Genomic DNA, 144,179 nt, shown 5'->3' with positions numbered 1-144,179 from the left:
TAAATGTTTATGACACTTAAATCCAATGTGCATAATAATTTAGAACACAGTGTATATATTGTTAGCCTATACATCTTTTATACAGCAGCACAGACTAGCTACAGCTAGCTACAGACTAGCTACAGCCCATAGAAGAAGACAGAGCATCCTGCTCAATTTCCTTGGCTTCAGTTTTCAGTATGGGAGCCAGCACTGTAGGATCCCATTACATTCTACTGCCGGCCCATGCTGTTGTTTAGAAGTATAGGTCAATGAAAGTATATAGAAAAATTATTATTTTGCAAATCCTTGCACTACATTGTTTTTTCTATATAACTGGGGATACACTTTAAGCATACAGTCCAGAACCACATTTAACGCAGTTATTTATATTTAAAATTGTTATTGTAATAGTTACCAGCAAAAAAAAAAAAAGATGACATTATTATCAATAAACCGGCTGTCTTATCACAGAAATTGATGGCATCACTAGGATATGCTACCAATGTCCAATTGGTGGGGGTTCAAGTTCTGTGACCCCTGCCGATCGCTAGAATGAAGTGGTAGCTGATCACGAGAATTAAGTGGTAGTTGATCACTAGAATGAAGGGGTAGCAGATCACTAGAATGAAGTTGTAGCTGATCACTAGAATTAAGTGGTATCTGATCACTAGAATGAAGTGGTAGCTGATCACTAGAATGAAGTGGTAGCTGATCACTAGAATGAAGTGGTAGTTGATCATTAGAATGAAGTGGTAGCAGATCATTAGAATGAAGTGGTAGCTGATCACGGGAATGTAGTGGTAGTTGATCACTAGAATGAAGTGATAGAAGATCACTAGAATGAAGTGGTAGCTGATCACTAGAATGAAGTGGTAGCTGATCACTAGAATGAAGTGGTAGCTGATCACTAGAATGAAGTGGTAGCTGATCACTAGAATGAAGTAGTATCTGATCACTAGAATGAAGTGGTATCAGATCACTAGAATGAAGTGGTAGCTGATCACTAGAATGAAGTGGTAGCTGATCACTAGAATGAAGTGGTAGCTGATCACTAGAATGAAGTGGTATCTGATCACTAGAATGAAGTGGTATCAGATCACTAGAATGAAGTGGTAGCTGATCACTAGAATGAAGTGGTAGCTGATCACTAGAATGAAGTGGTATCAGATCACTAGAATGAAGTGGTAGCTGATCACTAGAATGAAGTGGTAGCTGATCACTAGAATGAAGTAGCTGATCACTAGAATGAAGTAGCTGATCACTAGAATGAAGTGGTGGCTGATCACTAGAATGAAGTGGTATCAGATCACTAGAATGAAGTGGTAGCTGATCACTAGAATGAAGTGGTGGCTGATCACTAGAATGAAGTGGTAACTGATCACTAGAATGAAGTGGTAGCTGATCACTAGAATGAAGTGGTAGCTGATCACTAGAATGAAGTGGTGGCTGATCACTAGAATGAAGTGGTAACTGATCACTAGAATGAAGTGGTAGCTGATCACTAGAATGAAGTGGTAGCTGATCACTAGAATGAAGTGGTATCAGATCACTAGAATGAAGTGGTAGCTGATCACTAGAATGAAGTGGTAGCTGATCACTAGAATGAAGTGGTAACTGATCACTGCAATGCGTTAAAAGAATGATCCAAGTAAAAATTCCACTAATCCATAACAACCTCTAAAATAACTGGATTCATGCTGGTGTTTTGTTTGCATAACAATAAGCTTAAACCAGGATGTTCTTCTTCTAATTTTATCTTGACAAAACAATTCCAGTCATTTGGCTCGTACAAATCAGCTTCTAAACCTGGGACGATTCTGTGTAAACCATTTAGTCATGAGATATTATTGGTCTATGACACAGAATTCCTACCAGTCCTGCATTTTCTATTGAGCTCTAGAAGCTTCAGTGCTTGACTATTTTTGAAATGCTGGTGCGAAAGCTAGTTACTTCAAGCAAAACCATTGGAAGAGAAAAGTAAAAGAACAGAAACCAATCAATGACATAAAAAGTGTGAATGTTTGAGCATCCTGTTCCAATATCAGTTTGTGTTTTATCTTTCCAGACGGATCCGTTAAATAATCCATAAATTATGATGAGGCTTTCATCATGGTAAAAAGTGTGAGTTTGTCTCCTTTTGCAAGTTTCCGTCAGGATCCGTTTTTTAAACAGGATAGACAAACGGACTGTTCTATTTTCTGTTGAAAAACTGGATCCTGATTGATGCATTTTTCTGTACAATGGAAGTCTATGTCAATTGGGCTCTACAGGGCATCCTGTTGCACCGTCCTGTTTGACATCCGTTTTTTATTAATGATAAAAAATACAGGACATTTTAACAGGTTGCTAAATTGAGATTTGAACCTATCGTAAGCAAATACTTGTTATCAGTGGCAGAACAAAGTAGTATGGCCCCAGTATAACAAAAATATGGAACTACGTTATTAACCCCTTAAAGAGAACCTGACATCTGCCCAAAAAACTGCAGCTAGACACCTCAGTTAGATTTCCGCCGCTACACAGATACTGGCACTTTTCTTCTAACCCCCACTGTTAAAGAGATATTGATGCCAGTAGTCAGATACTGTCAGGTCATGTATTACCGCATGATGGTGGTTCAAGGGGTTAAAACGACCTAACAAGTTCCCATTAAGGGTCAATGCACACAATGCGTGTTACATGTGGTTTTGCTGAGCGGCAAATCCGCAGTGTAATACATTACTAGCATAGTCAATGAGATTCTAGGAAATCTCATGTACACGCTGCAGTATTTTTTCGGGACGGAAATTGACCTGCGGTGCGTTTTTTAGAATTCCGCAGCAATTTATCTTGGGTTTCCACTTGCGAACTCTATCTGCCTAGTGCAGAGGAAAATTGCAACAAAACCCGCACATGAAAACACGCCGGAAACTCATTAAACCATAAAAAAGGCACCATTAGGTTTTTACTTGTGAATTTCCTGAGTATTGCTGCGGTTTTGGTGCGTATTTTCCGCAGCAAAATACGCAACGTGTACATGAAGCCTAAATATAAAAATGAATTGAAAACAATTGCATCTGCCCTTCAATTTTGTTATTATAAATGTATCCTATATAATTACAGCTCCAGAACAAAAGCTCTAACATATATACAGTACCATAACCAAGCTCAGTACATAAATACAGCACCAAAACCAAGCTCAACACATATATACAACACCAGAACCAAGATCAGCACATATATACAGCACCACAACAAAGCTCAGTACATAAAGAAAGCACCAGAACCAAGCTCAGTACATAAATACAAGGCCAAAACAAAGCTCAATACATATATATAGTACCAGAACCATGCTCAGTACATAAATACAGCAACAGAGCCAAGCTCAGTACAGTACATAAATACAGTATTACAATCAAGCTTAGTACATATATATTTCACTAGAACCAAGCTCAGTACATAAATACAGTTACAGAACAAAGATTAGTATATCTGCCATATAGGTTCCCGCGCCGTACTCTTGCAATGCAGACCTGCTCTCTTCTGAGCAGGTCTGCTGGGACTGAACAACACAAGCGGCGTGATGACGTCATAGCACCGCTTGCATTGTTGAAAGGCGCTGAATTGCAGGGCAAAGCATTCTGCCCTGTCAATCAGTGCCTTTCAATGATGCAAGCGTCGCGAGAACGTCATTGCAACGATTGCGTCGTTGAAAGGCGCTTATTGACATGGTGCCTTGCTATTTAACTACGCAAGCGGCTCCATGACGTCATCACACCGCTTGCATCATTAAAATGCACTGAATGGCAGGGCAAGGAACATGTCCTGCCTTTCAGTGCTATTGCAGCACGCATGCATGTAATTGTATCTGCGCTCTATAGATGCAGGTACAATTATAGTGCAGGAAGGGGTGGCGGCGGCTGGTTTCAGTGGCACCGCCACCTCTCCAGATAGGCAGTAGGTCGCCGCATGTGGCGAGATACTTATCTCGCCTCATAGACTGTGCGGACTTGTCTGACAGTCAAGTGGGCAGTTACTCCTTGGCAATTGAGCAATGTTAATAACCCACTTGACAGTCAAAGGCCTAATTTACATATTGGGCACCAAAACTAATGGCACCAATATCTCAGGAATCTGTGTGGTGGCAGTTATCAGTAAGATGACAGCTGCAGTTTTTTGGGCAGGTGACAGGTCCTCTTTAAGGATGCCACAATTTTTTTGCATTTTTGAATAAGCGCATTCCAAGAGTCATAACTATTTAATTTTTTCATCAACGTAGCTGTATTAGGGCTTGTTTTTTTGCAAGACAAATTTTATTTTTTAATGCTCTTATTGGGGCACTTAGAATTCATTTACTAACTTTAAAAAAAATTGTAGAGGGAAATGGAAAGTAAAGCAATCATATTTTTGGGGGATTTATTTTTTGCTGTTCACTGTGCAATATAAACATTCTACAGGTGATTATGATTACAGAAATACCAAAAATGGACTTAAATCTGTGGTGGCTTTTATAATATATTGCAGTACACTGATTGCAATGAGTGCACTTAAAATAAGCAGTATTTTCAATGGAGATATGAGCTATAGAGAATAAGTTTATAAATTACGAACATTTTCTTTGCATCCTTTATGTGGAAATTGCTAGCTCATCTTTCCTAAAGTTACTTGTCCATTTGTTCTGGTAGTAAATCCAATATTCTGCCAGAACATCTCATGCATTACTCTTGAGTCTTCTCCCTTTCTACTAGAGCACTTTTTCTTACTTACGCCTACTCATTGGAGTGAATCTGATAGTGAAATGTGCATGCCAGATTTTAATCCTACAGCTCAGATTCAGGGACAAATCTCTAATTGACCCGTTGCAATTTTATCCTGGCTAACTTATCACGTTAACTTATACTAAAATAGAGCTTAGCCTTCTCATATTCTTCACCAAAGAAGATCCATCATTCATTTCCACAAGTTAAAGTACAGAGAACCCGAATTTATATTTTTGATCCAGCAGACAGTCTACTTGCCACTTTTGGCACACTAGACTCTTTAGGCCATAAATCTTCCCAGCTTGTTACTTTGCTAACCACTGGCTACTGAATCATCTGCAGCCAGGAAGGCCTTCTGATCAACTACTCAAGACCTTTGTCATTTCAGTGATTAAGATGTAAAACTGGTCAATGTAAGATAATTTTTTTTTACCCAATAACATAACAGCTGCATCAAGCATGGTTCTTGGCTTAGGAAGATCGCCAACATTACAAATGTTCTGAGTTAGAGTATAGGTTTCTGCTTTCTTACCCATCTTGACGAATAAAAGGTGCAGTAGCTTGCAAGGATTCTTGAATACCCAACTGGATTTCATAACTGTCTAACTGGTCTTCGTCGGTTTCCTCCATACCTCAAAGCAATTTGATATTGAAATGATAACTGCATGAAAAGAGAAACACAATAAATGCAATTTGTCAGGAGTGTTCATTCCAACATTAATATTTGGTTGCAGTTCCATGAAGTTTCCACCATTTTAGCTGTAGGTTTACAAAATGTAATTAAAGTAATATGACAACAAAAGTCAGTACAGGACTTGTTTTGTAACTTCACAACACTGTGTAGTGAGACATTTGCCAGTTATATGTGGCATATAAGCAGTGTATGCCATCCTTCAATCAAACAACTTAACCCTCCATTCCCAAGTTTGTTGAGCCACATACAGTAAGGCTCAGTTCACACATTACAATTATAATTGCAAATAAATTTTTTAACCAAACACAAAATTGTAAACTTTATACTATTTTGTATTTTTTGTATTTGTTCCCAGTTTTGTCTAAAAAAATTCAAAAGTGTGAACTGGTCTATATTCACACCCAAATTTACGTTATGTTCACACTATCATTGAAATAGTACACAATTCTTTAACACTAGTTAATGGTATAACTGATATGTTTGGGTATTAGGCTTCGTTCACATCTCCGTCAGGGTCCCGTTCAGACGTTCCGTCAGAGCTTCCCGTTAGAATGGTAACCCTGACTGAAACAAACGTTTGCATCACCATTGATTTCAGTGGTGACGGATCTGGTGCCAATGGTTTCTGTTTGTCTCAGTTGTGCAAGTGTTCTGTCGCTTTGACGGAATCAATAGCGTGGCCATCATATGTTTTAGGCAGTATATATTTATACAATGTAAATTATCATGGTTAAAAAAAACAAAAAAAAAACAAAAAACATCTCATTGATACAGAATGCATCCTTCATTCAAATAAATGAACCCAGTTGAAATCGCTATGTACTAAAAATACTATGTGGCAGAAATCTGAGGGCCCCTGTGAATAAACACCGTGTGGACCCTCTTACCCCAGAATACCTGCAAATCTCATATATTTAAAAATAATAATTTTCTCAACATAACAGATGAATAGTCATAAAATCCCCTGTATTCAAGGGCAGTGAAACGGTTTATGGGTACATCCCTGATGGTCTAAAGCAGTTAAGGGTTTAATGATAAATAGCAATACCTGGTGTGCTAGGGCAGTGATAACATCCCGTCCAGCACTCGATCTAATAAAAACAAAAGTTTAATTAATCTGTTTTAAACAAGATAAAACATTCCTAGGACAGACGCTTACGTGTTTCAAACCAGAGGGTTCTAAGGCCTCATGCACACGGCCGTGCCCGTAATCACGGCCCGCGATTGCGGGCAGGGCTGGCCGCTATCGGCCGCGGGCCGCAGCCCGCATTTTCGGCCCGTGCTCCCATACAAAGTATGGGAGCACGGCCCGTAAAATGCAAAAGATAGGGCATGTTCTATCTTTTGCGGTACAGTTCTACGACACGGACACCTATCCGTAGCGATACGGAAAGGCGTCCGCGGCCAATAGAACTGAATGGGTCCATAATTACGGATCGTATTACGGTCCGCAATTACTGAGATTTTTTACAGTCGTGTGCATGGGGCCTTAGTCGTAGCTAACTGCACAATACTAGAAGGAAGAATGACATGTGATCTACTAGCACCATTAACTATTTAGATGCCAGACACAACATAATGTTATAGTGTATAAATACGTTCAGTTAAACATAATATAATATCATATGAAACAATGCAACAAGCACTTGCCAAAATATAAATGAATAATGAGCGACATAAGGTACATATGGTCGGTTCTGAAATTCATGCCTTTGGGAAAAAGTATATCCATTTTAAGTATCCATAATGCTTCCCTATTGAGTAGAAGCCTACGCAAATCCACTCTTTTAGGTTTAACTACCTTTTCTATTGCATGAACTTCTAAATGGCTAGTATCTCCCTGGTGGATATCCAGACAATGTCTGGCAGCTCCAGACACATTACATCTGTCTGGGTTATGTATATCAGCTTTTTAAAGAACGTATAGTGCAACCTATATATTGCAAATTGTACATGCTGCAATGTATCAGATACACTACATGAGTGGTGTTGCAGTTCATAAATGAACCAATAGAAAAATGTTGTTTTGTGGAAGAAGAGACAAACAAAATCAATCATGTTGTGCATAATCGGACATAAGCCGCATTGTGTGAATCCGCACTTATACGATTCCTTAATAATAAGCCAGGTGGAATTATAATTAGTTTGGGATCTAGAGTAGTCACTAGGGGGAAGAAGATTGCCTAGTGTTAAGGAGTTTTTAGGCACAAAATTACACCCTATGCTAAGGATTTCCTTTTAATGTGGGGTCCTTGTCTAGAACTGGCAAATATCTTTTTATAATCTCTATTATCTGATGATAATTGGCACTAACCTGGGTGGAAAATTATTTATTTTTGTTATAGGATGAATCAATATTATGTGCAGATTTATTAGTCTAAAGATATTGTTGCCTACTCTTGGTGTTAGCTATTTTTTTTGCCCTATTTAGAATAGAGGGTGTGTTACTCCTCGCTTGTAATCTACTGTCTATGACAAAGCATTCCTCTAGGTATCGTTGTTTTTCAGTATAGCCTTTTTAGCTCGGATATATTCTTCTATCGGTACATTTTTAATAATATGCTTAGGATGAGAAATGAAAGCATGGAGAACAGAGTTCACAGCTACAGGTTTCCTATACACGTGGTGTATATCCAGATAAAAGAAGGTCCAAGAAAGGAATAGATTCAGAGTTAACATTATGTTGTGTCTGGTATCTAAATAGTTAATGATGTTAGTGGATCACACATCATTCTTCCCCACCTTGTTATAACCTGAGCAAAAGGTATTGTGAAGTTAGCTATGACTAAGAACCCTTAGGTTCGAAACGCGTAAGCGTCCTTCCTAGGAATGTTTTATCTTGCTTTAAACAGATGTATTAAACTTTTGTTTTTATTGGAACGAGTGCTATTCATCTCTTTTTTACCTTTATACATTACCAATGAAAACTACAGATTGTCCCGCAAAAAATAAGCCCGGCAAGCGCTGGCCCCAGCCTCCACCTCAGGAGACGCCAGCGCTCGCGTCCACTCACCTCAGCCGGATCCCGTGGGGTGCGCGCGCACGCTCGTGCCCGCTCTTAAAGGGGCAGCGATGAACTTTGAACTCGTGAGTACCCTGGACTATAAGAGGGGTCTAGCCCCCTGCTTCTATGTCTGAGCGTTGTTGATGTTTCTTAGTTTGTTATGGCCTCCTAGAGTGTTTCCTGTTTCCTGTACCTGTTACAGTTCCTGTTCCTTGCATTCCATACCATCCCGGATGAGCACTGTGCCAAAGTCGTGTCGTGCTGTATCCACGTCTGACCTGCTTCACCTCGCCTGACGTCTACCTGCTGCCTATGCAAATTAATTAGGCTGTGAAAATGAATTCAGTAAAAACCTGTGGGGTCAAAATGTTCACTATACACTTATTCCTCATGCACATGACCGCAATTATGGTTCGAAATTACGGACCCATTCACTTCTATTGTCTACGGACACTTTCCCATTCATTTACGGGAAGGTGTCCAGGCCGTAGAAGTGAACCGCAAAATATAGGACATGTCTTTGTTCGGGACCACAGGCCGAGAATGTGGCGGCTGTCGGCGGCCGGCCGTGCCCGCAATCGCCGTGTGCATGGGGTCTTAGATGTGTTCCTTGAGTGATGTCGTTTCCAAATGGAGTCACTTTTCCTTGGGTGTTTGCACTGTTTTAGTACCTCGGGGGCTTTGCAAATGCGACATGGCACCCGAAAACCATTACAGCAAAACTAGAGCTCCAAAAGCCAAATGGTGCTCCTTCCTGTCTGAGCTCTGCTGTGTGTCCAAACAGCAGTTAATGACCACATATTGGGTATTACTGTACTCGGGAGAAATTACTTTACAAATGTTTGGGTGATTTTTCTTCTTTATTCTTTATGAAAATGAATAAAATCTGCGCTAAATCTTAATTTTATGAGAAAAAAATTACAATTTTGATTTTCAAGTCCTAATTCCAATACATTTAGCAAAAAAGTCTGTGGGGTCAAATTGCTCACTATACCCATAGATAAATTCTTTGGGGGTGTAGTTTCCTAAATGGTGTCGTTTTGGGGGTGTGTGTATGTTTTGGCACCACAAGACCTCTTCAAACCTGACATGGTGCCTAAAATATATTCTAATAAAAAAGAGCCCCAAAGTCCACAAGGTGCTCCTTTGCTTCTGAGGCCTGTGTTTCAGTCCATTAGCACACTAGGGCCACAGACTGGAATGATGCAGTAAAAAGGGAGTGAAGCAGCATAGGTACCGAGAAAATGGGATGGTGTCACGACGTCATGTATCAGGCAAAGCCCAGCTGATAGACTACAATATTACCACCAGTGTTCAGACAACAGCATACATCTCCAATAGTATCCAAAAGAAGTGGTATTTATTCGTCAAACATCATATGCATAACAGCAATATTTAAACCCATTCTGCATGTAGGGTCTAGAGAAGCTTCAGAAAGACCCTACATGCACAATGGGTTTAACGTTGCTGTTTTGCATATGATGATTGATGAATAAATACCACTTTTTTTGGATACTATTGGAGATGTATGCTGTTGTCCAAACACTGGTGGTAATATTGGTGTCTGTAATCTATGAGAGACCTGTGGAGACCGTTATAAGGGGAAAGAGGTAAGAAAAGCAGCATACTTGTTTTAAAACCACCTGTGGTCATAGTGGACCCCCTGCCCCCTTTTGGTCTTTGTGCAGCTGAACAGGCTATTTGTGCGCCCTGAGCCCTGGGATTAGCTTTACTCAGTCAGACAGCTGTAATACAGCTCTGTGCAGAAGGTGTATATTTAGTGTCAAGTTTGGGATTGTATCCCGTCAAGACAAAGAGCAAGATTTTCCTATTTTAAATGTCAGATCTAAATCGATTCTTGTCACTAAATATATGGATCCTGTATGGAGGAGGTCAATCAAACTGAACAACTCTTTAGTGAAAACAATTGTTTTCAATATTTTTTAGTTTAATCAACAGTAGTAAATTCATCAGGTAAATACTTCAGGAATCACATGAACTGATAAAATTCAAAAGTGTCATATGAACATGAATTTACAATTGAACACTAAATCCTTAAATTGTATATTTTTATAAAGTACCAATTCTATACAGTACCTACCGCCTAATTTTGCCCATCACAGCTGTTATAGGTGCTGAACATTGTAAACCCTAGTGTTCTCAAAAATGTATTTGAAGCAGTTTGTAAGCTAACAAATAAATTGTTTTATTTCTGTATATAGTGACTTCAAGTGCTGAGGCTATCCTTCCCAAAATAATTAAGTCCATTTTCATAATCAATTTTGTTAATTTATTGTCCCAATGCATCTAAAATGAGAAATTAAGCAACAGCTCTAAATTAAAAATGTCCTATTGTTTTGTTTCTACAGCTCCTATACGGACCTATATGTCTCCATGGTACCAGACAACAAACAAACCGAATGTAGTCTGATCCGCCAGTCATACTTCTTTCCACTAAACCCATACTTTATGTTAATGTAAATTTGGTAGGTTAACAAGAAGTAGAGAACAGATGGAAGGGAGTGTGATTTAGGATCACAGTACACAGGATCTGTTTGTTGTCTGTTACCATGGAGACACATTGGTCTGCATAAGGTTGTAGACACAAACTAATGGGAATAAAGAACTATTGCAAAGTTGCTTCATCTCTCATTTTGGATGCATTGGGACAAAAATAATAATAATTATAATAATAATAATTAGTTGTGAAGATGTCTACATAGCCTTCAACCCCTTTCCAAATGCCCACTGTCTTTTGACGGCAGGCGGAGTGGGTCCCTAGTCTACAGCGACGTCTTTTGGCGTTGCTGTAGAAAAGGCTGGTGAGCACTCATCCCCTAAGCAGGAGCAGACTAACAGCTCCTGAACTTAGAGAAGCCTTTTGAGTACAGCTGAGGATCTGAAAAATTCGAACCCAAGCTGTTTAACTCTTTAATCTCCATGGTCCGTGACATAATCAAAGGGGAAACCCAGTGGCGCTTTCGAAGACTGGGGGAACCCTATGCAGTTAGCCCTGGGGTCCTAGAAAGGACCCCCGGGCTGTCTGCTCACTAAGGCCCTGTTCACATCACGTTTGCCTTGAGTTAATATTTTCTGTTCATCTGTTTCGTCAGAGGAACAGAAAGACAATTGGAAAGTAGCATTTCCATTTGCAATACCATTGATTTCAATGGTATTTTTTTCTTTAAGTTGGTTTCAGTTTGCGTCGATTCCTCTAGGTTTCTGTTTTTTCGACGGAAACAATAGGGCATTACTATACTGTAATGACGGGGTAGGGATACAGAGAGGTGAGACCTAATCTACCCGCCACTCAGTCCCTGCCTACTTGCACGGCCTGTCCTAGGCGACGGCGTACAACTGGGCGACGGTCCCTACTCTCAATAAGTGCATGACAGACCAACAGACAAGGGTACACAGAAGCTAAGGGAAATGGGGCAGTTACCCACGGCAACACCGCGAGCAACAAGAGTAGTGAACGAGCCGAGTCAAACCAGGAGTGTACGAGGTACCAAACGCAAAGCAGGAGAGTATTCAGTAAAGCCAGGGTCAATTTTAAGCAGAGGACAATAGTACAAGCAGGAGCGGCAGAGCCAGGAAACAGAAGAATCACAGGCAAAGGAGGAGCAGGAAATGAGGGTTTAAATAGACAGAGGGCGGGAGCTAGCTCCGTCTGACCAGGCTGTGATAGGTTCTCCCACTCCTCAGCCTCCCAACCTGAGTGGTAGCAGATCGAGTCACTCTAACAGATCTAGGCACAGATGCAGGCTGATCAACCACGGGCGTCGACAAAGAAGCTGTGTCAGGAAAATCCATTACAGTACCCCCCCCCCCTTTTATGAGGGGCCACTGGACCCTTCCTAGGTGGACCTGGCTTGTTGGGGAACCGAAGATGGAACTTCCTGAGCAATAACCCGGCGTGAACATCCCGGGCGGGTACCCAAGTCCTCTCCTCAGGCCCGTAACCTCTCCAATGGACCAGGTACTGGAGGGAGTCCTGGACCATCCTGCTGTCCACAATCTTGGCCACCTCAAATTCTACCCCTTCAGGAGTGAAAACAGGGACCGGAGGTTTCCTCGAGGTAGCCAAGGACGGGGAGCATCTTTTCAGGAGGGAGGCATGGAACACGTTGTGTATCTGAAAGGATGGGGAAACTCCAGCCGGAAGGAGACAGGGTTAAGGACCTCAATGATCTTGTACGGCCCTATATACCGGGGAGCAAATTTTTTGGATGGGACTTTAAGGCGCAAATTTTTTGAAGACAGTCACACCAGATCCCCGACAAAAAACATGGGGTTAGTGGAACGTCTCTTATCTGCCTAAGTATTTTGGATGCTCTGGGACGCCTCAAGTTTCTTCTGAACCTGGGCCCAGACTGTGCACAGTTCCCGATGAACTACATCTACCTCGGGATTGTTGGAACCACCAGGTGAAACGGAGGAGAACCGTGGATTAAACCCAAAATTACAGAAAAAGGGGGAGACCCCCGACGAGTTTCTGACCCGGTTATTAAGGGAAAATTCGGCGAGGGGAATGAAGGAGACCCAATCATCTTGACAGTCAGAGATAAAACACCTTAAATATTGTTCTAGAGACTGATTAGTCCTCTCAGTTTGGCCATTAGTTTAAGGATGGAAGGCCGAGGAGAAGGACAGATCAATCTCCAAATTCTTACAGAAGGCTCTCCAAAACAATTAAACAAATTGTACCCCTCTGTCAGAAACAATATTGACAGGAACCCCATGGAGATGCAGGATGTGTTTGACAAACAAGGTAGCTAACATCTTGGCATTGGGTAGTTTCTTGAGGGGTACAAAGTGGGACATCTTACTGAAGCGGTCTACTACAACCCACACCACCGACTTGCCTTGGGATGGAGGCAGATTGGTGATAAAATCCATGAAGATATGGGTCCAAGGTCTCTGGGGAATAGGCAAAGAACATAGTAAGCCCCTGGTCGGGACCTGGGAGTCTTGGACCTAGCACAAGTTTCACAATCGGCGACGTAGGCCTTAACATCTTTAAGCAACCCAGGCCACCAATAGGTTCTAGAAATTAGGTGTTTGGTACCCAGGATGGCCAGATAGTGCAGAGTCATGATTCTCCCTGAGTACCCTTAGCCGGAAATGCAGGGGAAAAAACAGCTTGTTCTCAGGTTCTCGGGAACTGAACCTTGATCAGCTGCAATTTCGGAGGCTAAGTCAGAATCAACAGAGGATATGATTATACCTGGGGGCAAAACACAAGCAGGATCCTCCTCAGGAGGAGGGCTGGCCATGAAGCTACGCGACAGTGCATCAGCTTTAATATTTTTAGACCCAGCTCTATAGGTGACCACAAAGTTGAATCTAGTAAAAAACAACGTCCATCAAGCTTGTCTTGGGTTTAGCCTCCGGGCGGATTCTAGGAAAACCAGATTCTTGTGGTCGGTAAGGACCGTTACCTGGTGCCTAGCCCCCTCCAGGAAGTGGTGCCACTCTTCAAATGCCCATTTAATGGCTAAGAGTTCGCGGTTGCCAACGTCATAGTTACTCTCAGTGGGGGAGAACTTCCTGGAGAATTAGTCACAGGGACGGAGATGGGTAAGACCCCTGGTACCCTGGAACAAGACAGCACCCACTCCCACCTCGGAGGCGTCAACCTCCACGATGAATGGCTCCATTTGGTTAGGTTGAATCAGCACTGGGGCAGAGACAAAGCACCTCTTAAGGACTTCAAAAGCCTGAACCGCCTCCGGAGGCCAGTGGAGGAGATCAGCACCCTTGTGAGTAAGGTCCGTAAGAGGCTTAGCGATGACCGAGAAATTAGCAATAAATCTCCTGTAATATTTAGCGAACGCCAGGAAGCACTGTAAAGCCTTCAGGGAGGCAGGTTGGACCCATTCTGCTACAGCCTGAACCTGTGGCAGGGTCCATGCGGAATTCGTTAAGAGTGAGGATTTGACCCAAAAATGGTCTCTCCTGCACCCCAAACACACATTTTTCAGTTTTAGCAAAGAGTTTGTTTTCCCAAAGGGCCTGGAGCACCTTCCTGACATGCTCAATGTGGGAGGACCAGTCCTTGGAAAACACAAGTATATCATCAAGGTACACTGCAAGAAATACCCCCAGGTAGTCTCTTAAAACCTCATTTATGAAATTCTGGAAGACCGCGGGAGCATTACACAACCCAAAGGGCACGACGAGGTATTCTAAATGACCTTCGGGCGTGTTAAACGCAGTCTTCCACTCATCCCCTTCCCTGATTCGGATAAGGTTATAAGCCCCCCGAAGATCAAACTTAGAGAACCATTGGGCCCCCTGAACCTGATTGAAGAGATCAGGAATCAAAGGAAGGGGATATTGGTTCCTTACAGTGACCTTATTCAAGTTCCGGTAATCGATGCATGGCCTAAGACCACCATCCTTCTTCCCTACGAAGAAGAAGCCAGCACCTACCGGAGAAGTAGAGGGGCGGATGTAACCCTTGGCTAGGCTTTCTTGGATATATTCTCTCATGACTTCACGTTCAGGACAAGAGAGATTAAATATCCTACCCTTGGGGAGATTAGCTCCTGGTACCAAATCGATTGCGCAATCGTACTCTCTATGAGGAGGTAACTCTTCCCCGATGGTCACTTAGGCGCGGAAGTTTTCCGGCTGCTTATTCTTACGCCTAGAACAGTCGTTCAATTGATGCTTGTCATCCCCACAGTAGAAGCAGAGACCATTCTTCCTGCGGAACTCTCTACGTTGTTGGGGAGACACGGAGGCCCCGAGTTGCATAGGTTCATCTGAGTTTTCCGTGGAAGAACGAAGCAACGGAACCTCTGGAGCCATCATAGGAGAGTCAGAGGAAAAGGCACAAAAACGTTCGAGTCATCGTTCCCTGAGACATCGGTCAAGACGTACCGCTAAAGCCATAACCCTCCCGAAGAGGGATAACTAACTAACTAACAGGTCTTTCAGGGCGTTCGACAGACCCAATCTAAAATGACACCTCAGGGCAGGGTTATTCCACCGAGAAGCTACACACCACTTCCTAAAGTCAGAACAGTACTCCTCAACGGGTCTCTTACCCTGACGTAAGGTCACCAGCTGACTCTCGGCAAAGCTAGTATTGTCAGTCTCATCATAGATGAGCCCTAGAGCGGAAAAAAAAAATCAACAGACGAAAGTTCAGGGGCGTCAGGAGCCAAGGAGAAGGCCCATTCCTGGGGACTGTTCTGGAGCCGGGACATAATTATACCCACTCTCTGGTTCTCAGAACCTGAGGAGTGGGGCCTTAAATGGAAATAGAGCCTACAACTCTCCCGGAAGGAGAAAAAAGTCTTCCGGTTCCCTGAAAACCGGTCAGGCAACTTGAGGTGGGGTTCTAGAGGTGAGGTGGGGGGCACTACCAGGGTAGCATCACGCTGGTTGCACCTCTGAGCCAGGTCTTGGACCTGTAGGGAGAGACCCTACATTTGCTGAGCCAGGGCCTCAAGGGGGTCCATAGTGTGTCAGGGACCAGGGTAGAAAAGGTATTTGGGCCTGTGATTATGTAATGACGGGGTAGGGAGACAGACAGGTGAGCCCTAATCTACCCGCCACTCAGTCCCTGCCTACTTGCACGGCCCATCCTAGGCGACGGCGTACAACTGGGCGACGGTCCCTACGCTCAATAAGTGCACGACAGACCAACAGACAAGGGTACACAGAAGCTAAGGGAAATGGGGCAGTTGCCCACGGCAACACCGTGAGCAACAAGAGTAGTGAACGAGCCGAGTCAAACCAGGAGTGTATGAGGTACCAAACACAAAGCTGGAGAGTATTCAGTAAAGCCAGGGTCAATTTGAAGCAGAGGACAATAGTACAAGCAGGAGCAGCAGAGCCAGGAAACAGAAGAATCACAGGCAAAGGAGGAGCAGGAAATGAGGGTATAAATAGACAGAGGGCGGGAGCTAGCTCCGTCTGACCAGGCTGTGATAGGTTCTCCCACTCCTCAGCCTCCCAGCCTGAGTGGTAGCAGATCGAGTCACTCTAACAGATCTAGGCACAGATGCAGGCTGATTAACCACGGCCGTCGAAAAAGAAGCTGTGTCAGGCAAATCCATTACAGATACGCAATTGTTTGCATTAAAAAATCCTAGCGGAACGAACGCAAACTGAAACCAACTGAAAGAAAAAAACATTGAATGGTGGACTACTTTCCATTTGTCTTTCTGTTCATCTGTTCCTCTGACGGAACAGATGAACGGAAATACCAAACCTAGGACAAATGTGATGTGAACAGGGCCTAAGCCTGCTGTTAGGACACACTATGTGCTGCCCTAACAGAAGCCTCTATCATAGTGACACAGTGTAATGTATCAGCATACAGGAGTATGCTAATACATTATAAGTGAAAAATAAAGTTATTTCTTTATGGAATTTAAAAACAAAAAACAAAAAAAATTAGAACAAAAAATTTAAAAATGTCCCAAAAAAGTCATTATTTTGCATAAAACATATATTATTGCCCATAAATTACATAAAAAAACGAAAACCTACACATATTAGTTATCTATACCTATACAACCGTAATAACCTGAAGAATTTATTTAACATGATATTTAGCGAAAATTGTGAATGGGATAAAAAATAAAAACAATGCCGAAAATTGCTTTTTCCTATATTAACGCCGCAAAAATAAATGATATAACTTACAAAGTACATTTTTTCCACCCCCAACCACACAGATAAAAAATACAATTTCCTCCACATCAAACAAGTAATAAAAAAGTTATGGCTGCTGAAAGGCAGAGAGGCAAAAACGAAAAATGTAGCTGGCCATAAAGGCCCTTTCAGGCCTGGTCATTAAGGGGCTAACTGTCCTCTGATGAGAGGATGTACCAGCTACAGAGTACACATTTCAATTATGAATCATGGAAATAAAATACCTTGTTAGGCACTAGTGTAAGTAAATTTATTGTCTATACCACCAGTGAAGATTTTGACATAATTTTAGCGCCAATTTCAATTTTATCCTATTTTTTTGGTGGATGGCTTGTTAACTTAGACTGTAGAACCTTTCCAATCCAGCAGAACACACCTGAAGTTGTGTCCAAATGTATAATACGGATTTCTCATACTAGTCTCCTGAGTCATAGATCTGCTCTGTATGAATCAACCAATCCACTGCAAAAGCGGACACTCATACAATCCCTGCTTCATTAGACATGTTCCTGACATAGTCCCATGCTGCGTAGAAGTAAAAGAGAGCGAGTCATATTTAAAGAGGTGTAAATACTATTGTTATTCCTTGTATATCATTGGCCACACCATTGCAACACCTGTTACATATTAGATAGTTAAATCCCCGACACTAACAAACTCAACCAAGACACCTTGTAATTTTACATAAAGTATTGATTTGGTCCCAAAGTGCAGATCTCAGGGACCGTGGCTACAGATGAGGAATGCGTATGAAGGACCAACTCACTATATAGATGACATTACAAAGTGTGATTATATACTGTAATGACTTGAACGAGCTTTATTTGCTAGTTTCAGAGATCCCTTGGAATAACTCTACAACATAAAGAGTTGGCTATTCAGCTACAGCTAGCAGTTTGCTTATTTTCTAGTGTTTGTTCGATTAATATGTTTAATATGTATAAAGATTTTCTCACCTTTTTCCAGTCCTCATTAGAACATGACTAAACAGAGGCCTTTACTTGTGACAAGAGCAGAAGCGTGCAGAACACAGATCATACATGCATTCTAAAATTAAACATGAAGTGCTGCGTTATATATAGCTATGACCTTGTCAAGCAGCAAACCAAGTACATGCACTCTCATAGAAAAGAACTACATGATACAGTCAGTAAATAAACAAGTCTGGAAAACAATGTCTTCATCTCTACATTAAAAAATCGTTTTAATAAAAACAAAATTGGTTCAATAATGCAAATAGAATTAGAAAAATATATAAGGCTGGATTCACACATGCAGTTTTGGTGTATTTTTTTTTAGCCAAACACAGGAGTGGACACAAAAGAAAGGAGATGCATCAGTCTATGCTTTAAACTTTTCCTTCTTTTTGGGTCCACTTCTGGCTTTGGCTAAAAAAAAAAAAAAATGCACTAAAACTGTGTGTCTGATTCTAGCCTAAGATTGTGGGTTTTTTCCATTCTTAGATTTCGCGGCCAATCCACAACAAAAACATGTGTCACATGCGGATTTTAGTGCGGATTTCCAAAGTGTGAATCTGCCATAAATCTGCAACAGAGTTGACATGCTGCGGAAAGGAGAATCTGTACAAAACCCTCAATTCCGCGCAGATTTTTTTCTGCTACATGTGGATAGGGTTCTTAAAACCTCATCTACAGGTATTACACCCTAAATAGCTCCTCCCACTTAGATTTTACAAGCTTCTATCAGTGTCTCTCCTCCCCTGCACCATGTTGAAATCTTGCACATGCTCAGTACAATCTGCAGTCTCCTTGGCTCTGCAGTGATAGAGTCTGTCTTCCAGCAGCAGTTTTAGTGTAGAATTATAGCTTCTAATTCCATTTGCTGCTTACTTTTACTGCAGAGACAAGGGGACTGCAGCTTGTACTGAGCATGTGTGAGATTTCAGCATGCTGTGGGGGAAGGAGGGATGTCATGCCCATGGCCGTGGGCCATCAGGCTCACTCACCTCCTGACGCCCGCAGGCATGGATCTGTGAGCGCTGGCCCCAGTCTCCTCCTCAGGAGATGCCAGCACTCACTTCCGCTCACCTCGGCCGGGTCCTGTACGGTGCCTTCGCACGCTCGTGCCCGCTCTTAAAGGGGCATCGCGCGCACCGGACTTTCATGTTTAATTAGCCCATAGCACCCTGGACTATAAGAGGGGCTCTGCCCCTTCCTCCCCTTGCCTGAGCGTTGTTGTCGTACTCTAAGTTTGTCTATGCAAATGGCCTCCTAATGTTTCCCAGTTCCCCGTGTTCCCTGCTCCTGTATCCTGTATCCCGTGCTATCCTGGTCAAGTGCCGTGCTGAGCTGAAGTCGTGCTGTGCTGTATACCACGCCTGTCCTGCTACACCACGCCTGACTTCTGCCTGCTGCCTAGTCCCAGCCGAGCCTGCCTTGCTACTGGCCGAGCTGCCACAGGTACCCTATACGAACTATAGACTGTAACCTGCGCCCTGTTGGCCAGCAGCCATCCCGCCAAGGCGGTACGGCCCAGTGGGTCCACGAACCCAACGTGACAGTACGCTCAGGCCATGGACCCTGCTGGTCGATCCAAGACCAAGATGATGTCACAAGAGATGCGGACCTCCGGTCTCGACAGGACCAACTCCTCCAGGCCTTGAACATTCTCATACGTCGGCAGGAGGCACAAGCTGTCGTTCCTCCTACTACACCTCCTGGCAATGTTGATCCCCACTTTTCTTTGCCTCTTCCTGACCACTGTGATAGAGACGCAGGTACCTGTCGTGGATTTTTGAACCAGTGCCAGATCCACTTCAGCCTGTATGCAAATACATTTTCGTCTGATGGCGCAAGGGTCGCTTTCATCATCTCTCTCCTTACTGGCAAGGCTCTTGCATGGGCGAATCCTATCTGGGAGAGACAAGGACCAGAGACCCGCGACTTCCAGGGCACTTTTCGCATGGTGTTTGAGGAGCCTGAACGAGTCTCATCTGCAGTGGCTTCCTTGCTAAACCTACGTCAAGGAGACACCTCCGTGAGCGAGAACGCCATTCACCTCCGCACCCTGGTGGGAGAACTGTTGTGGAACAATAAGGCCCTGGTAGCTACATTCTGGCAGGGTCTGTCTCCTAAAATTAAAGACGAACTTGCTGCTCGAGATCTACAGTCTACCCTGGATGACGTCATCCTTCTGTCCGCCTGGATTGATATGAGAACTGCTCCAAGAGGCTTGTCGGGAGGGAGGTCTTCCTAGTGCGGTCCCACCCTTGCAGCAACATCTGCTGTCCTCAGGTGCCAGATGGACCAGTGTAAGCTATCCACCCAGGAGAAACAATGCAGACACACTTCGGGCCTCTGTCTATATTGCGGCCTCGGAGGCCATCTTGTGCGTCTGTCTCCCTAAAAGTCCCAAAGCCTAGGGTTGGTAGGAAAGATAACCTTGGATAAAAAAGGACTTCCATCTAAATTGTCCATACCAGTGGCCATAGTGTCCGGCGGGAAAACGCATCAGGTGTCTACGTATCTGGACTCTGGATCCACTGCTAATTTCATTTGTAGAGACCTGGTGGATCTTCTTCAATTGCCCACTACCCGTCTGGAGAGGCCGTTGACGGTTGCATCTGTGAATGGACTACCTCTGCCAGATCCAGTTATTGCTGTGACCAAGCCACTGAGGCTCCAAGTGGGAGCTCTCCACTCCGAGCTGTTATCGTTCTTTGTCTTGTCCAAGGCCGTTAACCCTGTGCTGCTGGGCCTGCCTTGGCTCCGATTACATGCCCCAGTCCTGGACTGGAACTCTGGAGAGGTTCTCTAGTGGGGCCCCGAGTGTCACAACCGTTGCCTGGGACAGATTCATTCGGCTCAGCCTCTTCTGCATCAGTCATTGGCAGGAATGCCTGGTCATTATGCTACATTTTCGGATGTCTTCAGCAAGAGGGAGGCGGAGACGCTGCCCCTTGAGCTGATTACTGGTGCATCCCTTCCCCGTGGTAGGGTATATCCTCTATCCTTACCAGAGACTCAGTCCATGTCCGCATATGTTAAAGAGAACTTGGAGAGAGGCTTCATATGGAAATTTTCCTCTCCGGCAGGAGCTGGGTTCTTCTTCATCAAGAAAAAGGATGGTTCTCTACGTCCCTGTATCGACTACCGGGGTCTCAACCAGATCACGGTGAAAAATAAGTATCCGTTGCCACTGAACTGTTTGATCGTATACGTGGTGCTAAGATTTTTTCCAAACTAGACTTGCATGGGGCATACAACCTAGTCCGGATTCGCCGGTGTGGTGAATGGAATACTGCATTTAACACCCGTGATGGACACTATGAATAAGTAATAATGCCCTTCGGCCGGTGTAATGTTCCCGCAGTCTTCCTGGAGTTTGTTAATGACATCTTCCTTGACCTCCTCTATGTTTGTGTTGTGGTCTATCTTGATGACATCTTGATTATTTCTCCAGATCCTAATACTCATCAGAGACATGTCCGTCAAGTTTTGCTGCGGTTAAGGGAAAATCGTCTGTACGCTAAGTTGGAGAAGTGCGTGTTTGAGAAAGATGCTCTACCCTTCCTGCGCTACATCGTCTCAAAGCGAGGTCTCGAGATGGATCCTGAAAAGGTAAAGTCCGTCCTGGAATGACCACACCCTCAAGGCTTGAGGGCCATACAGGGCTTTCTGGGATTCGCCAATTTTTACAGACAGTTCATCCCAAACTTCTACTCACTGACTTCTCCTATTTCTAACCTCACCAAGAAGGGCATGAACGACAAGGTGTGGACTCCTAAGGCAGAGTCCGCATTCAATAGCCTGAAGAATGCCTTTACGTCAGCCTCTATCCTCCATCATCCGGATATTTCCCTCGTTGGAGGTGGACGCCTCCTCTGTCGGTGCTGGTGTACTCCTGTTCCAGAGAGGTTCCAAGGGCAAGTCAATGGTATGTGGATATTTCTCTAAGCTCTTCTCTTCCGCAGAACGCAACTACTCGATTGAGGATCGGGAGTTACTGTCCATCAAATTGGCTCTGGAGGAGTGGAGACATCTACTAGAGGGCGCAGCTCATCCTATCCTAATTTTTACGGACCACAAGAACCTCACTTATATCCAGACAGTCCAACGACTGAATCCTCGTCAGGCCAGGTGGTCGCTGTTCTTTCCAGGTTCCAATTTGAGCTCCATTATCGCCCGGCTGACAAAAATTTGAGGGCCGATGCCTTGTCCAGGTCTTTTGAGACAGAAGACACCATGGAGATTCCACAGAACATTATTGATCCGTCTTGCATTGTCTCTGTCAACCCCCTGCAAGTTGGGGACATTCCTCCAGGGAGGACTTTTGTGCGCCTGGCTGACAGAGGGAGAATCCTCCGCTGGGGATACTCCTCTAGACTGGCAGGTCACAGGGGTACCCGTAAGACGCGAGATCTGATTGACCGTCATTTCTGATGGCCCACGCTGCCCAAAGACATTATGGACTTTGTGTCTTCCTGTTCAGTGTGTGCAGCTAACAAGCTAACAAGGTCGCTCACTCCAGACCTGCTGGCCTGCTCCAGCTATTGCCTGTGCCTGATGCTCCCTGGCAGCATATAGCTATGGACTTTATCACTGACCTTCCTCTCTCTGCGGGATGCAGGACTGTCTGGGTGGTGGTGGACCGATTTTCGAAGATGGCCCACTTCGTTCCTCTGACCAGTCTTCCTTCTGCTCCTCTGCTGACCAAGCTTTTCATCCAACACATCTTCCGCCTGCACGGCTTGCCGCAGCATATTGTTTTCAGTTCACCTCGAAGTTCTGGAGAGCCCTCTATGGACTCCTAGTTGTAAAGTTGGACTTTTCCTCAGCCTACCATCCTCAGTCCAATGGTCAGGTCGAGAGGATTAATCAGATCTTGGAGAACTACCTACGCCATTTCATCTCCAAGCAGCATGATGACTGGGTGCAGTTGCTCCCGTGAGTTGAATTTTCTAACAATAATCATACCAGCGAGTCCACAAGGAAGACACCATTCTTTATTGTCTATGGCCAACACCCATGAATTCCTCTCCCGGTGCCTGATAGGTCTGAGTTACCAGCTGCTGACACTGCTTTTAGGGACTTTTTGCAGATCTTGCAGCAGACTCGATCCTCCATCCTGCTGGCGGTCGACTGCATGAAACGGAAGCGGACACTAGGGGAAGAGAACCACCTCAGTTTCTCCCTGGCACGAGGGTCTGGCTGTCCTCCAGGAATATCCGACTGAGGGTGCCATCTTGCAAATTTGCTCCCAGGTTCCTCAGACCCTTCGAGATCCTGCAGCAGATCAACCCTGTCGCCTACAAGCTTCGGCTGCCTCCTACCCTCAAGATTCCCAACTCCTTCCATGTCTCACTCCTGAAACGGGTGGTTCTGAACCGCTTTACCAAGACTCCTAGCCCTGCGATTGCCTCCAGCGGCCGTTCAGACACCTTCGAAGTTAAGGAGATCTTGCACCAAGAAGGTAAGAGGTAAGTCTTTTTATTTGGTGGATTGGAGGGGGTTTGGTCCTGAAGAGAGGACCTGGCAGCCAGAGGAGAACCTCAATGCTCCTACTCTTCTGAAGAAGTTTCTCTCTCGCTCTGGCCCAAAGAAGAGGGGCGTAAGAGGGGGGTACTGTCATGCCCATGGCCGTGGGCCGTCAGGCTCACTCACGTCCTGACGCCCACAGCCATGGATCTGCAAGCGCTGGCCCCTGCTCCTCCTCAGGAGACGTCAGCGCTCACTTCCACTCACCTTGGCCGGGTCCCGTAGGACTTTCATGTTTAATTAGCCCATAGCACCCTGGACTATAAGAGGGGCTCAGCACCTTCCTCCCATGCCTGAGCGTTGTTGTCGCACCCTAAGTTTGTCTATGCAAATGGTTTCCTAGTGTTTTCCAGTTCCCAGTGTTCCCTGCTCCTGTATCCTGTACCCTGTATCCTGTGCTATCCTGGTCAAATGCCATGCTAAGCGGAAGTCGTACTGTGCTGTATACCATGCCTGTCCTGCTACACCACGCCTGACGTCTACCTGCTGCCTAGTGCCAGCAGAGCCTGCCTTGCTAGTGTCCGAGCTGCCACAGGTACCCTATACGAACTATAGACTGTAACCTGCGCTCTGTTGGCCAGCTGCCATACAGCCAAGGCAGTACGGCCCAGTGGGTCCACGAATCCAATGTGACAAGGGACACTGCATAGGAACTTGACAGCTCTAGGCAGAATTAGATTGAGATTACATCATGCATATACTTGGTCTCATAAAATGCTTATTTTAATATCAGGCAGGAAAACTTTGAGAAAGGATTATACAGCCATTCTTACATGGATTTTAAAAGTAAGTTCATTATGTGTAAGAGATTTATTTAATAATGCATGCAAATTATAATGTGAAATCTGGTGACAAATCCTCTTTAAAGGGAACCTGTCAAGATGACAATGCTATTTAATCTGCAAGTGTTATGTTATCGATAAGGAGCAATTTAGCAGATTAATATATAGTTTTGTCGGAGAAGATTCAGGATAACCTGCAATTTAATGATTTAAATCCCTGCTCGCTGTGTGCTCAAGAGTCAAGTGGGTGGCCCTTCTCAGTGATTGACAGCTTTCCCTGAATTACTGTAGTGTGCACACATAACTAGCAATCATTGAATGAGACCGCCCACTGAACTATTTAGCCAGGGGCGTAGCTAGGGGGAGGGCAGGCGGGGCATGTTCCCCGGGCGCAATTTAGAGGGGGGCGCCAGCGCCACCTCCTCCTGCACTATAATTGTACCTGTGTCTATAGGACACAGGTACAATTAGAAGCAATGAATGACCGGGCACGTTCCGTGCCCGGCTATTCAGCGCTTTTGCATCAGTGAAGCGACTGGTACCTTTTGTACCAGTGAAGCTTCCGTCGATGAAAGGCGCTGAGTGACAGGGAAAGTCATCCTGCCCAGCCAATCAGCGCCTTTCATAGACGCTGCGTTCAACCCCCAGGAGACCTGCGCAGAAGAGAGCAGGTCTCCATGGCTGCCGGACGGCGTGGGAGCGGGATTAATGTGAGTTTGAATCGTTTTTTTTAATTTTTAATTGTAATAAAAGTGTGTGGCATTATCTACAGGGGGGGCTTTATCTACGGGGGGGGACTTTGTCTACACGGGGGGCATTTATCTACCGAGGGGGACTTTATCTACGGGGGGTGGACTTTGTCTACACGGGGGGGACTTTATCTACGGGGGGACGACTTTGTCTACACGGGGGGGGGGGTTTATCTACAAGGGGGACTTTATCTATGGGGGGGTTTTATCTACACGCGGGGGGGCTTTATCTACGGGGGGTGTCTATCTACAGGGGGGGCTATATACTGGGGTGGGCTATCTATGGATCACCATATACAGGGGTGGGCTATAGCTACAGGGGGGGCTATATAGTATATAGCCCCCCTGTTGATATAGCCCACCCCTGTATATAGTGCTCCATAGATCGCCCACCCCTGTATATAGCCCCCCTGTATATAACCCACCCCTGTAGATATAGCCCACCCCTGTAGATATAGCCCACCCCTGTATATAGTCCCCCTGTAGATATAGCCCACCCTGTAGATATAGCCCACCCCTGTAGATATAGCCCACCCCTGTAGATATAGCCCCCCTGTAGATATAGCCCACCCCTGTAGATATAGCCAACCCCTGTAGATATAACCCACCCCTGTAGATATAGCCCACCCCTGTAGATATAGTCCCCCTGTAGATATAGCACACCCCTGTATATAGTCCCCCTGTAGATATAGCCCACCCCTGTATATAGTATCCCACAAATAGCTCCCCCTATAGTGCTCCACAGAAAGCCCACCCCTATATATAGCCCCCCTGTACATATAGTCCACCCCTGTATATAGTGCTCCACAGATAGCCCACCCCTGTATATAGTATATACAGGGGTGGGCTATCTGTGGAGCACTATATACAGGGGTGGACTATCTAGTGGAGCACTATATACAGGGGTGGACTATATGTACAGGGGGGCTATATACAGGGGTGGGCTATCTGTGAAACACTATATACAGGGGTGGACTATATGTGGAGCACTATATACAGGGGTGGACTATATGTGGAGCACTATATACAGGGGTGGGCTATATCTACAGGGGGACTACATACGGGGTTGGGCTATATCTACAGGGGGCTATATACAGGGGTGGGCTATCTGTGGAGCACTATATACAGGGGGGGCTATATACAGGGATGGGCTATCTGTGGAGCACTATATACAGGGTTGGGCTATATCTACAGGGGGCTATATACAGGGGTGGGCTATCTGTAGAGCACTATAGGGGGAGTTATTTGTGGGACACTATATACAGGGGTGGGCTATCTGTGGAGCACTATATACAGGGGTGGGCTATATCTACAGGGGGCTATTTACAGGGGTGGGCTATCTGTAGAGCACTATAGGGGGAGTTATTTGTGGGACACTATATACAGAAGTGGGCTATATGGGGGCACAATCTACAGTGGGCTCTATGGCAGACACTATCTACAGGGGTCAAGGTGTGTGGGACACGGTGTATGGTGCTATTATAATTAGAGGTGCAGTGTATGGCACTATTATATTTAGGGGCGTAGTGTGTGGTATAATGAGAACTTTATCTTTATTTATAGGTGCAGAAATGTTAGAAAAGTGAGAAGCTGAAGACATGTGAGCGGCAAACTGCAGAAATGGGCTGTGACCGGGAGAAGTTATAATAAAGGTCTGGACCGGATGGAGAAAAATAACTAGAATCTGAGACGTCACTGGTGAGTCACTTAATGTAAATGTTTATTCTGCCTCTAATCAGTATTGTAGTCATTGTATGATCTGCAGCGAGATGATTATGATAGGATTTATTTTTGGTGAAACAGCAACTCCCAGCATATCCTTATCATTGTTCGGGCTATGCTGGGAGCTGTAGTTTTACGGCGTACAAACCTGTACAGCAGGGGTTGCACTAAATTGAGCTGTATTTGTGCTGGTGCTGTATTTATGTACTGAGCTTGGTTCTGGTGTTGTGTATAGAACCATATTGCTTGTAAAATGTACAAATGTTTTTATGCTCGCGTTACATAAAAAGAAATGACACGTCGATTGGTAGAGAAAACAAACATGGTGAGGGGGAAGGAGATGTCGGGAAAGAGGTTGGGAGGGGGGGCGCCAAACTGAATCTTTGCCCCGGGTGCTGGAGAGCCTAGCTACGCCTCTGTATTTAGCCCACAATAAGCAGGAGTTTTAATCAATAAATTACAGGTTATCCTGAACCTCTTCCAACAAAACTATATATCAACCTGCTCAGCTCCTCCTGCTGAGCATTTTGATGTCACATTTCCCTTTATGGCCTCATGGATATTGCACAGCCAAGTGCACAGAGCCTGTACGAAGGCACGTGGAGTCCCTGCAGCGCTGTACTTAAGAGCTGTAAGCAATCAGTGTACTGTGGTATGAAGCCAATTGTACAATTGAAATCCCAACAGGACTTCACTTCGTATCGCAGTGTGCGGTGTTTGAAGGATGTTGTACACGATGCAGCACTGATGACGAAGTGCTGCGTCGCATTTAAGTCCCTGAAACTGCTCAGCGTCAGGACTTTTCACGAGCTGTGCTGCAATGATAAAGAAGCCGGAGGGGTGAAGAAGAGCGCTGAGATGAGTATGTGTTTTTTATTAATTTTATCACCAATGCAGGGAGAATCAATGAAGCATGGCCATGGTCATTCTGCCACACTTGTAACGCACGGCCTGGCCGATGAATGCAACACATTTCTTGAGAGGCTTTCGCCTCTTAATAAATGTGTCACAGTTTACTCTAATCTTTCTTACTATTAAGACTAGCGTATGAAACGCCTTTCTTAATAAATTGCCCCCCTGGGATTAACCCTTGGCTTGTCTCCCATCTTTGTCTGCTCACATGGCTTGATCAGCTCTCCCGCTATCGACTCCTGGCTTCGTTCTGACTCTGTTTCTAAACCTGCTCTAGACGTTCCCACAGTGCACCAGACGCCAATTGGTGACTACTCTGGGTACCACGACCTGGGAAGCTGACCATCATAGACCATGGAGATTCCTTAAAATAGGTGCTTCAGTTTCGCTAGCATAAAATTGTGGTTTAAATATCCAGAGCTATAACAAGTTGCTTTCAATATAATGAACCCCTTAATGACCTTAAACCTCAAGGACCAAGCAATTTTTTTAGTTTTTACATCGTTGCATTGCAAGAGTCATAAATTATAGATTTTTCCATAAACATAGCCGTATAATGGCTTGCTTTTTTGTGGGATGAGTTGTAGTTGTCAATGCCATAATTTTGGGGTACATATAAGTTATTGATTAACTTTTTATTTTATTTTTTTGGGAGGAGGTGTAAAAACATACAGCAATTCCACTATTGTTTTCAGCAGGGTTTTTTTTTTAGCAGTTAACCATGCGGTAAAAATAACAAATTATATTATTATTCCAAATATGTATAGTTTATTTTACGTTTTAGTACTTTTGCACAATAAAAACATGTTTTATGGAAAAAAGTAATTTTTGTGTCATAGCATTCCAAGACTATTCCATAACTATTTTGTTTTTCTGTTGATAGAGCTGTATATGGGTTTCATTTTGCAGGACAGGTTATAGTTTTTATTCACATTCATGGCTCTCCATATAACGGGTATAACATGCCTCTGTGCTTAGAACCCTATATATGTATTAAATGTCTTATTTAATGTATTAAGCACAGTTTGTTATCAATACCGCTGGGCTTTTACATTGTGATAGCATTTCATCAACCCCTTTTGTTTTTATCTCTTCTTATTTCCTTTATTATAGGGTTTACTTGTTTGCTTTTTATATTATTTCCATGTAATTTTGTTCTGTTGATATTATGACTTTTATTTGGAAGATTAATAAAGAGTTACATGAAAGGGTCTTTTAGATTTAGATATTTTTCATCTTGTTGTGGATTTTGGACTCCGTAAGGCCCAATTAAACGGGCCAATGATCGGGCAAACGACCTGTGATTGGCTGCAGCGGTGACATGGGATGAAACATCATCCTAGGAGGCCGGCCTGGATGAAGAAGCACAGAATTCTGGGAAGTATATGTTTTTCTTTTTCTGAGTTGCGATTTTTGCGGCAGAATCGCAGCTTTTTCGCTGAAATAATCGCAACATCTGCTATTTGTTGCGGGTTTTACCTCCCCATTGAATTCACTGGGGAAAACCCGCAACAAATAAGCAGTGATTACGAAAATACAATTGACATGCTGACATGTTGATTACAAAACCATACCACAGGTCAATTTTTGTGCGTTTTTTTCCCTCATCATTTACGCAGCGTGTGGATGAGATTTTTTCAAGTCCCATCCACTTTGCTGCTACTGTATTATGCAGCGGATATTCCGCCATAAAATCAGTTCGGAAAATCTGCAGCATTTATGCTACGTGTGTTGCATATGTTATTTGAATCACCAGAATGTAACAATATAATGGGTTAATTATTAATATTGTTTATATTGTAGCATATTTTTTCAAGTAATAATTCAGAAGAAGGATTATTCAAAACCAATAGTGCTTTCATGTGCCTAGAGCCGCACAGCTTCCAAAGGCGTGGGTGGCAGTTTAAAGCCATGGCACTATTTTTAGGAGTAGATTAGAATTAATGCACGTAAACCCTGCAGAAAGGCTCAAATGAGAGAGGAAAAAATAAACCTATTTATAACCAGATGCTGACTGAAAAACATTTCAGATTCAATAATATCTATTTAAAGTAGTTGCTGGTCATTGCAACTTTTAGTAAATTATTATTATTATACATTTTTTTAACAAACTTAGATGTCAATTTTTATAGCCCAGACGTTTAGCTATGACCAGGGCTGGATTTAGACAAAGTGTGGCCCTGGGCAAAGTTAAGGCTGGGTTCACACGACCATGTTACGTCCGTAATGTACGGAACGTATTTCGGCCGGAAGACCCATACCGAACACAGTGCAGGGAGCCGGGTTCCTAGCATCATAGTTATGTACGACGCTAGGAGTCCCTGCCTCTGCGTGGAACTACTGTCCCGTACTGTAATCATGATTACAGTACGGGACAGTTGTCCTGCAGCGAGGCAGGGACTCCTAGCATCGTACATAACTATGATGCTAGGAGCCCGGCTCCCTGCACTGTGTTCGGTCCGGGTCTTCCGGCCGAAATACGTTCCGTACATTACGAACGTAACATGGTCGTGTGAACCCAGCCTAAAAGTGGGGCCACAAAATGCTGAATTATTGTAAAAACAATGCAGTCAATTCAGAAGGCGGTGTGCAGAGAACTGCTTCGCTGATTTCTAGAGTGTCCAGGAGTGTTGCAAGCCTAAAAGCATATGTCCCCCATCTCACACAACAAAATAGCTATATACATATACAGTTATTAAATCATATCAGATGAAATATTACCTGCATATTGTTACTGAACACAACTCACTATTATAAGACCAATATTACCAATAATAACACAATATAAGGTCCAAATAATACCGCCACACCATAACCACATAGTGACTGAATAATACCCCCATACTGTTAATAAATAATACCGCCACACTATAACCACATAGTGACTGAATAATAGCCCCATACTGTTACTGAATAATACCACCACACCATAACCACAGTGACTGAATAATACCCCCATACTGTTACTGAATATTACCGCCACACCATCACCACATAGTGACTGAATAATACCCCCCATACTGTTACTGAATAATACCGCCACACCATCACCACATAGTGACTGAATAATACCCCCATACTGTTACTGAATAATACCGCCATACTGTTACTGAATAATGCCTCCACACCATAACCACATAGTGACTGAATAATACCCCCATACTGTTACTGAATAATACTGCCACACCAGAACCACATACTGACTGAATAATAACCCGATACTGTTACTGAATAATACCGCCACACCATAACCATATAGTAATAATGATCCCTCAGTCCTTGGCACAATAAAAGTGCCCATCAGTAACTGTGCCCCCACACAGTAATAATGCCCCCTTTGTGCCCCATGTATATAGCGCCACAGTAACCCCTGTAGATAACGCCACACACAACCCCATGTAGATAGCGCCACTACAGCCCCCTTGTAGATAGTGCCACACAGCTCCCCTCTTTTAGATAGTGCCACACAGCCCCCCTCTTGTAGATAGTGCCACACAGCCCCCATCTTGTAGATAGTGCCACACAGCTCCCCTCTTGTAGATAGTGCCACACAGCTCCCCCGCTTGTAGATAGTGCCACACAACCCCCACTTGTAAATAGTGGCACACAGCCCCCCCCTTGTAGATAGTACTATGCAGCCCCCTTCTTGTAGATAGTGCAACACATCCCTCCCGCTTGTAGGTAGCACCACACAGCCCCACTTGCTTGTAGATAGTGCCACACAGTTCCCCCTCTTGTAGATAGTGCCACACAACCCCCAATTGTAGATAGTGCCACACATCCCCCCACTTGTAGATAGCACCACACAGCCCCACCTGCTTGTAGATAGTGCCACCCAGCCACCCCTCTTGTAGATAGTGCCACACAGCCCCCTCTTGTAGATAGCGCCACAAAGCCCCCCTGCTTGCAGATAGTGCCACGGAGCCCCCCATTCTTGTAGATAGTGGCACACAGCCGCCCTCTTGTAGATAGTGCCACACAGCTCCCCCGCTTGTAGATAGTGCCACACAACCCCCACTTGTAAATAGTGGCACACAGCCCCCCCCTTGTAGATAGTACTATGCAGCCCCCTTCTTGTAGATAGTGCAACACATCCCTCCCGCTTGTAGGTAGCACCACACAGCCCCACTTGCTTGTAGATAGTGCCACACAGTTCCCCCTCTTGTAGATAGTGCCACACAACCCCCAATTGTAGATAGTGCCACACATCCCCCCACTTGTAGATAGCACCACACAGCCCCACCTGCTTGTAGATAGTGCCACCCAGCCACCCCTCTTGTAGATAGTGCCACACAGCCCCCTCTTGTAGATAGCGCCACAAAGCCCCCCTGCTTGCAGATAGTGCCACGGAGCCCCCCATTCTTGTAGATAGTGGCACACAGCCGCCCTCTTGTAGATAGTGCTACACAGCCCCCTCTTATAGATAATGCCACGTAGCCCCCTTCTTGCAGATAGTGCCACACAGCCCCCTCTTGTAGATAGCGCCACAAAGCCCCCCTGCTTGCAGATAGTGCCAAGGAGCCCCCTATACTTGTAGATAGTGGCACACAGCCACCCTCTTGTAGATAGTGCTACACAGCCCCCTCTTATAGATAATGCCACGTATCCCCCTTCTTGTAGATAGTGCCACATAGCCCTCTTGTAGATAGCGCCACACTGCCCCCCTCTTGTAGATAGTGCCACACTGCTCCCCTTTTGTAGATAGTGCCACACAGCCCCCCTTTTGTAGATAGTGCTACACAGCCCTCCTCTTGTAGATAGTGCCACACAGCGCCCCTTTTGTAGATAGTGCCACACAGCCCCATTGTAGACATTGCTACACAGCCCCCCTCTTGTAGATAGTGCCACACATCCCCCGCTTGTAGATAGCACAACACAGACTCACCAGCCCCATTGTAGACATTGCTACACAGCCCCCCTCTTATAAATAATGCCACGTAGCCCCCCTCTTGTAGATAGTGCCACACAGCCGCCCTCTTGTAGATAGAGCCACACAGCTCCCCTCTTGTAGATAGTGCCACACAGCCCCCCTCTTGTAGATAGTGACACACAGCCCTCCGACACTTGTAGATAGCGCAACACAGCCCCCTGCTTGTAGATAGTGACACACAGCCCCCCTATTGTAGATAGTGCCACACAGCCCCCCTGTTGTAGATAATGCCACACAGCCCTCCTCTTGTAGATAGTACCACACAGCTTCCCTCTTGTAGATAGTGCCACACAGCCCCCCTATTGTAGATAGTGCCACACAGCCCCCATGTTGTAGATAGTGCCACACAGCCCTCCTCTTGTAGATAGTACCACACACCTGCCCTCTTGTAGATAGTGCCACACAGCTTCCTTGCAGATAGTGCCAAACAGCCCCTCTATTGTAGATAGTGCCACACAGCCCCCCGTTGTAGATAGTGCCACACAGCTCCCCTCTTGTAGATAGTGCCACACAGCCCCCATCTTGTAGATAGTGCCACACAACCCCCACTTGTAAATAGCGCCACATAGCCCCCCCTTGTACATAGTACTACGCAGCCCCCTTCTTGTAGATAGTGCAACACATCCCTCCCGCTTGTAGATAGCACCACACAGCCCCACTTGCTTGTAGATAGTGCCACACAGTCCCCCCTCTTGTAGATAGTGCCACACAACCCCCAATTGTAGATAGTGCCACACATCCCCCCACTTGTAGATAGCACCACAGCCCCACCTGCTTGTAGATAGTGCCACCCAGCCACCCCTCTTGTAGATAGTGCCACACAGCCCCCTCTTGTAGATAGCGCCACAAAGCCCCCCTGCTTGCAGATGGTGCCACGGAGCCCCCCATTCTTGTAGATAGTGGCACACAGCTGCCCTCTTGTAGATAGTGCTACACAGCCCCCTCTTATAGATAATGCCACGTAGCGCCCCTCTTGTAGATAGTGCCACATAGCCCCCTCTTGTAGATAGTGCCACACTGCTCTCCTTTTGTAGATAGTGCTACACAGCCCTCCTCTTGTAGATAGTGCCACACAGCGCCCCTTTTGTAGATATTGCCACACAGCCCCATTGTAGACATTGCTACACAACCCCCCTCTTTTAGATAGTGCCACACATCCCCCCGCTTGTAGATAGCACAACACAGACTCACCAGCCCCATTGTAGACATTGCTACACAGCCCCCCTCTTATAGATAATGCCATGTAGCCCCCCTCTTGTAGATAGTGCCACACAGCCGCCCTCTTGTAGAGCCACACAGCTCCCTTGTAGATAGTGCTACACAGCCCCCTCTTGTAGATAGTGCCGCAGTCCCTCCCCCACTTGTAGCTAGTGCCACACAGCTCCCCTCTTGTAGATAGTGCCACACAGCCCCCTCTTGTAGAAAGTGCCACACAGCCCCCCACTTGTAGATAGTGCCACACAGCCCCCCTCTTGTAGATAGTGACACATAGCCCTCCAACACTTGTAGATAGCGCAGCACAGCCCCCTGCTTGTAGATAGTGACACACAGCCCCCCTATTGTAGATAGTGCCACACAGCCCCCCTGTTGTAGATAATGCCACACAGCCCTCCTCTTGTAGATAGTACCACACAGCTTCCCTCTTGTGGATAGTGCCACACAGCTTGCTTGCAGATAGTGCCACACAGCCCCCCTATTGTAGATATTGCCACAGAGCCCCCATGTTGTAGATAGTGCCACACAGCCCTCCTCTTGTAGATAGTACCACACAGCTGCCCTCTTGTAGATAGTGCCACACAGCTTCCTTGCAGATAGTGCCAAACAGCCCCTCTATTGTAGATAGTGCCACACAGTCCCCCTGTTGTAGATAGTGCCACACAGCCCTCCTCTTGTAGATAGTGCAACACCTTCACAAGTGTCAGAAAAAGTGGTGCGGATTAATAAACATGGTGTTTGACCTATACGCCAGTCATTTCAATGAAATTATATTTCTAGTAAACAGAAGGAAATAGCCTGGCACTGCTCAATCCCAAGACATCACTTTACATGCTTTGAGACTATCCGAGGCAATCCTATTCAAAAGCGGATTCAGCTGTGTTGGTGCTATGGAGGTGCTCAGCAGCCAGGGCAGCACAATTGCATGTGAAAATATTCAAATATAGAACAGATTCTGCAGCATTTGTACTATATTTGAGCAATTATTTTCTTTCGACATAGTTGTATGTGGGCTTGTTTTTTGGAAAGAGTTGCATTGTTTGAGGGGGGATTGGAAAAAAACCTGGAATTCCGCCACTGTCTTCTGGTATTTGTTTCTAAGGCATTCACATATGGCATAAATGACATGTTAATTTTATTCTGCGGGTCATTAACATTACGGCGATACCAAATTTTGTGTTTTTGTTTTTTTAAAGTAATTTGTTTTTGTATCGCAACATTCCAAGACTTAGAACATTTTGGCCCAGTTCACACAGTGTTTTTTGGTGCTGATATTGAAACGGAAACCGCATCTGAATCAGCGCCAAAAAACACCCCAATTCTCCCTCCATTGATTTCAGTAGGAGGTAAAGGCTTTTTTTTCCCCACTCGTTTTTTGACTGCTCCCGAAAAAAAAAGTGTCAGGCCCTATCTTTTGAGCAATTTCCGCCTCTAAACCTCCATTGAAATCAATGGGAAGCAGAAAAAAATGTGGCATTCCTTTAGAGCATTTTTACAATTTTATTTTTTTTAAAAAAGCCTAAAGAAAAATCGCCTCCAAAAATTGTCAATAAATACTTACATTTGAAAATCTGCCTCAAAAATCCTGAACTAATAGGCTGGGTTCCCACAGAGTTTTTTTCAGGCACAAAATCGTCCTCAAAATTCCATTCAGAGTTTTGAGGCAGATTTTGCTCTGCCTGCACGCCAATTTTCGCTGCGTTTTTCATCCGCGGCCATTGAGTGCCGCGGGCAAGAAACGCTGCAAAATACTCTTTCTCTGCCTCCCATTCATGTCAATGGGAGGTCAGAGACGTAAACGCCCGAAGATAGGGCATGTCCCTTCTTTTTCCCGTGAGCCGTTTTTTGGCGTGTTTTCCAACGCGGTTTCCGCGTCATAAAAACATGTCAAAAATCTCTGTGTGAACTGACCCATATTGAGGCAGATTTTTTTCGACTAGGACTTTTATTTTAATTTCTCTGAACACTTTGACCTTTTTTTAGTCCTGCTAGAGGAATTGACCGTGCAATTATTTGATCGCTAACGTAATGTACTGCAATACTGTATTGCAGTGTATTGTGCCTGTAAGTGTTACATTAACAGGCAGCCTAGTAGGTTCTGTCTTAGAGCTCATTCAGACAAGCGTAATACTCTTCCGTGTGCTGTGCGTTAAAATAACACACAGCACACAGACCCATTCATTTCAATGGGGCTAAACAGACGTGTGGATTTTCAATCAGTGAGTGTCCGTTGCGTGAAACTCACTGCATGCCCTATTTTGGTGCGTTTTTGCGCACCTAGTCGCCCATTGAGGTCTATGGGTGCGTGAAAACCACGGACAGCACATGGACGACATCTGTGTGCTGACCCTGTTTCATGCATCAGTTACATAGAAAAGCAGAGAAATAAAAAAACAAAAAAAAGAAGTGCTTGCACGGACGTGAAAAACGCATGCCACGCGCAAAGCACACTGATGCCAATACACACAGACATAAAATGTAGGAAAAACGCTGCATTTTTTACGCGTGCAAATCCGATATGCTTATCTGAATGTAGCCTTAGACTTTCATACTTGGCAGACCTGGGGATGCCGATGTACTTGCAGAGGTAGACCCCTCTCTCTGTAAAACCACTTAGGTGGCGTAATTAGCACAGTGGCGTAGCTAGGGGGGCAGGTGGGGCATGCGCCCCGGGCGCAACTAGGTGGTAGGGAAGGGGGGGCGCAGCAGAGCAGCTGACCGCAGCTGATAGGCGCCACGTATGTCGGACACCTCCAGCAGCGATCAGCTTTAGGAAGAGCCAGGAGATCATGCAGCGGCATTCTGACTGGCGTCTGTGACGGCCAGGGAGTGGAGCAGTGCAGTCACCTGACCTGTCATCTGACCTCACGTCAGAGACATGAGGTCAGATGACTCAGGTAAGGTGACTGGACTGGTCCACTCCCGGGCTGTCACCAGGGCCGGCCTTAGGGGTGTGCGAGCGCACAGGAAGCTGCACCGTCCCAGCATGTAGGGGGCGCCACTGGGCTCTGCCTCTACTCTGTGCTCTGCTGTTACACACGGAGTAAATAACAGCCGAGGAGCAGAGGAAGAAGCTCCGCCCACAGCCCGTCCTGCAAGAAACCTGTGATACTGTCAGCAAAGAGACATGGTGAGTGTCTATATGTCTGTGTGTATATATGTGTGTGTAGTGGGTATACAGTATGTGTCTCTGTGTTTGTATGTGTATATGTTACAGTGTGTGTGTGTGTGTGTGTGTGTGTGTGTGTGTGTGTGAGAGTATATGTCTCTGCATGTGTTTATGTCTCTTTGTAAAAGTGTGCACTCAATATTAAAGTAGAACAGATAAAATGCAGATATCTGTGCTGCCTCCTATATACCCTGCTGCTCCCTATATACCGTGCTGCCCCCTATATACCCTGCTGCCACTATCCCTTCTTTCCCCTATATATCCTGCTGCCCCTTATATACCCTGCTGTCCCTATATACCCTGCTGCCCCTTATATACACTGCTGCCACTTATATACCCTGCTGCCCCTTATATACCCTGCTGCCCCTATATACCCTGCTTCCCATTATATACCCTGCTGCCCTTTATATGCCCTGCTGGCCCTATATACCCTGCTGCCCCTATATACCCTGCTGTCCCTTATATACCCTGCTGATCCGTATATACCCTGCTGACCTCTATATACCATGCTGCCCCTTATATACTCTGCTGTCCTTCTATATATGCCTCTGTGTGTGTGTTTATATGTGTCTGTACTCAGAGAGTTATCACTGTGTTATCTGTGATGTTACATAGAACTGAATGTAAAATCTACTACATTATCTGTACTGGGTATATATGGGTCTGTTTGTGAATGTGTCTTTGTGCTTGTATATATGTGCCTTTTATGTATTTGTATATGTTCCTGTCTGTGTATTTATCTGCCGGTGTGTGTGTGTGTGTGTGTGTGTATATAGGTGTCTGTACGTCTATATACTTACCTGTATGTATATATTCCAGAATGTGTGTATGTATATTTGCCTGTATGTCTAAATATCTGTCTTTATGTACAGTATATATGTTCCAGTATGTGCGTGTCTATATATGTGGTTAATTTTTGGTTTGTGTTGGGGACGGCAATAGGGAGTCCCGCACAGGGCGCCATCCAACCTAAGGCCGGCCCTGGCTGTCACCGACCCTAGTCTGAAGGAACTCCGCCGCTGCATGCGCCGTATGACCTCCTCGGCTCCTCCGGTAAGTCACATCAGGCAGAGCGTAGAGTGGTAGCGGTAGGCTACAGCTTGCTGCTCTGTTTACAGTGTGGCGCTAAGTACAAGGGGGAAGTGTGGCGCTATTTAAAAGGGAGGAATGTGGCGCTATGTACAAGGGGGGAATGTGGCGTTATTTACAAAGGGGCAGTGGGCTGTGTGTGGCACTATCTACAAGGGGGTAGTGTGCCGGTATCTACAATGGAGAAGCGGGCTGTGTGTGGCACTATCTACAAGGGGGGCTGTGTGGTGTTATTTACAAGGGGGGCTGTGTGTGGCGCTATCTACAAGGGGGGATGTGTGTGAAATGATCTATAAGAGAGGGGCTGTGTGTGGCACTATCTACAAGGTGGGTGTGTGGCGCTATTTATAAGGCGGATGTGTGTGGCACTATCTACAAGGGGGGCTGTGTGTGGCACTATTTACAAAGGGGGATGTGTGTGGCACTATCTACAAGAGAGGGGCTGTGTGTGGCACTATCTACAAGGGGGGGTGTGGCACAATTTACAAGGGGGGCTGTGTGGCACTATCTACAAGGGGGGGCTGTGTGTGGATCTATCTACAAGGGGGGCTGTGTGGGGCACTATCTACAAAGGGGGTATGTGTGTGGCACTATCTACAAGAGAGGGGCTGTGTGTGGCACTATCTACAAGGGGGGGGGGTGTGGCACAATTTACAAGGGGGGCTGTGTGGCACTATCTACAAGGGGGGGCTGTGTGTGGATCTATCTACAGGGGGGGCTGTGTGGGGCGCTATCTACAAGGGGGCTGGGTTGCGTATCTACAAGGGGCTGTGTGGCACTATCTACAACAGGGGGGCTGTGTAGAATTAACTACAAGGGGGGGCTGTGTGTGGCGCTTTCTACAGGGGGCTGTGTGTGGCCTCTTTAATTTATTTTCGTTTATTTTTATGTTAACTACATTATATAACTATATCGCTTGTAAAATGTAGAAATGCTTTTATGCTCGAGTCACATTAAAAAAATTGTGAAAAAAATGTACACCTCATTGATTGGTAGAGAAAGCAAACATGGCGAGGGGGAAGGAGATGTCGGGAAATAAGTTGTGGGTGGGGGGGGGGGGCAATCTGAATATTTGCCCTGGGTGCAGGAGAACCTTGCTACGTCTCTGGGTTAGCATTGACTGCGGCATCTGAGGGGCTTAAACAGCTACGATTGAACTTATCTCTGATTTTGGCTTTTTAATCTGGGACATCTATACTGTATCAATTTAATATTCCATAAGTGTCTGAACAGTGAGGTTTGACAACTGGGAGCCCCAAAGATCCTGAGAGCGGGAATTCCCAGCCCCTTTCCCATTGAAGAGGTGGCGAAGTATCCACAGTTACTCTCCATCACAGCCTATAGGAGATACAGAAAAAATCTGTAAGGACATCTAATGTCCTGGCAACAAGTGCAGTTTAACTCTCATCCAGTGGTCACATGAAGTAACATTTTAGGAAGGAAATCTGTGGCAGGCTCTTAAGGGGATATCTATTATGAAACATGCTTGAAAAAGGCCCCATGGAGTAGGGCTGAAACGTTGCATGTGGTGAATAAATTCACTTTTTCACTAACTTTGGAGTGCTGTCCTATATTTTGGAGTTCTTTGATTGAGTATCTAGGGACACTGGTCACGTGTCTAGACAGGAATCTTGCATCCTATACATACAGATTGATAAACAGTGCTGCTTTTTTACTTCTTTTCTTATTATGAAACATAGGTATATTTGGCAGACATACTGTTAAGGGAGCATCCGTGGTAGGCACAATGATATGAGGGCTTCTGTGGCTGGCATACACTACATTGGGGACCAATTGTGTCAAGCACACTGATATGTGGGCATCTGTGGCTTACACTTTGGGGCAAATTACAGGTTGCATATCTGTTTTAATTTTGTATGGCATTATCACTAGCACTATCTGAGCACAGTATGCACTGTTGGCTTGGGCAATGTACACATAGCTGACACAGGCCCGAATTTGCCGGGATTGTGCCGAATTTACAGAGACAGTCCCGGCAAATTACTGTCCCGGGACGTGTCCTGGCAACTGCCACATTCAATTGTATCTGCGTCGTCAGGATGCAGATACCATTAAAAACATGGCAGAGCAGAAAACTATCCACTTCCTGCTCTGCCATTCACTCCTCCTGCAGCGGAATCCCCGTCCAGGGCGTTGTCGATGCACAGGCCAGGGATTTCACTCTTAGAAGGAGCCCATGACGTCACTGTCCATATATGGACAGTGACGTCAGGGGCTCCTCCTGGAGCGCTGGAATCCCGGGCCAGAGCGTTGCCGACTCTCTGGCTGGGGATTCCACTACTGGAGGAGCCCTTGGTATCACTGTCCATATATTGACAGTGATGTCAGGGGCTGCTCCAGGAGAGGAATCCCCGACCAGAGTGTCTGGCTCTATCTACAGGAGGGAGTATATAGCACTATCGAGAGGGGGGAGTGTGTGGTATCATCTACAGGGGGGAGTGGGTGGCATTATCTACAGGGAGCAGTGTGTGGCACTATTTATAGGAAGCAGTATGTGGCACTATCTACAGGGAGCAGTGTGTGGCATAATCTACAGGGAGCAGTGTGTGGCATTATCTACAGGGAGAAGTGTGTGGCATTATCTACAGGGAGCAGTGTGTGGCACTATCTATAGGAAGCAGTGTGTGGCAATATCTAGAGGGAGCAGTGTGTGGCACTATCTATAGAAAGCAGTGTGTGGCATTATCTACAGGGAGCAGTGTGTGGCATTATCTACAGGGAGCAGTGTGTGGCACTATATACAGGAAGCAGTGTGTGGCACTTTCTACAGGGAGCAGTGTTAGGCACTTTCTACAGGAAGCAGTGTGTGGCACTATCTACAGGAAACAGTGTGTGGCATTATATACAGGGAGCAGTGTGTGGCATTATCTATAGGAAGCAGTGTGTGCCATTATCTACAGGGAGCAGTTTGTGGCACTATCTACAGGGAGCAGTGTGTGGCATTATCTACAGGGAGCAGTGTGTGGCATTATCTACAGGGAGCAGTGTGTGGCACTATCTACAGGGAGCAGTGTGTGGCATTATCTACGGGGAGAAGTGTGTGGCATTATCTACAGGGAGCAGTGTGTGGCATTATCTACAGGGAGCAGTGTGTGGCACTATATACAGGTAGAAGTGTATGGCACTTTCTACAGGAAGCAGTGAGTGGAACTATCTACAGGAAGCAGTGTGTGGCATTATCTACAGAGAGCAGTGTGTGGCACTATATACAGGAAGCAGTGTGTGGGGCACTTTCTACAGGAAGCAGTGTGTGGCAATATCTACAGGAAGCAGTGTGTGGCACTATCTACAGGAAGCAGTGTGTGGCATTATCTACAGGGAGCAGTGTGTGGCCCTATATACAGGAAGCAGTTTGTGGCACTATCTACAGGAAGCAGTGTGTGGCACTATCTACAGAAAGCATTGTGTGGCATTATCTACAGGAAGCAGTGTGTGGCACTATCTACAGGGAGCAGTGTGTGGCACTATCTACAGGGAGCAGTGTGTGGCACTATCTACATGAAGCAGTGTGTGGCATTATCTACATGAAGCAGTGTGTGGCATTATCTACAGGGAGCAGTTTGTGGCACTATATACAGGGAGCAGTGTGTGGCATTATCTACAGGGAGCAGTGTGTGGCATTATCTACAGGGAGCAGTGTGTGGCACTATCTACAGGGAGCAGTGTGTGGCACTATATATAGGAAGAAGTGTGTGGCATTATCTACAGGGAGCAGTGTGTGGCATTATCTACAGGGAGCAGTGTGTGGCACTATATACAGGTAGCAGTGTGTGGCACTTTGTACAGGAAGCAGTGAGTGGAACTATCTACAGGAAGCAGTGTGTGGCACTTTCTACAGGAAGCAGTGTGTGGCACTATCTACAGGAAGCAGTGTGTGGCATTATCTACAGAGAGCAGTGTGTGGCACTATATATAGGAAGCAGTGTGTGGCACTATCTACAGGAAGCAGTGTGTGGCACTATCTACAGGAAGCAGTGTGTGGCACTACCTACAGGAAGCAGTGTGTGGCATTATCTACAGGGAGCAGTGTGTGGCATTATCTACAGGGAGCAGTGTGTGGCACTATATATAGGAAGAAGTGTGTGGCATTATCTACAGGGAGCAGTGTGTGGCATTATCTACAAAGAGTAGTGTGTGGCATTATCTACAGGGAGCAGTGTGTGGCATTATCTACAGGGAGTAGTGTGTGGCATTATCTACAGGGAGCAGTGTGTGGCATTATCTACAGGGAGCAGTGTGTGGCACTATCTACAGGGAGCAGTGTGTGGCATTATCTACAGGGAGCAGTGTGTGGCACTATTTATAGGAAGCAGTATGTGGCACTATCTACAGGGAGCAGTGTGTGGCATTATCTACAGGGAGCAGTGTGTGGCATTATCTACAGGGAGAAGTGTGTGGCATTATCTACAGGGAGCAGTGTGTGGCACTATCTATAGGAAGCAGTGTGTGGCAATATCTACAGGGAGCAGTGTGTGGCACTATCTATAGAAAGCAGTGTGTGGCATTATCTACAGGGAGCAGTGTGTGGCATTATCTACAGGGAGCAGTGTGTGGCACTATATACAGGAAGCAGTGTGTGGCACTTTCTACAGGGAGCAGTGTGTGACACTTTCTACTGGAAGCAGTGTGTGGCACTATCTACAGGAAACAGTGTGTGGCATTATATACAGGGAGCAGTGTGTGGCATTATCTATAGGAAGCAGTGTGTGCCATTATCTACAGGGAGCAGTTTGTGGCACTATCTACAGGGAGCAGTGTGTGGCATTATCTACAGGGAGCAGTGTGTGGCATTATCTACAGGGAGCAGTGTGTGGCACTATCTACAGGGAGCAGTGTGTGGCATTATCTACGGGGAGAAGTGTGTGGCATTATCTACAGGGAGCAGTGTGTGGCATTATCTACAGGGAGCAGTGTGTGGCACTATATACAGGTAGAAGTGTATGGCACTTTCTACAGGAAGCAGTGAGTGGAACTATCTACAGGAAGCAGTGTGTGGCATTATCTACAGAGAGCAGTGTGTGGCACTATATACAGGAAGCAGTGTGTGGGGCACTTTCTACAGGAAGCAGTGTGTGGCAATATCTACAGGAAGCAGTGTGTGGCACTATCTACAGGAAGCAGTGTGTGGCATTATCTACAGGGAGCAGTGTGTGGCCCTATATACAGGAAGCAGTTTGTGGCACTATCTACAGGAAGCAGTGTGTGGCACTATCTACAGGAAGCATTGTGTGGCATTATCTACAGGAAGCAGTGTGTGGCACTATCTACAGGGAGCAGTGTGTGGCACTATCTATAGGAAGCAGTGTGTGGCATTATCTACATGAAGCAGTGTGTGGCATTATCTACAGGGAGCAGTTTGTGGCACTATATACAGGGAGCAGTGTGTGGCATTATCTACAGGGAGCAGTGTGTGGCATTATCTACAGGGAGCAGTGTGTGGCACTATCTACAGGGAGCAGTGTGTGGCCCTATATACAGGGAGCAGTGTGTGGCACTATATATAGGAAGAAGTGTGTGGCATTATCTACAGGGAGCAGTGTGTGGCATTATCTACAAAGAGTAGTGTGTGGCATTATCTACAGGGAGCAGTGTGTGGCATTATCTACAGGGAGTAGTGTGTGGCATTATCTACAGGGAGCAGTGTGTGGCATTATCTACAGGGAGCAGTGTGTGGCACTATCTACAGGGAGCAGTGTGTGGCATTATCTACAGGGAGCAGTGTGTGGCACTATTTATAGGAAGCAGTATGTGGCACTATCTACAGGGAGCAGTGTGTGGCATTATCTACAGGGAGCAGTGTGTGGCATTATCTACAGGGAGAAGTGTGTGGCATTATCTACAGGGAGCAGTGTGTGGCACTATCTATAGGAAGCAGTGTGTGGCAATATCTACAGGGAGCAGTGTGTGGCACTATCTATAGAAAGCAGTGTGTGGCATTATCTACAGGGAGCAGTGTGTGGCATTATCTACAGGGAGCAGTGTGTGGCACTATATACAGGAAGCAGTGTGTGGCACTTTCTACAGGGAGCAGTGTGTGACACTTTCTACTGGAAGCAGTGTGTGGCACTATCTACAGGAAGCAGTGTGTGGCATTATCTACAGGGAGCAGTGTGTGGCATTATCTACAGGGAGCAGTGTGTGGCACTATCTACAGGGAGCAGTGTGTGGCATTATCTACAGGGAGCAGTGTGTGGCACTATCTACAGGGAGCAGTGTGTGGCCCTATATACAGGGAGCAGTGTGTGGCACTATATATAGGAAGAAGTGTGTGGCATTATCTACAGGGAGCAGTGTGTGGCATTATCTACAAAGAGTAGTGTGTGGCATTATCTACAGGGAGCAGTGTGTGGCATTATCTACAGGGAGCAGTGTGTGGCACTATCTACAGGGAGCAGTGTGTGGCATTATCTACAGGGAGCAGTGTGTGGCACTATTTATAGGAAGCAGTATGTGGCACTATCTACAGGGAGCAGTGTGTGGCATTATCTACAGGGAGCAGTGTGTGGCATTATCTACAGGAAGCAGTGTGTGGCATTATCTACAGGGAGCAGTGTGTGGCATTATCTACAGGGAGCAGTGTGTGGCACTATCTACAGGGAGCAGTGTGTGGCATTATCTACAGGGAGCAGTGTGTGGCACTATCTACAGGGAGCAGTGTGTGGCCCTATATACAGGGAGCAGTGTGTGGCACTATATATAGGAAGAAGTGTGTGGCATTATCTACAGGGAGCAGTGTGTGGCATTATCTACAAAGAGTAGTGTGTGGCATTATCTACAGGGAGCAGTGTGTGGCATTATCTACAGGGAGCAGTGTGTGGCACTATCTACAGGAAGCAGTGTGTGGCATTATCTACAGGGAGCAGTGTGTGGCATTATCTACAGGGAGCAGTGTGTGGCACTATCTACAGGGAGCAGTGTGTGGCATTATCTACAGGGAGCAGTGTGTGGCACTATCTACAGGGAGCAGTGTGTGGCCCTATATACAGGGAGCAGTGTGTGGCACTATATATAGGAAGAAGTGTGTGGCATTATCTACAGGGAGCAGTGTGTGGCATTATCTACAAAGAGTAGTGTGTGGCATTATCTACAGGGAGCAGTGTGTGGCATTATCTACAGGGAGCAGTGTGTGGCACTATCTACAGGGAGCAGTGTGTGGCATTATCTACAGGGAGCAGTGTGTGGCACTATTTATAGGAAGCAGTATGTGGCACTATCTACAGGGAGCAGTGTGTGGCATTATCTACAGGGAGCAGTGTGTGGCATTATCTACAGGGAGAAGTGTGTGGCATTATCTACAGGGAGCAGTGTGTGGCACTATCTATAGGAAGCAGTGTGTGGCAATATCTACAGGGAGCAGTGTGTGGCACTATCTATAGAAAGCAGTGTGTGGCATTATCTACAGGGAGCAGTGTGTGGCATTATCTACAGGGAGCAGTGTGTGGCACTATATACAGGAAGCAGTGTGTGGCACTTTCTACAGGGAGCAGTGTGTGGCACTTTCTACAGGAAGCAGTGTGTGGCACTATCTACAGGAAACAGTGTGTGGCATTATATACAGGGAGCAGTGTGTGGCATTATCTATAGGAAGCAGTGTGTGCCATTATCTACAGGGAGCAGTTTGTGGCACTATCTACAGGGAGCAGTGTGTGGCATTATCTACAGGGAGCAGTGTGTGGCATTATCTACAGGGAGCAGTGTGTGGCATTATCTACGGGGAGCAGTGTGTGGCATTATCTACGGGGAGAAGTGTGTGGCATTATCTACAGGGAGCAGTGTGTGGCATTATCTACAGGGAGCAGTGTGTGGCACTATATACAGGTAGAAGTGTATGGCACTTTCTACAGGAAGCAGTGAGTGGAACTATCTACAGGAAGCAGTGCGTGGCATTATCTACAGAGAGCAGTGTGTGGCACTATATACAGGAAGCAGTGTGTGGGGCACTTTCTACAGGAAGCAGTGTGTGGCAATATCTACAGGAAGCAGTGTGTGGCATTATCTACAGGGAGCAGTGTGTGGCCCTATATACAGGAAGCAGTTTGTGGCACTATCTACAGGAAGCAGTGTGTGGTACTATCTACACGAAGCATTGTGTGGCATTATCTACAGGAAGCAGTGTGTGGCACTATCTACAGGGAGCAGTGTGTGGCACTATCTACAGGAAGCAGTGTGTGGCATTATCTACATGAAGCAGTGTGTGGCATTATCTACAGGGAGCAGTTTGTGGCACTATATACAGGGAGCAGTGTGTGGCATTATCTACAGGGAGCAGTGTGTGGCATTATCTACAGGGAGCAGTGTGTGGCACTATCTACAGGGAGCAGTGTGTGGCACTATATATAGGAAGAAGTGTGTGGCATTATCTACAGGGAGCAGTGTGTGGCATTATCTACAGGGAGCAGTGTGTGGCATTATCTACAGGGAGCAGTGTGTGGCACTATATACAGGTAGCAGTGTGTGGCACTTTCTACAGGAAGCAGTGAGTGGAACTATCTACAGGAAGCAGTGTGTGGCACTTTCTACAGGAAGCAATGTGTGGCACTATCTACAGGAAGCAGTGTGTGGCATTATCTACAGAGAGCAGTGTGTGGCACTATATATAGGAAGCAGTGTGTGGCACTATCTACAGGAAGCAGTGTGTGGCACTATCTACAGGAAGCAGTGTGTGGCACTATCTACAGGAAGCAGTGTGTGGCATTATCTACAGGGAGCAGTGTGTGGCATTATCTACAGGGAGCAGTGTGCGGCACTATCTACAGGGAGCAGTGTGTGGCACTATCTACAGGAAGCAGTGTGTGGCACTATCTACAGGAAGCAGTGTGTGGCACTATCTACAGGAAGCAGTGTGTGGCATTATCTACAGGGAGCAGTGTGTGGCATTATCTACAGGGAGCAGTGTGCGGCACTATCTACAGGAAGCAGTGTGTGGCACTATCTACAGGAAGCAGTGTGTGGCACTATCTACAGGAAGCAGTGTGTGGCACTATCTACAGGGAGCAGTGTGTGGCATTATCTACAGGGAGCAGTGTGTGGCACTATCTACAGGGAGCAGTGTGTGGCCCTATATACAGGGAGCAGTGTGTGGCACTATATATAGGAAGAAGTGTGTGGCATTATCTACAGGGAGTAGTGTGTGGCATTATCTACAGGGAGCAGTGTGTGGCACTATCTACAGGGAGCAGTGTGTGGCATTATCTACAGGGAGCAGTGTGTGGCACTATCTACAGGGAGCAGTGTGTGGCATTATCTACAGGGAGTAGTGTGTGGCATTATCTACAGGAAGCAGTGTGTGGCACTATCTACAGGGAGCAGTGTGTGGCACTATCTACAGGAAGCAGTGTGTGGCACTATCTACAGGGAGCAGTGTGTGGCATTATCTACAGGAAGCAGTGTGTGGCACTATCTACAGGGAGCAGTGTGTGGCACTATCTGTAAAAATCAGTGCGTGGCATTATCTACAGGGAGCAGTGTGTGGCAATATCTACGCTGGTTTTTACGCCACCAGTAGTGGTCAGCACATATTACCTAGCCCTAGAGATAGAGTCATCACCTGCCTGTAAACAACCAGAAAGATACTAGCCACCATAGTAGTTGTCAGCCAAACTAGTGCAGAAATTTTTGTATGCAGAAATTCTGGAAATAAAGCCACGCCAACTAGCCACACCCGCCAGATAAGACACGCCCCCATGATCCACACTGACCAAAGACACCACACCCTAAGTGTCCGTGGAGAAAAATTCAAATGTTGCCAAATATGTGTATAGCAATCTATGGGCAATTCATTTACTACTTATCTGGGCACTGTTCTCCATTTTTATTTTTTAGGCACTCTTTGTAATGTTTATGTGTCATATATGGCACTTTGCAGTGGAGAATAAAAGCTTGGCTGGTTGCTATGGGAAACATGTTTACTTTTTTTTTTTAATAAAGCGAATTACTGGATCAGACACAACTCATACACGTTGGAAGTAGGATGCACACAATAGCCAGATATTATCACGACACTACTGATCGGGGCAGAAGCAGCGCACAATAAAATCACAAAGATCACAAAGCAAAGTCCTGAACTCCCATTGCGCCACAAACAAACCAAACCAAAGCTACGCGATGACGTAAAGCGCAGATCCGGACGTAGGCGGAACTGTTCCTGTACAGGATCGTTCTATGACTCGGGCATCGCTTGTTTAGGTCTAGAGCGGCGTCAACTCTTTGTACCCAGAGTGCAGTGCGAAGCAGCCATGGCCGGCGTTCTGAAGAAGGTGAGACAGAGGAGGTCACGGGGACGATGTGGAGCTTGTGTGTGTCAGTAGCGGGATGTCTGCAGGAAGGCTGGTTACCCGACATTACAAGTTACTGGAGCTTTGTTGCCGCTACACATCGCTATTCTTGTAATGTATAAATTACACACGTACGAGCAGATCAGCTACTGAGCTGGTGCAGACATGAATTATTTCCCCAAATGTATCGGCAATCCGCGATATCAGTGGTTTCACCTAGAAAAACTGTAAAAATCATCCAGTCCTGCAGCCATGTTTCAGCTGTGTCTGTCTGAGGAAGCTGCGTGACCGCTAATGATGGGTGATAGTGATTGCCATAGCGGCTGTCACCCAGCTTTCCTGGAAGTAAGCGTGTATTACTGGCCTGATTACCATTCAGGAGTCTGGAAATGCTGCGTGACAACCGCTGTAGGGCTGCAGTTTGCTTTTCTATGTGTTTTTTTTTTTTTCTTAAAGAGACTGGGAAATATTACCTAGGGGATGTCCATTGAGCCAAGATCCGATCAGTCCTACGACTTAAAGAGGCTCTGTCACCACATTATAAGTGCCCTGTCTCCTACATAAGGAGATCGGCGCTATAATGTAGGTGACAGCGGTGCTTTTTATGTAATAAAACGATCTGTTTTCACCACTTTATTAGCGATTTTTAGATGTATGCTAATTAGTTGCTTAATGCCCAAGTGGGCGTGTTTTTACTTTAGACCAAGTGCGAGGGGAGACTGCTGATGGCCAACAGATATAACCTGTCATTTACAGCGAGATCTCGCGAGATTACGAAGTGCAGAGTAACGAAGTGCAGAGATTGTGAATAGACATCCCGTGGAATGTCTATTCACTGTCTAAACACTTCAGTATTGTTAATGTGTTAGTATAAGACAGCACATAAGGATCTAGCAGGATCCCTATGCGCTGAGTAAATAGAGAGGAGTGAATGACGCCGATTGTTCAGCGTCATACACTCGCCTGTACAACGGCCACTTGGTCTAAAGTAAAAACACGCCCACTTGGGCATTAACCCCTATCCGCATGAGGACGTAACTACGTCGTTGCGTGACAGCTGACACTCCACTCTTGCTGACCAGCTGTCCTTTGCCGCTGATTTCGGCAAATTAACCCCTTAAATTCGGCGATCGGTTGCAATCGCCGAATTTTGGGGGTTTCTAACATATCGGCAGACCCCCGGTCCGAAATCGTGGGGTTTGCCGATAGTTAGTATGGCAAATGGAAGCCAAACAATGTCTTCCGTGTCTGCCATGGATGGAAGCCCATCAGGACCAACCTTCGGCTGGTCCTGATAGGCTTCCTGTCAGTGACAGAATGTCACTATGTCGTTCCCAATGCACACTGTCAGCAACAAGGTGTGAATCGGGAACTTGGAGATCAGCTGTCCCCGACAGCTGAAACTCCAGTGTTGCCGATCAGCGGCTCATCGCCGCTGATTTCGGCAATTAACCCGTTACATGCGGGGCTCGATTGCGATCTCCGCATGTACAGGGTTTGTACCACATCAGCAGCCCCCATGCAATCGTGGGGGCTGCTGATGCTTGTGATGGCATCCGGAGGCCAGACAACGGCCCCCATGTATGTCAGCCTATGAGGATCAGCCTCTGCTGATCCTCGTAGACCAACTGTCAGAGTGACTGTGACGTCACACTGACAGTTGGAACACATTACACTATCTAGGTAGTGTAATGTATTCTAGCAGCGATCAGAGCTGCAGGTCAAAAAAAGAAAGTGTAAAAAGTAAAAAAAGTTAATAAAAATATTTTGTAAAAGTGTTTTCCTATAAGTCATTTATTATAGGTAAAAAATGAAAACGTTAAAAAAAAAAGTACACATATTTGGTATCACCGTGTTCGTAATGACCCAAACTATGAAACTATAATGTTAATTTTTCCGCACGGTGAACGCCGCAAACAAAATAAATGGAAAACTATGTCAGCATCGCTATTTTTTTGGTCCCCACCCCTCCCAAGATATAGAATAAAAAGTGATCAAAAAGTCGCATTTACCCCAAAATAGTACCAATAAAAACTACAACCCGTCCCGCAAAAAACAAGACCTCCCACAGCTTTTTTGACGAAAAAATAAAAAAGTTACGGCTCAGAATAGCGTGTCTCAGAAAATAAATTATTTTATAGAAACGCAATTTTATTGTGCAAACGCTGCAAAACGTAAAAAATACCTATACACATATGGTATCGGCGTAATCGTACCGACCCGCAGAATAAAGTAAAACGTAATTTATTGCGCACGGTGAACGCTGTAAGAAATAAAGAATTTAAAGCGGCAAAATCGTTGTTTTTTTGGTCACCTTCGCTCTAAAAAAGATCCTGTGGGGTCAAAATGCTCACTATACCCCTAGAAAAATTCCTTGAGGGGTGTAGTTTCCAAAATAGTCACTTTTGTGGGGTTTCCACTGTTTTGGTCCCTCCGGGGTGTTGCAAACCTGACACGGCACTGAAAGCCAATCCAGCAAAATCTGCGCTCCAAAAGGCGCTCCTTCCCTCCTGAGCCCTGCTGTGGGTCCAAACATCAGTTTACGACCACATATGGGGTATTGCCGTAATCGGGAGAAATTGCTTTACAAATATTGGGGTGCTTTTTCTCCTTTATTCCTTGTAAAAATGAAAAAATTCTATGTTTCCACAGAAAAATAGGTGATTTTCATCTTCACAGACTAATTCCACTAAATTCTGCAAAAAAAAACTGTGGGGTCAAAATGCTAACTATACTCCTAGAAAAATGCCTTGAGGGGTGTAGTTTCCAAAATGGGGTCACTTTTGGGGGGTTTCGACTGTTTAGGTACCACAAGACCTCTTCAAACCTGACATGGTGCCTAAAATATATTCCTAAAAAAAGGAGGCCCCAAAATCCACTGGGTGCTCCTTTGTATCTGAGACCTGTGTTTCAGTCCATTATCACACTAGAGCCACATGTATTGAGTTGCGTTTCTCTGGTAAAACCTTCTGTTACAGATTTTTTTTTATTACAAATGAATTTCGGCAAAAAAAATGAAATTTGTATATTTCGCCTCTACTTTGCCTTAATTCCTGTGAAACGCCTAAAGGGTTAAAATACTTTCTGAATGTGGTTTTGAATACCTTGAGGGGTGCCGTTTTCAAAATGGTGTGATTTATGGGGACTTTCTAATATAGAAGGCCCTCAAAGCCACTTCAGAACTGAACTGGTCCCTGAAAAAATGGCCTATTGAAATTTTCTTGAAAATATGAGATTTTTTGCTGCTAAAGTTCTAAGCCTTGTAACGTCCTAGAAAAATAAAAGTACGTGAAAAAAAATGATGCAAACATAAAGTAGACATATGGGGGATGTTAACTAGTAAGTATTTTGTGTGGTATTAATATCTGTTTTACAAGCAAATACATTTAAATTTAGAAAAATGGTAATTTTTGCAAATTTTTGACGTTTTTCACAAATATTGAATTTATCGACCACATTTTTTCACTAACATAAAGTACAATATGTCACGAGAAAACAATCTCCGAATCGCTTGGATAGGTAAAAGCGTTCCGGAGTTATTACCACATAAAGTGACACATGTCAGATTTGAAAAAATCATCTGTGTCCACAAGGCCAAAACAGGCTGTGTCCTGAAGGGGTTAAGCAACTCATTAGCATAAATCTAAAAACGCTAATAAAGTGGTGAAAACAGATCGTTTTATTAAATAAAAAGCACCGCTGTCACCTACATTATAGCGCCGATCTCCTTATGTAGGAGACAGGGCACTTATAATGTGGTGACAGAGCCTCTTTAAGTCGTAGGACTGATCGGATCTTGGCTCAATGGACATCCCCTAGGTAATATTTCCCAGTCTCTTGCTCACATCTCGTGCCTCACATTAATAAGTGAAATCCGTTTTTTTATTTTATTTTTTTACAGCGTACACATCATGAAGCTATAAATTTGTTGTGCAGGGTATTACCGTCGCGACGATACCGAATGTGTGTATATTTTATATATTGTGACTTATTTTAATGTTAATTGTAAAAAAAAAATTTGTGTTCTTTACATTTTTATTTTATTTTTTTAACATTACTATATATTTTATTATTTTTTATTTATAAACGTTCATGTACTGGCATATATCTATATACTGATAGTATACAGGCAGTTGTTAGGTCATACCTAAAGTATGCCATAACAGTAAATACACGGTAAGACAGCCCTGGGGTCCTTCAATGGACCCTGGGCTGTCTGCCCATATATGGGTTTCCCTGTGACGGGATCCAACGGCATCCCCCTTCTCGTTTTCCCCTTGAATGCCGTGGTCAGCTTTGTTTGCGACATTTGAGGGAATAGCGACGGAGATGAAAGGTTTCTCTGATCTCTGGCGTGAGAGCGGGTCTGTGTAATACAGCCATTGCCGCGCTCCTAACAAGTGCGCACGCTCGGTCAGCATGAAGAGATGCGGCCGGTCGCTGCACTAATTAGCGGCGACGCCAGCACTGAAGACAGAACATGGGGGTGTTTTGCAGTGCTGTCTTCAGTGCCACAACTCATTAGTGCAGCACTGGCCGCATCACATCATGCTGACCGCGTGCGCACTGTTGTCAGGAGCGGGGCAATGACTGTATCACACAGCCACAGCCCCGCTCTGACTACATTCATGTGTTACAATACTAAGATGTGTGGCCGCACATCTTCGTATCGAAATACGTGGATTAACATTATTGGACCGTTTGAGAGTGCACGGCGTCAAAATAGCATCGAAATATTGATACTATTTCGACCCCACTGTGAGGCATAGTTTTCTTTGCTGAAGTTCGTGCTCTTTTCTCTTACAGACCACTGGCTTAGTTGGATTGGCGGTTGCACAAAATCCACATGATGTAAGTTCATTTTGAAAGTTTTGCTTCAGATTTGCCTAAATATGAGAAAGTTGTTTCTGTCTTGATGCCCTGATATATTTGCAATAACACATAGTGGTAAATCGATCTATCTGAACATCCTGAGCTGGAGCTTTTAAAAATGCCAGTAGTCAGCATGTGTAGTCTGCGGGGGATGGGCAGCTGCATGAAATTATACAGCCGAAATAAAGCATTTTTGACAACTCTAAATAACTGTTTGCAACTTCCTTTATATATTTAAGGGGGTTATCCACTATTGAACAACTGATGACCTATCCACCGGATAGGTCATCAGTATATCATCGGTGCGGTTCTGACACCTGGACCCCGCACACTTAAGCCGCTCCGGCTGCCTCCGGGCACTGGGTTTTATGACCCATTATGCGATGTACGAAGCCGGAAGCAGTTGGCTCCATACATAGCATAGCGGCCATGCTGCCAAACTGCAGCTCTGCTCCTATTCGCTATTTATTGGCTGGAGCATGTACGTCCGATGATCGGAGGCGGCTTAACGGTGCAGGGTCCAGGTTTCGGACCCCCACAGATCATGTATAGCTGACCTATCCGGTGGATAGGTAATCAGTTGTCCAGTAGTGGACAACCCCTTTATGAGTGGATAGTCAAAAATAAGGATGTTGAGTTCATATTGTTTTGATCATTTTGATAATTTTATTTCTACAAAAATATTTTTAATTAAATTCTGTGTTAACGTGTTCATTATGTGCTTTTACATTGGCAGCGCTTGAGAATATTGTATACAAAAATTCTTACTGCCCTGCAGACCATTCCAAAAGATGCAGCATACCGGAAATACACTGAAGAAATTGTAAACAACAGATTTAATGCCATAAAAACCGTAAGTAGTTACAGCAATTTAAAGTAAATAATTTTTTTTCACTTTCATTTGTTTAACAATTTGATTTCTTCTCCCTACTTCATTATCCTAGGACTGTATTTCTATGTCAATGATTACTGGGCGTCCTATGCACTAACTAACCTCATTCACTTCATAACTCTTCAGTTAAACCAATATCTCACATAGAGATTCACCATATATATATATATATATATAATTGTCTTTTAGGCATCTTTCATACAGTTTTGTTTTTTTTGCAGAGGTTTTTTTGGGCTGGTGAAAAAAAAAAGGCATGAATCTCATGCGTTTTTTGGATGACATTCTCTAAAGAGAAGCCTATGGGAAAAGGGCTGAAATAAAAAACCGCCACATGCTGCGTTTAAAAAAACAAAACAAAAAAACAACACGTCATGAACCCAAATAGCGCACCAATGTGAGAAAACAAACGCCAAAAAAAAAAGCACTGTTTGTACTGCATTAAATATTTCCCTATTGACTTACAGCTAACCTCTGGCTGTAGTGTTTTTTTTGCATAAAAACCGCTATGTTAAACCACCTAGGGTGGATTGATTTTTTTTACCACTTCTGTTCCATTGACAAAATCTATGAGATGCTCCTAGCAGTGTTTAGGACGCACTTCATCTTAAGATTACAGCTAGAATAAAGGGGGAGACTTTTTCAAAAGTAGTGTGAGGGAAAAGTGGAGTAGTGGCCCATAGCAACCTACCAAATTTCATTTTACAAAGGACCTCTGGAATCTGGTTTCTATGGGCAACTTCTCATTTTTTCTTTACACTACTTTTGATAGTTATTCCCCAAAGTATATTGAGGGAAGGGGTGGTAAACATTTGTATCAGGAAAGGAGAGCAGTCAGGCTTTAATGGGGTCATAAGTTTAATTTCTGGAGAGAGCGCAGGGATCATCTTTGTGTTAGGCTATTACAAGTAATAGATTTTTAGGGGCTCTGTTACCAGGACAGACCCCTGGTCTGTGACGATCTACTAGACCCCAGTTTTGTGTGCCTATTTAAAACGCCTGCCCTGCTGTGCTGAAAGGCACCATTTAACCATATCCACAAATAATATGCCACTGGATCGGAAAAGCGGTTGAAAAATAGACCCATCATAAAAAGTGGTGCTGGGTTAATAAATGTGATATTTTGCCTGAATGCCAAATATTTTAACTTCTACCAGAAAAGCGCAGTAATACATTGGTAAAACGGCCCCATGTATTATGCTTAGCGTAGGCACTGAGGGGGAAGGTGCGCGACACACAGGTATTTTCCGAATTCTTATGTTATGCCTTTGCCATCCCCTAGGCATCAGAGTTTTGCCCTGGGTGTTGCTTCTAAGGGGTCTGCCCTGGTGACAGGTTGTATTCAGGCAGCTACTCCTCTGCTGTAGATAGTCCTTTACTATATCTGTAGACTTGTATATCTGGTTTGCTCACATATTTATTCTTATTGCCAGTGAAATCTTAGTTTAAATAGTAATAACTGTGTAATGGTGCTTACATGTGGTTTTCCTACAATCTGCGGCGCAGGGACAAATGTTGACCTCTCTGTGGCATTATGGTTATGCCATGTCGTCACAGTTGTGAAATTGCGTGACATCCTGGTTGTGGTGCCATAACAGGTACCTTGCAGCAATATCATTGGCTGCGAATGACCAGAAAATGTTCTTCCTTTTGGTGTCCTCACGGAAGCCGTTCTTTGGAACTCTGTTGTGCTACCGTCCCAGAAACCACAAGAAAACGTTATTGCTAGCATGTTATTTTATGTTTGTTTTTTTTGTTTTTTTTTCGTATATAGGAAAGCGATCTAGAAAAGCTGGAGAAGAAGATTAACTGTGGCCAAATAGAAGAAGTAATTGTGCAGGTAAAAAAACACCTGAATTAATGTTCTTTTATTTAGAGTCCCCCCTCTGATCAACTGTTACTGTTGGAGTATGTGACCAGCAAATCCTCCTTTTCCCTGCAGTGAAATAAAGCATTACATGTGGCCTGTAAATCAATGGACCATCCGTGAAATGCACAGACAAGATACTTCACATGGAGAACCTCTCTTTGTAACAGCTCTCTGCTTTTTATTGTGAACCTCTGAGTAAAGCTAGGACTACATGGTGGTGGTGTTAGGGGGTTGTTCCTGCATAGTCACATCATCAAATCCTGAAAAAAAAAAAAAATGGTACTAGGCTTTGCGTTACCCACTTCTCGGAAAGATTAATCCAAGAGTTCTATGGATGAAATTTTATAAACTTATTTTGTCTAAAAGCACATAATGCATTTTGGGGGGAGAAACCCTTCTTCAGGCACATAAGACAGTATGAATCGTTCTATATATAATAACATTTCTGGACTCCCTAGGATCTTCGTGTCATGCGGTTGTTGTGGCAGTTTTTTTCTTTTTTCTTTTTTTTTTTTTTCTTTCTTATAGGGCTTTTCCCATCAAAGACATTTATGACATATCCACAGGATATGTCAGATAGATGTGGGTCCCATCTCTGGGACCTTCACCTATCTCTACAACGGGGCCCCCTAATCCCCGTTCTAGCTCTATCTGATCTCGCTGACTCCCGGCCACTTCCTGGCTATGTGGTCGGAAGTTACTTAAACAGCGATGCTCGCTGAGCTACGCTGTTTCCGTAACTACCATTCAGTTCTATGGGACTTATGGAAACCGCGCAGCTCAGCGATTTACGCTGTTTACTTAACATACGACCTTTTTCATGGTCAGATTTCACCTCATTCAGCCGCAACACAGCGTGGCTGAACGGTGTTTAGGGGGCTCCGTTCTTGAGATAGAGGTGGGACCCGCATCTATCTGACATTTCCTGTGGATTTGTCATAAATGTCTCTCGTGGGAAAACCCCTTTAATTCCCCCTCGGAACGTCCACCCACCTAATGTGTTTGGTGATAAAAAGCAGTTTCTAGTGCCCCAATTCTCATTGGCCTTCACACTAGCAGAAATCTCTCCACTGCAAGTACAAGAGTTTCCAGGTGGTGGAACTAATCTACTGAGCACGTGTGACCACCGGCGCTGAACACATTCGGTAGACGTTGTGAGAGGGAATCAAAGGAACAGCAGGGAGCACCAAGACAAGCATGTACCAGCAATATCTAGACACAGAAGCATTTTCTTAAAATTATTCTAATTCTAAAAAAATAGTTGACCGTGCAGAAGTTATTGACCGGTAAATCAAGGGAGCAAAGAACTGGAAAATAATCTCCAGCAGTAAAAGGGTTAATCAAGGAGTTAGTTAAGAGCCAGCACTAGCATAACCTCATTGCCTAGATCTCCTAGAAATGCTATATATATATGGCTACGTTTTACTAGACCAGTAGGTCGTCTGACTATCCGTCATCTGCAAAAAAACTGATGCCTATGGTGTTGAAGTGATACAGCAAAATTCTGGAGGAATTAAGAGTTTCGTGAACACGTGCTAGAATTACGTTCATTAGGAAGCTTAGATGTTTTATAACATGAAAGAAAAGCTGGATTCACACGTGGTAATGTTTTTTTGGGGTAATCTATTCGTCAGATGTTCTATTGTTGCATAAGTTTGTACTGTACCTTACTGCAATGTGTGAACCAGGCCAGGGAGCAGTGGTACAAGGACATTCATTTATATAGTCTTGTTGATACCTACCTCTTCTTTGGGTCCAGACCGTTTGTAGATTGTAGGCTGCTATAAATGGCGCTGCTCTGGGGCAGCAGTGGCAAACTGTATATAATCAGATCGCTTGCAGTAGGAGGTATTCCAATGATAACATATTACTGAATTGCTGATGTGCATGCAACTATGTTATGCAGATTAAGGCTAGGGATACACGCCGTGACCCAGGTCACACAGCCAAAGATTTTTTGCGTCTCCTTTCCTGCATGGTAATGAAAGTCAATGTGGCCACGTTGTAACCTGCGGATTCGCTGCAACTGCGACACGATAGTCGTAAAAAGTCCGGCATGTTCAGATTTCTTGCAAAGCGACCGCGTTAACTTTCATTCCCTGTGATGCAGACCGGGTAACACAGCAATATTTAGCTTTGCAACCTGTGTCGTGGCCAATGTCGCCGCTGTAGTCCTAGTCTAAAGGGAACCTGTCATCTCCGTTATGATGCTTTCACAGCGTATTCATGAGCTGCCACGTAATACGCCGTCTCCTCAATAGCCGCGTGGACTTATTTCTAGCAGTACGCTGTAAGGGTATGTTCACACAGTCTTTTGCAGGCTGAAAATTCTGCCTCAAAATTCAGTCTGGAATTTTTGATACAAATTTTGATCTGCCTGCACGCCATTTGCCACGTTCTTCGCCGGCGTCCATTGAGCGCAGCAGTCAAAAACGCTTTCTCTATCTCCCATTGATGTCAATACGAGGTCAGAGACGTGAACGCCTGAAGATAGGACATGTCGCTTCTTTTTCCCGCGAGCCGGTTTTTCCCTCACGTGGGAAAAACGCCTCCGCCTCCAACTGAAATTTATGGGAGTCTTTTTAGGACGTTTTTTGGTGCGTTTTCTGACGAGGTTTCCGTGTAAACAGGGGCTTAAGATTCTTCTCCAGACAAACCACTGAAATCGGTGATAGCAGTATAACTGAGATGGCAGGTTCCCTTTATGTAATTCTACTGTACATAGAACGTCCTATTTAACACTGTTGTATAAATCCATAACAGGCAGAAAATGAGCTGTATCTGGCGAGAAAAATGGCAGAGTGGAAGCCATGGGAGCCCCTTATAGAAGAACCCCCTGCAAATCAATGGAAATGGCCAATCTAATACCTGCATTAAATGTACATATGTGTGAAAATGTCTTCTGAATTCCAAATAAAAAATATCTTATTCTTGATTGTTCAGTTTGACATTGTGTACATGCACTATTTTTACACTTTGTTTAAATGTTAAGACTGAGCATTACATGTATTGTAGTATCTGTTGTGGAAAATACGGCTTTTTTTTAACATTGCCCAGTCATACCCATATAAAAGTGCAGAATAAAAATGTTCTACTTTAACTACAAATGGCTATAAACTGAAGACCGTGTTCTGCTGTGCAGTGACGAGCAATCTGTTCCTGTAAGCAGTCGGTTCAGGCTGGCGAGGGGCTAACTGTACTGATTCAATCCGATTTATGACATTCCAGAAGAAAAATGACTGCCCACATGATCCCTACTTTCTCTTATATAATCAGTTCTGTGAAATGCAGGTCTGAATTTTTGATAAAAGCCCTTTTTTTTTATTTTTAACTAGCTTTACGCCTCATACGCACGACCGTATGTGCTGTCCGAGTCCCGTCAGTGATCCGAGGAAAGATAAGACATGTTCTATCTTTCCTTGGATCGAAGACTCAGACCATTTTTCACAGAGACCCGATTCATCCCAGTGGGATGCTGTCAAAAACGGCCCGAGTGGCACAACAGTCGTATGCGTGAGGCATTACTTTTATCAACTGTCAGTTTAGCACTCCTGTAACCCTTTGCCGCCACAGCTATTTTTCTGTTTTGTATCTTGGTGTTTTCCTCTCTACATCTTAAAAGCCATAAAGTTTTTTTATTTTTTAATCAATATAGCTGTATGAAAGCTTATTTTTTGCATGACAAGTTGTAGTTTTCCACTGCACCGTTTATTGTACTGGGGAACAAAAAGCTTTGGGGTAAAATGGAAAAAAAAACGGATTCCACCACTTTTTTTGTTTTGTTTTTACGACGTTCGCCCTGCAGTAAGAACAACATGTTAACGTTATTCCGTGGCCCAATATGATTACGGCGATACCAAACTTGTACAAATTATTTTTTTCTTGTGTTTTACTACTTTTACAAAGAAAAAAACGAATTGTCGCAATATTCTGAGAGCCATAACTTTTTATTTTATTTTTTCTCGGTAACTGAGTGTTGTGAGGGCTTGTTTTTAGTCGGACGAGCTCTAGTTTTTATTGGTACCATTTTGGGGTACATAAGACTTTTCAATTACTTTCTATTACATTTTTTGTGGGAGACAATGTGACCAAAAAAAGAGCGATTCTGGCGGTTTAATTACACCGTTCACTGTGTGGATTAATTCATATGTTGTAATAGTTTGGACATTTACAGATGCGGCAATACCAATTATGCTTATTTTTTTTTACAAGTATGGAAGAGGGTGTTTTTATTTTTTACGCTTTTCTGTGTAATATATAAACTTTATTGAAGCGGAAATATGGCAGATCTGGGGCCCTTCATTAAGCCCCCAGGCATTTAAAGGGGTTAGTTTCAATTTTGCTCATTTATCTCCGATTTCGCCCGTTTGTTTGTAGTGTCAGCTGTAACATACAGCCGACCTCTGCCTAGTATGGAATGAGCTCGACCCATGAGCCTGCTTTACACTTCTTTGCCATCTATGACGTAGCCCTACTTCAAATGTCACAGGGTTAAACATAGTTGGCAACATTTGAAACATTTTTCCAGGTACCATTAGGGTGTGGCTTCTTTGGGTGTGTCTCATAGGGGTGTGGTTTATCTGGTGGGAGTAGCTAATGGGGCATGGCTTTTTTTTTCCCAGAATTTCTGCATACAAATAAACAAACAAAAATTTCTGCACTAGTTTGGCTGACAACTACTATGGTAGCCAGTATCTCTTTCTGGTTATCTGGTTGATTATAGGCTGGTGATGTCTCACTTTATCACTAGGGCTAGGTGATATGTGCTGACCACTACTGGTAGCGTAAAAACCAGCGTAGATAGTGCCCCTTGTAGATGGAGCCTCACAGTGCCTTCTGTAGATGAAGCCCAACAGTGCCTTCTGTAGATAGCTCCGCTGGGGATTCCTTTCTTGGAGGATCAACTGACGTCACTGTCCATATATGGACAGTGACGTTAGGGGCTCCTCCAGGAGAGGAATCCCTGGCCTGAGTGTTGCGGATGCTCTGGATGGGGATTCCTCCTGGAGGTGCCCCTGATGTCACTGTCCATATATGGAGGAGTGAATGGCAGAGCAGGGAGCTGATATTTTCCTGCTCTGCCATAATATTCAAATGTATCTTCCTTCTCAGCACGCAGATACAATTGAATAAGGCCGTGTCCGGGACAGTCATTTGCCGGGACTGTCTCCGTGAATTCGGAACCATCCCGTCAAATTCTGGACTGTTGGCAACTATGGTTAAATGTGATATATTTGATTTGCTTTTATAAAATGGAAATACACTGGGGCCATATATCAATCATGTCAAAAGAAAGCGGGAAATACATATGATTTAATTTGGTGTAGCTCACGAAGTGTACTAGACACACCACCTTATTGTTATCATATATACAGTCCAGTATTTTGTACCACAAAATGGTGCTAGTCCATAATTTAGCACCACCGTAATTTTGCCACACGTTTTTCAAATTTGTCCTACATGATGCAGTATACTATTATAAATGGCATATATTACTTGTGCTATTTATTAAAAAAGAAAAAATTAATAACACTTTATTATGCTGTGCTTCTGGAGCATTTTTTTTAAATTAATGTTCCCCTATGTAACTTGTAGTCCAATTTACTATGAATACTATACCCTCTAGTGGACAGTAGAAAAATAACATCCTCAACAGAGACATGAAAATAAGCGTATCTTCTGTAAATGAGTATTTTGTTTCTAGCAATTTGTGTGCTTCACACAGATTTGTTTTCTGCAGGGAATATTAAATTTTTATTCTTACGCCACTGAGAACTGCCAGTTATATACTCCGTACACAAAGTGCGTACACATTACATTCCTTGTCAATGAATTGTTCTCTTAGGTGATTGTGGCAGTCAATATTTTTCATGGCTGGAGGTGTAAATATATATATATATATATATATATATGTGTGTGTGTGATGGCTGGTGGTAGTAACAGTAGTGGTTACCATTACATGTCAAATGGATAAATTAACATAGGAAATTACTTGGGCATTCAGGTTCTTCTCAATGAATTAGAATATCATCAACAAGATAATTTATTTCAGTAATTAAATTCAAAAAGTGAAACTCCTATATTATATAGATTCATTACACACACATAGGCTGTGTTCACACGGAGTTTTTTGACGCGGAAAACGTGCCAAAAAACGACCCAAAATGACTCCCATTGATTTCAATGGGAGACGGAGGCGTTTTTTTACCGCCTCGCGGCAAAAAGAAGGGACATGACCCATCTTGATGCGGTTTCCGCGTCCAAAACCGCATTGAAATCAATGGGGACACGTCAAAAAACACCTCGAACTAGTGAGGTGTTTTCTGACGAGTATATTGCCGAGTGTTTTGGAGGAGTTTTTTGCAGGAGTCGTCTCCTGCTGCTAGTCCAGCCTAGAAAGGAGCTGTCATTTCCTGTCTGCTCGTGGAGGCTGAAAAACATCGAGGACAGAACTCCGAGGGATACAGAAAACCGAAGTCCTGCATCTAAATACAAGTAATTGCAATTGCTCCTATGTTCCATACATGCTATACATGTATGGAGCTGTGCATTTTTTTTTTTAATTTTGTTATGCAGTTGTTCATGTATGTCATCTCTTTTTTTTTTTTTTTTTTTTAACATTTCGGGAACAGAAATGACGACAGCAGAGGTGTACCACCGAATGGACATTGATGTTGGTAAATTGATTCAAGAAGTAAGTATACTTTTTTTTTTTTTTAATGTGGGCCTGTTCACATCAGCGTGGTTTCCGCTGAGGGGTTCCGTCGGTGCTTTCAGTCAGGGGAACCCCTCAACGGAAAGGCAAGTGTGAAGTGGTGACAGATCCGTTGCTAATGGTTTCTGTTTGTCCCCGTTGTGCAAAGGGTTCTGTCGTTTTGACGGAACCAATACCGCAGTGTAGGGAATCCCATTAGCAACGGATCCATCAGCATTGAAGTCAATGATGATGCAAACAGAAAACAATGTTTTTTTTAATGTGGGCCTGTTCACAACAGCGTGGTTTCTGCTGAGGGGTTCCGTCGGTGCTTTCAGTCAGGGGAACCCCTCAACGGAAAGGCAAGTGTGAAGTAAGTTCCATTTGCATCACCATTCATTTCAATGGTGACAGATCCGTTGACAGAAGGATGTCATGCATGTGAAAACCTCGGCAAAAACCGCATGGAAAACCGCCTCAAAAACCACATCAAACATGAAAACCTCTAGGGTCAGTTTTTACAGGAGGAATTTTCCTCCTGCAAAAAACTCTGTGTGAACACAGCCATATAGAGTACAGATACCGACCTTTTATTAAAGCCACCATGAATCTGGATGGGGTTAAGGAGACCAGATCTGTGTCAGACCAAATGTTTGAAGATCTATCTCCTAGACGTTACAAGGTCTTTCCGCTACACAAATATATTAAATGTATTATTGTGAAAAATGATTGCGATAATACTTCTAAAAAGACAATGGAAAACTCCAGAGAGAATGTTTTTCGTTCCTAAAAAGGAAATATTCCATTGATGAAGAGAACTGGTCTAAATGTGATCGGGCCCCAAAAACGGATGCACCAGTGGCAAGCATACGCCTTACATTTTGAGGATTTCTGTTGTCTGGCAAACCCTATGGATAAAAAGGCCGACTAATTCCTTAACCCCTTCCCGCATTTTCACGTACATGCATGTCGGGGAATGAGGCTGGTTAGCGCATTCCCACGTGCATGTACGTGATGCAGTTAAACTGTCACAGCGCCGCGGGGCGAGGTGACAGTTCACTGCAAACTGCTGTCCGAGACAGCTTAGCAACAGAGGTAGCCGACAGGGGACCAATGAAAGTGGTCCCCTGTCGGCGATCGCTGTGATTGGTCTGTCAGTGCAGACAGACCAATCACAGTTAGTGTGACTTGTTTTTCTACAGTCTCCGTCTCTGAGCTCCTCTGTTGGTTTTGAGAGGAGATCAGAGACGGATCTAATTTTACTTCTGCATGAAATATACCCCCCCAGTGCCTGACCTGTCACCCCCCAGTGCCTGACCTGTCACCCCCCAGTGCCTGACCTGTCACCCCCCAGTGCCTGTCCTGTCACCCCCCAGTGCCTGTCCTGTCACCCCCCAGTGCCTGACCAGTCACCCCCTGTGCTCCATCAGCACATTCTTTTGCCTCATCAGCACCCCAGTGTGCCACATCACCCAATCAGTATCGTCTGTTGCCTAGTGACAGGCATCACTGAATCAGTTCAGTCTTTTTGTACTAAAAAAAATACTAAAAAAAATATATATAAAAAAACAAAACTATAAAAAAAAGTTTGCTAGTGAGCGACAGGGATAGTAAATTAGTTAGGGATAGTATCAGACTAGCTTGTTAGAGTGTACGTGGTGTAAGGTTAGGTAGTCAGGGCTAGTTAAAAATAATTTAGTATTAGGTAGGGCTAATTAGGGTTAGAGGTTCAGGGAGTTAAAAACTATTATAATGACAAAGCGGGTGTTCACTGCTGAAGATGCGTACGCCTTATTCTGTGCAGAGTCAGAGTCTGACAGTGGAGATGAGGTGACATTTTTGATGTCGTCATCCTCAAGTGACACATCTAGTGATGAACCCCCCCCCCCCCCCCCCCCCGTAGACATTCTAGGGCTAGTGTGCAAGCACAACCAAATTCAGATGCCCCTGCGTGGATTGCCCCTGATAATTATATGCCCCAGGTGCCTGAATTTACTGCCACCCCAGGCACCAACGTGGACACTACTGGTTTCAGAGAGATAGATTTTTTTTAAATTATATTTCTCTGATGAACTAATTTGTCTTATGGTACAGCAGACAAATATTTATGCGGCACAATTCATTGCCCGCAATCCCAACAGTTACTATGCCAGGCCCCAAAAATGGACCCCTACCAATGCAAATGAAATACTGAAATTTTGGGGCCTATTACTTAACATGGGCATTACAAAAAAGTCCTCTATTCGCTCCAATTGGAGCACTGATATGCTACATCATTCCCCACTTTACCGCCTCACCATGCCTAGGGCTCGTTTCGAGATCCTGCTACGGTTCCTGCATTATAACCATAATGAGGAATGCCCACCCACAAATGACCGCAGTTTTGACAGACTGTTCAAAATTAGACCTGTAGTGAACCACTATAATTCAAAATGTAAAGAGATTTACACCCCACAAAAATGCATTGCAGTGTACGAATCCTTGGTTCATTTCAAAGGCAGGCTACACTTCCGCCAGTACCTGCCCAACAAAAGGTCTAGGTATGGCGTGAAGCTGTATAAAGTGTGTGAAAGCGCGTCTGGATACACTTTTAAATTCAGAATCTATGAGGGAAAAGATTCTGCAATAGAGCCCCCGGACTGTCCCCCTGTTCTAGGAATAAGTGGGAAGATAGTATGGGATTTGCTGCACCACATACTAGACAAGGGATACCATCTATATACTGATAATTTTTACAATAGTGTCCCCCTTTTGAAGTGCCTTGCTGCTAGAAGAACCGCAGCATGCGGCATAATCAGGAGAAACCAAAAGGGTCTCCCCAAGGACTTTGTAGATCATACAGTGCGCCGAGGGGAAAGCAGGGCTGTTTGCAGTGACAATTTGCTGCTGGTCAAATACAAGGACAAGCGTGATGTCCTTGTATTGACCACTCGCCATGCAGACCAATCCAGCCCTGTCCCAGTGCGAGGAACCACAGAGCACACCATCAAGCCTGTGTGTATCCAGGATTACAACCAGTTCATGGGAGGGGTGGATCTTTCGGACCAGGTTCTGCAACCCTACAATGTCCTCAGAAAAACAAGAACCTGGTATAAAAAATTGGCCGTATACCTGACACAAGTGGCACTATATAATTCCTTTGTTTTGTATAAAAGTGCAGGCCATAGGGGGACTTTTCTTGATATTCAAGAAAAAATTATTAAAACTTTGATTTTTGGAGACCAGGAAGGGCAGAGCAGCAGTGGAAGCAGCAGTGCTTCTGGAATAGTGGGCTCAAGAATTGTTCATGTGCAGCATTTCCCTGGCGTACTCTTCCCTGGTGATAGATTTTGTGGTGTGATTCTTCATTTTCATGTTCGCATTACAAAGAAATTGGTCTTCAATCTGATACTTTTATGAAAAAAGTGAATTTATTTTTTTTCACCTGCTATGCATTAAATTTTGCAAAAAACTGTGGAGTCAAAATACTTACTATACCCCTAAATAAATACCTTAAGGGGTCTAGTTTTCTAAATGGGGTCGTTTATGGGGAGTTTCTATCGTTCTGACAGCTCAAAGCTTCTCCAAATGTACAGTGGGGCCTAAAACATTTTCAAGCAAAATATGAGTCCTGAAAGCCTCCGGGTGCTCCCTTCCCTTTGGGCCTTGCCATGTGTCCAGGCAACGCATAAGGGCCACAATGAGGGTATTTTTGAAAACAGGAGAAACAGGGTGATAGATTTTGTGGTGTGTTTCTTCATTTTAATGTTTGCTTTACAAAGAAATCGGTATTCAAACTGATACTTTTAGGAAAAAAGTGACATTGAATTTATTTTCACCTGCTATGCATTAAATTTAGCAAAAACTGTGGGGTCAAAATGATTACTATACCCCTAGATTAATACCTTATGGGGTCTAGTTTTCTAAATGGGATCATTTATGGGGGTTTCCATCATTCTGAGACCTATGAGCCTCTGAAAACCTGGCTTGGTGCAGGAAAACAAAATGTACTTCAAAATGTAAAAAATTATTATTCAATTTGTAAGTCCTCTAAATTGCTGAAAATTTATTTAATTTTTTCAAAAGTGCTGCCAAAATAGAGTAAAGAGATGGAAATATATTTAATTTAAAAAATTGTACAGTATGTGTGTACATATGTGACATATTGCAGTTAAAAATAGGAAAAAATGTTAATTTTTACAAAATTTCTTAAATTTTTCTATTTTTTAATTAATTTCCACAAATCGTATCAGTCTACTTTTACCACTAAAATAAAGTACAACATGTGACGAAAAAACAATGTCAGAATTACTTGGATATTCAAAACTTTTGCAGAGTTATTCTCTGATAAAGTCAGACATACCAGATTTGAAAAATCTGGCTTGGTCATTAAGGTCCAAACTAGCTTGGTCATTAAGGGGTTAAAAAGACCTGGGAACATGCTTCAGCTAGCCTTAAACCTAATATAGTAGCCAACTGTGTGGCTAGGGCCCAAAAAATTTGGATTAGTCAGTTTGAGGTACACCTTAAGGGCAGTGGTACATAGTATTGGATCTTTTCCTATCCTACAGATGCTCTATTAGAGAAGCAATGTCCGTTTTTGCCCTGATGACCTCGGCAATGCCAGCAGTAAATGCAGTTTCACTCCAGACACCTTCAGAATGAGATCCTCCGAGAATTGGATTGCTCCCCAACGTCTTTGGATCTACAGTTTCATTTAACAGCAGGTACAAGGAAGTCTCTCCTCTGGTGGATCCAGTAAAGTAATCTAGAATCTGGGGTCCCCTGGGTTCTCCAAAGTTTGTTTTTTTTTCCTCTTAAAATGTCTTTATTAAGAATTGTGTCACAATGTATACATACATTCCAATAGCAATGGATAATATCAAAGCATTGTATACATCCATGCAGAGACTAAACCTAAACATCTACAACAGTAACAAAGAGTAGAATCCTTGTGGATATGACGCATTGCAGTTAGAGTTTTGTGTCCAAGCACTCCAAATAGAAGAGAAGGACTTAAAAGTGTTGGCACCATATGCAATAAACTTTTCATAAAGAAAGGTGGTGTTAATTAAGGAAATAACTTCTGTATTAGAAGGGGCAATCAGGCTTTTCCAATGCCTTGTTACAACTGATTTAGCAATGAGAAGTATTTTACAAGTTAAGATTCTGTATGATACCGGTATTAATTGGATACCCATGAACAATAAAGCCAGTTGGGGTACAGCAGTAATTTGAAATTGCAATACATCAGATCGTAAGCCGAAGACATCTACCCAATAGGACGTCAGGATAGGGCAGCTCCATCAAATATGGTATAGAGATCCTCTACAACCACAATTCCTCCAACAACTAGGTGAAGAGCTCAGATACATCGAATGTAGTCGATCAGGGGTAAAATACCAGCGCAGCATAGTCTTCGTAGCTGCCTCGAACTGTGAACTGCATCTAAAGGATCTATGAATTAGATTAAGTGCATTAGTCCATTCAGCATCAGTAAAGGAGGTGCCCAAGTCTCGTTCCCATACTCTAAAAGGGTATGTCTTCTGAAAAAGATTATGCTCATGTAACAAATTATAAATAGGCTTGAGACCTCTGCTGCCTTTTTGAAATATATTAAATATTGGAGAGTTGTATCTAACCAAAATAGTGTTACTTGACAGAAAATGTTGAATTTGTAAAAACGTATAGCAATCACTTCGAGGGAGTGAAAAACCAGCTGATAAATCTGTAAACTACCTGAGCAGGGTATTTTCATATAAATCAGCTAATGAACAAATACCATTTCTTATCCAGAAGTCGACATTTAGATCCAATATAGCTAAGTTCAGTAGCTCCAATGGGACATCTGATGTCTGCAAGCCCACTATATTATCTCAGTTAGCATGAAAAAATGACCAACATAGTAGTGAGGACCTTGTGAATGGAGAAATCTGAGTTGGTAACTTAATATTCCACAGGGGAGCTATCAACAACGCCTTCAAACTGGTCGAAGAAGCCAAAGTATTCTCAATATGCACCCAGTGTTTATCAAGGTCCAATAGCCACCAATGTCTTAATTGTGAAGCTACAAAATAATCAAACATATCTGGTATCTCTAAACCACCTTTCTTCCTATCTTTTGTGAGTAATTTGTATGAAATTTGTGGTTTACGGTTAGCCCATATGAATGTAGAAATGATCTGACGTGTAGATATAAAAAAGGATTTCGTTACATCAAGTGGGAGGGTCCTGAACAAGTAGAGAAGTCTTGGCAGTAAAAGCTGCTATTCTACCAATCCAGGAGACTTCAAATGCAGAAAGTCTTTGGGCTTCAGTAGAAATATCAGCTAGGAGTGGTACATAATTAGCCATATAAAGTTTTTTTGTGTGAGACAGTTAGCATGAGACCTAAGTATTGTATACCCTCTGTCTGCCAATCTAGAGGGAATTTACATTTCAAAAGAGAAAGTTGAGCAGAGGGTATATTTATAGGAAGTACCTGCGATTTTTGGGTGTTGAGTTTGTAGCCTGAGAGAGCACCAAAATCATTAAGAATATCAAGGGTTTTTGCTAATGATAATTTAGGATCACTCAAGGTAAGTATCACATCGTCTGCGTGTAAAGAAACAACATGGGTACGGTCTCCAAATGTTATGCCTGGTATATGGATATCCTCCCGTATAGCTTGTGCAAGTGGTTCTATGGATAAAACAAAAATTAGAGGGGATAAAGGACACCCTTGACGAGTTCCATTAGTGATGGAAAACATCAGATAGAGAACCATTAGTAAATACACGTGCAGAAGGATCTGAATATAAGGCTTGAATAGCTGTAAGGATGTGTCGTGAAAAACCCATTCGCTTCAACACAGAAAAGGCATACGTCCCGTTAATGCGGTCAAAAGCCTTTTCAGCGTCAAGCGAAAGTAAAATTTCAGGCACATTGTGGGAAGTTAGATAATGTATGATATTTAATACTCTTCTAGTATTTTCCGTAGCTTGCCGACATTTTATGAATCCAACCTGGTCTTCCTTAACGAGTGGGTAAGAGTGGAGCTAATCTGGAAGATAAAAGTTTCGCATAAATCTTTAAGTCTGCATTTAGCAGAGAAATAGGGCGAAAGTTCTGGGCGTTATCTGGGCTTCTTCCTGGTTTTGGTAGGGTGAGTATTGAGGCCTCACTCACACGAGCGTGGCGTTTTTGCGCGCGAAATAACCACTTAACAGCTCCGTGTGGCAGTATCATATGATGCGCGGCTGCGTGCTTTTCGCGCAGCCGCCATCATTATGACACTCCATTTGGTTGTTTGTAAACAGAAAAGAACGTGGTGCTTTTCTGTTTACATTCATCCTTTTGACAGCTGTTGCGCGAATCACGCAGTTCGCACGGAAGTGCTTCCGTGCGGCATGCATGGTTTTCACGTACCCATTGACTTCAATGGGTGCGTGATTCGCGCAAAACGGCGAAAGAACGGACATGTCGTGACTTTTTTTCAGCGGACTCACGCTGAGTAAAAATCACGGACATGTCTGCACGGCCCCATAGACTAATATAGGTCCGTGCAACGCGCGTTCAAATCACATGCGTTGCACGGACGTTTTTCCCGTTCGTCTGAATAAAGCCTAAGGCTGATTGGTTTTCTTTGGGAAATTTGCCTGTAAGCATGGCATTATGGTATGTTCGTCGTAGGTGTTCTATATGGATATGTTGAAAGGATCTATAATATTCATTTGTTAACCCATCAGGGCAAGGGGATTTACCTAAGGGAAGTCCTGTAATTATATTTTAAATTTCTGCATCTGTTATAGGACAATTAAGAGAAGATACTTGGTCGAACGACAAATTAGGGAGATTAAGTGATTGCATAAACCTCTGAATAGTGTCTTGTGTCACTAGATGGGAGCTAAAATCATCTCTCAAATTATAGAGCGAGGAGTAATAATACCTAAATTTATTACCAATGTCTCTTGGGTTATACAGCTTCCCATTAGATCCTGCTTCCTGGGAATTAGTCTTCCTTACTTTCTTTTCGTAGTTTTGTATTAGACACGTCCTTAACGATGAGTGACGGATATATCCGTCGCAAGCAGGTGTTAGTTCCCGCATAGTGACGGATATATCCGTTGCTCTGATTGGGTGGGTGCTGCCAGTGTACCCACGCGATTAGCGTCAGGAGCACAGCTGTTGTACACAGCCTGGCTCCTGCCGGAATCTAAGCCCGCTCCGATTCCGGCAGTCTAACCCATTGGATGCCACTGTAAATAGCGACAGCTACATCTAATGTGTTTGACAGAGGGAGGGAGCTCCCTCTGTCACCCCATCGACTCCCCCGCAAAGAAATCGCGGGGCGCCGTCGGGTTTCCATGGCAGCCGGGGGCCTAACAAAGGCCCCCAGGTCTGCCTTCAGCATCTGCCTATTAGGCTATGCGAGAGGCATGGCCTAATAGATTGCCTGTCAGCCCGTTTGTCTCTGTTGTGCACCGAACCTGTAGTTTTGCCGGAAGCAAAATAGTACAGCAGCTGAATGTTGCTATTTGAAAAAAAAAATTTGTTATGAAAGGAAAATTTTAGAGCAGAAAATTCTGTGAAGTGTATATATAAAAAGAAAAATTAGTTTGCATGTATCACTTCTAGTTACTGCTCAATGTGAATGTTTAATGTAAAGATGTCATTGTTAATGGTTTTTTTCAACTGACTTATCTGATTAAGATCAATTAATGATTATGTAATGAAAAACATTGTTCTCCACAGGGGGTGTCCAACTGGGAGCAGAAGGCGTGAAAACCATATTCTAATAGAATGTGGACAGATAAAGGAATTGATTTAATTTAAGGGCCTGACATTGTTATTGTATGTACTTAGAACAATTTTTATATTATGTAGATGTTATCACCAGACTAGCTTTTATTTTAATAATTGACAAAGGTTGGGTCCCCAGCAAGTGCCAGTAAACCTAAACTAAAAGACTTTTAACATGATGAACTTCATCACTGAGATGCGGCAGGCGCAGCCTGAGCCAATACAATGTGTTTGTCATGAACTGACGGCAGTGTCACAATTCTAAGCAGCCGCACAGACAAGCAACTTGCCAGAGAAGGACGATTTTGATGCAGAGGGTTTTGTGTTAGTCACAATAAAACTCCACTAAGCCGTCTACGTGGGAACGCACCCCAGGCTCACAGTATAAGGTACTGTGTACAGCCCAGTTACATAGTTACAAAGTTACATAGTTTGTACGGTTGAAAAAAGACACATGTCCATCAAGTTCAACCAAGGGATGGGAAAGGGGAAGTAAAACATTTCTACACAGAGGAGCTAATATTTTTTTGTTCTAGGAAATTATCTAAGCCTTTCTTAAAGCCATCTACTGTCCCTGCTGTGACCAGCTCCTGCGGTAGACTATTCCATAAATTCACCGTTCTCACAGTAAAGAAGGCTTGTCGCCTCTGCAGGTTGAAGCTTTCTTTCTCCAGACGGAGGGAGTGCCCCCTTGTTTTTTGAGGGGGTTTTACATGGAACAGGATTTCACCATATTTTTTGTATGTGCCATTCATGTATTTATATAAGTTAATCATGTCCCCCCCTTAGTCGTCTTTTTTTCAAGGCTAAATAGGTTTAATTCTTTTAATCTTTCCTGATGACTTAGATTCTCCATGCCCCTTATTAGCTTCGTTGCTCTTCTTTGTACTTTTTCCAACTCCAGGGCATCTTTTCTATGAACTGAAGCCCAGAACTGGACTTCATATTCTGGATGAGGCCTCACTAATGCTTTGTAAAGTGGTAATATAACATCCCTGTCCCGTGAGTCCATGCCTCTTTTAATACACGACAATATCTTGCTGGCCTTTTAAGCAGCTGATTGACATTGCATGCTGTTATTTAGTTTATGATTTACAAGTACACCCAGATCCTTCTCAACAAGTGACTGCCCCAGTGTAGCTCCCCCTAGGACATATGATGCATGCAGGTTGTTCGTACCCAGGTGCATAACTTTACATTTATCTACATTAAACTTAATTTGCCAATTGGACGCCCAAACACTCAGTTTGTTTAAATCCACTTGCAATTCACAAACATCTTCAATAGTCTGAACTATATTACATAGCTTGGTGTCATCTGCAAAAATAGAAATAGTGCTATTAATCCCATCCTCTATTTCATTAATAAATAAGTGGAATAATAGTGGTCCCATCACTGAACCCTGGCGTATACCACTTATAACCGATGACAATTCTGAGTAGGAATCATTGACCAAAACTCTCTGGATACGGTCCTTGAGCCAATTCTCAATCCAATTACGAACTATACTTTCTAAACCTATAGTCCTTAAAGTCCAAAAACACTATATCCACAGCGGCCCCTCTGTCTAGGCTTCTGCTCACCTCTTCATAAAAACAAATCAGGTTGGTTTAACAGCTTCTGTCCTTAGTAAAACCGTGCTGGCTGTCACTTATAATACTATTTATTGTCACATAATTCTGTATATAGTCCCTCAATAGCCCTTCAAACATTTTCCCCACAATTGATGTTAAGCTATAGTTACCCGGCGAAGACCTAGAGCCCTTTTTGAAAATAGGCACCACATTGGCCCTGCGCCAATCCCTTGGCACTATACCAGTCACGAGAGAATTTCTAAATATTATGAAGATGGGGACAGAAATAACTGAACTAAGCTCCCTAAAGGGAATGTGTTGCCAGAAAAACATGTTTTTTTTTAAAAAATTAAACATTTAGTGTGTGGGTGATTAAACACTGTTCAAATTTTTTTAATTTTTTTGCACGAGTCCAGGTAATATTATAAATTATTTCTAATTTATAATACTACCCATTTTTGGTCACTAGATGGAGCTGTTCCCAAAATTGCAGCATTGCAACATTGTGTTAAAAGCCCTCGCTCTAGTGAGCTCTCAGCATCCCCCCCTCCTTTATCCTGGCTAGTGCCGGGATAAACGAGGGGTTTGAACGATGTAACCTCCTACACTGTGTGTCGCCATTTTTTGAGCTAACCCACAGTGTAGTAGGTTTACATACAGTAGTAAACACACACAAACACGAACATACATTGAAATCTCTTACCTGCTCCTGCTGCCGCGGCTCCCTCCGGCCCGTCCGCTCCGTTTGCTGCCGCTGGTGCAAGTGCACAAATCCGGAAGCCGCGACCGGAAGTAGTAATATTACTGTCCGGCCGCGACTTCCGGTCCACAGGAAAATGGCGCCGGACGGCGCCAATTTCGAATAGGACTGTGTGGGAGCGGCGCATGCGCAGTTCCCACACAGACGCCGTACACTGCAGTCAATGGGACGGGAGCCGTTCGCAGTCCCTATGGGACTGTGGCTGCCGTATTCCATGTCTGTATGTGTCGTTAATCGACACACACAGAAATGGAACAAAAAATGGCAGCCCCCATAGGGAAGAAAAAGTGTAAAAATAAGAAAAAGTAAAACACAAACACACAAATGAATATAAACGTTTTTAATAAAGCACTAACATCTTTAACATATAAAAAAATAATTTGTGATGACACTGTTCCTTTAAGAACTCTAGGGTGTAACCCATCTGGCCCCGGGGCCTTGTGTACGTTTATTTTATTTAATTTAGCTTGCACCATATCTACATTCATCCAATTCAGTATATCAACTGATATATTAACAGCACTGGCAGCAGCTACTTCAGCTGCTCTTCTGTTGTATATACAGAGCGGAAGAACCCATTTAGTAACTCTGCCTTCTCTTGATCCCCTGTGACCAACTCCCCTTTACCACTATCTAGGGGTCCTACATGTTCAGACCTTGGCTTTTTTGCATTAATATGCTTGAAGAATTTTTGGGGATTTGTTTTACTATCCTTGGCCACCTGCCTTTCATTTTGTATTTTTGCTGATTTTATTACTTTTTTACAGATTTTATTAAGCTCTTTATATTTTACAAAGGCTACAGCTGTACCCTCAGATTTGGATTTTTCAAATGCCCTTTTTTTGTCATGTATTGCCCTTTTTAGAGAAGGTGTAAGCCATGTGGGGTTTAATTTTAGTCGTTTATACTTGTTACCTATAGGAATAAATTTTGCAGTATAATTACCCAAAGTAGATTTGAAAATCTCCTATTTATTATTGGTACCATTATTTGACATTAGTTCTTCCCAGTCTATATCCTGAATTGCAGCCCTCATCCTGGGGAAATTGGCCTTCTTAAAATTAAGTGTTTTTGCCCTCCCAGCCTGTGTTTGTTTTTTACAGTATATGTGAAATATAACTATATTATGATTACTGTTACCGAGGTTTTCACGAACATTATTGGAAATGTATTATTAGAAATGACCAGATCCAACAGAGCTTCACCTCTAGTCGGGTCTTCCACAAACTGGCCCATAAAATTTTCCTGCAACAGGTTGGGGAAATGTCTCCCCTTTGCAGTTGAAGCCGAACCATGACACCAATTAATATCCCGGTATTTAAAATCTCCCATTATCAGTACAGTACCCGCCTGTGCAGCCCGCTCCATCTGTTTATATAGCTGAACTTCCATCTCCTCAGTTATATTGGGGTGTCTATAGATTACACCAAAAGTAATTTTTTCAGTGTTTACCTCCCTTCCACCCACAAGGTTTCAACCTCCTCACAATCTTCACCCTCTAATGTCTCATTCACACTCACCTTCATATCGCTTCTCACATACAGACATACACCACCACCTTTCCTATTCGCCATGTCTTTCCGAAACAGTGTAAAACCCTGTAGATTTACAGCCCAATCATGTGAAGAGTCTAGCCATGTTTCAGCAACACCAACTATATCTATATTTTCTTCCAGTACCAAGGCCTCCAACTCCCCCATTTTGCTTGCTAGACTTCTGGCATTTGTGAACATACACTTTAACTTGCCTTTAAATGTTTCACTTTCAGTATCAGAAATGTGTTTATTTGACATTATTTGGGCTTTTTTATTTCCACTGCTGTTTTGTAACGAAAGGATCTCCTTATCTTGTTGCCTAGTCCTCTCCCCACGGTCTGTTTCTCCCCCCACCAATATAGTCTGACCCCTCTCTAACCTAACTACCCCTTTATTTTCTACATTGGCCTCCCTCCTCAGCCCTCAGTGACGTATACTAACAAGAGACCGTGTCTGACAGACGAGGAGGACCAAACCATGTCCTGATGACATCAGGAATTGTCAAAGTAAAGCAAAGGCCAAAGACCTGAGTGAATCCGTCAGCAGCATCCAAGTGTTTTAATAAGTAAGTGACCAGGAGGAGGGTAATAAGAAATCCCCCACTGGACACCACCGTACAGCCTGACTCCATAATTGTGTGGGTTACCCTAAGTGCGACAGTCAGTGAAGAACAGAAGAGGATGAAAATGTACAGGACTTGTCAATGCACTGGTGGGACCCTATACCCGAACCTGAGATTGGTGATGGCATTATATTATTAAGTTGTGGCCCTGTTGTTATATATAATATCTGTCATTTAATATGAGAAAAAGGGGGGTTTATGATGGATAGTCAATTTGCTTATACTCTCTGTATTAAATTACATCATGAATTATCAAGCAGGATGCCGAATTACGAAGATACGTATTCTCCATTATTTTAATGACCTTTCCTCTACATAGTTCTGCTCAAGTCTCAAAGAAATGTGTTATCTCTGTGTTTTTTGTGTGGCCTTCATGCATCCATGGCTAGCGGGTCGGCTGAACGCCCAGACATAAAGCTATCAGAATTGCATGGTTTTTCTCGTTATTCGCAACAAACTCCCTCATGGGAAAGAACAGCTAACACCACTCTATTGTATGCCTGTCTCCAGGTGTTTCCTTATGTCAGCATTTTAATGAAGAATTATAATTATGTATTTAAAATATTATCATTGTATGCTATTGGCTGAATAAGAGATATTGCCTCTGATTGGTTAACCTCAAGCCTACACCACTTTTGAATGATATTATTATAATTGCGCTTGGCAATAAACCCCCAGAGGAGTATTTTGAGCATACCAGCAGCGTCTGTGTGTTATTTCTCCTCTCTCAATATATATATCGGTATGAAATCTCCTGATTAGAAAGCTGAATAAAGTTCCTGGTGTGAGTGTCTGTTGGAACACTCGTCTAAATTTAAGTCTAATATATTTTGAGCCATTGAGTTCCACGACCGTAAGATATTAATTTTAGTATAACTGCAATGCACAGAGCTTTGGAAAAATGAAAGCTTTAAGTGGTTTAATAGGGGGTTAGAATACATATTTGACTTTGGCTGAATGTGCGTAAGTATTTACTCAAACAAACCTCTCAGGAGAGCTGGCAAGAACCATGCGTTGTAAATGGACTTTAAACCCACATCAATGTAAAGGTATGTTCACAAGGGTCAGGTATCCGACCCAGAAACTACAGGAAAATCTACCCGAATATCCGCACCAAATTGTGCTTGTTTTGTTGCAGATTTTCTGGTGGATTTGCTGCTGCGAATATCAGCGGACAGGAAAAAAACAACAACTTCACCTCTCCTGGCACTCCTATAGCACTGCACCCTGTTTTTTCTGACTGGTCTGTGTACAACCTGCCTCCTATGATGACGTTTTGTCAGATGTGTCTGCTGCAGCTTGTAATTGTAACAACATCACGGGAGGCCGCATATACACAAGCCAGCTGAAGAGGGCGAAGAGACGCGTTGCTATGGGAGTGCCATGAGAGGTGTGTATAGTCTTCTTATTGTTTTAAATTTGCAACTTGTTTTTTTTACTTGCAGATTTTACAACAATCTGCAACAACGGTCATTTTTCTGGATATTGACTTCCCCCATCGAACTCAATAGGGAAAATTTGCAAAAATTCTGCAGTATTCCTTAATATAGATAAACATGCTGCAGATTTAAAGTCCACACCACAGGTCAATATACGCACATATTTTGTGTGGATTAGATTTATTTGACTCTCATTCACTTTGCTGCTACTCTAAACGCTGTGGATTTTCTGCAAAGAAAATCTCCACTAAATATTTGCAGCGTTTCCACCATGTGTGGGCCCGGCCTAAATGTACAACAAAGGTTTAAAGCCCCTGCATTCCAGCAGGAGCAGGTTGTATGCTATCCGAGCCGAACACCCTGAGGAGAAGACAGAAGTGTTTTGAGGGTATGTGCACAATACGTCTGAAATTACGGAGCTGTTTTCAGGAGAAAACAGCTCCTGAATTTCAGACGTTTTGGCAAGTACTCACGTTTTTCGTGGCGTCTTTTACGGACGTAATTGGAGCTGGTTTTCATTGCAGTCAATGAAAAACTGCTACAAATACGTCCCAAGAAGTGTCCTGCACTTCTTTGACGCGGGCGTCATTTTACGCGCCGTTTTTTGACAGCGACGCGTAAAATGACAGCTCGTCTGCACAGAACATCGTAAGACCGATTGCAGGCAATGGGCAGATGTTTGCCGACGTATTGGAGCCGTCTTTTCAGGCGTAATTCGAGGCGTAAAACGCCTCCATTACGTCTGAAAATAGGTTGTGTGGACATACCCTAATACTGCTACTTCTGCCTTCTCTATTTCAGCATACACGTCGCTCAGTGAGGGCTCTACTGGACCTAGTGATCACATGATCGCTAGGTGCCCCTTCTCTTTGTGTGATTGTCACTACAGGGGATTGTTTTACCCTGTAACTGGGGCTCTTATGGTTGCCCTGCATAATGAAAAATAGATATAAAGCGTGAATGGCCCCCAGAGGTCTTTTAAGACCTTTTGAGAGGCTTCTTATGTAGACTTAATACTTAGTGGCAAAACCCTTGTTGGCAAGCACAGCAGTCAGACGTTTTTTGTAGTTGATGATGAGGTTTGCACACATGTTAGATGGAATTTTGGCCCACTCCTCTTTGCAGATCATCTGTAAATCATTAAGATTTAGAGGCTGTCGCTTGGCAACTCGGATCTTCAGCTCCCTCCATCAGTTTTCGATGGGATTAAGGTCTGAAGACTGGCTAGACCACTCCATGACCTTAATGTGCTTCTTTTGAGCCACTCCTTTGTTGCCTTGGCTGGATATTTCAGGTCATTGTCGTGCTGGAAGACCCAACCACGAGCCATTTTTAATGTCCTGGTGGAGGGAAGGAGGTTGTCACTCGGGATTTGACGGTACATGGCTCCATCCAGTCTCCCATTGATGCGGTGAAGTAGTCATGTGCCCTTAGCAGAGAAATACCCCCAAAACATAATGTTTCGACCTCCATGCTTGACAGTGGGGACGGTGTTCTTTGGGTCATAGGCAGCATTTCTCTTCATCCAAACATGGCGAGTTGAGTTAATGCCAAAGAGCTAAATTTTAGTCTCATCTGACCACAGCACCTTCTCCCAATCACTCTCAGAATCATCCAGATGTTCATTTGCAAACTTCAGACGGGCCTGTACATGTACCTTCTTGAGCAGGGGGACCTTGCGGGCACTGCAGGATTTTAATCCATTACGGCGTAATGTGTTACCAATGTTTTTTTGGGTGACTGTGGTCCCAGCTGCCTTGAGATCATTAACAAGTTCCCCCCGTGTAGTTTTCGGCTGAGCTCTCACCTTCCTCAGGATCAAGGATACCCCACGAGGTGAGATTTTGCATGGAGCCCCAGATCGATGTCGATTGACAGTCATTTTGTATGTCTTCCATTTTCTTACTATTGCACCAACAGTTGTCTCCGTCTCACCCAGCGTCTTACTTATGGTTTTGTAGCCCATTCCAGCCTTGTGCAGGTCTATGATCTTGTCCCTGACATCCTTAGAAAGCTCTTTGGTCTTGCCCATGTTGTAGAGGTTAGAGTCAGACTGATTAATTGAGTCTGTGGACAGGAGTCTTTTATACAGGTGACCATTTAAGACAGCTGTCTTTAATGCAGGCACCAAGTTGATTTGGAGAGTGTAACTGGTCTGGAGGAGGCTGAACTCTTAATGGTTGGTAGGGGATCAAATACTTATTTCTCTGTGCACAATGCAAATAAATACATATAATTTTGACAATGTGATTTTCTTTTTTTTTTTTAAATATAATCTATCTAAATTAACCAAGCCTAAAAATTCTAGACTGTTCATGTCTATGACAGTGGGCAAACTTACAAAATCAGCAAGGGATCAAATACTTATTTCCTTCACTGTATATATAAAAATAACTGTACAATGGCGATCCTGATGAGGCTTTTGACAGAACCTATCCTTTTCTTATAACAATTTTGTTGTCTGTTGGAAGCCTCGGTTTGTGGTAATGAACTTTAACTGATATTTATATTTTCGTTTTCTTACAGTAAATAATTCATTCATCATAAAGTCTTTGTAGGATTTTTTTTTTCCCCAGGAGCCATATTGTGGAAAGGTGGCTTTTAAAATGTCAGGGCAGTTGTGATTTGACATTGGAGATGCTTTCATATTCTCCTTTTGGTTTATTGTAAACTACGTAGATAATGTGAATTCGGATATGTATCTGAAGTTTTTCAGTTTACTGATGTGGATTAAATATAGCATTGATATTATTCAATGTAATCTGCTAATCAGTTTTATAACCAGCTTTGATTATTCCTTGCCTGTCAGATGAACCAACCTTTAGAAAAACATGGTGCGGCACCTCATCAAAAAGTAACAACTTTTGAATTACTCCTGTCTTGCATGACATTTATAAAATGCGTAACACATTGGAACATAACCTTTAGGTGCTAAAATGCAGCCCTATTACACAAAAAAGCAACTTAAAAAGCCCTTTAAAGCATTTAAAGCAACTTAATTTAGGCTTTAAATGGCTCCTAAATATAAAAACAGTACGGAAAATTTACAAGTGCATCTAAAAAAAAAACAGTAGTGTTCTTTATGCCAGCCTTTCCTAGACAAAAACTGTACACCTAATTGACTGCCAAAAATAAACATAAATAAATTAGCTAAAGTATTATCTATTTTATCTAATCTCAGATAGATCAGACTGACTGACTGAACAGATAGATTTACACGGGCCAATAAGCAGCCAAACGAGCGTTGTTACAAAAGCTTATTCCCGATTATTAGCCAATGTAAACAGGGCAGAGATCAGCCAACAAATGAGCAAACGCTTGTTCTATAGTCTATGCAGCCTGTGTAAACAGGGGATGTGCTGCTGACAATGATTCAAACTGATGGGGACCAAACGATCGTATTAACGATCATTTATCCACATATAGTATAGCATCGGCCCATGTAAAAGGACCTGTTAACGAGCGTTGATCAATTTGTTATATCGTCGATTGGCGCTCGTTATTGTCTGAAATCTGGCAGTCTAATACAGCCTTTAGATAGATAGAGAAAGACAGATGATTGATCAATAGATAGATAGAATCTCTTTTTATTTATTTATTTATCTATCAAATACTTGCCTTCAGGGATATTCTGAAAAGCACTGCACAAAGTCCCACCTATTTATATAGGACATGCCCTCACCAACTACATAAATATAGTACCATGCAGGCCTTACATCACCAGGCACAATGCCGAGCGTCAGATGGAGTGGTGTAAAGCACGCCACCACTGGACTCTGGAGCCATGGAAAAGTTTTATGTGGAATGACTAAACCCGCTTCTCTATCTGGCGAGTCTGGGTTTGGCGAATGGCAGGAGAAGTTACCAGCCTGACTGCATTGAGCCAGCTGTAAAGTTTGGTGGAGGAGGGATAATTCTATGTGGTTGGTTTTCAGGGTTTGGCCTAGGCCCCTTAGTTCCAGTGAAGGGAAATCTTAATGCTTCAGCATACCAAGACATTTTGGACAATTGTATGCTTACAACTTTGTAGGAACAAATTGGGGAAAGCTCTTTTCTGTTCCAGCATGACTGTGCCCCAGTGCACAGAACAAGGTCCATAAAGGCATGGTTGGATGAGTTTGTGGTGGAAGAAATTGACTGGCCCACACGGAGCCCTGACCTGAACTCCATCAATCATATATGGGATGAACCAGAAAGCATAGTGCGAGCCAAGCCCTCTTGTCCAACATCAGTGTCTGACCTCACAAATGCTCTTTTGGATGAATGGGCAAAAATTCCCACAGAGACACTACAAAATATTATAGAAAGCCCCAACAGGAGTGGAAGCTGTTATAGCTGCAAAGGGGGGGGGGGGGGGGGGGCGACGACCAACTCCCTACCTATGGGATTTCATAAAAGCTACTGTCAGTGTAATGTGTTGGTGCCCCAATACTTTCCTCTATATAGTGTATAATGATGCAAGGGAATGGCCAGCATAGGGGCCGTTCACATATGTCCGGCCTCCGCTTCAGCTTACCTCCGGCGTGTTGAAGAAAAGCCGGAGACAAACTGATGCTAGAATGGATCCCATAGCTTTCTGTGGGATATGTTCTGGTACAGGGGACATAAGTTGTGGCACCGGACCTCCCTGGGAGCCGGATTCAAAAACATTACCTGCAGTGTTTCTAGGTCCGGCTCCTAGGAAGGTCCGCCGATGTATCCTATCATAGTACATTGTAGCCATATGAAGCCGGGTGCTGCCGCATTCACCTTCCGGCAGCACCCGGCAGGTAGGTGGATGTGAGCTGGGAGCAGAACCCCCGTTCATAACATTGCTGAGGATTCCGCTCCAAGCGGAGCCCCTGATTACCTCCCAACCGTCCCGGTATGTCCCGCTGTCAACAGTTGAACTAATACTGAAGCAGGGAACCGTCAGTTCCCTGCTTCAGAGTTAGTTCACAGCGGAGGAGCAGAGGTAGCTCCTCCGCTCGCCGAGGATTCCCCAGGCACAGCGCTACTTTAAAGGGAACCTGTCACCAGCATTTCACCTATTGAACTTTACTTATCCCTCACTGGCAGCTGCATTCAAAAGTTCATTGCCGTTATCCCCTTCCCTAAACTCCTCCTCTGACTGTAAATAACGGTCTGCAAACATTTTGCGCCTTTTATCGTAATAATCCGGTGTCCCGTTATACGCACATACCAGAATAGGACATCAATGCGCAAGCTCAGGATTTTGTGTGGCGAGGAGCTGTCAATCAAAAGTAGGGAGGCGGAGTAAACTCGGAAAGACTTGAGGAATGAAGATATGACTCTTCAAACGAAGATTTGACTCTTTTCAAACGAAGATTTGACTCTTCTGCTCATTAGCATACGGTGTGGGAACACTAAAAAACGGAATACTAAAGCTACAGAGCCGACTAGGAAGACAATTATAGGTTATATAGAAATGATTTTTCACCCACTACCACCAGGTATTGCTGGTTTAATAGGTGAAATGCTGGTGACAGGTTCCCTTTAAGCGCTGTGCTCGGGGAAGCCATTGACATCACTGTCCATATATGGACAGTGACGTCGGTGGCTACTGATGATCTGGCCGGGGATTCCTAGACGAAAACTCCTGAGGTCACTGTCCATATATGGACATTGACGTCAGGGACTTCTCCTGGAGGGAATCCCCGACCACAGCGTCGGCAATACTGTGGCCGTGGATTCCCCTGCTAGAGGGAGCTTCAGTGGCGCTATCTACAGTACAGGGGAAGTGGGGTGCTATAAACAGTGGGGGTGGCATAATCTACAGTGGGCGCTGTGTGGTGTCATCTACAGTGGGGGCTGTGTGGCGCTATCTACAGGGGGGCTCTGTGACCTCTACATGGGGTACTGTGGCATTATATACAGAGGGCACTGTTTCATTGTCTACACATGAAATTCATCTGTTTTTAAAAATGTGTCAAAAACGGAAAACACGGACACGGAACAGATACAAAACAGATGCAAAACGGCTGTCAAAACGGACCTAGATGGCCGTTCTTAATGGCCGACACCCAAATAGAATAGGGAATAGAAACAACAGCAATCCCTGTGTGGTGTGGGTAAGAAATGCGGGGTGGTATTGGGTAGCTGTAAAGGCGGCAAAAACAAGCTACTCCCTGAAGTTAGGGCTAGCGTTTAGCGTCTTTGCAGGCTCACAAGGCTGCGTCGAAGATCTGATCTGAGTAGACAGCAGCTGCCTTCTGGGCTCTCTCTCTTGCCGCCGGCCTTGGCGCTGCACTGAATACGACACACGTGACATTACAATGTGTGTGTCAGTCTTTAGTGTAGCGCTGAGGCTGGAGCAGAGAAGGAGAGCCCTGACATGGTACACAAGTATCTAATCTATCATGTGCCCAATCTACCAAAAGCTATGCACCACTGATAAAATTGTCACCTATGACAGCACCCCTGGAGAGACGTCCCATCCGCTGGACAGGAAACCTGAGGATATAAAAATGGACACACCTCTCCACACACCCAGTCAGGTTTCCTGTCCTCCGGATGGAAGGATTGTCCTGAGGAAAAGCACTTCTCCCGGGGTTGCAGACCCCCTAGCAAGGTCTCACCTTATTCCACTAGGGGTGCTCTGGAAGGTATAAGTCTCCTTTGGAGGGAGCAACCTTGAGTCTGGTACAGGTACTCCCTCCTCTCCCGGTCCATCGCCTCCCTCCTGCTGCTGCAAAAGGAGGTGGTTTAAGGCCCACACTGTGGGCCTTCCTCTGGCGGGGAGCGGATTCCCGGGGTCCCGTTCGGCTCTGCCGGACCATGCCCAGCATTGGCGGCTTTCCGGCGCTCTCACTGGCACTTCCGGTGGCCGCGACGCGTCACTTCCGGGCATTGATGCGTCCAACACTCCAGGGGGCGGTGTTCCGATGACCCACGTGGGGAGGAGGGGCTCCAGTGTCCGGAGCCGAGGGCCTCCCAGCCAATCCATGGCCTATTTAGGCCAGAAACAGCAGGAGCTTCGGTCTCCAGTCTTCTTCCTCCATTATGGAAACGCCAGGAGAAGCGCCAGGACGCACTGACCGCTCGGATGCCAAGTCCTCCAGTCCGGTACTTGAGGACGCCAGAAATATGGGGTAAGATAAAAAACCCTCTTCCTTACCTAATACTGTTCCCTTTCTCTTGTACATATGTTTAGGCCAGGGATTGTCCTAGAAAAAAACAGGATAAGGCTCATAACAAGGAATGTGCGATATGTAAAAAGAAACTCGCATCATCCTATAACAAAAGGCTCTGTCAGAAATGTTTAGACAACATCATCTCAGAAGAGTCTACAAACTTAGCCACAAGTATCAAGGATATTGTAAGGGCTGAAGTTAGGAACTCATTAAAGTCCCTTAAGAGGAAAAGAGATCCTCCGTTTGCCTCTTCTAGCCGGATGGATTCTGATTCCTCAGCTGAAGAGTATCCCCAACTAGGTGAAGAAGGGGAGTACAGCTCCTTTGATTCCTCAGGTGAGGATGAAGGAGAAAGGAATCTGTTCCCAACTGAGGACATAGACCTACTCCTAAAGACGGTTAGGGCGACTATGAATATAGATCATCCTAAAGAACCTCGGTCCGTCCAGGACATAATGTTTCAAGGCCTAGGACCTAAGAAGAATAGAACCTTTCCTATCTATAGAAACATATCTAACCTCATTAAAAAAGAATTGGAAAAATCCTGATAGGAAAACAAGTATTCCCAAATTTCTGAAAAGGAAGTATCCTTTTGAGGACGAGGCATGCAAGGACTGGGACAACATCCCTAGACTTGACGCTCCAGTAGCCAAGATATCAAGGAAACACTCCCTTCCCTTTGAAGATTAGGCTCCTTGTCTGACCCTATGGATAGGAAGGCCGACTTCTACCTTAAAGACCTGGGAAGCCTCTACGGGGGCTTTTAAACCAGGCACTGCAGCCACTTGTGTGGCTAGATCCCTGAAAATCTGGCTCACACAATTGGATTTACATTTAAAAGACAAGACCCCTCGGGATTAGATCCTAGCCTCCCTTCCAACACTTTCCAAAGCCGCAGATTTCTTAGCAGACGCCTCAGTAGATGCTGTACGCCTTTCCGCCAGATCAGCGGCCCTGTCAAATTCTGCTAGACGAGCTATCTGGCTAAAAACTTGGAAAGGGGACACTGGATCCAAAGGGAAGCTGTGTGCTATTCCCTGCTCAGGAGATTACCTTTTTGGGCCCCCACTTGATGACCTGCTAGAAAAAGCATCAGATAGTAAGAAAGGGTTACCTGCACAAACAAGGCCAACAAGAGATTCCTTTCGTCCAAAAGGGCCTAATAACAAAAGACCTAACCCTAGGGGACAGGACTTTAGACCATCAAGATTTACTAGGAAGAATAAGTCCTTTCTCTTCAGGCCCCAGAAGGACCCTAAAAATAGGGACCAACAATGACGCCACAGGACCTACAGTGGGGGGTCGTCTTTCCCTATTTTTCAAGGATTGGCAAAAGATATCAGCAAATTCTTGGATTCTAGGAATTATAAAAACCAGGTACGTACTAGAGTTCAGATCTCTTCCCCCAGACAGATTTTTTCCCACAAGGGCCCTAAGGAGCACAGACCAACAAAAGATTCTAGAAATAGAAGTTCTGTCACTCATAAAAAAAGGAGTCCTAATCCAAGTTCCAAGCATAGAGACAAAACAGGAGGCAAACACAGGGTCATTATAAATCTAAAAAAATTAAACCTTTATCTGACCTACAAAAAATTCCGCATGGAGAGCATCGCATCAACTATAAATCTCCTCTCCAGAGATTGTGTGATGGCTTCAATAGACCTAGAGGATGCTTACTATCACGTAGCCATATGTCATCATCATCAAAGATACCTAAGGGTAGCAGTGACACTCAACGGGTCTGTCTTTCACCTACAATACAGAGCCCTCCCCTTTGGCATCTCACAAGCCCAAGGGTATTTTCAAAACTGATAGCGGAAATGACCTCTTACATCAGGGTGAACGACATTCTCCTGATACCATATCTGGACGATTTCCTGTTGGTTGCAGAAACATCTCAAACCTTGACCCTACAGATACAAATTTTTCCCCGAGATATACTAACAAAATTAGGATGGAACATAAATTTAAAAAAATCAAATTTAAACCCATCAAAAAGATGTGTATTCTTAGGAACCCTGCTGGACTCCTCCAAGCAGATGTCCTTCCTTCCAGAAGAAAAAAATCGGTCCCCTGATAAGCAGGGTATCAGAGATCTACCTGAGCCATACGACATCTTTCAGGAAAGCTATGTCAGTCCTGGGCCTCATGCCCTCAGATGATGGTTGAACAGGGAGAAACTCATGAGGGGTATTCCATGGAAGTTAACCCCTACTCTCAACATGACCACAGATGCGAGTCCTTGGGGGTGGGGAGCTCATTACGACTCCTCTCTTCTTCAGGGTCAGTGGGATCAGCAGACCGCTCAAAGATCCCCCAACTTCAGGGAACTGGCAGCAGTTCTTCAGGCCTTGAAGAGATCCATACATGCAATCTCAGGTCAGCACTTGAAAATATATTCAGACAACACGACCACAGTATGTTATATAAATCGGCAGCGTGGTACGAGATCGGCCTCGCTGATGGACTTATCCTCACAGATATTTTCTCTGGCAGAACACCACCTATTGACCCTATCAGCTGTTCATCTGAAGGGAAAGGACAACCAGGTGGCAGACTTCCTAAGCCGAGAAAGGCTTCACCAATCAGAGTGGTGCCTGAATACAACAGTATTTCAGGAAATCATCCTCAAATGGGGAACCCCATCAATAGATCTATTTGCGTCCAAGGAAAACAGAAAAACCCAGAGATTCTTCTCCCTAAACCCTTCAGACCACCCAACAGCAATAGACGCATTCTCCCAGTGTTGGAGTCAATAGAGAGGATACGCCCCCCCCCCCTTGAACCTCCTCCCAAGAGTAATAAAAAAGGTTAGAGAAGACAGGGCCAGTGTGATACTAATAGCCCCTTCTGGCCAAAGAGACCATGGTTCACGTGGTTAAGAAAAATGTCTTCACACCAACCATGGGTTCTCCCAAACATGTCAGACCTATATCAGGGCCCAGTAATACACCCCGACATTCAGAAACTCCATCTGATAGCCTGGAAACAAAGGATAATCCTTAGGCAAAGAGGATTCTCAGAATCTGTCATCTCCACCCTACTAGCCAGTAGAAAACTGATTACCTCAAAAATATATCTGAGGTCATGGAAGGCATTCTTGAATTTTGCAGGCAGGGATATTAATCCTTTAACCAAACCAGATATTCCCTTAATATTGGATTTCCTCCAGGCACGATTAAATAAAAACCTTAGGCCTACTACGTTAAAGGTTCAGATTTCTGCTTTAAGTTCCTTGTTCAATTTCAAATTAGCAGAACACCCCTGGATCAAGAGATTCCTAACTGCCGCCTGCAGACTTAAACCCCAGATAAGATCCCCAGTTCCTCCCTGGGACTTAAACCTTGTTCTCCAGGCTATAATAAAACCACCTTTTGAACCAATAGACTCTATCTCCTTGAAAATGCTGACACTCAAAATGACATTTTTGTTAGCCATTACATCAGCCTGTAGAGTGAGTGAGATTCAGGCCCCCTCTGCCTTTCCTCAACATACCCTACTGCTAGATGATAGTCATCCTAAAAACCTTACCAGAATTCCTTCCTAAAGTGGTCTGTCCCTTTCACTTAGACCAAGATATTGTCCTTCCCACTTTTTGTGATTCCCCAAAAAAAATGAGGGAACAACAGTTTAACTGCTTAGATGTAAGAAGATGCCTAGTCCAGTACCTAAAGATTACCCAGGATCTGAGATCCCCAGAAAACTTGTTTGTCCAGTTTTAGGGTCACAACAAAGGTTCGGCAGCCAGTAAAGCCACCATAGCGAGCTGGATCAAGCAGGCCATACAATTAGCCTACATAAATCAGAAGCTCAAGCCCCCAGAGTTTTTCGGAGCTCACTCCACCAGGGCCGTGTCCACTTCATGGGCAGAGAGAGCAGACGCATCCCTAGATCAAATATGTAAGGCTGCCACATGGAGTTCTCCTCACACCTTCTTTAAACACTACCGATTACAACTGCATGCAGCCTCTGACTTGGCCTTTGGTAGAAAGGTGCTACAAGCTGTGGTCCCACCCTAAAAATATTGGTTTCTATTTTACATCACAAGGGGTGCTGTCATAGGTGAAAGGGTAAAAGATTGATTACTTACCGGTAATCGGTTTTTCAAGAACCTATGACAGCACCCCACTGTTACCCTTCCCATGGTTCTAGCAAATGATCCTCATAAGCTGGATCGCTAACCTTAAATTTAAGCATTTCTGTAAATATTGTATATATAAAGGTGTGAGGGAATTTCACAAAAAACAAAAAACCTATAAACTAAACTACTTCTCATCCTGAGTTCTTCCTAAAGACTGGGTGTGTGGAGAGGTGTGTCCATTTTTATATCCTCAGCTCTCCTGTCCAGCGGATGGGACGTCTCTCCAGGGGTGCTGTCATAGGTTCTTGAAAAACCGATTACCGGTAAGTAATCAATTTTTTCAGACCTTGGACTACCTTTTTGGTGGACCATTGTGGTAAAAAGTGATGTTAAAAACGGATGGTAAAAAACGGTGACAACTAAGGGCCTGTTCACATCAGCATCGGCGTTCCGTTCCGACGGAATCAATAGCGCAGTCGACTGCGCTATTGATTCCGTCATTAAAACTGAAACCTGCCAGAATGGTGACGAACGGAAACCATTAGCAATGTTTCCGTCGCCATTGATATCAATGGTGACTGAAACTGAATCTGTGGTTTCAGTTTGACTTTCCGTTGCGGGGTTCACCCGACGGAAAGCTCTGACGGAACCCCGGAACGGAAAGCCAACGGTGATGTGAACAGGCCCTTACAACAACTGATGGTTTTGTAGTAAAAATCGTGAAAAAGCCTGATGGCAACTGATACATTTTTGCATCAGTTTTAATCACTTGAGAGACAAAAAAACTGATGCTGATACAACTGACTTGAAAAAAACCTATAATGTTATAAGAACTGCGCAATATAAACTGCACAATGTGAATAGGACTTTCAGAAAATCCAAGTTATGCCTCATGCACACGACCGTGTGCGCCGGCCGAGTCCCGTCAGTGATCCTAGGAAAGATAGAACATGTCTGATCTTTCCTCGGATCGGAGACTCGGATCATTTCTCACGGACCCGATTCACCCGCTAAAGTGAATGGTTCCGTGAAGATTATCGGGTGCCACTCGAATGCCGTCAAAAACGGCCCGAGTGGCACAACAGTCGTGTGCATGAGGCGTTAGCGTGCATTCACATATCAGTTGCATCAGCATCAGGTTTTTTTCTCTATCCAGTGATTACAACTCATGCAAAAACTGATGCAAAAATGTATCAGTTGCCATCAGTCCTTTTCACAATTTTTACTACAAAACCATCAGTTGTTGTTAGTGGTGATCAGCTTTTACCATCCGTTTTTAACATCAGTTTTTACCACAGTGGTCCACAAAGAAGATAGTCTAGGGTCTAAAAATGTGCCAATTTTATCAGTGTTTCATAGCTTGTGATAGATTGGATACATAATAGATTAGATAGAAGGGCTCTCCTTCTCTGCTCCGGCCGAAGCGCTACACTGAAGTCTGACACACACATTCTAATGTCACGTGTGTCATATTCAATGCAACGCCAAGGCCAGCGCCAAGAGAGAGAGCTTAGAAGGCAGCTGCTGTCCACTGACCTCACCTCAGATCAGATCTTCGAATCAGCCATGTGAGCCTGCAAAGACGCCAAACACCAGCTCTAACTGCAGGGAGTAGCTCGTTTCTGGCGCCTTTACAGCTACCCAATCCCACCCCACATCTCCTACCGACCCCACACCACGCTGGGATTGCTGTTGTATCTATTCACACAACAGGGTCCAGGTGTCGGCTGTTAAAAACAGCCGTATCGGTCAGTTTTTATGGCCGTTTTGCATGTGTTTTGCATCCGTTCGATGTCCGTGTTTCCGTTTTTTACTAATTTTTAAAAACAGGTGAATTTCATATGTAGATAATGCCACAGTGCCCTCTGTAGATAGTGCCACACTGCTCTCTGTATGTAGTGCCACCCCCTGTAGATAATGCTGCAGTGCCCTCTTTAGATAGTGCCACACACCCCTTTGTATATAGTGCCACAGACCGCCTGTAGATAATGCCACAGTGCCCTCTGCATAAAGTGCCACACACACCCTGTAGATAATGTTGCAGTGCCCTCTGTAGGTTGTGCCACACACCGCCTTTTACATAGTGCCACACACCCCCTTGTATATAGTGCCACTCCCCCTCTTGTAGATAATACCACAGTGCCCTTTGTATATAGTGCCACACACCCCCTGTATAAAATTCTGCAGTGCCCTCTGTAGATAGTGCCACAACCCCTGTAGATAATGCCGCAGTGCCCTCTGTAGATAATGCCACAGTACCCCTGTAGATAATGTCACACAGTCCCCTGTAAATAGCGCCACACAGCGCCCCCTGTACATAGCGCCACACAGCGCGGCCTGTGCATAGCACCACACAGCGCCCCCTGTACATAGCACCACATTGCCAACTGTAAATAGCGTCACACAGCGCCCCCTTGAGATAGCGCCACCCCCACTGTACATAGGGCTACTCCCCTTCCCCTGTAGATAGCGCCACTGAACCTCCCCCTAACAGCTGAGAATCGCAGACGGTGTAGCCGGGGATTCCCTCCAGGAGAAGCCCCTAATACCACAGTCCATATAAGGACAGTGACGTCAGAGGTTACCAATAGAATCCCCAGCCAGCAGAGCATCTGCAAAACTCTGGCCGAAAATTCCGCTTCTAGAGGTAACTGCTGACGTTACTGTCTTTATATGGACTGTGGCATTAGAGGCTTCTTCTGGATGGAATCCCCGGCCACAGAGTCGACAATTCTCTGGCCGGAGATTCCTATGCAGGGTGCTGCCGGAAGGTGGATGCAGCAGCACCCGACTATTATGAAATAAGATACGGCGCCGGACCTCCCTGGGAGCCAGACCCAAAAATGCTACCGCATCCACCTTCCGACAGGTAACGTTTTTGGATCCGGCTCCTGCATAGGTCCAGCGCCGTACGCCGCCACAACTGATGTCCCCTGTGCCAGAACAGATCCCATAGAAAACTATGGGTTCCGTTCTAGCATCAGTTTCCCTCCGGCTATTCTGCAACACGCTGAAGGGAAACGGACAGGTACAACATACTGTATATATGTGAACGGCCCCTTACTACTACGTTAAATCCTTCCCCCGGTTTTATTTGTGAGGTTAACAATACACAAAAAATGTCTTCACGAAAACTTTTTTTCTGTATTTTTTCTTTTTTGCTTATAGAAAACGTGTTGAATTTCAAGTTTTTCTTATTTTTTTCATTGAATTTCTTAAAGCATTTTTGGTTACATTTTTTCTATCAATACATTGGTACATGCGTTTTTTTCTGGCATGTTTAAAAGGGAACATGTCAGTAGTTTTGATTCCTCAAATCTGCTGACATCGCTATATGAAGTGTACCATACCTATGTTGACAGTCATGCAACTTGCCTGACCGAGAAATCTCAGTTTTGATGCCCCCGGCCCCTTGATTGCAAGTGCCACTCTCTACTCTGAGTGACAGCTATAGCGGTTTCTGGATTAGATTCTAGAGCCGTCAGTAGAGGGGGGGGGGGGGTGGGCTTACATCATTCAGTGCAAAGACCCGGAGGACTGAAAATGAAGATGCCACTCCATGGCACTTGTGACCGTGGCCCAAAATGGAAAACGGGGACATCAAAATGGAGAATTCTCGGTCACGCAGCTTTACTGACAACATATGCTGCGCTCCCCAACCTATATATAACCCTATTAGCAATTTTGAGGACTTAAAACTGCTAACAGGTTCCCTTTAATCCTATAGAGAACTCTAATGGATAAGCGCCAGAAAAAAACGACAAACTATAGTGCATGCTGACTGAAAAAAATGCACCAAAGTACAATAAAAACGCCACAAACCTAAAACCATTGCTTGCAGTGTGTTTTATATTTGTCTATAGACCTTACAGAGGCTCTGTCACCACATTATAAATGCCCTATCTTCTACATAATGTGATCGGCGCTGTAATGTAGATTACAGCAGTGTTTTTTATTTAGAAAAACAACCAATTTTGACAGTTATGACCTATTTTAGGTTTATGCTAATAAATTTCTTAATCCCTTCCCGCCGCAGCCCTTTTTCAGATTTTCATTTTATTTTTTTCCTCCCCACCTTCCAAAAGCCATAACTTCTTTATTTTTCCGTCTATATAGTCCTATGAGGGCTTGATTTTTGCGGGACGAGTTGTAGTTTTTCGTAGCACCATATAATGTACTAGGAAATGGTAAAAAAAATATTTGTGGGGTAGAAAATGAAAAAAACAGCGATTCCTTCATTGTTTTTTGAGCGTCGTTTTTACGGAATTCACTGTGCAATTAAAACAACATGTTAACTTTATTCTGTGGGTCAATACAATTACGGAGATACCAAATATATATCGTTTTTTCTATATTTTACTACTTTTACAAGTAAAAACCTAAATGTAAAAAGAAAAATTTATTTTCTGTCGCCAAATTCCGAGAGCCATAACTTTTTTATTTTTCCGTCGATTATGTGGTATGAGGGCTTATTTTTTGCGGGATAAGCTGTAGTTTTTAATAATACCATTTTGGGGTACATGCGACGTTTTGATCACTTTTTATTTTATTTTTTGTAGGAGATGAGGTGACCAAAAAAATAGAGATTCTGGCGCTTACAATTTTTTTTTTTACGTGTTCACCATGTGGGTTAAATAATGATATATTGTAATAGTTCAGACTTTTGCGGACGCGGCGATACCAATTATGTTTATTTATTTATTTTTTTACTATGCTCTAAGGGGAAAATGGGAAAAGGGTTTTTTTTTGAACTTTTAATTAAAAAAATTTTTTTTACATAAAAAAAAAACCTTTATTTAACTCATTTTTCCTTTTTTTATTAGTCCCCCTAGAGGACTTCAACCAGCGATCGATAGATCGCTTGCACGATATACTGCAATACTAATGTATTGCAGTATATTGTGATTTCCGACAGGCTTTTATTAAGCCATGCCGGAGGCAGGGCTTAATAGGAGCACAAAGATGGCGGACCTGGAGGCCTTCATTAGGCCCCCAGGCAGCCATAGCAACCATCGCCCCCCCCCCCGCTATTGCATTGCGGGGGGCGCAATGAGCTGTTAGAGGGGGTTGCCCCCTCTTTCTAACGAATTAAATGCTGCGGTCGGTATTGACCGCAGTATTTAACGAGTTAAGCGAGCGGGATCGCGCTCGAGCGTGATGCCGCTTGTTACTCTGAAGTGGCGGCTGTAACAAACAGCCGACACTGGCATCGTATGGAGCGGGTTCACTCCGTGAGCCCGTTCCATACTTCCCCTACCCGACTTTGGCGTATGGATATGTCAAATGTCGGGAAGGGGTTGTGGAGAGAAGTGTATGACGCTTTGACCAAGTGGGCGTTGTGGAGAGAAGTGTATGACGCTGACCAATCAGCGTCATACACTCCTCTCCATTCATTTACTCAGCACATCATGATCTTGCTAGATCACGATGTGCAGTCACATACTCACACATTAACGTTACTGAAGTGTCTTGAGAGTGAATAGACATCACTACCAACCAGGACGCGATGTCTATTCACAATCCCAACACTTCGGTAACGTTTGTGTGGGACTTAATGACAGCAAGCGTGATCTCGCGTAAATGACAGCTTATGTCTATTCACTCTCAAGACACTTCAGTAACGTTAATGTGTGAGTAAGTGACAGCACATCAAGATCTCGCAAAATCACAATGTGCTGAGTAAATGAATGGAGAGAAGTGTATGTCACTGATTGGTCACTGATTGGTCAGCGTCATACACTTCTCTCCACAACGCCCACTTGGTCAAAAAGTAAAAACACGCCCAGTTGTCTATTAACCCCTTCCCTCTTTAGCCACTTTTGACCTTCCTGACAGAGCCTCATTTTTCAAATCTGACATGTGTCACTTTATGTGGTAATAACTCCGGAATGCTTTCACCTATCCAAGCGATTCTGAGATTGTTTTCTCGTGACACATTGGACTTTATGTTACTGGCAAAATTTGCTCGATATGTTCAGTATTTAATTGTGAAAAACACCAAAATTTAGCGAAAAATTGCAAAAATTAGCATTTTTCTCAATTTAAATGTATCTGCTTGTAAGACAGGCAGTTATAATACACAAAATTGTTGCTAATTAACATCCCCCATATGTCTACTTTAGATTGGCATCGTTTTTTGAACATCCTTTTATTTTTCTATGACCTCACAAGGCTTAGAACTTTAGCAGCAATTTCTCACATTTTCAAGAAAATTTCAAAAGGCTATTTTTACAGGGGCCAGTTCAGTTGTGAAGTGGTTTTGAGGGCCTTATATATTAGAAACCCCAAAAAAGTCACCCCATTTTAAAAACTTCACCCCTCAAAGTATTCAAAACAGCATTTAGAAAATGTCTTAACCCTTTAAACATTTCACAGGAATTAAAGCAAAGTAGAGGTGAAATTTACAAATTTCATATTTTTCTGCAGAAATACATTTTTAATACAATTTTTTTTATAACACAGAAGGTTTTACCAGAGAAATGCAACTCAATATTTGTTGCCCAGTTTTTGCAGTTTTAGGAAATATCCCACATGTGGCCGTAGCGTGCTACTGGACTGAAACACCGGCCTCAGAAGCAAAGGAGCACCTAGTGGATTTTGGGGCCTTATTTTTGTTAGAATATATTTTAGGCACCATGTCAGGTTTGAAGGGCTCTTGCGGTGCCAAAACAGTCAAAATCCCCCAAAAGTGACCCCATCTGGGAAACTAGACACCTCAAGGAAATTATCTAGGGGTGTAGTGAGCATTTTCACCGCACAGGTTTTTTACAGAAATTATTGGAAGTAGGCCGTGAAAATTAAAATCAACATTTCTTCAAAGAAAATGTAGGTTTAGCGATTTTTTTTCTCATTTCCACAAGGACTAAAGGAGAAAAAGCACCGCAAAATTTGTAAAGCAATTTCTCCCGAGTAAAACAATACCTCACATGTGGTAATAAACGGTTGTTTGGAGACACGGCGTGGCTGAGAAGGGAAAGAGCGCCATTTGGCTTTTGGAGTTCACATTTAGCAGGAATGGTTTGCGGAGGCCATGTCACATTTACAAAGCCCCTGAGGGGACAAAACAGTGAAAACCCCAAACAAGTGACCCCATTTTGGAAACTATACCCCTTGAGGAAATTATCTAGGGGTATAGTGAGCATTTTGACCCCACAGGTTTTTTGCAGAAATTTTTGCAAGTAGGCTGTGAAAATGAAAATCTACATTTTTTCAAATAAAATGTAGGTTTAGCTAATTTTTTTTCATTTCCACAAGGACTAAAGGAGAAAAATCACCATAAAATTTGTAAAGAAATTTCTCCCGAGTAAAACAGTACCCCACATGTGGTAATAAACGGCTGTTTGGACACACGGCGAGGCTGAGAAGGGAAAGAGCGCCATTTGGCTTTTGGAACTCAAATTTAGCAGGAATGGTTTGCGGAGGCCATGTTACATTTACAAAGCCCCTGAGGGGACAAAACAGTGGAAACCCCCCACAAGTGACCCCATTTTGGAAACAACACCCATTGAGGAAATTATCTAGGGGTATAGTGAGCGATTTGACACCACAGTTTTTTTGCAGAAATTATTGGAAGTAGGCCCTGAAAATAATAATCTACATTTTTTCAAAGAAAATGTAGGTTTAGCTAATTTTTTCTCATTTCCAGAAGGACTAAAGGAGAAAAAGCACCACAAAATTTGTAAAGCAATTTCTCCCGAGTAAAACAATACCCCACATGTGGTAATAAACGGCTGTTTGGACACACGGCAGGGCTTAGAAGGGAAAGAGCACTATTTGACTTTTTGAGATCACATTTAGCAGGAATGATTTGCGGAGGCCAGGTCACATTTGCAAAGCCCCTGAGGGGACAAAACAATGAAAACGCCCAAAAAGGGACTCCATTTAGGAAACTACACCTCTTGAAGAATGCATCTAGGGGTGTAGTGAGCATTTTGACCCCACAGATGTTTCATAGAATTTATTAGAATTAGGCAGTGAAAATAAAAACAGTCCTTTTTCTTCAATAAGACGTAGCTTTAGCGCAAATTTTTTCATTTTCTCAACAAATAAAGGAAAAAAAGAACCCAACATTTGTAAAGCTATTTCTCCCGAGTACGGCAATACCCCATATGTGGTCATAAACTGCTGTTTGGGCAAACGGCAGGGCTCAGAAGGGAAGGACCGCCATTTGGAGTGCAGATGTTGCTGGATTGGTTTCTGGGCACCTGTGGGCCCAAAACAGTGGAAACCCCCCAGAAGTGACCCCATTTTGTAAACTACACCCCTCAATGCATTTACCAAGGGGTGTAGTAAGCATTTTAACCCTGCAGGTGTTTTGTAGAAATTAGTGTGCGCTCAATGTTGCAGAGTGAAAATGGGATTTTTTTCCATAGATATGCCAATATGTGGTGCCCGGCTTGTGCCACCATAACAAGACAGCTCTCTAATTATTATGTGGTGTTTCCCGGTTTTAGAAACACCCTACATGTGGCCCTAATCTTTTGTCTGGACATATGACAGGGCTCAGAAGTGAAGAGTACCATGCGGAGTGGAGGCCTAATTTGGCGATTTACAAAGTATTGGTTCACAACTGCAGAGGCTCAGATGTGAAATAATAAAAAGAAACCCCTGATAAGTGACCCCATTATGGAACTGCACCCCTCAAGGCATTTATTAAGGGGTGTAGTGAGCATTTTCACCCCACAGGTCTTTTCCATAAATGAATGCGCTGCGGATGGTGCAAATTAAAAATTTATATTTTTCCCTAGATATGCCATTCAGTGGCAAATATGTCATGCCCAGCTTATGACGCTGGAGACACACACCACAAAAATTGTTAAAAGGGTTCTCACGGGTATGACGGTGCCATATATGTTGAAGGAAACTGCTGTTTGGGCACGCTGTAGGGTTCAGGGCCGAGGGAGCACCATTTGGCTTTTGGAGAGCGGATTTTGCTTGGTACTATATTTGTTTGAGTATTGCTGGTGTTTTATAATGTGGGGGTACATGTAAGCGGGGCGGAGTATATAAGGGGCATAGTCAGGTGGTATAAAAAAATAAAAATAATCCATAGATGTGTGTTACGCTGTGAAGCAATCCTTTCTGCACAGGCCGGTGTCGCACTGATAAATGGTGTCATTTCTTATCCCCCTTTTGGTCCACACTCCGCGCCTTTGTAGTTTGGGGAATTTTGCTGGGAAAGTATTATCCTGGTATAATACGGGCACCGTCGCTTCCATCGGATATGATTGGGCCCTCCCTTCCTGGTTCCCTAATTTTAGGTCCTTGATAAATCGCCTCTTGAAACAGAAGAAATGTTCTCCTCGGGCACAACTGCATATTTTTTTATTTCCTGACTTATTGGAGCCATAACTAATTTTATTTTTCATAGACGTAGCGGTATGAGGGCTGGTTTGTTGCGGGACGAGCTGTAGTTATTATTGGTACCATTTTGGGGTACATGTGACTTTTTGATCACCTTTTATCCTATTTTTTGGGATGCCAGGTAAACCAAAAAACGCAATTCTGGCACAGCTTTTTTTGGTTTTTTTTTATACAGAGTTCACCACGCATTATAAACTACATGTTACCTTTATTCTGCGGGTCAGTACGATTCCGGCGATACCTCATTTATAGAACTTTTTTATGTTTTACAACTTTTTGCACAATAAAATTACTTTTGTAAAAAGAATGTATTTTTTCTGTCGCCAAGTTGTGAGAACCATAACGTTTTAATTTTTTTGTCGACGGAGTTGTATGAGGGCTTGTTTTTTGCGGGACGAGCTATAGTTTTTATAGGTACCATTTTTGGATACGTGCGACTTTTTGATCACTTTTTATTGTAATATTTGTAGGGCAAAGTGACTAAAAAACAGAAACTCTGGTAACGTTTTTTACGGGTTTTTTTTACGCTGTTCACCGCGTGCAATAAATAATATAATATTTTGATACCTCCGGTCGTTACGGTCGTGGCGATACCAAATACATATGGTTTATTATTATTTTTCAATAATAAAGGACTTGATAAGAGTAAAAGGGGGATTGTGTGTTATTTGATTACTTGAAACTTTTATTGTTTTCAAACTTTTATTTTTTGCACTTTTTTTTACACTTTTTTATACTTTTTTTACACTTTTTCTCAAGTCCCACTAGGGGACTTGAAGGTCCAACGGTCAGATTTTTTTTTTTCTAATACATTGCACTACCTATGTAGTGCAATGTATTAGATCTGTCAGTCATTCACTGACAGCAAGCCGTTTAGGCTTCGCCTCCCGGCGGGGCCTAAATCGGCTTCCGTAATGGCAGAGCAGGAGACCATTGTGTCTCCTGTTGCCATAACAGCAGTCGCCAGTCCCGATTGCCTGTCAGGGCTGGCGATCTGCTTGTAACCGCTACGATGCAGCAATCGCTTTCGATTGCTGCATCGAAGGGGTTAATGGCAGGGATCGGAGCTAGCTCCGGTTCCTGCCGTTACAGGTGGATGTCAGCTGTACAGTACAGCTGACTTCCACCGCTGATGACGCCGGATCAGCTCCTGACCCGGCGCCATCTTGCCGGCAGCTACGGAAGCCGATCAGGCTCCGCCGCTGGGCGGATCTTGACCGGCTTCGGTGCTAGGCAGACCGGGAGGCCAGTATTAGGCCTCCGGTTGCCATTGCAGCCACCGGAACCCCGGCAATTTCATTACTGGGGTTCCGATGAGCTGCAAACACCTTAAGTGCAGCGATCGCGTTTGAGCGCTGCACTTAAGGGGTTAATGGCGGGGATCGAAGCTAATTTCGGTCCCCGCCGTTACAGTCGGATGTCAGCTGTAAGATACAGCTGAGATCCGGTGATGATGGGACCGGCTCAGCTTCTGAGCCGGTGCCAAACGTTTGACGTACATGTACGGCAAGATGCGGGAAGTCAGTACTTTCCATGACGTACATGTACGTCAAATGTCGGGAAGGGGTTAAGAAAGTCATTAGCATAAAGCTAAAATAGGTCATAACTCAGTCAAAATGATAGTTTTTCTAAATAAAAAACACTGCTGTAATCTACATTACAGCGCCGATCACTTCATGTACAATATAGGGCATTTATAATGTGGTGACAAAGCCCCTTTAATCTAACATCTGGTCACAATGTTTTTGGTCCAAAGAAACGCAGCATAAAAATGCAACAAAAAACTGTTTTTCCCAAAAAAATCTATGTGTAAAATCACCCTCAGCCATCCTTCACACTAGGTTTTTGTTCTGCTTTTTAAAACTCTTGTAGAAAACGGCAAAAATCGTTTTTTTTTTTCAATGGCATTAATATTAAGTTATTAGGCTTTGTTCACATCTGCGTTAGCGCCCCGTTCAAGTGTTCTGTCTGAGCTTTCTGTCAGGGGAACCCATGAACGGAACCCTAACTGAAACCAACAGAACCCTTGCACAACAGAGACAAACGGAAACCATTTGCATTCGGATCCATCACCATTGAAATCAATGGTGATACAAATGGAAACATATGGTTTCAGTTTGTTTCAGTCAGGGTTCCTTCCGTTCATGGGTTTCCCTGACGGAAAGCTCAGACGCAGATGTGACGGAACTGAGCCCTGACACAGATGTGAACGAAGCTTTAAGGCTGTGTTCACACGGAGTTTTTTGCAGGAGGAAAATTCCTCCTGCAAAAACTGCTCCGGTAGGTTTTTGCACAGTGGTTTTACAAAAACTCGTCAAAACACTCGTCGAGGTTTTTTTTCCTCTTTCTGACTCATTGAAATGGGGTTTTGGAGGAGGAAACCGCCTCAAGATGGGTCATGTTGCTTCTTTTTGGGCCCTGTTCACACTGAGTTTTTTGACACGTTTTTTGACGCGGAAAACGCGTCGGAAAACGCGCCAAAAACGACCCAAAATGACTCCCATTGATTTCAATGGGAGACGGAGGCGTTTTTTTACCGCGAGTAAAAAAAACGCTTTGCGGCAAAAAGAAGGGACATGACCCTTCTTGATGCGGTTTCCGCGTCCAAAACCGCATTGAAAGCAATGGGGACACGTCAAAAAACACCTCGAACTAGTGAGGTGTTTTCTGACGAGTATATTGCCGAGTGTTTTGCAGGAGTCGTCTCCTGCTGCTAGTCCAGCCCAGCAAGGGGCTGTCATTTCCTGTCTGCTCGTGGAGGCTGAAAAACATCGTGGACAGAACTCAGGGATACAGAAAACCGAAGTCCTGCATCCAAATCGAATACAAGTAAGTGCAATTGCTCCTATGTTCCATACATGCTATACATGTATGGAGCTGTGCATTTTTTTTTTTAGAATTTTTTTTTTAAAATTTTTTTTTAGATTTTTTTTTTCAATTTTTTTATTTTTAATTTTTTAATTTTTTTATGCAGTTGTTCATGTATGTCATCTCTTTTTTATTTTTTTTTAACATTTCAGGAACAGAAATGACGACAGCAGAGGTGTACCACCGAATGGACATTGATGTTGGGAAATTGATTCAAGAAGTAAGTATACTTTTTTTTTTTTTTAATGTGGGCCTGTTCACATCAGCGTGGTTTCTGCTGAGGGGTTCCGTCGGTGCTTTCAGTCAGGGGAACCCCTCAATGGAAAGGCAAGTGTGAAGTAAGTTCCGTTTGCATCACCATTCATTTCAATGGTGACAGATCCGTTGACAGAAGGATGTCAGGCTGGGTTCACACGACCATGTTACGTCCGTAATGTACGGAACGTATTTCAGCCGGAAGACCCGGACCGAAGACAGTGCAGGGAGCCGGGCTCCTAGCATCATAGTGATGTACGACGCTAGGAGTCCCTGCCTCGCTGCAGGACGACTGTCCCGTACTGTAATCATGATTACAGTACGGGACAGTAGTTCCACGCAGAGGCAGGGACTCCTAGCATCGTACATAACTATGATGCTAGGAGCCCGGCTCCCTGCACTGTCTTCGGTCCGGGTCTTCCGGCCGAAATACGTTCCGTACATTATGTACGTAACATGGTTGTGTGAACCCAGCCTCATGCGTGTGAAAACCTCGGCAAAAACCGCCTGGAAAACCGCGTCAAAAACCACGTCAAAAACCACGTCAAACATGAAAACCTCCAGGGTCAGTTTTTACAGGAGGAATTTTCCTCCTGCAAAAAACTCTGTGTGAACAGGGCCTTACCACGACAAGTTTTTTTTACTCGTGGAAAAAAAACTCGTCTGCCTCCCATTGAAATCAATGGGAGGCATTTTCGGGCGGTTTTTGAGGAGTTTTTTGGTGTGGTTTCTGCCCCAAAAAACTCGTCAAAAAACTCCGTGTGAACAGGGCCTAAGTGGCGTTTTTACATTTGTATCATTTTGCACATGCGTTTTTCCAGGCTTTTTTAAGTTTTATTGAGAAGCTTATGGAGAAAAACACCAGACAAAACACCATACCCAGAGCTTTTTGAACAAACCACCACAAAAGGCTACAAACCAAAATGCTGTGTATGTAGACACTCATATTTTACTATTGACTTTGAACTAAAATCTAGTCGCAGCATTTTAGCCCCAAAGAAAACCCCGAAAAATACAACTCTAGTGGAAAACCCCCGAAAAATACAACTCTAGTGGAAAACCCCCTAAAAATCGCCGTACTGACAGAATGCTGTTTTTGGGGGGGAAAAAATGCATGAACGTGTCTGTGGGATTTTTACTTCCAAAAAGAGAAAACACGTAATAAAAAATATCACATTTATGAGTGTGACTGATAATTCACTGATAAGCAGAATGCAACTACTGGATTATTTTATTATTTCTCCATTTTACCAACAATTGTTCTGTCCACGGCACACTGGAGTCTGTAGTTACCATGTTTTTTTTTTATTTTGAACGAAGTTCAAGTATGATGTATGTGTAATTGTATTGAAATACTTCGATAAAACTCATCTAGTTCTTTGCTATGTTCAGGGAATGACTAGAAAGCCGCGCTTTCCACAATGTAAACTCGTCATAATATCTGCTCATTATCGGAAAGGTAATGAGCAAAGGCGAGTTCAGCGTCACAGATTTTCCCGCCCTTCGACAATGTCCTGGGCGGTGTCGCCCCGCCCTCTTGTTACCCGAGAAACGCGTGTCCCGCCTGCCGTCCGTTGCCCTGGAGACAGCAGTGACAACAAGTCATCCAGGACTCCGGGGCCGGTGAGCGTGGTATGAGGGGGCAGATGATATCTAATGGAGCTTATTACTGACTATTGCATATGGTTTGAATTTGCTGAAAGTTATTATCAGATGTACATTGCAGACAATACCATATCAGTAAGATGCTTCTTTATTCAGCCATTACAGCACTATAAAGTACAGTAACTATTTGTGTGGGTTTGTCTGTTGTAGTCTGTAGTCAATGGTCCACAGCCTGGGGTGCTCCAGCTGTTGTGGAACTATAACTCCCAGAATGTCCTGACATCTGCAGCCATTATAGGCAATCTGTTACCAGGACCCCTTGTTTGATAGAGGGTACAGAAGATGCTGTGCCATATGCTGTCTGCGGGTGCTTAGAAACTCTGCCACAAAAGAGGGCAGTGGTAACATATCTTTCACATGGCCGTAACCATTTAAAATCTCTAGAAATCCATGTTCTAGAGATGACTATGTTTCCATTGTGCTGCAATGTCAGCAGGTGGCATGCTGGATATCCATAGGAGCGTGCTCTTAAATGATCAATGAGGGCTCGAAAGCTGTTTCTTTAGAATGGGATCCCGTAGTACCGGTTCAGGAAAGGCTTTCGTGATCTGACATATATTATGAATGTTAACTGGGCCTAGGCAGATCTTTGGCTCTATAAGTCAGGGCCACGTCCACCTCGCAACTAGGGCTGTGCAAGCATGTCCTTACCTCCCCCCAGTAGTCAGAATTGAGCTGCACTTCGTTACAGCGGGGCACCTCAGTCCTCTGATAATAATTGACACGGGATAGTAAGGCTGGGTTTTCACGTTGCTGACAAAGTATGTTTTTTGCGGCAATTTTTATCCTGAAAATCGCCTTATGGTGCAGCAGAGCCACACCATTGCCACAATGTGGCACAACTACATGAAAATGCATGCAATTTTTGCTGCAGTTTTACCACAATTTACATGCTGTTTTGTCGTGGTTATTATGGTGCTGCTCTCCCTCCGCTTCCCCAGTAGTCATAGCAGCCTCTGGTCACTTCCCTATTAGTCACAAAAGCATAGCAGCATCCCCCTACTTTCCCAGTAGTCACAGCAGCCTCTCCACTTCCCCAGTAGTCGCGGCAGCGTGCCTCCACTTCACCAATAGTCACAGAAGCCCTCCCACACTGCCTCAAAAAAGCTTCCGAGCTGCCCACCACCTTCTCAGTAGTCACAGCAGCCTCTCCACTTCCCCAGTAGTCGCAGCAGCGTGCCTCCACTTCACCAATAGTCACAGAAGCCCTCCCACACTGCCTAAGAAAAGCTTCCGAGCTGCCCACCACCTTCTCAGTAGTCACAGCAGCCTCTCCACTTCCCCAGTAGTCGCAGCAGCGTGCCTCCACTTCACCAATAGTCACAGAAGCCCTCCCACACTGCCTAAGAAAAGCTTCCGAGCTGCCCACCACCTTCTCAGTAGTCACAGCAGCCTCTCCACTTCCCCAGTAGTCGCAGCAGCGTGCCTCCACTTCACCAATAGTCACAGAAGCCCTCCCACACTGCCTAAGAAAAGCTTCCGAGCTGCCCACCACCTTCTCAGTAGTCACAGCAGCCTCTCCACTTCCCCAGTAGTCGCGGCAGCGTGCCTCCACTTCACCAATAGTCACAGAAGCCCTCCCACACTGCCTCAGAAAAGCTTCCAAGCTGCCCACCACCTTCTCAGTAGTCACAGCAGCCTCTCCACTTCCCCAGTAGTCGCAGCAGCGTACCTCCACTTCACCAATAGTCACAGAAGCCCTCCCACACTGCCTCAGAAAAGCTTCCAAGCTGCCCACCACCTTCTCAGTAGTCACAGCAGCCTCTCCACTTCCCCAGTAGTCGCGGCAGCGTGCCTCCACTTCACCAATAGTCACAGAAGCCCTCACACACTGCCTCAGAAAAGCTTCCGAGCTGCCCACCACCTTCTCAGTAGTCACAGCAGCTTCTCCACTTCCCCAGTAGTCGCGGCAGCGTGCCTCCACTTCACCAATAGTCACAGAAGCCCTCACACACTGCCTCAGAAAAGCTTCCGAGCTGCTCACCACCTTCTCAGTAGTCACAGCAGCCTCTCCACTTCCCCAGTAGTCGCGGCAGCGTGCCTCCACTTCACCAATAGTCACAGAAGCCCTCACACACTGCCTCAGTTGTCACAGAAAAGCCTCCGAGCTGCCCATCGCCTTTCTCAGTAGTCACAGCAAAGCCTACCCCAGAAAGTTATGAAATTAGAGGGCTATTGCCAGCTTCTGATTGTAGCATCCAGATGAAGAAACAACACCGAGTGATGTCCGTTTATGACCGCCACTGTGCACTACCTTTGCCTGACAGGAGGGGTTTCTGACTGCTTCTGCAGGAAGATATGGAGGTTGATGCTGTCATTTACAGCATCCAACTCTATGCATCCGTCATCAGGTGGAATCACCTGCCTCCTGAATGTTTAAAATGTACAGAGCAAAACCATCAGGGCCAATATTCTAGTTGAATAATGACCGGGTTTTGTCCAGCCCTGATGCGAGCATACTCAAACGGGCTATCAAGCGAGTGCCACGGCCGCTTCATTATTTATGCAGGCACAACGCCATACATACAGTTGTGGCTGTGCTTAGTACTGCAGTCACTTGATAGGCCATCAAGTCCTTGAAAACCCTGATAATTCAGTTGTCAGGACTTGCTAAGGGCAATTATGGTGTTATTTATTGTTGTAATGTTTGTTAGTTTGGATGGGAACTGCCTAAATTTATAAATATGATCATTTTTTGGATAACGTGTTGTGAGTTATTTGCTGGGTAGGAGAATGGTGATCATTCACTGGATAGGATCATATCGAAATCTGTATGTATACCCTTAACGACCGCCCACTGTCTTTTGGTGGCAGGAGGTGCGTACAGCTGGGATCGGAGGAACCTCCAATCCCGCCTTTTAACCCTTTAAGTTATGGCTGCTGAAATGAAGGCCTAAATAGGCCTGGTCATTAACGAGTTAATAACTTTTAGCGTTCAGAATTCCTTCTTTGTGTAATCTGATTTTGTACAAATCTCATACTTCAGTTAAACCAAAATGTATTTCTTTATTCATGTGTCCAGGGTGGCAAGGGGAATAAAAGCTGACGGCGTAAGATGGAAAATACAGCTGTATCTGGGAGTTCAGATGTAGCCCAGCAAACAGATGTAGAGCTAATATCAGCAGATAACGAAATGCAGCAAGAAATGGTTTCCACCGTCGAACATGTACAGTATGAAGCAAAACATGAGGAACAAGACCAGAAGCTTGATCTCCAGAATGGAGAAGTACAAGATTTAGACCAGAAACCACATATTGAGAGTGAAGAGACACCAGATATGTTGGAAGGCCAAGATATAAATAAGAATAAAGGTAACATAGGAGGTGAGTGGCCACATTCAGAAAAGCTATACATCATAGTACAAAACCTAAAGTACAACCATTTTAATTTGTTTTAGATGAAGAATTATCACAAACAATTCAACACGGTGGAGACAGTCCTCACCAAATGGAGGTAAGCGCTGATCTCCTTCAACAATTGCAGGACAACAATGCACAATCATCTATAAAAAATGAAGAGGACCAAGATAACAATCCACAGATGTTTTCAGAAAATAAACTTGAAAAGAACATTTCTTCAGATGAGTCCAGCGCTACAGCTACAGGTATTCCATCTTCTAGACATCTAGGATATAGTGTCCTATCTAATAAACACAGGGTTGCCAACCGTCTGTAAATTTATGGGCAGGCCACAAAAAACGGTGTTTTCTTCTGCTGTCCGTAGCGTCCGGCAGAAATAAACACTGTCCAATACATAGACTGGTGAGTCTCACAGTCACTCCCTGTGCATGCAGCGGCAGCCAGGCTGACTCTGAGTCTCTGACCAGTTACCACCCCCATTCAGCAGACAGCCCCTGCCGGTGGGAGAGACTGAAACATTGCCCGCCGTAATTGACCCTCAACTACTACTGTTTGCAAGTATCAGGTTGACTATCCAAGTTTCTCTAGTGTAGTGGTTCGCTTATTTGCCTTACACGTGAAAGGACCCTCGTTCAAAGCCCGGGAGAGTTTTTTTTTATTTTTTTAAATATAGTATTAATATCTTAATTGTATTAGTTTACACTAGCATAAGGCTTCGTTCACATCTGCATCAGGGCTCTATTCCGACATCCTGTCTGAGCATTCCGGCAGAATGGAGCCCTGAATGACACAAACGGAAACCATAGGTTTCCATCACCATTGATTTCAGCGGTGAAGGATCCGGTGCCAATGGTTTCCGTTTGTCTCCGTTGTGCAAGGGTTCCGTAGTTTTGACGGAATCAATACCGTAGTCGACTACAACGGAGACAAACGGAAACCATCGGCACCGGATCCGTCACCATTAAAATCAATGGTGATGGAAACGGAAACCTATGGTTTCTGTTTCTGTCAGTCAGGGTACCGTTCTGATGGAAAGCTCTGACAGAACGGAGCCGTGACGCAGATGTGAACGAAGCCTTAATATACGTTTACCTCTCTTCCGTTAGAGGAAGAGAGGATCGATACATTAAAGGGAAAGCAACAGTTCCCTTAGAATTACCATTGAATTTAATGGTAATTCTTTTGTATAACTTACTTACCGTTTGTCTCCGTTCGCTAGGTTTCCGTTCTTTTGAACGGAAACAAAAGTTCTGCAGACTGCACGTTTGTTTCCGTTCAAAAAAACGGAAACCTAGCGAACGGAGACAAATTGAAAGCAACTGATTCAAAAGAATTACCATTGAAATCAATGGTAATTCTAATGGAACTGTCGCTTTCCATTTAATGTATCGATCCTCTCTTCCTCTAACGGAAGAGAGGTAAACGTATATTAAGGCTTCGTTCACATCTGCGTCACGGCTCCGTTCTGTCAGAGCTTTCCATCAGAACGGACCCCTGACTGACACAAACCGTTGCTTTCCGTTTAATGTATTGATCCTCTCTTCCTCTGACGGAAGAGAGGTAAACGTATAGAAACGCCAGTGTGAAAGAAGCCTTACTTAATCGTTTTTTAATTCATCTCGAGTTGTGCCCGTGCTCTTCTTTTTACTATCCCACTCGTGTTATCACTTATAAAAGGTGTTAGTTATGCTCTTTATTATCACTTAGGCCCCACGGTCCGTGATTACGGGCAAAGACTGCTCCGGACAGTCATCTGCATTTGCGGACCATGCTCCCAATATAAAGTATGGGAACACGGTCCGTAAAATAAAAAAATATGACATAGGTTTCTACGGCCATAGAAATGAATGGGTCCGTAATTACGGACGAAATCTACGGTTATGTGCATGTGGCCTTACTCTTGATTTTGTGGTCTGTCCGTGATTTTTAGCTGAGTTGTCCAGAAATTTCTGAATTGGAGGTTGGCAACCCTGAATAAACATAGAAGGGGAGTTTATCACTGCTGGGACACAAGAGTTACTTGTTTTCCAAAGTAAAATGTATAGTATACCATTGAAAAAAAAAATACAATAAATTCAATCCATTTATCAAAATGGTTTATTGTTTTTAATTGTTCTAGCTCAGGGCCACCCAGATGCTTATGGCATAGCAATTCATTTTTTTGTGCAGACTGTGTAATTTATGTTGATCATTTAACTCATATCTTGGATCTCAGGGTATGTTCACACGCAGTGTTTTCAGGCGTATTTCGGGGCGTTTACACCTCGAAAAACGCCTGAAAAAACGGAAACTGAACGCCTACAATCATCAGCCCATTGAAATGGGAAAAACAGCATTTAGTTCATACAGGGCGTCTTTTTACGCCTCTGTTTTAAAGAACGCCTAAAATGACGCTCTTGAAAAATTGACGCCCTCTAAAATAATGATTTTCTATTGAACACTATGAAAAACGCCTCAAAAGAAGCTCCAAATTAAAAGAAGCTTAATTTTCAGCTTCAAAACGCCTGAAAATCAGATGCTGTTTTCTCTGAAAACAGCTCGGTATTTTCAGACATTTTTGGTTAAGCGTGTGAACATACCCGAACATCCCAAATCTGAGAAGCCCTGGGGAAAATAATTTGAAGATATAAATCTTCAGGATTTTGTGGTTTGTAAGCTCAAAATAACTTCCAAAAATCTTGTGGCAAATATTTATTCTTTATTAATAGACATGTCTTTGTACATACAGCAATCAAACAATACTCTTTGAGGGAGTTGAAGCCAATGCAAACATTTAATCTGCAGTCTGAGTGCTCTCATGTTAGCCAAGAAAAGTGCCAGAACTAAGGGTGCGTGGCCATATAACAGCTTTGTTTTGTATGGGACCACAAACGGGTTTTCATAGAGGTACATAGGACCTCCACTGTACCTCCATATGCGTCCGATTTTATACAGAAGCATTTTAGGTTTTCGTATGACAGAGCCCGTAGTCTCATGTGTATGACTAGGGATTTTATTTAGATCTTAATCACTATTCCAGTACAATATATGCCTGTACTGTGTTATCTCACATGTCATATAGCTTGTACATTTTTAGGTAGCAACCTTCGGCACTCCAGCTGTTGTGAAACTACAACTCCCAGCATGCACTGACAGCCAAAGGCTTTATTATTCCAGTCAAAGGCTGTCAGGGCATGCTGGGAATTGTAGTTTCACAACATCTAGAGTGCGGAAGGTTGCTGACCCCTGAGGTAGTCAACAGGCTCACAATACACTATACAATTTTCCCATTGAACAATTGTGTCTGCTCAGCATAATAAAGTAATTTGGCCACGTAGTAGCAGTCATACTTTAATGAGCTAGTGGTTGGACCCACTGGTTTATCACATTTTGCTTGGGCTAGGTAGAGGTGTGAAGTCTAATGTATTATTTGTTCTTTACCTTTAAAAAAAACACATAATTAAGGTATCGAGTTTTCCAGGGGGAATCCACTGGTCACTGTTCTATCAATAGTCTACCACAGGAAAATCTGATGAAGGACAAGCTGGGAAATCAGAAGCATAATACAAGATGAGCAATCATAAACATAATCAAACAAGGTAGACGCCGACTTATAAACAGGCACGGGTCTCGGCAGGAAAAGATCAGTAATGTCAGTAATAGAATAGCTGAAACAACCAAATGGTGAAGCTTTGCAGGGTTGTGGGTTGGCACTACTCAGTTCACGTCTTTTCCCAGCTCATCTGTACATTTAAATAAAATAAAATACAAAATGAGTGGATAAACCAACAAGTAGCTATAGTACATTGATAAGGTACGACTGATATGTGGTAACTAATGTAACTATTTTCTTAATCTTAGTAAAGGTGATGCTAACTCCTGATGGCCAAGTAGTCACAGTTGCATTTTCTATTGGAAAATCTATTGAGCACGTTAAGACTTACTTTGCATCTCAAATGAAAATTCCAGAAACAGTCATACGGATAATGTTTGAAGGTAAAAAAAAAAATATTTGACAATGTGCAGTATATGATTGTTTTCAGAATGTTTGGTTATGGAGTTTAAGGTATCTCAATTATGGCCTTAAAGAATATTGACACCTTTACACTGATTTAGATTTTTGTTCTTTTGCTTCCTAAGTTAAAAATTAACCCCTTCACGACTGCCATACGGCTATATACGTTCTAACTGCCGATGCCCCGTGCAGTTAGCACATGTATAGACGTCGGCAGCCTGGAAGGGGTTTAATGAGTGCAGTGCTGCTTCAGCGTGGGCAGCTCTGCACTAATCTATGTGTCGGCTCTCTTTACAAGTGACGACACCTCTTTGACAAACGTGTTTTTTTAATGAAACAGAAGTTAAAAGGGTTGTCCGAGATTAAATGACTATGTGTTAATGCTTGTAATTTATAAATGTAAATACATTTGTAATATACTTCCATTTTCCAAAGTGGCCCCGTTTCCAGATCCTGAAGTGGGTTACTTGACGGGTGACGTCACTCTCTTCACTGGCTCTGGCCTCTTTGTTGATCTTCAATTCTTTGCCGGGTATACGAAACGTCACTTGTGACGTGCCGTGTATGTGCTGTTCTGCTGCACAGCCTGTAACGCGCATGCGTGGACTGAATTACTGTGTTTCAGAGGAGATGTCACCATCTCCCAGCATTGAGAAAAACGCAGCAAAATCCGCACCATTTTCTGCAGTAAAAAAATGCAGGAAATGTTGCGTTTTTTACGTTGCAATTCCAAAACATTCCAGAAAATGTCTGCAGCAACTCCATTGAAAGTAGCTGACATTCCGTCTGCTAATTTCAATGGAATTACTGCAGAAATTTTCTGCAGCAATTCCGTTACGTGTGGACAAGCCCTTAGTCTTCATTAAAAATGTCCTACTATTGTGCTCTAGGGAAGAAGGTTGTACACCATAGCATATTAAGCTGCATTAGATAGGGATGGGAGAACCCACAGCAGACTCTGTAAAAGGAAGGGGGGAGATCACACAGTCTGTATATAGGAGGAGAGCACACATGGCAGAATCTGCAGAGGGAGGGGGTATATCTCACACACACAGGCAGCATCAGTGTCCCTGTCAGCACAGGGGAGAGGAGATTAAACATGGGTTGTATTAGGGTATGTTCACACGATTAAGGGAAAACAGCTCCTGATTTTCAGACTTTTTTGAGCAACTCACGTTTTTCGCTCCGTTTTTCGCTGCGTTTTCGCTGCGATTTTTACGTCCGTTTTTGGAGCTGTTTTCAATAGAGTCTATGACGGCTCCAAAAACGTCCCAAGAAGTGTCCTGCACTTCTTTTGACAAGCTGTCATTTTGCGCGCCATATTTTGACAGCGACGCGTAAAATGACAGCTCGTCTGCACAGAACATCGTAAGACCCATTGCAAGCAATGGGCAGATGTGTGCCGACGTATTGGAGCCATCTTTTCAGGCGTAATTCGAGGCGTAAAACGTCTGAAAAGAGGTCGTGTGCACATACCCTTAGAAGACGAAATCACAGGAATGAAGCTGTACTAGTTAATGAGAGCTAGTGAAAGCAGCAGCATCCTGGAGTCACATACCTCATATTCAGCATGTATCACTGGGGGGGACACAACCACATGAGAAAAGTCTAAAACTAGGAGCAGGTGCAAACTGAATATCGGGGGTCTGAATTTAAATGAAAAAATGTAGATTGCAGCCTGAAAATTAGTGCAACTTTTTTTTTAACTCCAGGTAACACCCAATCATTTTTTCCATGTGTCAAAGGTGTCCAGAGCATTGCTGTGTACAGTATATAATGTGATCTAGTTGTACTGTAAACATGTACTCTTCATAATTCCACTGTACATGTGTACATATTGTTGAGGAATTTGGTTGTCCCTTTAGGCCGAATTATAGAAGACTGTGAGACTCTAGTGGATCTTGGTATTATACCTCATGGAATGATTCAGCTGGACATGCAGTCAATGGATCCTGAAAACTATCCAATCAAAGCTATGAAATTCCAGCATGAATACAGCATGCCAGATGTTATTACCGTTAGGGTACAAACAGGTTTGACTTTCAACTTCTATTTTTTTTCCCATATGATATATGTATACTTTCCATAATTTAACTACTTTCATTGCAATGTCTACTGAACATACTTCCAAGAAGTATCTGATGTCTGTTATGTATATTTGTTATATATTTGTTTAGGAGAAGAAACCTATCAGGATATAGCAGTAGAAATTGAAAGGCTTAACTACCGTAAGCCTTATTTGGGTGGATATCGGCATAAAGTGACTGGCGTGGTGTTCCATCATGCTGGGACACAAACTGTACCCAAAAAGAGACCAGAAAAAGACATTGTAGTTTTCTGCAGAGATACACAGGTACCATTTGATCATTATTATTGCTCGGTGTATTATTGTTTATACTATTATATACAGACATCTTTACCCCTTACGGACATTTGACATACATAGTCAGGAGTGGGGAATGGAGCGGCCTCAGGAACTGAGTGGTACTGTATATTACAACCAACATCTCGCAGTAAGGGCCAGGATAGGAGATAAATTTGATCCTGGCCATTTAATCACTTAGATGTCACAGTCAATAGTGACAAAGGCATTAGCAGCATTATACAGCAGTGGTGGCCACTCTATTATCCCATTGGCTTCCCTGTGGCACGATTGCGGTTTGCTGTCATGGTGGCCAGGGGCCTAAAGTTGGCCCCCAGGTCTACCATGATACTGCTCCGTTAAAAGTACCTTACACTGCAAGGATGTCCAGTTTCAGAAAATAATTATTGTTTTATAGTATGGTGTAAAGTAAATTTTTAATATAATTTGTGTATTGTCTCCTAACATTTTTTCAATATTTCTGCTTGCTGTCAGTGAGTAGGAACCCTCTTCATAACACAGATGCACAGGTTATTACAGGAGAGAGCTCTGATCTGGTTACAGTACAGTAACGAGTCATGCGCCTGTGTAATCATCACATGACCAGAACAGATTTTAAACCTCCATAAGTAAAAATTTAAGGTTTTCATTCAATTACTACAAGCAGAGACCTTGAAAATTTTGAGCAGTTAATACCCAAAGTATATTAGAAAAAGTTGAACTTTTCATTCGGAAATAAATAAGCTTAATTTGCTTAAACCAGAATACTGCTTTAAAGGGGTATTCCCTTCATTGTTATGGCATATCACGTTCTGATCGGCGGGGGTCCAACATCTGTGACCTTTGACAATTTATAGCGCTTGCTGTGCTGGGGATTACAACACCACCTCATTAAAGTGAGACGACCTCTTCGTTCTAAAGATTGGTAAGGGTTATTAATTAGTTATGTTAAAGGTCTAAAAAAATTTGCTTACTCTGTTTCTTCTAGCTTAAAGGGTTTTTCCAACGAGGGACGTTTATGACATATCCACAGGATATGTTATAAATGTCAGATAGATGCGGTTCCCACCTCTTGGACCTGCACCTTTCTCTAGAACGGGCCCCCCTAAACCCCGTTCTAGCTTTGTCTGCTATGGTTGACTCCCGCTCACTTCCAGACTTTATGGTCGGGAGTTACAGCTGTTTCCGTAACTCCCATAGTAGTGAATAGCAGATACGGAAGCAGCGTAGCATGCGAGCTACGCTGTTTCCGTAACTACCATATCCTGTGGATATGTCATAAATGTCCCTCGTGGGAAAACCCCTTTAAGCTGGCCAATCACAGATGTATTTCGGCCGAATCTGCCAATTTCGGCAGGACCGCCCAAACATCTAATGTGTATGGTGACGTCCCGACTTTCCCCCTACAGCAAATGTTGGGCGAGGGAAGGATCAGATTGTTGAATTTTAACATGCACGATCCTTTTGTTCGTAAGGAGATAAACTGGCAGCGGCTTTCTCCCTTCTTTGTTTTGAAAACACATGGACGCTCTGCCTGCTGCCTTAATCATGAAACGTATGTGTACTTCTCCTATTTCTACTAATACTGAATATACTTGTATTTAAATTAGCATTATTGTACTGTTTATACATGTTAAAATCTAATTTTTTCTTTTTAGACAGTTTTTGAAAAGAACAAATCCCAACAGTCAAAGAATACAATGGCCACACAAATGACAAAAATTGGTTGCTACGTAACAAATATAACAGACAAACTAATAGAGCCAAAGAAGTATGTGACTGCTGATGAATTCCATGCAAGAATGCTGAAAGCAGTAAGTGACTAGATGCTCACATTTGGCTTCTTCAATACCTTAGAATATATCTAGTGGGTAAAAGAAGGCTATTATTGAACAAACCCTTTAGATGTGTGGGAGGATATGATTTAAAAAAAAAAAATGTTTAGAAAAAGTTAAAGGACAGTATTTATAGTGGCTTATATTATAACATATATCATAAATAATATATATTATATTATTTATTATAATACAGGTCTGATGTTCTAATAGTCAGCATGTCTGATGCAGAAAATGAAACACTGGTTTGCATATATATATATATATATATATATATATATATGTATATATATATATATATATATATATATATATGGAAAAAATCGAGCAAAGAAGCAGCACTCCATAGCAAAAAATGAAGTTTATTCACCCAACACAGCAACGTTTCACTTCCTCCATGGAAGCATTTTCATATATATAATGAACGCAGCTGTCTCAGCAGGTACAAAGCTGTAAGTCTATGACTAGATATTTTTTATGGCGGCATCTGTGGTATCCTTTATGGTAGTTCTGTCGATGGCACTTATGGAGGGGTTTTGTGTCTGCCACACAACGTAGAGAATCTGTGACAGGGGAGTGCCGCAACAGGAACATTGTTAAAGAGCATCTGAGGCTGGCACTTACGGGTGCTTCTGTGGCTGGCAATTATGGGGAAGGTTTGTGTCTGCCACTTGGTAGGCACGCTGTCATGGGGGTATATGTGGTTGGCACACTATTATGTAGGAAATTTGGAGCCACCCAAAAAATATCATGTGAAAAAATTAATGTGCTGTGCAAAGCATGCCACATACATCCATTTCAGTGTTCTAAATGGTTATAAAGAGGCAAGTGTAGCTGGGTCTTTTATGGAGGCATCGTTGGCTGGCCACTTATAAGGTCTTCTGTGGCTGGCAGCATTAAAGGGGACATATAAGACCAGTAAATTGTGATGGGGACATCTGTGGCTGGTAACTTGTAATTGGGCTGTTAAGGATCTGCCAGGCACAGATTCTGTATCCATGCCCATAGGTAATCAGTCTGCACCTGCTTCTATGTCTGTGAGACTGACTCCATCTTCCACCACTCAGGATGGCAGGCTTAGGAGTGGGAGAGCCTATCACAGCCTGGCCAGACGGAGCTAGCTCCCGCCCTCTGTCTATTTATACCTGCCTTTCCTGTTCCTCCTTGCTTGTGATTCTTCTCGTTTTGTTTCCTGGCCCTGCTGCAGCTTCTTGTACCATTTGACCCTGCTTCATATTGACCCTGGCTTACTGACTACTCTCCTGCTCTGCGTTTGGTACCTCGTACACTCCTGGTTTGACTCGGCTTGTTCACCTCTCTTGTTGCTCACGGTGTTGCCCCTTTTCCCTTGCTTCTGTGTACCCTTGTCTGTTTGTCTGTCGTGCACTTATTGAGCGTAGGGACCGTCGCCCAGTTGTACCCCGTCGCCTAGGGCGGGTCGTTGCAAGTAGGCAGGGACTGAGTGGCGGGTAGATTAGGGCTCACTTGTCTGTTTCCTTACCCCCATCATTACAGGGGCTTAAGTTGCTGGCGCATTGTTATGGAGACATCTGTAGTAAAGTGGTCTAAAAATAATAAATATGGACATCACTCTTTATTAGGTAATTGTAACAACTGGCAGGCATGTGGACCCACATAATGATAAAGTACCTGGTAAGTCAGAAATGGGTTTATGCCAGATAGTCAGGGGGAAGCAGGCCTGTACAGGATAATGAAGTTTGGCTAGGACACCAGACTAGAGTAGTGCAGTCATCTTGGACACTGGACTTGGCTGGGACACCGGACTGGAGTAGTGCAGTCGTCTCTGACATTGGACTTAAATAGGACACCGGACTGGAGTAGTGCAGCCGTCTCGGACATTGAACTTGGCTAGGAAACCGGACTGGAGTAGTGCAGTCGTCTCGGACACTGGACTTGGCTAGGACTCCGGACTGGAGTAGTGCAGTCATCACGGACGCTAGACTTAGCTAGGACACCGGACTGGAGTAGTGCAGTCGTCTCGGACACTCGGTTTGGCACGGGCACCGGACACAGATGGTGAAGTAGTCTCGGAACACTCGGTTTGGCACGGGCACCAGACACAGATGGTGAAGTAGTCTCGGAACACGCTGTTTGGCACTGCCACTGGACACTGATGGTGAAGTTGTCTCGGACACTCGGCTTGGCACGGGCACCGGACACAGATGGTGAAGTCATCTTGAACACTCAGTTTGGCACGGGCACTGGACACAGATGGTGAAGTCGTCACAGACACTCGGTTTGGCACGGGCATCGGACACAGATGGTCGTCTCGGATACACGACTTAGTCACTAGAACTAGACACAGATACTGGAAACAGGATACGGGATACAGGAAACAGGATACAACTAAGGAACCATTTGCAAATCAAATATAGAAAATACACAACATTGCTCAGGCACGGGAGGAGAGGGCAAGCAAAATTAAATATCCCAGGGTGTACAGGGATAGGCTGGCCATTTAAGAGACCACCAGAGCGTGCGTGCACCCTAGAGGAGCAGGAAGAAACACACGCCGGCGTCCCCGGGGAGGAGGAGACGCCGGCATTGTGGTGAGAGTTGCTGGCGGCCGCCAGGGGCTGTAGGATGGCGATGGTCGGCCGCCGTCAGCGTTACTGTAACCCCCTTTATGCCCTCTCTTCTTAGGACCAGAGCATAGAAGCAGGGGCGTAGTTAAAGGCTCATGGGCTCTGGTGCAAGAATTCACCTTGGGCCCCCCTACTCCTCCCCAACACCACCAGACCACTGCGCGCCTATGCCCAGCCGCCTTACCCAACAGGCCCCATGGATGCCCCGCGGTATAATGCCCCCCCCATAGCTGCTTCCACAGTATAATGCCCCCACACAGTATAATGCTTCCCATAGCTGGCCCACAAAGTATAACGCCCCCCCCACAGCTGCTCCCGCACAGTATAATGCCCTCCATAGCTGCCCCCACACAGTATAATGCCCCCCACAGCTGCCCCCACACAGTAAAATGTCCCCCATAGCTGCCCCCACAGTATAATGCACCCCATAGCTGCCCCCACAGAATAATGCTCCCCATAGCTGTCCCCACAGTATAATGCCCCCATAGCTGCCCCCACAGTATAATGCCCTCACAGAGTATAATTCTCCCTATAGCTGCCCCATACAGTATAATGCTCCCCATAGCTGACACTCACACCGTATAATGCCCCGAATAACTGCCCCCACAGTATAATGCTCCTCATAGCTTCCCCCACATAGCATAATGCCCCCCATAACTGCCCTCCACACAGTATAATGCCCCCCACAGTATAATGCCCCCACAGTAAAATGCCCCCTTAGCTGCCCCCACAGTATAATGCCACCCATAAATGCTCCATGCTGTATAATGCCCCCATACAGTATAATGCTCCCACACAGTATAATGCCACCATAGCTGCCCCATACACTATAATGCCCCCATACAGTATGATGCTCCTATAGCTACCACCATATTAGCCTCCCTCCCATACCCAGTATAGTGCCCCCATATGTGCCTAATAGAAAATAATAAAATAATTACTTACCTATCCCCATTCCCACGATGAGTGGAGAAGATCTTTCTCCTCCCTTGGCCTGTGCTATGGTTGACTCAGCGCAGACAGGCGTGGTGACGTCACTACATCGCGCCTGGCTCAGCTCCTTGCTCCAGCGTTTAATTCAACTGTATCTGCGACGCAGATACAGTTGGAACCAGGACCAACACTGTCAGCGCTGTGTGGCTGTGGGCCCCCTAGGCTTAGGGGCTCGGTCACAACTACGACCGATGCGGCCCCTATAGCTACGCCACTGCGTAGAAGGAATCTTTTGATGAGCGAAGGGGCATCAACGTTCTCTTCAGGTTCCCACGACTTATCCTCAGGACCAAACCCTTTCCAGTCCACCAGGTAGAAGATTTTCCCCCCTACCTTCTTGTAGTCCGGGATCTCCTTTACCTCAAAGACATCAGAAGCACCACTTGGAGAAATTGCAGGGCCAAGGGATTTGCTGTAACGATTCAGGACCACAGGCCTCAGGAGAGACACATGGAACGAGTTAGGAATCTTGAGAGTGGGGGGCAGCTGTAGCTTGTACGATACAGGGTTGATTTGTTGAAGAATTTAAAAAGGACCAAGGAATCTGGGAGCGAATTTGTAAGAGGGGGTTTTCAGATGAATATTCTTTGACAATAACCAGACTTTGACTCTGGGAAGAAACTGAGTAGGGAGTTTTCTGTTTCTTTTTTCATTTTTCTTCATGCGTCCACTGCCTGCAGGATCGATGACTTGGTTTGCTGCCTGATGTGAAGAAGGCTTCCAAAAAGAATAATTAGCTGCAGGCACTTGAGATGTAGTCGGTACAGGAAGAGGAACACGTGGATGTTGGCTGTACAAATGAAGAATCGGGAAGAAGTAGTAGACTCACTGGTGTGGTTGTTACGAGTAAATTCGGGCCAAGAAAGAAGATGCACCCAATTCTCGTGTGAAACTGAAATAAAATTACGAAGATAATTTTCCAGTATTTGATTAATCTTTTCAACTTGGCAGTTAGATTGTGGGTGATAAGTCGAATTTTACATCCAAAAGTTTACACACGGCTCTCCAGAATTTAGGCATAAATTGTACAGGCCAGTCAGACACGATATGGTTGATACTCTGTGCAGACAAAAGATATGCTGAAAAAAAAAAATCTGACAAACAAGGAGCTGAGGGAAGGCCAAACAGAAGGATGAAATGTGCCATTTTAAAAAAGCAATTCACCACGAACATCCAGCAGAAGGAGGAAGGTCGGTAATAAAATCCATGGCAATGTGTTGCCAGGGACCATTAGGAACAGGCAAAGGTTGGAGCAGACAAGCAGGCTTGGAATGGGTAGACTTGTTTTGGGCACAGTTGGTACAAGAGGAGACATAGTCCACAACATCTGTAGGCAGCGTCGGTCACCAGTAGTAAGGAGAGATAAAGTCCCGTGTCTTATGGACTCCAAAGTGCCTAGCCAGCTTGGAATTATGTCCCCAGATGAGAATTTTCTTCCTGCCAGCAGGACGAACAAACATTTTTCCAGGAGGAATGTCTCTAATCTGCAGAGGGTTAACCGCAATAATCCTGGAAGGATCAATGATATGTTGGGGGTCTTCCTCAGAGTCATCAGTCTCAAATGACCGGGATAGGGTATCGGCCTTTACATTTTTATCTGCAAGACAGAAGTGAAGCAGGAACTGGAATCTGGCAAAAAACAGCGACCATCTGGCTTGACGAGGGTTCAGTCGTTGCGCAGACTGTAGATACCTGAGATTCTTGTGATCGGTATAGATGATGATAGGGTGAATAGCCCTCTCTAGCATGTGCCTCCACTCTTCTAAGGATAATTTGATCGCCGGTAACTCACGGTCCCCAATGGAGTAGTTGCACTCTGCAGGAGAGAAAAGTTAAGAGAAGAAGCAACAGGCTACTGCCTTACCCTTGGAGTTTCTTTGAAACATTAGTGCTCCAGCGTCAACCTCCAGCGAGAACTGCCGAGTCACGTCAGGATGGTGAAGAACGCAGGCTGAAGTGAAGGCGCTCTTGAGGTTGGTGAATGCCGACTCTGCCTCAGGGGTCCAAACCTTAACATTCACTGCCTTCTTGGTGAGGGCAGAGATTGGTGCAGTATGAGACGAGAAGTTTGTGATGAATTGCCGTTAGAAATTTGTGAACCCAAGAAATCTCTGTATGGCCTAAAGACCTTGTGGACGTGGCCAGTCTAAGACGGACTTCACCTTCTCTGGATCCATCTTGAGTCCATGATCTGAGACAATATAGCCCAGGGCAAGGACTTCTTTTCGAAGACGCACTTCTAGAGTTTGGCAAAAAGGCTATTCCCTCTTAACCGCGATAGGACTTGGTGAACATGCATCCGATGCGTCGTCAGATCTGGTGAGTAAATAAGGATGTCATCCAAATATGCCACCACACAGACATACAGTAGATCCTGGAAGATGTCATTCACAAATTCCTCAAACACAGCTGGAGCCTTACACAGTCCAAATGGGAATCAAGAGATATTCTTAGTGACAGTCTCGGGGTGTTGAATGCGATCTTCTATTCATCACTCTTACGGATATGGATCAGGTTATAAGCCCCACGTAGATCCAGCTTTGTGAAAATCTTGGCCCCACAAATTCTATAGAAGAGCTCGGAGATTAGCGGCAAGGGGTACTTGTTTTTGACCGTGATTTGGTTTAAACCACGGTAATCGATACATGGTCGGAGTGATACATCTTTCTTTTCAACAAAGAAGAATCTGGCTCCTGCCGGTGAAGAAGGCTTCCTATTGAACCCCCTCTCGAGGTTCTTCTTGACATAAGCCGACATGGCCTGGGTTTCGGGTAAGGACAGAGGATAAACCCGTCCACGAGGGGGTGAAGCTTCAGGGAACGATTCTATAGAACAATCGTAGGGACAATGAGGAGGAAGGACCTCTGCCTCCTTCTTGCTAAAAACATCCGCGAAACAGGCATACTGTGGAGGCAGTTCTGAGAGTGACTGATGCAGTGGGGACAGAACAGGATGAACCTGAGGCAGGCAGTGGTGAAGACATTGTGAACTCCATTAGAGGACCTCTCCGGAATTCCAGTCGAGGACAGGAGCGTGTTGGCGAAGCCATGGCAGTCCCAGCAGGATGGGGTTAATAGCTTTTGGCGGAACATACAAAGCTATTTGTTCTGAATGAAAAACTCCTACTTGTAGCCTCAGCAGTTTGGTGATGGAAAGAATAGGGTCTGGTAGAGGTTGATCATCCACAGAAGCGACCGCCAGAAGTTTCTCAAAAGTTACTGTGGCCAAGTGGAGACAGTCTACTGAGGCGTGTTAAATGAAATTTGCAGCCGCTCCAGAGTCCAGATAAGCGGGGATAGAATGCGAGTCTTCACCAGAGAAGATAATCACGGGAATAGATAATTTGGGAGAGAATTTAGCAGTTGACGAGGATCCACCTTGGGTAGTCTCTCCTATCAACCCTAGGTGCTGGAGTTTCCCGGCTTCTGTGGATATTGACGCACAAAATGTCCCTTGTGGCCACAGTACAGACAAAACCCTGCTGAACGTCTGAACTGCCGCTCCTGGTCAGACTGCTGCAGTTGCAAAAGACGTTCGGCCCGATTCTTCGAATACCATACGAAAAGTCTCCAGAAACAATTGTAGGTCCGAAAATTCCGGCCCCTCACGTTCCCAGATAGGGTTCGCCCATGCCAGGGCTTTGCCAGAGAGGAGGGAGACAATAAAAGCCACCTTGGTCACATCAGAGGGGAAAAACGCAGCGAAAATCGCGAGTGGCTTATAAAACGTCTGAAAATCAGGAGCTGTTTTCCCTTGAAAACAGCTCCGTAATTTCAGACGTTTTTAGTGTGTGAACATACCCTAATACAGTACCAGGAAAGTATATGAGATTTCATGAAATCTCATCTACACGTTGTGGTTTTTTTCTGCATGTAAATTGTAATTTAAAATCCGCAGCATGTCAACTTTCCGCTTGTGAATTGCATCTGACTAGTTAAAAAAAAAAAAAAAAAAACGCACCAAAATCTGGAGCACTATAAGGGCTCGTCCACACGTAACGGAATTGTCGCGTTTTTTTCCGGCCGGAATTTCATTCGGCGAATACACAGCAGAATACAGTAGCAGCATAGTGGATGAGATTTAACAAATCTCATCCACATGCTGCGTAACCTGCTGTGCGTATTTTTCGGACTGCAGCATGTCAATTCCTGCTACGGAAAGTGTGCAGAATTGCTGCATTTTTCATAGGAGATGTCTCCACCTCCCAACATTTGGAAAAACGCAGCAATTTATACACCGTTTTCTGCCGTAAATACCGCAGGAAATGCTGCGTTTTTGCCACAGTGGAAAGCCTTTGACTTTCTACGGAATTGCAGAAATTTTCTGCAGTGATTCCGTTGTGTGTGGACAAGCCCTTAGGTGCGTATTTTACCTGCGGAACTACCTGCGTTTACCTGTGGTTTTGATGCAGATTTTCTGCACCAAACTCCGCAACGTGTGCATTTAGCCTTGGAATGCATATTTATTGTCTCAGAAGAGACAATAAATATTTGTGCTTTATACCCACTGCTGGATTATGTGGATTCCTACTGGAGGGAGCACCTTTGAAGTTTTCTGTTTTTTCCTGTCTTATTATTTGGCTTGTGTGTGCATCAGGACATCTGTGGCATGCACTCTGTTATGTGGGTGTTTATGACTGACACACTTTTATGGGGGCATGAGTTGTTTACTCTGTTATGCAGGAAATTCGGGACCACTTAAGAAATGGGTGTAGGCTCTAAGCATGTCTCATATCCATAAGGAGTGCACATGTTGAACCACCACTCATCTAACACGCAATAACAATATTATGGAAAAAACATTTGTGGCACTAGTTACTCTTTATTTATAACGACATGAAGCTCAGTTGGGTGAACCTAACCGATTGCAGCACCTCAAATGATGGGCCGGGGCATGACTGCCTCCCGGCCCTTCCACCAACAAGGAGCCAGTGGTGCCCACACATATCTACTGGCTCCCCCCAAGCAACTGCTGATCCATCCTGACCAACCTTTGTGGTTGCCCGAGTCTATGCAAACAGGGAACCAGACGAGAAACCCTGCTGCACGTCCCGTGGTTATCTCGCTGTGGCCCAAAGCTATCAACTCCATGTGTGTGGGAAGTGCCGCAATCATGACTTACTACATCACAATAATAAGGGCTGGGTGGGTCTTGCTTTACCTTTTAAGTAGAAACAAAATTAGCCTGCAGTCCCTCATATCCCCCCCCCCTTACACTATACAACCGCTAAACCCCTCACCCAGTTAACTTTTCACCTATCTTCTCACCCAAACCGCCCCTCTATTTTTCTCTTACCTCTCCCTAGGCTACCTGGCACCGCCAGCTATGTGGCCAGTGCCATTTTGCACAAAGAAACCCCTAATGTAAACTATCCCTATTTTTACCTAACTATCTGAGGCTCCCCACCACCCTTCAATCCTGGTGCCAAATGTTCCTATTTATGATTCCTAATAGGCATTTTGTCAATTCGTCACTGTTTGTGTTTGTCCTGCTGAGGTGGAAGGGACTGTAGGTAGGAGAAGACTGGAGCACATATGGTTGAGCTTACAAAAGAAGGACAGCACATAGCTACTATACATAAGGATTTAGCAGTACAAACAAAGTATGTTTGAATACCCTTAGTGGCTGAAGCATTCACTAAGATTTAGTTCTCATCTGCGCTAAGTTATTCCGTTCTTCTGTTCTGTCACAGGAACGGAAGAAAAAATGTAAGTGCCTCAGCCATTGCATCACGGACACTAACGGCGCCTGACGGAACCCATTCACTTTAATGGGTTCTGTCAGGTTTCTGTGAGGGTGTTAGTCATTTTACTGGAAGAAATAGTGCGGCATCCTGCGCTATTTCTTGGTGCATTTTTCAACACAACTGCCACGGAGGCCTCTAACGGAGCCTCAGACGCAGATGTGAGCAGCAATTTAGTCTTGTAAATGCATCTCTGTAATTGTTCCTTTTGGAGACGACTTTGTGTGGATAATTTGTAATAATAATTATTTGTATAATTTCAGGTAATTACAATACAGACCTACTTTCGACGTTTCCACTCCAAAAGAGTGGTGCAACAGTTGAGAGAAGAAAGGACGCTACGGTTGGAATGGGAGGAAAAAGAGGATTTAAGAAAAAGAAAAGAAAAGGAGGAGAGGCTCAGAAAAGAATATGAGCGCAGAATGAACCCAAAGAACAAAGAAGACTTTGAGTTGCTCTATCATGCTCTTGAATGTAGGTATATAGTACTGCATTGCATAGTACAGGACATGTGACAAGTGAGGATAATATTTAAAAAGTTAGATATAGGAGAAGGATGGTGTTAACTGTAGCAACTAGTCAAATGGTAGCTGCCATTTTGTAAGAGAAGGTTAGAAAATGTACATAAGCAAGCATCTAAATCGTTGCTGTAGGCAGTGCCTCTATTATTTTCTCTTAATTTGTTTTTATTCTATGTGATGGTAAAATTACATATTCAGCCATTTAGTATAGTGTTTGGATAAAGAAGATTCTGTCTACAATGATAACAAGATGTTTTGGTTATTTCTTTAACCAACCTCTACAACCAAACCTGTCTTTCTGGGTGTAAAAAGGAAAAAAATAAAAGGTGAACAAAAATTAGGAGTAGGACTTACATTTAACCGACCCAGTGACTGATTGTAACATCACTGGTGCTTTTTACAATAGCGGGTTTACTATGTAAAAAAAATAAATCTTTTTTTTTGGATTGAACTGCCACTACTTTGTTAGTCAGGAAAATAAATTAACCAGTGACTGACGTTTTTCCTCCATCTCACACATAAGCATGTAGGTACAGTGATAGCTAAAGCAGCATTAATGTGTATGGATCATGTGACATGCAAAGAGATATTGAGACTAACTGCAGATATTTATGTCTGATAGGTGGGGGGCCACTGGCACCCATTCTGTCAGGCAAGGTGGTAAACTTCCGTGTTCAGGACCACTTTCTCTTCTTTTCTGAACTATTAGAAGCAATCTGATTGGTTGTCAGGCGCTTAATGATCTCAGTTGGGAGGGTTGTGACAGGGCATGGAGGGGAAGGGGGCCCACCAGCTTCGGACCCTTGGGAGAGCTCTACTTAGTATGGCTGAGCAGAGAGCCACTGGCTCCCTGCCCCTCTTACTCTTTTAATCAACAGGCTGTTTTAGGCCTGTTGTATACTAAAGGTCGGGAGGTTGTTAGCATGATTTCCTGGGGCAGGCAGCGCCTTGAAATTGTGGGAACGGGGTTAGGTGGGTTTCAATCTTTCATTTTCATTAGTACGAAGGGGCAATATTAGGTGCCTAAGTATACAGTCTGTAGCTCGCCTGTGCAGAACTGGTATCTTCCACTATATATTTGCTAAATGCAGGTAATATTGGTCTTGTCGATTTGCAGGTCCATAGAACACAAGGGTAAAAAAAATGTTCTCATTAATTCGCCCAAAACAAATCTTAAACCTGGTGAATTAATTCCCCAATGCATCGTAGTGAGTGATGAATCAGCAAAATGAAAATCGACAACAAAATGTTCTCAACTCCAACCAGGAGCATGGATTTATTTTTTATTTTTTAACCATGTATTAAGATTTCCCTGAGTATTATGCAGCTAAGGTTGCTGGTGCCAGTATTTAATTTGTACCACCAAAACTCATGACCAGTAATTTTTATAATATCCGTCGGCTAATGCGCAATTGCGCATTAATTCATGGCGGCAGCCCACGGTGCAGGACAGTAGGAGAATGGAGAGCAGGAGCTGGACTCTCCTCCCCTCCTTTGATGGGTGCGGGACTTAAGACTCCTCCTTCCATTGCACACTGGTGGGTAAGTAGAGTCAGGGTATGTGCACACACACTAATTACGTCCGTAATTGACGGACGTATTTCGGCCGCAAGTAGTGGACCGAACACAGTGCAGGGATCCGGGCTCCTAGCATCATAATTATGTACGATGCTAGGAGTCCCTGCCTCTCCGTGGAACTGCTGTCCCGTACTGAAAACATGATTACAGTACGGGACAGTTGTCCTGCAGAGAGGCAGGGACTCCTAGCATCGTATATAACTATGATGCTAGGAGCCCGGCTCCCTGCACTGTGTTCGGTCCGGTACCTGCGGCCGAAATACGTCCGTCAATTACGGACGTAATTAGTTTGTGTGCACATACCCTTAGTCAGGAGCGCATGGTAGGGAAGGAAGAAAAGACTGACCTATGCTGGCAGTTAGTCCCTGCTCGGCCTCGGCTGCTCCGTTTACAAAATGTTGGGTTTGCCTGACTGGCTCGGGCCACCGCTGAGCAGGCTATGGGCAGCTGAGAGTAGTTTGACTGCTGGACATTCACAGTCACTGGTGTCAGCCGCAGCTCACACCCTGTACCTGTAGCTGCTGTGGTGGCTGTGCAGACAGACCCTTCCCTGGATGTGTGCCCCTCCAGTCTCCTATCCTCTCGTCTTTTCTCACGCTTCAGTCAGTCTTCAGAGTAGTTTACGCAGTATGGAGACTAGGAATCCTTGAAACACTACTACGTAGGGTACTCAATATTCAGATTAAGCGGTCATGTTGCTTTGTTTTGTCGCGGCTACTGCCAAATCCCATTTTACACGATTTTGTAGTAGTCGCTGCAATAAACAGCAACATGACCACTACATCTCTGAATATTCCCTCTGAATATATTCTAAGGCTGTTTTCACACACAGCGACCAAAACCACGCTGACTTTAAAGTCGCGGTTTTCAAATTGTAAGCAGCAAAAAGCAGTTTGGTTAATGGCCGCACAGTATTGCGTGTATTAGTCATTAATCACCAAACAGCTTTAAAATAATCTTAATTTAAAAACAGCGCTGACATGTCGGCGTAGTTGCGACTGCAAGGTTTACACTAGACTGTCTACTGATTGGCGACATCGTCTACACTAGACTGCGGACTGACCGATGGCAGCGTTTACACTGGCACCATTACTACCACCGGGATTTAAATTAAGGATAGGCTCTTAGGGCTGAATATCGCTATCTAACCTTGACACCTTATGTGACTGGCTGACCAGGCACTCAATTTACAAACAATAAATTATTCCAAGGTCTAAGTGTCAAATCACAATCGGTGTTAAGCCATGCCCCAAAACCACACCCCTTTTTATCTTGGCAGGAATTTTTGGGTGAAAAGGTGGCAACCCTATATAATGCAGTCCATGTAGAGGAGGAGGATACAGCTGCTTGTAAAGAGTTAATCTGCTAGAGGAAGAGGACACAGCAGCATGTAAAAGGGTTAATCTGCTAGAGGAGAAAGCGGCTTGTAAACGGTTATTCTGCTGGAGGAGGACACAGCTGTTTGTAAAGAGTTAATCTGAGTCTCACTACATACACACAGAACCAACATGTAACGTTGGGTGCGTGGACCCACTGGGCCGTACCGCCTTGACTGTATGGCAGCTGGCCAACAGGACGCAGGTCACAGTCTATAGTTCGTATAGTGTACCTGTGGCAGCTCGGACAATAGCAATGACAGGCTTTGCTGGAACTTAGGCAGCAGTCAGACGTGGTGTTCCAGGACAGGCGTGGAATACAGCACAGCACGACTACAGCTCAGCACGGCACTTGACCAGGTAGCACAGGATACAGGTACAGGAACGGGGAACACTGGGAACTGGAGATCACTAGGAGACCATTTGCGTAGACAAACTTAGGGTACGACAGCAACGCTCAGGCATGGGAGGAAGGGGCTGGGCCCTTCTTATAGTCAAGGGTACTCATGGGCTAATTTTGACATTTAACTCCGGTGTGCGCGCTGGCCCTTTAAGAGCGAGCACGAGCGTGCACGCGCACCCTACGGGACCCGGCCAAGGTAAGCGGAAGTGAGCGCTGGCGTCTCCTGAGGAGGAGACTGGAGCAAGCGCTCGCAGACCCATGGCTGCGGCCGTCAGGAGGTGAGTGAGCCTGACAGTCCGCGGCCATGGACATGACACAGCATAAGTCACTGAGGAGAAAGCTGTTACAGGATTTACCTCTGCGTCTTCTTTAAGCCCCCGCCTCCTGTTTCTCCATAATCATTTTACATTGCTGCTAATATAATTACATCCAGCATGAAGTAATATAGCAGCAGAGATGTTCCCTGTACACATGATGCACACTCACATTCTCTGACACAGTGGACATTCCCAACTTAGAAGCAGAAAATCTCAGAACAATCAAAATTTGGAGACTCAGCTGAAGTCGTCTCTCTTTCTCATAGTGGCAGAGCTTTTATCACTAAATTAGGAGAGGACATTTTTTAATTTTCCTATATATATTCATACATATCGTTTATATTTTGAAAAATATTTAATATTCTTGTCTCCTATTACTTCATGAGGTTTACCGGGAACTGATAGGTCCTCTTTAGTAATCATTTTATTATTGATGTTTATAATACCTTTTCTGTTTCATTTTCACAACCTTAGATTTTATATTTAATTAATGAGAATTTTTATATCAATGAACATATTTGTGTTTTGTTTTTAGTATGGAGAAAAGAAGAGGTGGAACAAATTAATCAAATATATACTGGTGCTGAAAGGAAAGCAGCCCTTTGTGCTCTTCTGGAACAAGAGACTCAATTGATGAGCTCTATTGGCAGGCACAAAATAGATGCAGGGGAAGAGAACCAACAGAAAGCTATACAAGATCTTCTAAAAAAGGTCAGTTATTCCACATTTCATGTATAAAATGGCAAAATTAGGCAGAAAGACTTTTCTGGGTCTTGCTAGTATTGCTAAATCATATGTTAATATATTTTTTTTAAATCTAGTTTATTTAATACTTAGGAGACATTGTATAAACTTCAACATATAATATGAGCACTGATATATATATCTTATACAGAGATAAACATCGCTAAATTGTATTTCCACACTCCCTATGGCTTTAAACAATTTTTTTATATTGTTCCAATCCATATGAAATGAAAACTGAAGCAAATTTGCAAATTATTATTAAAAACAGACTACAAAGTCTGTGTAGTCTGATCCTGCTGTCATACTCTCTTCCATCTGACCCTTACATTTTACTAATGTACATTCAGTAGGTCAACAACAAGAAGGGGACAAATGGAAGGGAGTATGACTGCAGGATCAAACTACACATACTTTGTTTGTAGTCCCTTACCATGGAGACACATAGATCTGCACTAAAGCTGTAGACACAAAAATATAGGACATTTTTAGTCCAGAGTTTTTTGAAAGTTGCTTTAATTATTATGTTAAATGCATTGGATCAATAAAAGCGTTGGTTTGCAAAGGTGGACATAGCTTTACAGGATTTTCCCGCCACAGACTTTTATGGCATAATGACTGGATATGTCATAAAAGTCTGGTCTGTAGTCAATGGGAAATATAGTGCTCAATTGGCATTTTCATTGTCTCCCATTGCTTTGGATGACCTGTCGCCATAAACTTGAAATGGTCTATGGTCAGCTTAAAGATGTGCAATGGTATAATCGACTTGCAGAAGTCTCCTATGTAATTGTAACCACTTCCCTCCTCACAATTATCAAAGACTATGGATGACTTCATGGAGCAGGTTTATAAATGCAGACTTATAAAATTTTAATTGATTTAAAGGACGAGTGTCGCGAAAAAACATTTTTTTATATTAATTTGCTTTTAGTGTTTTATTAATTTTTTTTTTATTTATTTGTGTTTGTGTTTTATTTTTTCACTTTTTCGTGTCTATGCGGGCTGCCATTTTTTTTTTTTCCCATCTCTGTATGTGTCAATTAACGACACATAGAGACATGGAATACGGCACATACAGCCCCATAGAGAATGCGAACGGGGCCCCTTCCATCCACTATGCTGTACGCCGTCTGTGTGGGAACGGCGCATGCGCCGCTCCCACACAGTCCAAATTGAAGGTCTTCGGCCGAGCGACGTCTGTCGCCATTTTCTTGTGGACCGGAAGCCGCGGCCGGACAGTAAGATTACTACTTCCGGTCGCGGCTTCCGGACTTGTGCACTTGGAGCGGAGGGAGCGGACGGACCGGAGGGAGCTGCGGCGGCAGGAGCAGGTAAGTTAGGTCTGTGTATGTACGTGTTTTACTGTGTGTTTACTACTGTATGTAAACCTACTACACTGTGTGTTAGCTCAAAAAAATGGCGACACACAGTGTAGGAGGTTTGACCGTTCAATCCCCTCCTTTCTCCTGGCACTAGCCAGGATAAAGGAGGGGGGATTCTGTGAGCTCACTAGAGCGAGTGAGTTTTCTAAAATTTTGCAGCATAAAGCAATGTGGTTGCTTTACCACATGCCAATGCTGCAATTTTGGGAATTGCTCCATCTAGTGACCAGCACTGGGAAATGTTATAAATTAGAATCTAATTTATAATATTTCCTGACTCGTGAAAAAAATTAGAACAATGTTTAATCACTTATACACTAACTGTTGACTAAAAAAAAAAATTTTTTTTAAAAGTTACATGACGCATGATTACAGAGTGTAATGCCCTTTTAAAAGAAAAGAAAAAGTGTTTTAGGTGTTGCTAGCCATCTTGAAAATGTTGCGGCATTATGGTAAATATGGCACAAGACACTTGTTTTCAAGACCGGTTTTACAACACATTGATGAATCTGTCCAATATTTCTCTGCACCTGCCATCAGGCTGAAACGTGTCACGGTACAAGACAAGGCAAATAGAAAAAAAAACTTAGCTCACCCGACTCTGGTAGCTAGTATTCTCTGGCTCACAGTTCGGCATTCACAGGTGCACGCATCACCTCCATAGGTTCAGATTAGAAAATCAAAATGAGAACAGCCCATTTCCTTGTATTCAACTCCAATGTAAAGACATCACAAGATAATGAGAGTTATAAGCACCAGTGATGCTTAGTGACTCCATACAGTATTTAAATGTGCACTCATCAATTACCTGGTACCAGAGTACCTTGCGTGTTACATCTTCAAAGGTGCAGTTCAAAGGTTAATATTGACAAAATACATAGACTTTATTAATACTAAAAATCCAGATAAAAAAGCTAAACTTTTTTTTGTCACGGGTGTCCTAATCAATTAACACTATGTCCTAAGAAAAACACCTTTCTGTTTGCGAACACTGTCTCTCGTCATAGCAATATGTCAGCCTGAGTACAACACAATGGATTCATAGGAAGACTAGTAAAGGAACAGTAGTTCCCTTTGTAGGTTCAAACCTGTTGAAAAAGACTAGCATTAAGACAAAATAACTTCTCAATCCAAAACTTTCCTCCTCCAATCACCCCTTCTTACTGGGCATCTTACTCTCTCTATACATTGTATGTAAAAACTTCAAAAGGACCCCGAATGAACCCCAAGGAAATATTTAGCTGTACTAGGTATATTTTTATTTCGGGGGTTGGAGAAGTTATTAAGATGTTCGAATATCCATATTCTAAGCTTACGTATTGTAAATCCCACATATTATTTTCTTCACTCAGTGCATGAAATCTCATAAACAATGTGATCACTGTTGGAGTTTAGCATCCAAAACATGCCCCTCTCAAAACTGTCCACTTTAGAATTTTACCTAAAATGTGCTTATATTACAGCGTGCACTGTATGTAAATTACTAGAGAAGAGTTTTGAGCAATGGCATCCTGCACATGCTCAGTCCTCAGATGAAGCCGAGGCCGGTACACCTGGACTCATCTCTGGACTCTTCTCTGGTAATTCACATACATCTATTGTAATTACTTTTTAGACAGAATGCTAAAACGGTCAGTATTGAGAGGGGAATATTTAGGATGCTAAACCCCTGCCGTAAAATTACACACTGGTGGTCTAGTGCCCCAAAATCTAGTGACCGCTTCCCTGTAACATTCTAGTGGCCTGACAACCATTCAAAGGAAAATATGTGATTTTTATTTTTTTCTACATGAAGTGCTGTGCACCCAAACAATGGAAAGCATTTGATGGAAGAACTACTGAGATGGATACCCAATTTACTATCCGGGCTAGAGAACTACGTGAGATTTATAACAGTATCAACACCAAATACTTCACTCGCGATGAGAGGCTTGATGCTCTTTTGACACTTAAACATACTGTCAAGGTAAGAACACTAAAAGCACAATATACTGCAAGTATTGCTGTGTATTGTAGATATTGTACAAAAGTGTTGCAGTGTATTGTAAAAGCGATCCAACGATTACATGTTCAAGTCCCATAGTGGGACTAAACTATTTTTTTCAATGATATTCATATATTCATGCTGCCCCCGCCCTCCAGCTGCTGATTGCCACTTTTTCACCCTATGCACAGTAAGGATAAGTTCACACGTAGCGCAAACACTGCAGACATTTTTAACCACATTTTCTGTGCGGACATTCTGGATCGTATTACAGTAGTAACAAAGTGGATGAGAATTAAACAAATCTCACTGATACCCTACATAAAAAAAAGAAGTGCGGAAATTGACTTGTGGTGCAGCTGCTCAATCTGCAGCATGTAAATTTCTCTGCAGTGTTTAACACCTTAACGACCGGCGTATAGTGTTTTTACGTCGGCCGTTTCGGCTAGTTCTTCTGAAGTGCCGCCTTTTCACATCGGCACTTCAGAAGAACTTTTCCCGCATCGTGCAGGGTGCTGCTGAAGTCCGGGTTGTTGCGAACACTAGCAGTGGTCTCCGATCATATTTAACCCCTCAGATGCGGCGCTCAATAGCGATAGCTGCATTTGAGTGGTTTTAGAGGGAGGGGGCTCGCTCTCTCACCCCACTGGCATCCCACGTGCATCGCGGTGTGCCGATGGTTTCTATGGCTAACAAAGGCTCCCATGTCTGCCTTTAGTGATTGCCTGTTAGGACATGCCGGAGGTTTTACACTGACAGGCAATAATACACTGTAATACAGAAGTATTGCAGTGTATTATAAAAGCAGTCAGAAGATCGCACAGTAAAGTCCCCTAGTGGACCTAGTTCTATAAAATTTGACATAAATAAATAAAAGTCCCAAGTAAACAAATATTAAAAACCCACTTTTTCCCATTACAGAATACTTTATTATGAAAAAAAGTAAAAAGTTACTCATATTTTGTATTGCCGCGTCCGTAACGAACCCAACTATAAAACGATTACATTATTTAACCCGCACGGTGAACGCTGTAAAAAATAAAATAAAAAACAGGGCCAGAATTGCTGTTGTCTGTTCATCCTACCTTCAAAAAAATTTGATAAAAAGTGATCAAAAAGTCGCATTTACTCCAAAATGGTACCAATAAAAACTACAGATCGTCCCGCAAAAATACAGCCCTCATAGAGCTGCATCGATCGAAATATAATAAAAGTTATGTCTCAAGATATGGCGACACAAACAAATAATTTTGGAAAAAAAGTGTTTTTAATGTGTAAAAGTAGGAAAACATAAAAAAACTATATAAATTTCGTATCGCCGCAATCGTAACAACCCGCTGAATAAAGTGATTATGTTATTTATACCACACGGTAAACGGCGTAAAATTAAGACGCAAAAAGAATGGCGAAATGTCTGGTTTTTTTCCAGTACCCCACTAAAAAAGTTAATAAGTTAATCAATCAATTATATGTACCCCAAAATAGTGCTATACAAAAATACAGAAAAAAAAGTCCTTATACAGCTATGTCGAAGGAAAAATAAAAAATGTATGGCTCTTTGAAGGCGACGATGGAAAAACTCAAAAAATGTCACGGTCACTAAGGTTTAAAATACCTTCGGTATTAAGGGGTTAAGCTTTGTGTGAATAATAGGGAGAAAAGTGTCAATCAGCGTGTCTGTCACTTCTTCATGCTACCCACAGACAGGGAAGCATAAATATATGACAGATCCTCTTTAATAAAGTTTTTAAGAATATATAATAAAACATTTTAAAAAATGAACAACGCGAGAATTGCTGTATTTAGTCACCTTCCAAAAACAAATGGAATAAAAAGGGATGGAAAAGTCGTATATACCCCTAAATTGTACCAATAAAAACTACAGCTCGCCCCGCAAAAAATAAAGGCCTCACAGAGCTCCATCAATGGAAAAATATTTTTAACAAATTGTTTTTATCTTGTAAAAAACAAGAAAAAACGATATAAGTTTGGTATTGCCGTAATCGTACTGACCCGCTGAACAATGTTAACATGTAGCTTTTACCGTGTAGTAAACGCCGTTAAATGAAAACTTAAAAAACAATTGAGGAATTCATGTTTTTTGCCCATTTTTAAGAGTATTTAATTACATTATATGGTAGATTTAATGGTTCCTTATAAAACTTTGACTCATCTCGCAAGAAAACAAGCTCTTATATGGCTATGTCTGCGGAAAAATAAAAAAGTTGTTACTCTTGATTAGCAGGTAGGAAAAAATTAACAAATAATAGCTGGCTGTTAGGGGTTAAACATTAATGACCTATCCTCATCATGGTGCGGGGGCTGAAATATGGAGCAGGCTCACGTCCTGAGCCCGCACCATACGTTGCGGGTGTCAGCTGTGTATTACAGCTGACACCTCGCTCCAAAGGCCAGGAACAGCGATCACGATTTCAGCTTGCTATCACTTATTTAGTAATGTTAAGTATTTGCTGAGTATTTAGATTTTATACTTATGGCGCGTGACCAGCGATGCAGCTGATCAGTCCAAATATATGCCACTGATTGACTCTTATCTACTTATGCAAAATAATTAGGAGAAAATTGTCAATCAGTGGAAAATCCAAATACAGAGCAACTCCTTAACATAATAGCCCGCTGAAATCATCATGTCTGTCACTTCTTTATGCTGCCCTCAGACTTATAATTATATGTTTAAAATGTATTAAATAATACAGTTAAAACTTTTATTATAGTGTTTAATGGTAATTGTAGTGTTACTAATGCACTAAATGTTGTATTTTGTATTTTAATTTATTGTCTATCTAGTTTCCACTTCACCCTTAATAGTTAGTGTTCTTGCACCCATTTCTCCTAGCGAGATATATATACAGTCCAGATACAAATGAACACAGCACTTCAACATACCTATATATCAGGCCATGTGCTCGTTACCAGGGGATGAATCAATTCCCCAACTTGAGCATAAAGCAACCATAGAACGTAGTAACGACACCAGGACTTCAGAGTAGATGAAACAGGGTGGATTTATTCACCTCAAGTGAACGACATTTCGGTTCAACAGAGAACCTTTCTCAAGCTAGCGTTCTATGGTTGCTTTATATATATATATAAATATATCTACATATACCTGTTTTTAATACAATTACAAATAATATTATAGAAAGACTTAGTTGTAGGTACTAGTTAGGGTTTTTTCTAAGTAATCATTTTCCAATTTAATAGTGTTTTTAATTTCAGGAACATGACTGCAAATTAACCGGAGAGATTGTAGAACTGATTGACAGGGAAGCTGATCTTTTAATGCGGGGGATGCAAAACTGCAATCTAGAGGGACTTCGGAAGAGAATATCTACACTCTTCTTGCAGTATATAAAAACTCCCACTTTTAACCCTGAAATTGCCAGGCTGCTCAAGGTAAATAGTTACAACACCAAATTATATCATAAACATATGTCTCTCAGGACAAATAAATTAATGGCTAGGCGATCCCTGAGTAAGGTATAACGCCTCCAAGGTATAGAACGTAGTAACTTTAATAGAAACTCCAATTATCATTTGCATACAAAAGAGAAAGAAGGGAGTCATGCATTATAAATAGTATGAAAAATCGAAAAATTTCAATTTGTATTAAATACACAGAAACAAAGTAATATAAAATATACAGGAGAACCAAAAACTGTATAAGGGCCATACAAAATGACAAGACATCAGTATGACGTAATTATTGGCCATATATAGAATTACATAGCAGGTGAAAAAAGAGGGTGTGATATCGATGGTCTAATACAATGGGTATAAATTACCATAAACGGGACACGAATGACAGGTCAATATATGAATGGTAGTACAAACACATAACTACACAAACGTGCATAATATAAATGAACAGAATAGTAGTGTCAAAGTATATCCACAGTAGAAGACCATCAGGGAGTGGTATTTGTTAAGAATAAGTGGCCCTCAAACGCATAGCTTTTTTTGGGGGGCGATCTAATTACATTGTACAGATATATGAATGGACAGCATAAAGATCTTTCTAATGATCTTCTTACACTTGACAAAGGGGCATCCTCTGTTTGTTTGAGTGAACATTTACGAAAGAGATAAGATGACGGTCTGCTAAAGCATGTTCTCTTTGAGCCCATTTTTTTATGCGAGGTGTGGGAGCACCAGAATTTAATCTGGTCAAGTGTAGTTCCAAATAATATTGGAGCACATCAGGGACTCCCCTACCTCCGCAATACCATTTCCTAGTCATTGTGTGGAACCTAATCCTAGCCTTTCTCCCCACCCAGATAAAATCATTACAAATATTCTGTAGTTTTTGTTTTATAAAAAGGAGAGAGGTATTGGGTTAATTAAGGCATGGCACAAGTACAGAATAATGGGCATATAATCATCATTTTGACTTAGGGAGAGTAACCACTGTTGCTGTTAACATTTCTGAGGAAAGGATCCTGTTTCTGCGGCCCTATTATAGACTGATTAAATGTGGCGTCAAAGTGGAGCAAAATATTTTATAATAACTGTTGGTGAGGTCATCTAGTCCAGGGGTCTTACCACATTTGAAGGCTTTTATTGCAGTGGATACCTCCATATTAGTGGAGGGCATGAGAGAGAAGTTAGGTCTGATGGAGAAAGAGAGGGCAAATTTAAGGAACCTAAAAAGCGTTTAATTTCTGCATGTGATGGCTGACACACTTCTGAGGAACCTAGAGGGTTGTAGAGGTCATGGTAGTAGTGTTTACATTTTTCACTAATATCCTGGGGGTGAGTAATCTGAGTACCATGTTTACAGCTCCCTGTTTGACCACTCTCTTTTTAAGCATTTTAGCCAACAGTACACCTGGTTTGTTGCTGTGTGTAAAAATTCAATTAGAATTTCTTGCCGACAGACATTTTTTTTATACATGACCCCTTTATGTTTACAAACTCTCATAAATTAATAGCAGGTAACAATATGCTTTTGTAGTCGTCCATTTAACCCGTGGGATTCAAACATCCACTAAACAGTATTGCACTTGTGTAGACTCCATATATACAGAATAATTACACTTATTTATTATTTCAGGTTCCTCAGGACTCTGCAGTCTTCCGTAAAAACATATATTTCTGTCCCAGTTGCAAAAGCTATCTCCCTTCAACTGAGTTTTCGCTGTCTGCTAATGCACGCACTATTGGGCGATGCCGAAAATGTTCAAAATTAGACAATGAAGCTCGGCAGAGAGAAGAGTTTACAAAATACAAAATGTTACTCAAGCAGCTGAAAAAATCAGAAGCAGATTATGGAGATGACGCCAAATTTGCATTCTTACTCCAGGTAACACTTTTTTGTCAAAATTTAATTGGATAGTATTTTGCAGTCTTCTTTCAATACAATAACTTTTCAAATCGTTATTCAAAACAGAAATAAGAATATGTTTCTTAACATATTATTACAAACACTTATAAAGACTTGTTCATAGCATGTATTTTTACACTTCCCACATCAGTCATTCCTCTGTCACCACTACCTGTTTATTTATACAACATGTATTTTTTTCCTTTATTTTCTCTTTCATGTGAATGTTTTCAAATTCCTAGACAAGTGTAAGCAATAAAGTAACGCATTTCATTTTTACAATGCAAACACTGCAATATAATTAGCTAAGGCGCTGTTTACATTAGCATTATTCTAAAACACAAAGCAGAAAGGATTGCATGACTGAGTTTTCCAATCTATGGTCCATCTACATAAATATATAATAATAGAATGAGAAATATACTTACGCAAAAGGACTATTTAATAATAAAACCCTACATCTGTTATGTAGTACTTTCCACATCATCCTTGAGCGTAATATATAGATATATATTTATATTTTACCAGAGTTCTCATCTAGCAGTAGTTTCCACCTAAACAAGGTAGGCTGTGGATGCATGCTGTATTGCTAATAGGCCTACGAAATCAGGGATACATTTTACACTTTCTCATTGACATTGACTATTCCAGCTCTCTCTGTTTAGGTGTTAGGGTATGTGCACACGATAGCTGCCTTTTACGTCTGAAAAGACAGACTGTTTTCAGGAGAAAACAGCTGCGTCGTTTCAGCCGTAAAAGCTCCTCCTTGCATTTTGCGAGGCGTCTTTAATGCCTGTAATCTTGAGCTGCTCTTCATTGACTTCAATGAAAAACGGCTCAAATTATGTTTCAAAGAAGTGTCCTGCACTCCTTTGACGAGGCATTCATTTTACGCATCATCGTTTGACAGCTGTCAAACGACGACGCGTAAATGACAGGTCGTCGGCACAGTACGTCGGCAAACCCATTCAAATGAATGGGCAGATGTTTGCCGACGTATTGGAGCCGTATTTTCAGGCGTAAATCGAGGCATAATACGCCTCGTTTAGGCCTGAAAATAGGTTGTGTGAACCCAGCCTTACTGTAGCCGTCCCTAATCAGAAACACTGTGTACTGACACCAAAACACTCCTGCAGGAATCAGGCAGAGCTGGACAGTGTCGGTTCACTCGTGAACTAAGCTGGTTCCTCACCATCACACTGCATAAGGATTGATGGAATGTCACTAGAGTGTGCAATTCTTTTTCATACCCATGATTTTTTGGCAACTTTAATATAAAATTGTAAAGGGTTTCTATAGCTTTTTTTTCTAAAGATCCAGATATAGCATGTGACAAATAAATGACATATTTGGAGTAGCTGTTTTCTAGGACACATCGGCCTACTTGATCTGTTATCTTGGGAACATGACAGTTTAACTAAGGGCTACCTCTATTGCTGGGCCTTATAATCATCATATTGGTTTTTATAGCTATATAATAAAACTTTTGGTCATTCAACTGCACTTGACTGTTTCATTGCAGCAAGAAGATCTTCAGTATCTTGTTGAGAATATCTGGGGTTTTAATTCTGCGTTAAGCGCCTGTGATGACCTTTATGAACTCGCCATGGTGAGATGGAACACATTTTATGAGTGGTCACCATGGAACTGTATTCTCTTAACAAAAGAGGAGGCAGCAGCTCATTTGAAACTTGCGAATGCTGATCAGGTAATGAATAATGGGTTGGTCTGGATTTCACAGTTCGCTTTCTTTCTGCACGTGTGAAACATTTCTTTGATTTTATTGATTGCAGAAATTAATGCAAACGTCTCCTTTTTTTTTTTACAAACTCTGTCACCTCTGAAATATAGTATTATGCCCATCCAAGTCATGCAGTGTAGCTGTATCAATCCCTCTTTGCTTCTCCCATGTGTATAAATCCAAAATTGTTCACTCATCATAAGTGACTGGAGTGGCAAGCTGGTGGAGGAAACGCTTTGGCAGGGGGGACAGACCTAGAGCTACTCTCGTTTGACTCATCGCCCCTTCTTGTCAACTCTTCCATCATCATGGAGCCAATAAAGTGTGCCTGTGTAGGACAAAAAACTCAACCACTCAGCAAGTTGTATTGATTTAGCTCCATTTAGGTTTACGTGAGCTATTGTGATGTTTTTCTTATTCTACAGTGGTGTACAAACCTATTTAACTAGGGCAAATTATATTTGTGCATTTGTTCTTCTAAAGAGATACTTACAATATCAAGGAATATTGTATATAAGCGATGTGACAATCAATCAGACTATCACTAAAAACTCAATCAGTCTATGCTGTTTCTGACAGAGCAAAGGTTTAATACGTTTATTTTGCTATAGTGGTACGCCATTGTGACTAAAGAACACCACTGTGCACTGAAGTAAGAAGATACCTCACCAGCCAGGTTGATTTATCTGTTATGAAATAGAAACTACAGAGCTTTAGTTAAAGTCACATGCCTCAGTAACGTGTGCATGATATGTTCACTTGTGCATTATAGATTTCTGCCAACAGATGGCATTGCAAAATCAGCTATTGTGTGTTTTAATTATGAACCCAGTAAGGACGTTTTGCACGTCTCTGAGAAGCTGCACGCTATTTGCTTCATTTACAGGTTAAGTGTACTTTGCGATTTCAAAGTGACAGTCACTAAGTGCCAGTGAAATATCTTCTTAAAGCTTAAAGTGTAGCTAAACGTTTGACAAACTTCAGACATGTCATAGTGACATGTCAGAAGTTTGGATTGGTGTGGACCGAGGACTGAGACCCCCACCAATCGCTAGAACGAAGCAGCTGAAGCGCTCGGGTGAGCGCTCAGCCGCTTCGTGTCTGTTCGGCTTTTTTCCGGAAAGCCGATGTATCGGAGTACGGGCTCATAGACTTTCTATTGAGACCGTACACCGATGCATTTATTTCCGGAAAAAGCCGAACAGACACGAAGCAGCTGAGCGCTTCAGCTGCTTCGTTCTAGGGATTGGTGGGGGTCTCTGTGCTCGGACCCCCAGCAATCCAAACTTCTTACATGTCACTATGACATGTCAGAAGTTTGTCAAACATTTAGCTACACTTTAAAATAACACCAGAAAAATGTATTTCCATTCAGTGAAACCTGGCTAATGTGTAAGATAATTCTTTTACCAAGAGAATCTTCTATATATTGGAGCTGTTTAGCAGTTTGGATTTTCCTTACTGTATTACGAGCAGACTTCTGACATTTGAACACTAGCTATGAAACATTAACTTGCCTAACCACAAACGAATAGGCTCCATAAGCAGTTGGTTATTGTTTAACCCCAATTAATGAGGATTTCGCCAATAAACCTAACAATGCCCATATATTAGTAAATGAGAAATTACTACGATGGCCAAAGTTTAGTAATTGAGTTTGTTTTACTCATTTAGACATTTTGGCATTTTTCTTTTTTTGTGAGGGACATACTAGCATAAGTGACAGCAGGAATAGCTGCCATATTGGTTGTAAAGTTTTGAATTAGAGTCTAATAAACTGACGACAAACTGTTATTTTCAGCATAATCAAGCAAGTGACAGTGTCACAATGAGTTACTGAGAAGCTAATTCAGAATTAATAACCTATATGACTGCACGTCCTGTTGTCACTTATGCAAGAATGTCTGCCACAATAAAACCTCTTCCCGTGAGCCTTGTCATTACATGTTGCTTTCTGTCCACTGGTGCCGGAGACTCCCATTCCCCTTCACCTCCCCCTTTTAAAACAGTGAGGGTATGTTCACACGTAGTCAACAAAAACGTCTGAAAATCCAGAGCTGTTTTCAAGGGAAAACAGACCCTGCTTTTCAGACGTTTTTTTACCAACTCGCATTTTTCACGGCGTTTTCACGCCGTTTTCGCGGCGTTTTTTACGTCCGTTTTTGGAGCTGTTTTCATTGGAGTCTATGAGAAAACAGCTCCAAAAACGTCCAAAGAAGTGTCCTGCACTTCTTTTGACGAGGCTGTATTTTTACGCGTCGTCGTTTGACAGCTGTCAAACGACGACGCGTAAATAACAGGTCGTCTGCACAGTACGTCGGCAAACCCATTCAAATGAATGGGCAGATGTTTGCCGACGTATTTCCAGACGTAAAACGAGGCAAAATACGCCTCGTATACGTCTGAAATTTGGCCGTGTGAACATACCCTAAGCTGGACAAAACCAGGGCTGGCAAGAACTTGGTCACCATGTAGATATGTTGACTAGAAAATCGTCACTGCCAAATTGGTTTTATTTTTTGCCCTTCATGCATTTGGGAACCGGGTCTTTTCACCAGGTGCTGAATGCATGGCCTTGAATGCTGTCTCCATCTCTCCCTGCAGAAGCGGGGGCACAGACCACTCTTGCAGGGCAGAGTAAGCCCACAGCGTCTGTCATATAATGATAGTGCTGTGTGCTCCTCCTGTTTCAGTCTCTGTTACTACTAAAGAGGAGGCTGCTGGGACAACTGCCGAGAAAGTATACTATTGAAGGAGGGTAGGGCAGCTGTTAATACTACTAATGGGGAAGAGCTGCTGTGGCTACTATTGTAGGGGATTTGTTGTGACTATTACTTTACGGGGAGGGCTGCTGTGACTACTACTATATAGGGAGGGGGGATGTGTGACTACTGTAGGGGGGGGGCAGCTATTGTGACTACTGGGGAAGTTAGGGGTGTCTGCTGTGAATACTGTGGTGAGCAGGACTAATATGACTACTAGTTGTTGGGGAAAGGGACAATTATGACTTATGGGGAAGTGGGAGGAAAAGGCGGCTAATCTTACACAAGGATATTACCGTTACAGATACCTGGAATACTTAACAATAATTGCTACTTGTAAACAGGTATTTAGAGTAGTGGTGTGACCAAGGTATAAAATTGCAGCCCCTCATCACTAAAATAGTATAGCTGGCAGAGAAAGCATTGTGATGCATGAATATCTTAATCTACATGCTAATGCACCTTTTACTGAGTTTAAATGTACTTTTCATTTACGCATTTAGATCTACACTAATGACAATAATCATACAAAATAAGTACCCTTTTACACCGGCGAATTATAAGGCAAACGAGCGTTCACAAAACGTTCCTTTCTGATAATTGGCAGGTGTAAACAGGATGACGATCAGCCAATGAACAAGCAAACGCTCATTAATCGGCGGTTTGTATAGTTTACGCAGCCTAAAATATTATTGTTGTCGGCAGCACATCTACCTGTGTAAACAGGGAGATGTGCTGCCGACATGATGTATGTATGGGGACGAGCGATCGCGGTAACGAGCACTCGTTCCCATACATAGCTCCTTGTGAAAGGAGCAAACTAGCACCGATCAACGAGCTGTCTTCTTGATCGGTGCTCGTTTACACGGCCTTCGTTGGGCCGTGTAATAGGACCCCAAGAGTCTTATCAATAACTTTTCAAGTTGTTGATAAGATCCAATCTGCTTTACTCATATAATTAGGATAATGAAACTGGGTGTATGTTTCCAATTCTTATTTATTTTTATCTCTTCCTATCCAGGCTTATGGTATTGTTTTTATTCGAAAGATCAAGCACAGGCATACTCTTGCCAAGAACTATTTTTCACAGATTCCTGAGATGGCAGCATTTCTTCATCGGGAGAAATAAGATCAGATGTCTACAGTTAATGATGTGGTTATTAGTAAACCTATTAAAGCCAGTCTCCAAGTCTAGATTATTCCTCCTGCTGAGTTTAGCGTTTGTCATATTCATGTGTCAGCCTCGTATTCTGTCATCATTAACTGATTGTATTATACAATGTTTTCTAGGCTAATTACTCTGTAAAATACAGTAAAAATTTATTTACATCTAACATTATTTGGATAATCTTTCTGTCATCTTATTAAAGAAAGGTACTGGCTATTAATTGCAGCAATTGGGTTTTTTTTACTTGGAAAAAAAACCACAACTGTAGACCTACATTTTCATCTCTGTCCTTGGGCAATATAGTGTGTATACAAATATTTGGTATTGCCATATTTCACAGAATTCTCAGGCTAGTGAATCATTCATTGTAATTTCATTGATAAACTGAAATTAAGTTATTGGTGATATTAGAACCTATTGGATGTAGCAACAGTGTTTATCTATGATTGTATGAATTATAAAGTGGAGGAATCTGTCTGTTTATAATAGAGTGCATACTCTTTAGAGCTGGGATAAATGAAAATCACGATTAATTGAACATGTAACCTCGATTACAATTAATAAACGATTATTTAAGCCACACCCTGATTTGCATGCTACGCCATTGAATTAATATATATCTCCTGAGCCTGCTTTATACTAATGTATATAATATACCCCCTGATACTGTACCCCACACAGTATAATGCCCCCATAAGGCTCCCCACACAGTATAATGCCCCATAGCTGTCCCACACAGTATAATGCCCCATAGCTGCCCCCACACAGTATAATGCCCCCATAGTGCTCCCCACACAGTATAATCCCCCCGTAATGCTCCCCACACAGTATAATGCCCCCCATAGCTGCCCCTCACACAATATCAGCTGAGGAACAAACGCTTGTTTATCGGCTGATTGAATCATTTTAAATGCCGAAACTATTATAGTTGTCGGCACCACATCTCCCTGTGTAAACAGGGAGATCTCCTGCCGACGTGTCAAAAATGTATGGGAACGAGCGATTGGAATAACGAGCGCTCGTTTCCATACTAGCTCCTTGTGAAAGGAGCAAACAAGCGCCAATCAACGAGCTGTCTCATTGATCGGCGCTTGTTTACACGGCCCAAGTCAGGGCGTGTAATATCACCTTT

General features: G+C 43.4%; 2 protein-coding genes across 3 annotated transcripts; both read left to right on the top strand.

The window, feature by feature from the left end:
* The first annotated feature begins 48,314 nt into the window (after positions 1 to 48,314).
* NDUFA5 (NADH:ubiquinone oxidoreductase subunit A5) lies at positions 48,315 to 59,018 on the top strand. 2 transcript variants are annotated; one of them, XM_075857169.1, is made up of 5 exons: positions 48,315 to 48,434; positions 53,259 to 53,303; positions 54,061 to 54,177; positions 55,988 to 56,053; positions 58,847 to 59,018. In XM_075857169.1, exons 1-5 carry the CDS (start codon positions 48,414 to 48,416, stop codon positions 58,946 to 58,948), a joined length of 351 nt encoding a protein of 116 aa, XP_075713284.1. In that variant the 5' UTR covers positions 48,315 to 48,413; the 3' UTR covers positions 58,949 to 59,018. The 2 variants fall into 2 exon arrangements, with proteins under 2 accessions (XP_075713284.1, XP_075713283.1); XM_075857168.1 differs by lacking the exon at positions 48,315 to 48,434 and adding an exon at positions 48,454 to 48,568.
* Positions 59,019 to 102,689: 43,671 nt separating this feature from the next.
* Positions 102,690 to 143,272, top strand: IQUB (IQ motif and ubiquitin domain containing). The gene is made up of 14 exons (XM_075857167.1): positions 102,690 to 102,790; positions 105,855 to 106,155; positions 106,230 to 106,436; positions 110,032 to 110,166; positions 112,051 to 112,218; positions 112,363 to 112,538; positions 114,206 to 114,361; positions 123,988 to 124,198; positions 128,455 to 128,630; positions 131,844 to 132,014; positions 135,273 to 135,449; positions 137,107 to 137,355; positions 138,899 to 139,084; positions 142,901 to 143,272. Exons 2-14 carry the CDS (start codon positions 105,888 to 105,890, stop codon positions 143,006 to 143,008), a joined length of 2,388 nt encoding a protein of 795 aa, XP_075713282.1. The 5' UTR covers positions 102,690 to 102,790; positions 105,855 to 105,887; the 3' UTR covers positions 143,009 to 143,272.
* The last annotated feature ends 907 nt before the right edge of the window (positions 143,273 to 144,179 follow it).

The sequence above is a fragment of the Rhinoderma darwinii genome, chromosome 3 (assembly GCF_050947455.1).
Source record: "Rhinoderma darwinii isolate aRhiDar2 chromosome 3, aRhiDar2.hap1, whole genome shotgun sequence".
NCBI lineage: Eukaryota > Metazoa > Chordata > Amphibia > Anura > Rhinodermatidae > Rhinoderma > Rhinoderma darwinii.
This window is presented reverse-complemented; position numbering and strand designations above follow the sequence as displayed.

Coding starts and splice junctions, on each gene's coding strand:
- NDUFA5 (XM_075857168.1), top strand. CDS start 48,461: ATGTGGAGCTTGTGTGTGTCAGTAGCGGGATGTCTGCAGGAAGGCTGG. Junction 53,304..54,060: donor TTGCACAAAATCCACATGAT/GTAAGTTCATTT, acceptor TTACATTGGCAG/CGCTTGAGAATATTGTATAC. Junction 54,178..55,987: donor GATTTAATGCCATAAAAACC/GTAAGTAGTTAC, acceptor TTTCGTATATAG/GAAAGCGATCTAGAAAAGCT.
- IQUB (XM_075857167.1), top strand. CDS start 105,888: ATGGAAAATACAGCTGTATCTGGGAGTTCAGATGTAGCCCAGCAAACA. Junction 135,450..137,106: donor AAATTGCCAGGCTGCTCAAG/GTAAATAGTTAC, acceptor TTATTATTTCAG/GTTCCTCAGGACTCTGCAGT. Junction 139,085..142,900: donor AACTTGCGAATGCTGATCAG/GTAATGAATAAT, acceptor CTTCCTATCCAG/GCTTATGGTATTGTTTTTAT.